This window comes from Schistocerca americana, chromosome 3 (assembly GCF_021461395.2).
Source record: "Schistocerca americana isolate TAMUIC-IGC-003095 chromosome 3, iqSchAmer2.1, whole genome shotgun sequence".
In the NCBI taxonomy this organism is placed as follows: Eukaryota; Metazoa; Arthropoda; class Insecta; order Orthoptera; family Acrididae; genus Schistocerca; species Schistocerca americana.
The window spans coordinates 494214348-494331032 of NC_060121.1; the positions used below are offsets into that span (position 1 = coordinate 494214348).

At 42.5% G+C, this 116685-nt stretch overlaps 2 protein-coding genes across 4 annotated transcripts; one reads left to right on the plus strand and one right to left on the minus strand.

The window, feature by feature from the left end:
• Positions 1 to 854: 854 nt before the first annotated feature.
• Positions 855 to 2486, minus strand: LOC124605484 (mitochondrial ribonuclease P protein 1 homolog). The gene has a single exon (XM_047137207.1). It carries the CDS (start codon positions 2322 to 2324, stop codon positions 1110 to 1112), a length of 1215 nt encoding a protein of 404 aa, XP_046993163.1. The 5' UTR covers positions 2325 to 2486; the 3' UTR covers positions 855 to 1109.
• Positions 2487 to 2604: 118 nt separating this feature from the next.
• Positions 2605 to 91976, plus strand: LOC124605483 (mini-chromosome maintenance complex-binding protein). Of its 3 annotated transcripts, none has more exons than XM_047137205.1 (13): positions 2605 to 2750; positions 38326 to 38417; positions 38654 to 38836; positions 39020 to 39121; positions 45833 to 45937; positions 61967 to 62156; positions 65845 to 65962; positions 66491 to 66664; positions 66829 to 66938; positions 68440 to 68573; positions 82213 to 82380; positions 86390 to 86475; positions 91784 to 91976. In XM_047137205.1, the coding sequence occupies exons 1-13, from the start codon at positions 2744 to 2746 to the stop codon at positions 91893 to 91895; spliced, it is 1581 nt and encodes a 526-aa protein (XP_046993161.1). In that variant the 5' UTR covers positions 2605 to 2743; the 3' UTR covers positions 91896 to 91976. The 3 variants fall into 3 exon arrangements, with proteins under 3 accessions (XP_046993161.1, XP_046993160.1, XP_046993162.1); XM_047137204.1 differs by lacking the exon at positions 2605 to 2750 and adding an exon at positions 2986 to 3034; XM_047137206.1 differs by lacking the exon at positions 2605 to 2750 and adding an exon at positions 3546 to 3574.
• The last annotated feature ends 24709 nt before the right edge of the window (positions 91977 to 116685 follow it).

Consider the following 116685-nt stretch of genomic DNA (forward strand, 5'->3'; position numbering starts at 1 on the left):
ATTTGAGTCCAGGGAGAAGAAAAAAAACTTTGAGGTTTGCTGATGGCATTGTAATTCTGTCAGAGACACCAAAGGACTTGGAGGAGCAGTTGAATGGAATGGACAATGTCTCTAAAGGAGGATATAAGATGAACATCAACAAAAGCAAAACAAGGATAATGGAATGTAGTCAAATTAAATCAGATGATGCTACAAGAATTAGATTGGGAAATGAGACACTTAAGGCAGAAGATTAACTGATGAAAGCCTATGAGAGGGTATAAAATGTAGGCTGGCAATGGTAACAAAAGCTGTTGTGAAGAAGAGAAATTTGTTAACATTGAGTATAGCAGGAAGTCTTTTCTAAAAGCATGTAAGGAAATGAAACATGAATGATAAACAGCTTAGACATAAAGAGAAGAGAAGCTTTTTAAATATGGTGCTACAGAAGACTGCTGAAGATTAGATTGCTAGATCACATATCTAATGAGAGGAGGTACTGAAAAGAATTGGGGAGGAAAGAAATTTGTGGCCCAACCTGACTAGAAGAAGGGATCAGTTGGTAGGACACATTCTGAGACATCAAGGGATCACCAATTTTGTACTGGAGAGAAGTGGGGTGTAAAAGTTGTAGAGGGACACCAACAGATGGATATAGTAAGCAGATTCAGAAGGATGTAGGTTGCAGTATTTACTTGGGAGATGGAGAGGCTTGCACACGATGGAGCGGCATGGAGAGCTGCAGCAAATCAGTCTTCAGACTGAAGACCACAACACAAACATTGCTTATGTATACTGGATGAATTAACCTCCAAGTTTGTATTCTCTATATAATTTATATATAATAAGTTAACAGTGAATTACATTACTTGGAATGGATAATAAATATTATTTACTTTATTGCATGTAACATAGCAATTTACATTTCTTTTTATATTCCAAGCTTATTATTTTGCATATCTTCTGTATGATTAACTAGCTTGTGAACAGTACTTATCAGACCAACAGAACAGAAAGTATAAAAATATATGAAACACTCAACTTATAGTTACACAGCTCACAAGTACAAAAAGAGTTAGAGTAGTAACTCTGATGTGTTACTGCAGCGAATAACAATAGTTGCAATTTATTCACTTTGTATTCCAAGCTTTTCTAACCTCCACAGGTCTTCTAAATTCATAGTTATTCCTTCCTTTTAAAAAAGCTGTTTCCCTTTCTGCTGTCGTAATCAGTTTCCTTCTAGGTACAAAAGACAAAGCTTTCCCCCAGTCTCCGCTTGTTTTGATTTCCAACAATATCTGTATCATCTGGTTCAATGTAAGAGATTTTCCACTACCTGCACCCCAAGTTAGGTACCTGTCAAGAGGAAGTTTTGCCATTTTCACACCTTCGCGTTTGGCTTTTGCTAAGGAAACAGGGCCTAAACTTGATTTATCAACTACGGCGCCTATAACATAGACAGCTTCATGATCGTAATTTATTAATTCTTCTCGACAATGTGGTGTTAAATAGACAATTTTGTCTTTGGGAAACAAGTCCAAGTAACTATTTTCCGTTAAATTAAGTGGAAAATGATCTTCATACAGCGGGTTAATAAATTTGTGCAACTCTTGCATTGTTACACTTTCGCGGTTAATATTACACAAATGTAAATCAAACGGATCATCGTGTAACCGATTCTCTGCAAATGCCATCATGAGCTGCTTCGCGCAATTTTGCGCCTCACGCTTCACCATCTGCGAATCGTAACTACAATCCATCACAAGCTTCTGACCAAACATCATAGCGGTCAAAAGCCTACTGTTATAAAATCGGTTTATGGTAGTATCATACACACGCAAAAACAAAGTATTTTTGCCTAAACCGTACTGAATGTGAGCGTTCTCTTCTTGTCCAGCACGTTCCAACCCCTTCAATCTTTCCTGTTGTCGCATCTGTTTTTTCTTCAGCCTGCTCAACTCCTTCATTTCTATTTTCCAAAGGTACTTCAGGTATTTTAGTCTCTTACTTCTTGTTGGCATCGATAATAGTTCTTTCCATTGTTCTGTATTCACGTTCTCAGGAACTTGCGCGCCTTCTTGTCGTAAGACATCTATCTCTAAGTTAAGAATTTTAAGTTTTTTCTCCAGATCAGGGTTTCCGTTTGTTATACTTGCCGCATCTCCATCAATGTTATCACTCTTCTGTATACAGTGCAACGTAGAACTATTGAACCGTACACTACTCAGAATTCTCACGTGTGGGCACACTTGGTGTTTCGCTACCGCAGTATTTTTAAAAACTCGAGTAACGTCAGATACAATTCTTCTCACGAAATGGACTTGTCTGTGAATGGTATGCATCATTATGTTTCAATACGAAAGGTGTCATTCCATAAAATACAGTAACTTCACTCAACGCACTTCCTATAACAACAACACACAACTAACCCATACGTTCACGGCAATCGGCATTATGTTTTGCTTTGTGTTTTGAGGGAAAGGTATATTACAAAGTAAAAGGCATATATCAAGGAGGTTCCTTCTTGGCAGCTTCGCGATATAGGGAGCCAACCTACCCGTATCAGGGAGGTAGAAGAAAGTGCTCTGAGAAGAAAATTCGTAGTTTACAGTTGGCTACAATGGGAACAAGAACTAGCGCAAGTGTTTCGCGCCATTTCCTTGACGCTGTGTAATTGGTTTTGGTTGTAAAAGTTGTTTTCTAGTTATTGCAGTGCGAGCTGTTGATATTTCTTAAACAATCTGTAATTTTTCTAAGTTTTGCAATGAGTGGTAAGACATCATCAGTGACCTTTCGGCTGCAACAGCGTTACCGAATATATATATATATATATATATATATATATATATATATATATAAAGTGTTATTTCAAAGCAATTCCTGCTACAATTTAAGTTGTGTAGACTAGATTAATGTTTGTTTGTGGTTAGTGAAATTATCGTGCATAATGTCTGTTTGTGGTTGATGAAATTGTCGTGCATTGATCCCTTCATTCATACATTGCCTTCCGTGAATCCCTAAATGACGGCGGAACGAGTCATCTCATTCATAAACAGTCAGTAACAACGACTGCTGAAATATTAATAGTCGTGTCGGAATAAAGCTTACGTTCGCTCATTCATAATTATGGGGAAAAATTGTGCATGGTTTTAAAACAATTGGAAAGAGCCAAATGCCGTAAAACGCTGTTGCCCTTACACTATGTTGCTATTTTTATCGTTGCTGTCTTAGCCACTTTTTCATTTAAAACATCGAGTATTAAATGGTTACACAATTTTGTTTTTACCACCAGCAATCTCGGTTTTCTTTGCTATTATGTTTAAGAATCACAAAAACTTTTATTTTTAAATCAAGTTATTTATGTAGGTTAAGAACTTACATAGCTGGTCAGTATTCCGCTCTCCATTCTATTACGGACGTTATTAATGCAATGGTATTTTTAAATTCCCAAGTGAATTTTATGTGCTTTAAGCAACTCGTAATACAGCAAAGATAACATTTTTGTATTAAATATAGCTTTTTCAGTGCACAGTGCTAGGTTTCTTTGTAGAGATGCCAAATGGAGACTGATACCAACTTTTGGCCAGAAACATATGTAATTATTTTGTTATAGATCGTTTTTAAAAAACTTTTCCATAAATAACTTTGTATATGACGAATTATTGTAGGCATAATTTCTAAAAAGTGATACATCATCGTAGACAGGGTGAAGGGAATATATTTTTGAACTGTTGCTTACATTTTGACTTTTCGCATTAAGCAGACGTTTGTGGTCACCCAAACCCGATGTCGACTCCAACATGCAACATAAAATGACGACATAGCCTGCGACATCATATATGTGCAAACACAGAGAGAGATAGAACACTTGACAATAGTGCTATATCTGTTGTATGTGTGCTACTTTTTGAGCAAAAGTTACGTATTGAAATCCCCTTACATAAACATTAGTGTTTGCTACTGGTCATTTAGTTAGTACAACCAGATTTTCTACTTTCATATTTGATGACTTTGCCAACTCTCAGCCAGATTCCCACTTTCCAATCTACCCTAGACTTTGGGCTGTGGTCTACAGATGTCTGTCATCACAACCAAGATTTTAGGCAGGCTGCAATACATAACTTAAGGCAGGTTTCAGGATGTGGGTAGTGGCAGACAGATTTGTAACATATCCTGAGATCTAGGGTAGGTTAAAAGTGATAGGTTTTGGGGTGGCGAAGTCAATGAATGTGAATACAAATGTTACATGTAGGGATAAACTGATCTGTAGTGCAGTTAGAGATCTAAGTTAAATTGAAAAATGACAGTTTTTTTTCTAAGTTGCCAAAACGGTATTGAATGCTTCAGTTCATCTGACATATATTGTCCATACATCCACATGAGGAATTAGCTGATTGGCAGACCACACAAGATGGAGAAACTTGCTCGACAGGCTCATCATGTTCCAACCTTTCATCAAACTCAAAATTTGGTTCAGTTCAAGGGTATTTTGGTATCTCTGCAGAGAGTAAGGGTTTGTCAGGAGAGAGACACTTACCTCTGTCTTCAGATTGTGTAGTTTGTCAAAAATCACCTTCAATTCACAAGGAAGCTCGATTAAAATATATGCTTCAGAGAAAAGCTTACTTTTTTGAATTGTAGAGGAGGAAGAGGTAGATTTGAAGAATGGAAGAGGAATATTATATTAGTTGTACTTTTTGTTTCATAGAGAGTAGATCCTCAGAGATGTAGAACATATCATAAAAAAAGAGTAGACTGTATAAGTTTACAAAATGAAAAAAAGATGTGCTCGTAACCCTTCCAAGATACTAAGTGAAATAGGTACTACAAATTTCTCAGGAAAAAGTAAAAACACACAATATGCTACGGTGCATATATGATAATTCTGAGGCTCTTACAGTTGCTCTTAATGAAACAGAAAATCAGTTCACAACTATTGTATACACTGCCAACATTACGGTGCTGGATTGTATGGAACACATTATTTGATAATTTGTAGGTATTTTGTACATTGATTGGTTCTACTCAGAAATAATACGAAACAGTAGAAGGAGTTGGCCACCAATACATCCTTTTATCTCTTCTTAAACTGAACTTCATTACCAGTTATATTTTTTTGCAGCTGCTGCCAAGTTATTGAAAAGGCATGTTCCTGAATAATGGGCACCTTTCTGGACCAAAGTAAATGTCCTGAAATCCTTATGAAGATTATTTGTATTTCTAATATTGATTCCATGAACTGAGCAGTTATTTTACTGTGACAAATTTCCTCAGTGAATAAATACATTGGAGGCAGTAGTTAACATATCCAGCAGGTATATTGGGAGGAAACTTATTAAGCCTCCTTTACACTGGAGCAAATGGAAGTAAAAGAGCATTCACAGACAACTCACCAGTGTTCATTATAGGAAAGAAAATGAGCTGTGCAATTGCTTTTTGCTAATAATGCTTACCAGACAGGTTTCACTTGATTTTGATGAAGGAACAAAACAGTGTAGGAAAAGAATGTAAGCCTGTTTGTCTGCTTTTGTACACAAGTGTGAATGTGTGGAATGAGTGTATTTAAAACTGAATTGCAACTCCAGCCTTAGCATTATTCCAAAACTTTGCACGTATATCAGTTAGAGCCTCTTTGCTGGATTGTCATAATAATTGAGGGGGAAATTTAAGGGAGAAATTAAAATTGTTTCACACTTAGATAACTTCTCTGTTTCAAATATTTTCCAATGTCTCCAGTGATATAATGCAAAGCACTTATAGAATTTTATTTAAGTTCACATAAAGAAAATAAAAAAGATTGTTGATGAAATGTGAACATATATGCAGCCTGTCATATAACCTACTTAATAAAAATCTACTATAAAGTTTGTTAGAGGGCAGATAGTATGATCACAGGTAAACAGTGTTTATTTATTTGCTTATTACTGCTGAAATAGTTCGGTGATACGTCGTCCATGTAATTACAGCTACAATGAATGTACTGAGCACGGTGGTGCAGTAGTAATTACAGCTGGACTCAGATTTTGGAGGATTATGGTTCAGACAAGTGTCCAACCATCCTGATTTAGGTTTACCATGATTTCCATAAATTGCTTCATGCAAATGCCGCGATAGGTCCTGTAAAAGGGCACAGCCAACTTCCTTCCCCATCCTCCCCTAATCCGATGAAACTGATCACCTCACTGTGTGGTCCCTTCCCCTGAATCAACCAACCAACCAACCAACCAACCAATGTAAGGAATAAAATCAGTCAGGTCTTGAGTAAATTTATTTTAAGCAGTGTGATACATACGTATTTGTAATTGTTTCCCTTCAAAGAAATTTATTGTGCTATTACTTTGTAATAAAAATAAATACGAAGTTTGTGCTTACTCACTCTGTTCATGCCTGATGGAAATGTCTAAAGAATTTATCATGTTTCTCACATTACATTCTCATGAAACCACTCCATCCCTCACACAACTCATGCCAACTACAAAAATAAACTATGCAAAGTGCCCAACAAATTCCCTGTGTGCTGCTAGCACCAAAGTGGAGAGGATGCAAACTGCCTTTGATGTTTCTCTGAAAGACCAATAACCAGCCGAACATGACCAAATACCAGCGAATTTGAACCAAATGTGGCCAAATGGTGCCTGCCCATATTAGTCTACCATTTATACCAGAGAAAATTCTCATTTCTTGATGCTCGTTCAGTTCTACATCTATATATGTGTACTCTGCAAACCACTGTGAGGTGCATGGCAGAGGGTACGTCCCATCGTACCAGGTATTAAGGTTTTTTCCTGTTCCATTCGTGTATGGAATGTGGGAAAAATGATTGTTTGAATGCCTGTGTGTGCGTGTGCGCGTGCAGTAATTATTCTAATCTTATCCTCACAATCTCTGTATGAGCAATACATAGGAGGTTGTTGTAGGCCTACACCCCTACAGTAATCACTGAAAGCCAGTTCTTGAAACCTTATTAATAGACATTCTCAGGATAGTTTATGTCTATCTTCAAGAGCCTTCCAGTTCAGCTACTTCAGTATCTCTGTGGCGCTCTCTCAAGGATTAAATAAACCTTTGATCATTTGTGCTGCTCTTCACTGTGTGTGTTTCAATACGGCCTATTGGTCCTATCAGGTTTGTGTCCCACAAATGTGAGCAATATTCTCGAAATGGTTGTACGAGTGATTTGTAAGCAGCCTTGTTGGATTGATTGCACGTCCATAGTGTTCTACCAATAAACCAAAGTCTACCACGTGCTTTACCCACGACTGAACCTATGTGATGATTCCATTTCATATCCCTACAGTGTGCTACACCCAGGTATTTGTATGAGTTGGCCGATTCCAGCAGTAACTCATTAATATTATAGTCACAGGATAACTAATTTTTTTGTTTTGTGAAGTGCAAAATTTTACATTTCTGAATTATAGCAAGTTGCCAATATCTGCACAACATTGAAATTTTATTGAGATCTAAGTGAATATTTATGCTTCTTACTTCAGATAGTACTTCATTATGGATAACTGCATTGTCTGCAAAAAGACTGATTTTACTATTAATATTGTTTGCAAAGTCGTTAGTATACAAGATGAACAGCAAGGGTCCCAACACAGTTCCCTGGGGCACACTCGAAATCACTTCTACATCTGATGATGACTCCCCATCCAAGATAACTTGCTGTGTCCTACCTACCAAAAAGTCCTCGATCGAGTCACAAACTTGAATTGATACCCTCATATGATCGTACTTTTGGCCAATAAGCATAGCCTACATGCGTTACTGAGTCAAATGCATCTACCTGGTTGCCCTGATACAAAGCTTTCAGTATGTCATGTGAGAAAAGTGCGAGTTGGGTTTCACATGGTCGATGTTTTCAAAATCCATGCTGGCTGACATTGAGAAGAAAATCATTCTGTTCAGGGTATCTCATTAAACTGGAACTCAGGATATGTTCTAAGATTCTACAACAAATCAGTGTCAAGGATATTAGATGATAGTGTTGTGGAGCATTACTACTTTTTTGGTAGACAGGTGTGACCTGTGCCTTTTCCAGGAACTGTGCACGGTTTTTTTGTTCGAGCTATCTATGATGTGTTATAGAAGAGGGGCTAACTCGGCTGCAAATTCAGTACAGAATCTGTTCTGTCTGCGTCAGTGTAAAGCGGGCTTTACGAGATGTGAATGATATATAGTGTGTCTTTTAAGCTTTAGGGACAAGGGATTGGCTAGTAAGTAGTTTACATGATCCAGTTACATTAATGAGACCACCACCTGTAGTTGATGTCGGCATGCAATAACTGCTTACAGGTGGTAGGACTAGCCGTGGAAGGTATATAAAGCGTGTTGGGCTACACGGAAAACAGTGCATTTGTTGTCGTAATGCAGAAGTGGAGCAATTTATCTGGTGTCCACAAAGGCATGGTAATTGGCTCTCGGGTCAAGGGTGACAATGTTTCCGATATGACTGTAAGTTTGTGAACTGTTCACATGTTGCTGTGATTGAAGTGTACCATGGATGGCAGAATGACACTATCCAAACTGGTGCCAAGACAACTCCGGTGCACCACAAGCCGTAAGTGACAAAGTGAGTGATGGCTGTGGAGATGTGTTTGGGTGAATACATGTGCAGCTGTTGACAGGCTGATCACCCAAGTAAACAAAGGGGGTTACCAACAATGTCTCCTCAAGGACCATTCAGTGAACATTCAGGTGCCTGGTTCATGCACCCGTGTTGACTACTGTTCATTGGCAATGCGGGCTGGAATTTACGTACAAATACTGCAACTGGACGTCGGTTGAGTGGCGACAGATGACCTTCCCTGATAAATTACATTTTATGTTCCATCAAACAGAAGGCAGTTGGTGTGTAATGTCTGAAATCAAACGAGGGGAACATTATGGTCTTGAGAATGTTTTTGTGGCATTCTGTGGGTGAACTCATCATTCCGAAAAGCACAGTGGAGCAACAGAAGTCTGCATCTGTCCTTGGGGTGACCTTGTCCACCCCTACATGCAGTTCATTTTTCCTTTGAACAACGGTATATGTACCAGTGGATAATGCAACATGTCAAACAGCTTGCAGTGTATGTACCTGTTTCGAAGAGCACCAGGATGAGTTTATTGTGTTCCCCTGACCACCAGTCCCCCTGGATTTAAACCCGATTGAGAATATGCAGGACCACCTCAATCGGGCTGTTTGCACCATGAATCATCAGCTGGCTGCAGCACTGGAGTCTAAAGGGCTCCACATCCCTGTCGGTACCTTGCAGAACCTCATTGATTCTTTTCCTGCATGTCTCGCAATGGTTGGTGGTGCAAAAGGTGGTTGTTCAGGCTTTTGACAGGTAGTCACATTATTAGTGCCCATAAAAATTACAACAACTATTTTTTCTAAGACTACTTGATTTGCTACTTCTTGCAGTGTTTGTGCCATCTGCAAAAAAGAGCGTACTTTGTATCCACCTCCACACTATGTGATCAAAAGTATCCGGACACCCCCAGAAACATACGTTTTTCATATTAGGTGCGTTGTGATGCCATCTACTGCCAGGTACTTCATATCAGTGACCTCAGTAGTCATCAGTAGACATCGTGAGAGAGCAGAATTGGGTGCTCTGCAGAATTCACGGACTTAGAATGTGATTGGATGTCACTTGTCATATGTCTGTACACAAGATTTCTACACTCCTAAACATCCCTAGGTCCACTGTTTCAGATGTGATAGCGAAGTGGAAACATGAAGGGACACACGCAACACAAAAGCGTACAGGCCAACCTTGTCTGTTGACTGACAGAGACCGCTGATAGTTGAAGAGGTCGTAATGTGTAATAGACAGACATCTATCCAGACCATCACACAGGAATTCCAAACTGCATAAGGATCCACTGCGAGTGCTATGACAGCTAGGTGGGAGGTGAGAAAACTTGGATTTCATGATCGAGCAGCTGCTCATAAGCCACAAATCATGTCGGTAAATGCCAAACAATGCCTCACTTGCTGTAAGGAGTGTGAACAGTGGACGATTGAACAGTGGAAGAATGTTGTGTGGCGTGATGAATCACGGTAACCCCCCCCCCCCCCCCCCCCCCCCGTCCCCCTGTGGGTCCAGGGGTTTAGAACAGGCCCAAGGTATTACTACCTGACGTAAGAGGCGACTAGAAGGAGTCTCACACGTTTTGGCCTTTATGTGATGGTCCCCTGTAGGGTTAGGCCTCCATTTTTCAAAATTTTCCCGAAAAGCGAGCCAATTGGGGAAGGGCGCCTTACATGGTGCATCGTGTCCATTGTGCAGTGAGATCTTTAGCCCACTTTCTTGTCACCACACTGCAGTCCTGCTCATTCTCCATCTCTTGGGCGAGGACACCTTCCTGGGTGTGTTTTCCACCATGCCTATGCAGTGTCACTTTCTGTGCCGATTATGAACATGGTCTTCTTAGCAAGTCATGTCCAGCGTGGTAGCCAGTCTGTTGTGGTAGGTCCGCTGCGTACCCTGTTGGTTGTAGCCCCCCTGACAACGCAGGGATCGCTCTGCTGATATTTGCGCCATTAAATCCCCTCTTATGCTGAGCAGTAGATGCCTGTCACCCTGGGGCATCGGGACTCCCTGCAATGGTCATCCTTACATGTGGCCTTTGCCGCGGCTGGGTGGCACCCATGGGGAGGCCCCCTGGTTGGAGTGGGTGGCATCAGAACAGATGACACACCATGAAGAGTAGTACGTCATCTCTAGCTGGTGGTCTGCCGCCAGCAATCTATCTCTAAGTGGGCAAAGTCTAACTTCAGTGCCAAGAAATGTGACCCCAAATTGTTCCTCTCCCTGGTCACACCACGGGAGGAATGCCAGGCTAAGGATGGCAGTGAAGATTATTTGTGCTAGTATCTCGTATGTGTGAGAGTTCATGGGGAATCTTTCAAGCCCATGAAGCCTCAGTTTTTTGTGGAGCATCTGGAGGACAAGTTTGGGGAGGTGAAGGGCTTGTCCAAAATGCGCTCTGGGTCAGTTTTGATAAAAACAGCATCCTTTGCCCAGTCATGGGCATTAATTGCTTGTGGCAAGTAGTGAGATGTTTCTGTTATCATCACACCTCATAAGACCTTAAATATGGTCCAAGATATTATATTCCACAGGGACCTTCTTTTGCAGTTTGATGATGAGCTGCGTACCAATTTAGAGCGATGAGATGTTCATTTCGTCCAGCTCGTCCATCGAGGTCTGAGGGATAATCAGGTTGCCAGCGGTGCCTTCATCTTGGCTTTCGTGGGTGACACATTACCCGAGAAGGTCAAGGTGATGGTCCACCACTGTGACGTCAAGCCATATACCCCTCCCCCGATGCGGTGCTTTAAGTGCTGGAAGTTCACCTATATGTCTTCCCGCTGTACTTCCAGCCCCACCTGTCGAGATTGTGTATGTCCATTGCTTCCCAATACACCACGTGCCCCGCCTCCCATGTGTGTCAGCTGCAGAGAGTATCATTCACCTTGCACGTCAGACTGCAGGATTTTACAGAAAGAGAGGAAAAACATGGAATATAAGACCCGGGACCGACTGACCTACACTGAGGCTAAGAGGAAATTTGAGCGCCTACATCCTGTGGATATGACCACCTTATATGCCGCCACTATGAGAACAGTTGTTGCCCCATCAGTTCCTCGTATTCCTGTCGCCTCTCAGAACCGGGAGACTACACCTGCCCCCTTGATAGTGGGGGGCACTTCCTTCCCTGTTGCTCCTCCACCATCTACTTCAGGAGTAACATCCCCCCCCCCCCCCCCCCCAACCATTGGGGATCTCAGTCCGCACTTCTGAGCCAGTGAACCATAATGCTTCTTTGGCTCCTCTCGCTAGGAATGGGTCCCTTGGGTGACTCCTTCCCAGGTTTCTGCTAGTGGGAAAGAGCCCAAAAACAGCTGGTCATAGGGCTTCACACTCATCATCAGGCCCGGAGACTGATTCAGTGAAGTCTTCCCAGCCAGGGAAACCCAAGGAACACCACAAGAAATCGGAAAAGAAGACTCCAAGAACAAAGAAATTGTGGTGGCACCCACACTACCGCTACATACAAGCCCTGCTTCTGCGGATGAGGTGAAGTTTCTGGTGTCTGCTGAGGACCTAGATCTCGCCAGACCCTCAGAGACAATGGATATAGCCTGTTCAGGAAATAAGTTGGTGGCAGCAGGTGAGCCTGGGGCGTAGACTGCCTCATTGGGTGTTTCATGCCTTCCCAGTCTCATGGTCACGTCATCCTCCAGTGGAATTGCGGTGGTTTTTCCCACCACCTGGCTGAGCTGTGGCAACTGTTAAGCTTTACACCTGCTTTCTGCATTGCCCTCCAGGAAACCTGGTTCCCACCAATGTGGACCCCTGCCCTCCACGGTGATAAGGGATATTACAGGAACCATAGTGACTATAATTAAGTGTCTGATGGAGTAAGCTTTATGTCCTAAACTCAGTCTGTAGTGAAACTGTGCTTCGTCAAACCCCTCTTGAACCTGTGGCTGTCAGAATACGGACGACACAGGAAATAACTGTCTGCAACGTATATCTTCCTCCAGATGGTGAAGTACCCCAGAATGTACTAGCAGAACTGGTTGATCAACTACCTAAACCTTTCTTACTTTTGGGAGATTTTAATGCTTACTGGCTGAGGCAGAGATGTCGAAAATTTACTGTCACAACTCGACCTCTGCCTTTTAAATATTGGGGCCACTACCCATTTCAGTGTGGCTCAAGGAAGTTACTCGGCCACTGGTTTATCAATTTGCAGCCCAGGACTTCTCTCACTATCCATTGCAGAGCACATGGTGACCTGTGTGGTAGTGACCACTTCCCCATCTTCCTGTCACTGTCGTGGCGTCAGGCTCATGGACGCCTGCCCAGATGAGCTTTAAACAAGGCGGACTGGGAAAGTTTCATCTCTGATGTCACCGTTGACTCTCCCCCACATGGTAACATCGATGTGATGGTTGAGCAGGTGACTACCACAGTTGTTTCTGCAGCAGAAAACGCGATCCCCTCTCATTCACTACACACCACAGTGAACCCTGTAACACCCCATTTATGGAGTGGGAGCTCCTCAGTGCCCTTGCACATTGCCCTGTCACTGGTTCTGGGTCAGATTGGACCCACAGTCAGATGATTAAACATCTCTTATCTGACTACAAGCGCAATCTCCTCATCGTCTTCAACCGGATCTGGTGGGACGGTGTCTTTCCATTGCAATGGTGGGAGAGTACCATCATTCCAGTGCTCAAACCCGGTAAAAATCCAGTTGAAGTGGATAGCCATCAGACCATCATCCTCACCAACATTGTTTGTAAGCTGCTGGAATGTATGTTGTGTCGGCAGTTGGGTTGGGTCCTGGAGTCACGTGGCCTACTGGCTCCATGTCAGGACAGTTTCTGTCACGATCGCTCTACCACTGATAATCTTGTGTCCCTCGAGTCTGCCATCAGAACAGCCTTTTCCAGATGCCAACACCTTGTTCCTGTCTTTTTTGCTCTACACTAACAAGGGGAGGCCGCCAATTGTGAAATTCAGATTCGATTCATACTGCGCATAATAAAAGCTCATGGCCAGAGGTGTAATGTGGCAAAGCACCAAGATGCACTTCTCAGCCGTTGTCGAGAAAATCGACAGCTAAAATAAACCATTGCGGAGAAATGCCCTCTACGGTTAGTAATGTTATACAGCGCCGTGGCGCAGCGGTAAGCACTCGGGTTTGTAATCGGAAGGTCGCCGGATCTAATCTCACGCCATACAACATGTTTTTTTATTATTAGTTTTTCGTAATTCAAATATATATATATATATAAAAGAATTGCTAATGCATTTTGGTGAAGGCGGATCGCTCTCCAATTGTACTGCCTCCATTTTTCCGTTTGTTTAATGGGGTGTACCAAAGCTCTCACGTCCGCACTGATTTTCGACGATGTTATAAGTTGCGCTAGGGACCGCATCTACCTTCTTTCGAAGTTAGCACGCAGCTACGCTTTTATGCGGCGGCTCGTTTCGGCCCATTCAACATCTGTCCTTAAAGTGTAACGAGCGAGTAACGGAGCTTATATTTCATACCTGCCACAGCAAATTTGTGTTCGTGGGGTTTCTATTCTAATTCGAACGTTTGACTTACGCTATACGTATTCGTTTCGGAATATCGTTTCTACGTCTTCCGTTAACTATACGTGGTTAACATTATGAAGACAATAACATTTGTGAAATACAACTTTGTTTGCGGAAAACATAATGATGTTCGAAGTTGCCAGTTTTTCCACGACAAACGACCTTCAACAACTCATTATATGCATAATTGTTGCAACTGATTGCCCCCCCCTCTCCCCCCTCCCCCCCCCCCCCCCCCCCTCCCCATATCCATAGAATGGGGTCCCGCAGGGCTCTGTATGGAGTATATTACTATTTCTTGTGGCCATAAATGGTCTTGCAGTAGCTGTAGGGCCGTCCGTCTCACCCCCTCTGTATGCAGACGACTTCTGTATTTCGTAGTGCTCCACCAGTACTAATGTTGCTGTTAGCAACACAGGGATCCATCCATAAGGTGCAGTCATGGGCTCTTGCCCACGGCTTCCTGTTTTAGGCCACTAAGTCGTGTGTCGTGCACTTATGTCGGCGTCGTACTGTTCATCCGAAATCAGAACTTCACCTAAATGGCAATCCACTTATTGTAGTGGAGCCATCTCGATTCTTAGAACTGATTTCGATGCCTGAATGACTTGGCTACCTCACCTTCGTCAACTTAAGTGGAAGTGCTGCCAGCATCTCAATGCCCTCTGCTGCCTGAGCAACACCAACTGGGGTGCAGATCGCTCTACACTGCTGCAGCTCTACAAAGCCCTTGTTCAAACCCCCCTTGACTATGGGAGTCAGGTTTATGGTTCGGCAGCACCCTCAGCGTTGCATGTACTCGACCCAGTGCATCACTGTGGTGTTCGCCTAGCGACGGGAGCTTTTAGAATGAGTCCGGTGACCAGTGTTCTCATGGAGGCTGGAGTCCCTCCATTGCAGATCCGACATGCACAACTGCTCGCCAGTTATGTTGCAGACATTCGTAGTTCTGAGCATCCGAATTACCATCTCCTTTTTCCACCCGCGGCAGTTCATCTTCAGTATCTGTGGTCCAGGTCAGGGCTAATGATGGCGGTTCGCGTGCGATCCCTTCTGTCGGAACTGGAGTCCTTCCCTTTACCACCTCCCATCCAGGTCCATTTGCATACATCTCAGTGGTGTACACATAGGCCACAGATTTGTGTGGACCTTTCACATGACCCTAAGGACTCAGTTACTCCTGCTGCTCTCCGCTGTCACTTCCTCTTGATTCTTGACGTGTTCTGGGCCTCTGAAGTGGTTTACACCGATGGCTCGATGGCTGATGACCATGTTGGCTTCGCCTACATCCACAGAGGCCATTTTGAACAGCATTCCTTGCTCAGTGGCTGCAGTATATTCACTCCAGAACTGGTGGCCATCTCTCGTGCACTTCAGTATACCCGTTCATGCCCAGGGGAATTGTTTCTTCTGTGTACTGACTCCTTGAACAGCCTACAATCTGTCAACCGGTGCTAACCTCGTAATCCTTTGGTAGTGTCCATGCAGGAGTCTGTGCCCTGGACCGGTCCCGTCATTCAGTGGTGTTCGTGTGGACCCCAGGACATGTCAGGCAACGAATTTGCCGACAGCCTACGCGGAAACTGCTTCTGGAGATGGGCATATCTGAACCTGACCTGCATTCTAATTTATGCTATAGGGTTTTTCAACTTTGGTAGACGGAATGGTATAACAGTACACACAACAAACTGCATGTCATTAAGGAGACTACGAATGTGTAGAAGACTTCGACGCAGGCCTCTCACAGTGAATTAGTTGCCCTATGCCGACTTCGCATTGGCCACGCTTGGGCGACCCACGGTTACCTCCTGCGCAGTGCAGACCCTCCTGAGTGTCTGTGCGGTAATCGGTTGACAGTGGCCCATATTCTGGTGCACTGGCTCACTTTGACTCGTTGCCGCCAATTTTATCTAATAATGCCTCATTGCCTGATTTAGCTTTATGTTTTATTCGTGAGGGTGGGTTTTATCATTTGATCTAAGTTTTAGTGTATATCCTTTGTGCCTGTGTGTCCTCCACCCTAGTGCTTCTATAGTGGAGATTTTAATGTGTTGCAGAGTGGCTGGCTTCTCCTTTTTTATTCTCATGGTCAGCCAGCCATGGAAATCTGCTTTGTTGTTTTAATCTTTTCATCCTGTTTCTTGTGTTTTTGTGGTTTTCTTGGCCCCTTTTGTTCATTTACATGTTTGTTGCTCTTCGTCGTTCTTGTGATTTTTCCTTTCATTCCGTTTTGGGTTGTTAGTCTTGTTTGTTTTATTCTCACACTGTGGCATTGTTTTATTCGGAACAAGGGTCTGATGACCCTGTAGTTTGGTCCTTTTCCCCCTCTTTTAATCCAATCTACCAACCACGGTACACAGTGTGGCGATCTGATGGCAGGGTGTGGGTACGCCAAATGCCCGGTGAACGTCATCTGCCAGCGTGTGTAGTGCCAACAGTAAAATTCGGAAGTGGTGGTGTTATGGTGTGGTCGTGTTTTTTATGGAGGGGGGCTTGCACCCCTCCTTGTTTTGTGTGGTACTATCACAGCACAGGCCTACATTGATGTTTTAAGCACCTTCTTGCTTCCCACTGTTGAAGAGCAATGTGGGAATGGCGATTGAGTCTTTCAACATGATCGAGCACTTGTTCATAATGCATGGCCTGTGGCGAGTGGTTACAGGGCAGTAACATGCCTGTAATGGACTGAACTGCAGAGAGCCCTGACCTTAATCCTATAGAACACCTTTGGAATGTTTTGGAATGCCGACTTCATGCCAGGCCTCACCAAACCAACAGTGGTACCTCTCCTCAGTGCAGTACTCCAAGAAACCTTCCAGCACCTGAATGAGAGTGGAAGCTGTCCTCAAGACTGAGGGTGGTCGAACGACATATTGAATTCCAGCATTGCCGCTGAAGGGTGCTACGAACTTGTAAATCATTTTCAGCCAGGTGTCCGGAAATTTTTGATCACATAATTTATGTCTGTGTCTACATCCACACTCAGCAAACTATTGTGAAGTGCATGGCAAAGGAAACATCCCATTGTATCAGTTATTAGGGTTTCTTTCTGTTCCATTCATGTACGGAGCACAGGAAGAATGATTGTGTGAACACCTCTGTGCATTCTGTAATTATTCCAATCTTGTCTTCACGATTCCTATGTGAGTGATATGTAGGGGATTGTAGTATATTTCTAGAATTATCATTTAAAGCTAAGTATTGAGACTTTCAGGCTAGTTTACATCTCTCTTCAAGAGGTTACTAAACCTGTAACAATTTGTGCAACCCTTCTCTGTACGTGTTCAATATCCCCTGTTATCCTATAAGGTACATCTCCAATACATTTGAGCAATATTCTAGAGCTGGCTGCACACATGATTAGTAGGCAACCTCCTTTGTAGATGGATTGCACTTCTCCAGTATTCTGTCAATAGACCGAAGTCTACCAGGTACTTTACCCATGATTGAGCATGTGTGATCATCCCATTTAATATCCATACATAGTGTTACACCCAGGTATTAATATGAATTGTTCAATTCTATCAGTGACTTATTAACAATATAGTCATAGTATATTATGTTTTTTCATTTTGTGAAGTGCACAATTTTACACTTCTGAACATTTAAAGTTGCCAATCTCTGCACTTCTTCCAACTCTTGTCAAGATCTGGCTGAATATTTATGCAGCTGCTTTCAGACTGTAATTCATTGTAGATACCTGCATCATTTGCAAAAAGTCTTAGGTTACTATTAATATTGTCCATGAGGTCATTATTAATACAACATGAACAGGAAGGGTCCTGACACACTTCCCTGGGCCGCATCCGAAGTTACTTCTACATCTGATGAAGACTCTCCATCCAAGGTAACATGCTGTGCCCTCCATACCAAAAAGTCCACAATCCAGTCATAAATTTCACTTGATAACCCATATGATCAAACTTTTGACAGTAAGTGTAGGAGTGGTACTGAGTCAAATGCTTTTCAGAAATCGAGAAATACAGCATCTACTGTATCTGCAAACTAAGTTGACACTTGGCGTGATGGCTGCTGGGAGCAACGACAAAGGCATTTCTCATATAAAGGCGGTCCCATCAGACACCGCACAGAATGTCAATTTATTTGCGTGTATATTACCTGATTGCCTTGACCCAAAGCTTTCAGTATGTCATGTAAGAAAAGTGCGAGTAATTTTCACATGTTTGATTTTTGCGAAATCCATGTTGGTTGGCATTAAGGTGGTCATTCTGCTCAAGATACCTCATTATGCTGGAGCTCAGAATATGTTCTAAGATTCTACAACAAATCATTATCAGTGATATTAAATGGTAGTTTTGTGGATCAGTTCTACTACCTTTCTTGTAGACAGGTGTGACCTGTGCCTTTTTCCAAGAACTGGGCATGAATTTTTTTTCGAGGGATCTATGGTAGACTGTAGCTAGGAGAGGAGCTAACTAAGCTGCAAATTCAGTATAGAATCTGACTGGGATTCCATCGAGCCCTATGGTTTTGTTCAATTTTACCGATTTTAGCTGTTTTTCAACACCACCGACACTGATACTTACTTCATTTATCTTTTCATTGGTGCAAGGATGAATTGGGGTGATTCTTTTGGATTTTCTTTTGTAAAGGAACAATTGAAAATGAAGTTTAGCATTTCAGCTTTTCCTTTACTACCCCCAATTTCAGTTCCTGTCTCTTTTACTAGGGGCTGAACACTAACTTTGGTGTGATTAAAAGCCTTCACATATGACCAGAATTTGTGAGTTCTGTGAAAGATCACTTGACAATATTCTGCTACGGTAGTCATTGAAGGCATCACACATTGCTCTCTTGACTCGAAACACATTTCATTCAGCGTCTCTCTATCTATAGCCATACACTTTGTATTTCATCTGTTATTCCGTAATCTCTGTTTCCTTAGAGGTTTCTCTACAGTCACTGTATACCATGGAGGTTCCCTCCCATTATGAACTGTTCTACTGGTTACATGTCTATTCAATGCATGGTCAACTATTCTTTTAAACTTGAGCTAGAGTTCCTCTAATGTTCCTGCCCTGCGCTGAAAGTTTAAAGTTCCTCATCGAGATATGACACTACTGACTTTTTGTCTAGTTTACTGAACATATATATCTTTCTGCTTGGTTTAGTTGTCCTGTGTACTTTGGTAATCATTGTTGCCCCGGCCACTCACGGTCACTGATACTTGTTTAGATGTGGAAATCCTCAAAGAGGTCAGGTTCATTTGTTGCCATTAGGTCCACCATATTTCCATCGTGAGTGGGGTTCCTAACTATCTGTTCTAGGTAGTTTTCAGAGAAGGAATTTAGTAAAGTTTCATAGGATGTCTTATCATGGCCACCACTAACAAAACTGTAAGTTTCCTGATATCTGTTGAATGCTTAAAGTGTCCACCGAAGATTACAGTATGATTGGAGAACTTAACGTACAAGTGAAATGAGATTTTCTCTAAAGTTTTTGGTTACATCAGGAGGTGAGTCTTTTGGGCTATAGAAGGATCCAATTATAATTTTGTGCCCATCCCTGATATCGAGTCTTGCCTAAACAGTCCCACATGCAGCTTCACTTTCTGACTCAGTGAATTTGAGTTTCTTGTGTACTGCAACAAATACACCACAGCCATTTCTCATGTACCTATCCTTCCGATATACAATTAAATTTTTTAAAAATCTCACTGTCGTTATTTTCAGGTTTCAATCAACTTTCTGTACCCAGTGTTATGTAAGCTCCATTGCTTTTCATGAACACTTCGAACTCTGGTTCTTTGCTGCGAATGCTTCGGCAGTAATGGTGTATGATTATGTTATCGGTAAAAAGTCATTAATATAAACAAGAAAAAGTAACGGTCCTGAAATGGAAAGTTGTGGGAAATCACATGTGATTAGTTCCCAGTTGCATGATGACTGATTAATACTGGACTGTTTTCTATTGAAGTCTGTTGTTTGTCGTCAAACAAATATGATTTGAACCATTTTTGCAGCTCTTCTTGTTAAATAATAATAATAATAATAATAATAATAATAATAATAATTCACTGAAAAATATATTGTAATTGACATATTCAAGTACCTTTGACAAATTATAGAATATAACAGTAGAGTGTATAGTTCATTATCTAATGATTCAGGGTAAATACTACATCATCATCATCATCATCATCATCACCACCACCACTGTTATCCCATGCCATTTCATCTTATTCAGTGGGTTGACAAATGAGGCTTCTTCACCAATTTTGTCCTCAAATTTCTCTTCCTCTTCAGTCCTGTCTCATGTGTGTCCACTTTGCTCAAGTTCAAATTTCATGATACGTATAGCCTTGTACCTGTGCCTTGGTCTTCCTGTTGGTCTTTCCTCTAAGAGTTTCAAATCATACATTAGTCTTGGTAGCTTGTTTGCATCCATGAATCACTTATGTCCGTACCATCTCAGCCACTGCAGAATTATTTTGTCTTCTCATTCAGGATTCTATCAGTCTGTGTTTTTCCAACTGTGCTATGAACAAACTTCATCTCAGCTGCCTGAATTGTGCTGATGTCTTTTCTTCTCAGAGTCCATGTCTTACAACCATATGTCTAAAGGGGTATGGAGGGGGTTTCACAGATGACTTATATTTTAATGGTACTTTCTTGTTCCTGATTACACCTTTAACTGTTTGATAGAAGTTACTACCTGCTTGAATTATGTGTGTGATTTCCTTGTGTATAGAACTAGTATTGGAGACAACATTGCTTCTGTCCAAGGCCTTGCTTAGTTGTAATAGCAGTTCAATTTGTTCAGAAGCTGCCTCAGGGTAGGCTTCCCCCCTGCGGGTTCGGGGGTTAGAATAGGCCCGCGGTATTCCTGCCTGTCGTAAGAGGCGACTAAAAGGAGTCTCACATGTTTCGGCCTTATGTGATGGTCCCCTCTCGGGTTTTACCTCCATCTTTCTAAATTTATCCGAAGAGCGAGCCAATTGGGGAAGGGCGCCTTACATGGTGCACTGTATCCGTCGTGCAATTAGACCTTTAGCCGGATTGCTCGTCGTTGCAATGGTGTCCTGCTCATTTTCGATCTCTTGGGCGAGGATACGTCCCTGGGTGCGATTACCACGCTGCCCTCTGCAGTGTTTCTTTTAACTGCGACGACGACCTTGGACATTTTTGCACCTAAGATCCAGCACGGTAACCAGTCCGTTGTGGTGGGGCCGCCATGTACCCTCTTGGTTGTAGCCCCCTGACAACACAGGGATCGCTCTACTGATGCCTGCGCCGTTAACTCCCCACGTATGCCAAGGAGTAGATGCCTATCCTCCTGGGGTATCGGGACTCCCGGCAACGGCCATCCTGCCAGGTGGCCTTTGCTGTGGCTGGGTGGCGCCCATAGGGAGGGCCCTTGGTCGGAGTAGGTGGCATCAGGGCGGATGACCCGCAATGAAGCGTGGTACACCATCTCTCGCTGGCGGCCAGCCGCCAGCAGTCTCTAAGCGTTCTCGGGCTCAATTTAATGCTCAGAAGTACGATCCGAAAACGTTCCCCTCCCTGGCCACGCCGTGGGAAGAGCGTAAGTCTCAGGATGGAGGTAACAGTTATTCGCCCCGATTCTTAGTTTGTACGAGAGCTGATGGGGAGTCTTTTCTCTCCACAAAGCCTCAGTTCTTCGTCGAGCATTTAGAGGACAAGTTTGGGGAGGTGGAGGGCTTGTCTAAAATGCGCTCTGGGTCAGTACTGATACAAGCGGCATCCTCCGCCCAGTCACGCAGGTTACTTGCTTGTGACAAGTTGGGGGATGTTAACGTTACTATTACACCACATAAGAGTTTAAATATGGTCCAGGGTGTTATTTTCCACAGGGACCTCCTTTTGAAGTCTGATGACGAGCTGCGCGCCAACTTAGAACGTAGAGGTGTTCATTTCGTCCGGCGCGTTCATCGGGGTCCGAGGGACAATCAGGTTGCTACTGGTGCCTTCATCTTGGCCTTCGAGGGTGATACGTTACCGGAGAAGGTCAAGGTGATGGTCTACCGATGTGACGTCAAACCCTATATCCCTCCCCCGATGCGGTGCTTCAAGTGCTGGAAGTTCGGCCATATGTCTTCCCGCTGCACTTCCAGCCTCACATGTCGAGATTGCGGACGCCCATCTCATCCCGATACTCCATGTGCCCCGCCTCCCATCTGCGTCAACTGCGGGGAGCACCATTCACCTTGCTCGCCTGACTGCAAAGTCTTTCAGAAAGAGCGCAAAATCATGGAATATAAGACCCTGGACCGGCTGACCTATACTGAGGCCAAAAGGAAATATGACAGACTCCATCCTGTGAGAATGACATCATCTTATGCAGCTGCTACAACACCTGTGCTAGCCCCATCAGTTTCGAGACTTCCAGCCAGCTCGATAAGCAGTAAGACTCCTCTTGCCCCCTTGCCCGTGGGGGGGCTCTACCCAACCGGTTGCTCCTGCACCACCTGCCTCAGGAGCAACCTCCTCCCACCCGTCGGGGACGTCTGTCCCCGCTTCTCAGCCGGAGAAGCGTCTAACTTCTTCAGCTACTCTTGCCCGTAAGAGTTCCCTTGGGACCCTCCCTTCCCAGGGTTCCACCAGCGGGAAGGATGACGGCCGCCAGTGGCATAAGTCCTCACCAGCGGCCGGGCGTAGGGCTTCACGATCCTCCTCTGTCCCGGAGACTGAATCGGTGAAGCCTTCCCAGCCGGTGAAACCCAAGGTTCAGCGAGAGAAGTCCAAGAAAAAGACCTCTAAGGCCAAAGAACTTGAGGTGGCACCAACCCCACCGCACCTTCCGCGCTCTGCGTACGGGTACTGAATCGGTGGCAGTGAGTGAACAAGCGGCGTAAATTGCCTTCCCAGTCCTTTCACGCCTTTCTCAGCCATGGACAATATCATCCTCCAGTGGAACTGCGGCGGTTTTTTCCACCATCTAGCTGAGCTCCAACGACTTATCAGCCTTCCCCCTGTCTTCTGCATTGCTCTTCAGGAAACTTGGTTTCCAGCAATGCGAACCCCCGCCCTCCGTGGCTATCGGGGTTATTATAAGAACCAGGCAGCATATGAAAGGGTGTCGGGTGGCGTCTGCCTCTATGTCCTTCACACTCTGCACAGCGAGTCTGTCCCTCTCCACACACCTTTAGAGGCTGTCGCTGTTCGGGTGTGGACGCCACAGGCTGTTACCGTCTGCAGTCTTTACCTTCCACCGGATGGTGATGTCTCGCAGCATGTCCTGGCTGCGCTGATAGCCCAATTGCCGCCACCTTTCTTGCTATTGGGCGACTTCAACGCCCATAACCCTCTGTGGGGTGGGTCAGTGGCAACAGGTCGAGGCGCCATCGTTGAGCATTTGTTGTCGCAGCTCGATCTCTCGATTTTAAATGATGGTGCCTTCACACACTTCAGTGTGGCGCATGGCACATAGTCCGCCATTGACCTTTCAATCTGTAGCCCTAGCCTCTTACCGTCAGTCCAATGGAGTGTGCATGACGACCTGTGCGGTAGTGACCACTTTCCGATCTTTCTGTCACTACCACAGCGTCACTCTTCTGGGCGCCCTAGCAGATGGGCTGTGAATAAGGCTGACTGGGACTTGTTCTCCTCCACTGCCACTCTTGAGCCTCTCTCTAATGACGACATTGATGCGGTGGTTCAATCGGTCACCACCGGCATCGTTACTGCCGCCGAATCTGCCATTCCCCGCCCCTCTGGGTCCCCTCGGCGGCGGACTGTGCCTTGGTGGTCGCCTGAGATCGCTGCAGCGATTACAGATCGCCGGCGGGCGCTACAGCGTCACAAGCGACATCCCTGCATTGAACACCTGATCACCTTCAAACGGCTGCGTGCGCGGGCCCGCCGCCTTATCCGCCAAAGCAAGCAGGAGTGCTGGGAGCGATATGTGTCCACCATTGGGCTCCATGTCACTCCATCACAGGTCTGGGCCAAGATTCGACGCGTCTATGGCTATCGGCCACCTGTCAGCGTCCCTGCGCTCTCACTGAATGGAGCAGTTTGTACTGACTCCGACGTCATTGCAAACCACTTAGCAGAGCATTTTGCTATGAGTTCCGCTTCTGCGAATTACCCTAAGGCCTTCCGCTCCATTAAAGAGTGGATGGAACGTCGGAGCCTTTCGTTTCGCACCCACCATCCAGAATCGTACAATGTTCCATTCAGTGAGTGGGAATTCCGCAGTGCCCTTGCCGCTTGTCCTGATACCGCTCCTGGACCAGATAGCATCCACTGCCAGATGCTGAAACACCTCTCAGTGGACTGCCAGCGACGGCTCCTCGACCTTTACAACCGTATTTGGGTCGAGGGTGAGTTTCCGTCGCAGTGGCGGGCAAGTATCGTTATCCCCATTCTGAAACCAGGCAAGCACCCTTTGGAGGTGGACAGCTACCGCCCCATTAGCCTCACCAACGTTCTTTGCAAGCTTCTCGAATGGATGGTGAGCCAGCGCTTGACTTGGGTACTGGAGTCTCGGGGCCTTCTGGCTCCATCTCAGGGTGGGTTCCGTAAAGGCCGCTCCGCCGCCGACAATCTGGTGAGCCTGGAGTCGGCCATCCGTACTGTCTTTGCCCGCCGTCAGCACCTGGTCGCTGTCTTTTTCGACATGCGGAAGGCGTACGATACGACATGGCGTCATCACATCCTTTCTACACTTCATGGATGGGGTCTTCGGGGTCCTCTGCCGATTTTTATCCGCAATTTTCTGTCGTGTCGTACCTTCCGCGTGCAAGTCGCGGCCTCGTATAGTTCCTCCCACGTCCAGGAGAACGGTGTGCCACAGGGCTCTGTTTTAAGTGTCTGTCTGTTTTTAATAGCCATTAACGGGCTTGCTGCGGCCGTGGGAAATTCTGTCTCCGCTTCCCTGTATGCTGACGACTTCTGCCTTTACTACATCTCTACTGGCATTGCAGCTGTTGAACGTCAGCTACAGGGCGCTATCCGTAAGGCACAGTCTTGGGCTGTAGCGCATGGGTTTCAGTTTTCGGCAGCCAAGACCCGCGTTATGCATTTCTGCCGGCGCCGAACAGTCCATCCTGAGCCGCGGCTTTATCTTGCCGACAAACTCCTTGCTGTGGTGGAGACTGACAGGTTTTTGGGGGTGGTTTTCGATGCCCGGTTGACTTGGCTGCCTCATATCCGGCAGCTTAAACAGACGTGTTGGCGGCATCTCAACGCTCTGAGATGCTTGAGCCACACCCGCTGGGGCGCCGACCGCTCTACCCTGTTGCGGCTCTACCAGGCGTTAATCCAGTCCCGTCTGGATTATGGGAGCCTGGCTTATGGCTCAGCATCCCCCTCTGCGTTGCGGGTGCTGGACCCAATACTACACAGCGGGATCCGACTTGCCACTGGTGCCTTCCGCACCAGCCCTGTGGACAGCATCCTTGTTGAGGCAGGTGTCCCTCCACTGCGGTTACTGGCTGCTTATGCTGCCCATGTTTTTAGCTTGCCCGGGCATCCAAATTACCGTGTCCTGTTCCCGCGGTCGGTCGTCCATCTGCCGGACCGTCGGCCCCGGTCGGGTTGTCCGATTGCCGTACATGTCAAGGAGCTTCTCTGCGGGCTTGGGTTTTTCCCTGTTCCACCTCCTTTCCAGGCGCCTCTGCGTACACCCCTGTGGTGTGTTCCTCGCCCTTGCCTTCGGCTTGACTTGGCACAGGGCTCGAAGGACTCGGTCCCTCCAGAGGCTTTCCGCCGCCGCTTTTCTTCCATCCTGGCCACGTATCAGGGCTCTGGAATTGTTTACACCGACGGTTCGATGGTTGCTGGTCGTGTCGGGTATGCGCTAACTCTAGGGGACCATTCCGAACAACTGTCCTTGGCGGCTGGCTGCAGCGTTTACACTGCTGAGCTCGTCGCCATCTTACGAGCCCTAGAGTATATCCGCTCCTGCTCAGGTGAGTCCTTCGTTATCTGTAGCGATTCCCTGAGTGGTTTACGAGCTCTCGACCAGTGTTTTCCTCGTTCTCGTCTGGTGATGGCTATCCATGAGTCCCTGCATACTCTTGCGCGTTGCGGCCGCTCGGTGGTCTTTGTGTGGACCCCCGGTCATGTCGGTATCCCGGGCAATGAACATGTTGACCTCCTGGCGAAAGAGGCCACGGGTAAACCATCTCTGGATGTTGGCCTCCCAGAGACTGATTTGCAGGCAGTCCTCCGCCGAAATGTTTTTGCGCTTTGGGACGCTGAATGGCGCGATCGGATTACACCCAATAAACTCCGTGCCATTAAGGAGACGACAACTGTGTGGCGGTCATCCATGCGAGCCAACCGCAGGGACTCAGTCGTCCTTTGTCGGCTCCGCATTGGCCACTCCCGGCTAACACACAGTTATTTACTGCGCCGTCGCTGCGGGGCGGCTTTGACAGTGGCCCACATTCTGTTGGCCTGCCCCCTTTTAGCTGTGGTCAGGCAGACATTTCCGCTGCCTGCTACGCTCCCTGCCCTTTTAACAGACGACTCCACTATGGCTGACTTAGTTTTACGTTTTAATCGGGCAGGGGGATTTTATCATTTAATCTGAGTGTTTCTGTTTTATTTTATTGTTTTGTGTTGATTCTGGCCTTTGGCCTATGATTTTAAACTGATTTTTTAATGTGTTTCTAAGTGGTTGGCTTTTCCTTTTTTATTTATGTGGTCGGCCAACCACCGTCACACTCTGTGTGGTTTTAGTTTGTTTTGTCTTGTCTTTGTCTCAGTTTCTCTTGTTCTGTATCGTCTGTGATCTCTTCTGTTCCTCGTTTTTATTCTCTGTGGGTGTCCTTTGTATTTGGAAAAAGGGACCGATGACCGTAGCAGTCTGGTCCCTTTAATCCCCCAAACCAACCAAGGGTAGGCTTATCACTTCCAAAGATTTGTCTTTCAGCATTATCTGCCGTAGCCATTGGAATTCCCACTGGACCACAAGGCAGTAGTTCCCTTCTCATGCATCCCTAGAAAAAGTGTCTCATCTCATCTGCTAACTCTGCTTTATGAAAGTCTCCTCCCACACCACAGCTACTACTAAAGTGTTCCCCCATGACCTTGGGCACAGGTTTCATACTATATCCCATAAGATTGAATGCCTGCTTGAAGTCGGCTGTACTATCCCTCCAGGCTACTGAAATGTAGGATGCTCACCACCATGACATGGGCTCATCAGACAGGAAATACTCAAGTGGAGGAATTTAATGATTGTGTATGGTGTCACAACCAAAGGCAAGTACTTTCTTGCTGTATTTGTAACAAGCCTTCTTAATATTGGAAGGTTTGACAGTATTTGCTTCTTTCTTCTCCCCCTTTTTTTTATACTTAGGGTGAACTGCAGCACATTTCAGCCAATCAGGAAATTTCCATCAGTGATAGACAACTGGTTAGACAAATAATCTAAACTGTTCCAAAACTCAGACAAATGCTCCTTGATCAACTTAGTAGCTATTTTATTACAACCACTAGAGTTTTTTGAGTTTAAACAATTTATGGCTCGCATTGCCCTGCTAGTTTGTGAGATCATATTCATATTACGTAAGTTATTTGCAATGGCTGGTCCGAGATACTCCGTAGCAGCATCTACTGGACCTTATGACCCCATCTTTTGAGTAACAGTTATGAAATTCCTTTTTAAAAGTTTTGCAGTTTTCAAGGTGCATCAATTGCAATAAAATTATCTAGCTTTTGATGGCAGAGATAGCAATCAAAAGTTCGAGAATTTTATTGGAATTGATGCAGCGTGAAAACCAAGATTTTATTTTCAAATTGTTTACAAAACAACATTATTTATTTCAAAATACTCTCCATTACAATTAACACATTTGTCCCATCTGTACTTCCACTGTTCGGTTTGATTGACAGTCTGACATGGAGGAACAAACTCTGAATGATTGGGGCAGTTGATGTACGTCCAGAACGAGGTTTATCATCAATTGACATCTTGGCATTTTTAAATCAAGCAGACCCCTCACACACTTGAGTTTTTCCCATGGTGTCATCTTGGTAAGCTGTTTTCAACATGAAAACAGTTTCAGCAGCCTTCTCACTGAGTAGAATATAAAATTTCACATTTGCACATTGTTCACTTAAACTTGCCATCATAAAAGAAAATGAAACAAGAAGAAAACAGTGCTAGCAAAAACAATCACTGCAGATGAACAGAACTAGCCAGGTTGACAACACAGGTGGCACTGAACTGGCAATGAGTTGCGCTATACATGACTAGCGGTAGAAATGTGTATTCCACAAACTCCACTGAGGGAAATGTTATTCCAGTTTTTTGAGTACACCCCCATGCCTCACTCCACTCGTATTGCCTTTGTTTTGTTACCTGATGGGACACACCTTTATTATTATAATGCATGCCTTGATGTCTAAACCACTGCATTCAGTAGTTTACAGTATGTCAGAATACTGCTCAAGTGTGCAGGACTTATACCAAATAGGACTACAAGAGGTGTTTAATGTGCACAAAGAATGACAGAGCAAATGGTCACAAGTATTTTTGACTTGCAGGCAGGACACACTTACTATAGCAGGCATTTGAAACTAGATGTCAGCTGAATTGTGCAAGCCTGTGTAATTAGTATTTGACTGAATATTTGTGCCATCATCCTCAGATAGTTCATTATAATTAACTGTATCATCTACAGAAGGTCTGAGGATAATATTGCCCGCCTGATTATTAGTGTATAACATGAACAGCAAATCCCTCAAAGTATTTCCCTGTGATATACCTGAAGTTGCTTCAACGTCTGTCGGTGACTCTCCATCCAGTATGACATGTTGTACCATGTGCATTCTGTAGTTGTATCTCTGTTTTTCCACTGAAAAGCGTTCTTCTGCTGTGGTCTAACATTTTCAAGTATTTAAATTTGTTTGAAGGCATTAATAACAAAACTCTCTCCATTCAAAACTGTTACGGTCTGCTGGGGTTCTGATACTTCAGTAACTAAAGTGTGTGTCATTGTATGAAGTAATAGTTACCATACTGGTTGGTTGTTTCACTGGTCAAAACTGATCGGTTGCATCATATTCTACCTCTCGTGTTAGTCAATCTGTCACAATGTCAGTGTAAGAATTTACTTTTATTCATTCATTATGCCCCCTTTTGGCCCTCCAGGCTAAGTATGGAATCCCAGACTCATTGCTTCAAATATTGGCCGATGATTTAGGGGTGGTTGATCTAGTCCAGTTTTCTCTGTAAAAGTAGTTTTTATTCTGTTAAAAGGTTTTAATCTACCTCTGGAGCAGGGGCAGCTTGGTTGGGCATGGGGTGTCTCCTGCTGTATACTTAGTCTGGGTGTTCCCCAACTCTACCTCCTTGACTATGCTACTCTTTCATCTCTCTTTTGCTCTATTTGATCGCATTTAGATTCGGTTTGGCTCCTTTCTGCTGTGTCCAATTTTCTATTCTGGGTGTCGCACTCTTTTTAATAGTGGGTACTCTTGAATGAAATGGCCAGCAGTGAGAGAGTGGGTGAGACGTTTTCTGTTACATGTGGGGTCTTGGGGATTCCCAGCTGCTGATTTCCGCATTTCCTTCATCTCGGGCTGTTGTTGTGGCATGAAAGATGTCCGTTATGTTTTTAGCTTTCTCACTTTTACTGTTACCAATCTCCCAACTAGATCAGAAAACATTCTCAGCAAATGTCTTTACTTCTGGATGCACAACTCTTGGATCCGGGCGCTAATGACCATAGTAGTTTTGCGCCCTAAAACCATAACAAAAAACCTCTTGGATCAAGGGACTCATGAATGTGTTTGGTGCCTTACCCCATACCCGCCTTCCCACCCTCCAACCAGCCAACTTATTCATTTATTGTGTTCTATAAATCTCTTTAAGAAAGAGAACCTTCAGGGAAGAAGTTTAGATATATATATATTAGCAATAGCTGTCGCAACTCTTAGAAACGCAGGATGTTTCACAATTCCTACTCCAGGCTTCCAGGGGCTGTAGAGCGGACTTAGTAGATCAAGTTTTGATAAGGAACTTGATGTCTAGAAATGTACTGTTTAGATGTAACATAAGTTTAAAGACAGGATCACTTTCGTATCTTCCACTTCACAGTATGCAAACAAGAGAGACGGTGAGCAGTAACCTGTGCGTGCCATAGAAGCCCATATCATTTTCAGAATACTGATCACTGGGTTCCCGTCCAGTTGAGAAAGGATGTCCTCTTCAGAGTTGATAGTGTAGCACAACAGATGACCCACCTAGTTTTAAACATTTTCTCACAGTTGTGGTTATAGTGTGTCTTTACCATATGAGCTGTGATTGATTTCTGTTATTTTGTTACAATGACCATTTCTTTCTTTGTAGGTGGGGGGGACAAAATATTTTCACATTTGGAGGAGAACATTTAAGATTTAAGTTTCATGAAAAGATCTTGCTGCAGCAAAAGACTCTCTCTCCTTTTTTTAAATGATTGCCACCTCAGCTCACATCTGTGACACTCTTTCACATATTTTGAGGTAATGCAAAACAAGCTGCCTTTCCTTGAATTTTTCAATGTCCATAAATCTTATCCAGTAAGGATCCCTTGCCAGACAGCAGTACTCCAGCAGGGGATGGACAAGTGTAGTGTAGACAGTCTCTTTCGCGAACCTATTGAAACTTCCAAGTGTTCTTCCAGTAAAACAGTCTGAGGAGCTTTCTCCACAACATTGTCTATGTGATGCTCCAATTTAAGATATTCCTATCTGTAATCCGTAAGTATTTAGGTTAATTCACAGCATTTAGATTTGTGTCATTTAATGTGCAATTGAAATGTAGTGCTTTCCTTTTAGTACTCATGTGGATGCCTTCACACTTTACATTATTTAGAGTCAATTGGCGCTTTCTGCACCATTCAGGTACAGAAAAATCTAAGAGGGTTACTCAGATTGCGTCCTAAATTGTTTATATAGATTAGGAGCAGCAGAGGAACTATTAACACTTCCTTGAGGAACGCCAGATATCTCCTCTGTTTTACTTGTCAACTTTCTGTCATTTGCTACAAACTGTGAACTTTGTGACAGGAAATTACAAATCCAGTCTCACAACTGAGACAATATTCCATAGAAATGCAATGTGATTTGGAGCCACTTGTGAGGAATGATATCAAAAGCCTTTCAGAAATCTAGAAATGTAGAATCATCCCCCGTCGATGGCATTCATTACTTCAAGTGAATAAAGTGCTGGTTGTTTTTCACGAGAACAATATTTTCTGAATCCGTACTGACTGTGTATCAACAGTTCCTCGAGGTAATTCATAATGCTCAAACACAGTATGTTTTCCGAAATCATACAACAAATCACCATCAGTGAGACAGGTCTGTAATTCATTAGATTTTTCTTTGGTGAAGGAATTTTGGAAAACAGTATTTATTAACTCCACTTTAGTGGCACAGTCATCTGTAACATTTCCATCACTATTGCACAGTGAGCGTGTTGTTTCTTGGTGCTGGTGTACTTCACATACAACCAGAATCTCTTTGGATTTTCTGCCATATTTCAGATAGTTTTGTTGTAGAAACTATTAAAGGCATCTTGCATTGAAGTTTGGGTTACATTTCAAGCTTCTGGAAAACGTTGGCAGCCTTGGGGATTTTGCATTCTTTTAAATTTGGCATGTTTTTTTTTTTTTTTTTTTTTTTTTTTTTTGGTTGCTTCTGCAACTGTTCTGATAAGAACAGGGGAGAAGGTGTTGAGATTCTGGAGAAATGTGAGTAGGGTGCCCACATCCTTAGTCCATATCACGAAGTGTCATCATTGAATGTGACCCAGGAAAGGGTTTGGGTGGTTAGGAAGGATTCCTATAGATGGCCATAAATAAATTGGCATAGCATGGTGCCCTTGTAGGTGATGTCTTCAAAGGAGAAGTAATTTTGGGTGAGGATATAGTCAGTCATGGTGACAGGGAAGAAGATTGAGGGTTTGGAGTCGGTCAGGCATTGGGAAAGGTAGTGTTTGGTAGTGGCAAAGCCATGGACATTGCTAATGTTAGTGTAGAAGGAGGTGGTGGTGGCATCATTAGGGATGAGCAGAATGCCATATGGTAAAGGAACAGGAACTGTGGAGAGTCAGCGGAGAAAATGGTTGGTGTCTTTTATGTAGGAGGATAAGTTATGGATAATAAGCTAAAGGTATTAGTGTATGAGAGCAGAGGTTCTCTCAGTGGGGGCACAGTAAACGACTGCAGTGGAGCATCCGAGGTGGTTGGGTTTATGGACTTTAGGAAGCATGTAGAAAGTGGGAGTGTGGGAAGTGGTAGGGGTGAGGAGGGAGGCAGATTTGGGTAAGATGTGGCGTGGGCCTAAGGATTTGAGGAGAGCCTGTAGATTCTGTTGGAATTCTGAAATGGTGGCAGGGTTTGTACGTGGACGAATCTGACAAATCCCTCCACTAGGTGATGCCTCTGGTTCAAAACCACAGTGATGGAGCCTTTGTCTGCAGGTGAGATTATAAATCAGGCCTACCTCTGGGGTAGGGTTCTGGACCCTACCCGAGTCCATCTGTCCCCTCACCTCTACCATTTCTCGCCCTCATACCTTGTACATACTTTGGAAAGTCTGTAAACCCAACCATTTAGGATGCCCCGTTGTGGCCAGTTACTGTGTCCTCGCTGAGATAATCTCTGTTCTCACAGACCTAACACCTTTAGCCTATTACCCGTAATTTACTCTCCTATATGAAGGACACCAACCATTTCCTCCACCGATTCTCCACAGTTCGTGTTCGTTTAGCACACTATGCTCTGCTTGTCCCTATTGATGCTACCATCTCCCTCTATACTAACATCCCTAAAACTCATGGCCTTGCCGCTATTGGACGCTACCGTGCTGAGTGCCCAACTGACTCCAAACCTACAACCTCCTTCCTGATTACTTCTTCTTTGAAGGCATGATCTACAAACAAACCTGTGGTACAGTGAAGGGCACCCACATTGCACCATCCTATGCCAATGAATTTGTAGACGATCTAGAGAAATCCTTACTAACCACCCAGAAATCCAAAACTCTCTCCTGGTTTAGATTCATTGATGACGTCTTTGTGATTTGGACCAAGAGTGAGGACATCCTATCCACATTCCTCCACCTCAGTACCTTCTACACCTTCATTTCACCTGATTCACCTCAGCCTAACAAGCCACTGTCCTCGATGTTGACCTCCACCTCAAGTATGGCCTGTCGGTATCTACTAACCACCAACAGTACCTCCACATAGTTAGTTGCCCAAGTCCCTTCCATATAGCCTAGCCACCCTTAGTGAACATCCTACTCACTACCCTCCCAACCTCACCAACAGTGATATTATGCCACCCACCAAACCTACGGAATATCTTTGCCCAGCCGTATTACACCCATACTCTCAACCCCCTTGTCTCATGGCTAATTTCCTTGTAGTAGACCTAGATGCAATACCTGTCTGATACATCCTTCCACAACCAGCTACTCCAGTCTGGTCTCAGGTATCTCCTATCCCATTAAAGGCAAGGCTACCTGTGAAAGGAGATATGGTCTACAAACTAAGCTGGAGCCCTGTGCTTTCTGTCTACATGAATAGCCACTGACAAACTGTGGCCAAGTGACAGCTGGACCACTCAGTTCCTGAACACGCTGCCCAACACAATGTGCTTCACTTTATCGACTGCTTCATATCCTGTGCCATCCTCCCTACCAATACTAGCTGTTCTGAATTGCGTGGGTAGAAAATCTCCCTGCAGTACATTCTACATTCCCATAACCTCCCTGGCCTCAGCCTTTGCTATTCAGTGTTCTTCACCTACCATTTGCATTCTCTACTCCCAGTACTACACTGCCTTCTATTTCACCAATGCACCCACTATTTGTTTTCCCCTCTTCTTCTTCTTTTCTGTTACTCTGATACACCTCCCTCTCTCCACCTCAGCCTCCTCCTTACTCCCATAACCCACGTGCAATTTCTCCCATCAGGTGCAATTGCTGCTGTACATAGGCTGGCCTCAGTGGCCAGATTTAGTCTGTGTGTTGTCCTTGTGTATATTAGAAACAGAGAGAGAGTAGTCATGAGAATATGAGTGGTGATTGTGTATTTTCGGAGCAGACCTTTTAATGGAAAGTTTATATGTATAGCAGTCTTTTTGTTGAGCCTGTCTGAGACACGGCATTTCCTCTATATGATTAGTAGAAATCTAGCAATGGAAGATCCAGGATGGAATGTAACAATAAAATTGAAACGATAGTTGCTACTGACCATATAGCGGAGACGCTAAGTTGCAGAAAGGCACAACAAAAAGACTGTCAAAAAGTTAGCTTTCGGCAAACAAGGCATTTGTCCAAAAAATAAACAAACAAATAAATAAATAAATAAAATGCGGTCATGCATATGCACGCGCGCGCGTGCTCACACGCACGTGCGCGCTCACACGCGCGCGCACACACACACACACACACACACACACACACACACACACACACCACACACACACACACACACACACACACACACACACACACACACGACCACAGTCTCTGGCAGCTGGAGCCAGACAGCAGCAGTGCATCATGGGAGAGGAAACTGGGTGTGGGTGAGGAGGTTGGGGTGGAGAGGGGGAGGTATAACAGGGTAGGGGTGGGGGAGGGTAAAGTGTTGTTGGGAGCGTGCAGGGTTGGTGGAGAGTAGGGCAGCAAAGTGCAGTTGGGAGGATAGATGGAGGCCGGGGGAAAAGGGATGGGGGGTTAGCGGAAAATGGGAGAAGTAAAAAGAATAGGTTCATTGGTGGAATAGAGGGCTGTTTAGTGCTGCAATGAATAGGGGAGGGCTAGATGGGTAAGGCCAATGACTAACGAGTCGAGGTCAGGAGGGTTACGGGAACATAAGATATTGCAAGGAGAGTTCCCACCTGCGCAATTCAGAAAAGCTGGTGTGTGTGTGTGTGTGTGTGTGTGTGTGTGTGGGGGGGGGGGGGGGGGGGGGGGGGGGGGGGGGAAGGATCCAGATGGCACAGGCTGTGAAGCAGTTATTGAAATGAAAGACACCATGTTGGACGTCGTGCTCAGCAACAGGTGGCTCAGTTGTTTAGTGGTCACAGTTTGTAGGAGGAGGTAGTGGTGGGAGGATGTATGGGACAGATCTTTCGTGTAGGTCTATCATAGGGATATGAGTCATGAGTCAAAGTTTTGGGAACACAGGATGTGTAGGGATGGACAAGGATATTGTGTAGGTCTGGTGAGCAGCAGAATACCACTGTGGGAGGGTGTGGGAAGGATAGCGGGTAGGACAGTTCTCTTTTCAGGGCACGACAAGAGGTAAGCGAAACCCTAGCGGGAAATGTAATCCAGTTGCTTCGACTACCTTGCGTCGTGCCCTGAAATGAGAAATGTCGTACCCACTATCCATCCCTTCCCTCCACAGTGGTATTCTGCCACCCATTGAACCTAAACAATATCAGTGTCCATCCCAACACTATCCGTGCTCCCAACCTCTTGTCTCATTGCTCATATCTCCGTAATAGACCCAAGTGCAAGATTTGTCCCATACATCCTCCCACCACCGCCTGCTCCAGTCATGTGATCTTCAAGCTAAGCTGCAACCACTGTGCTGCATTCTATGTGCACATGACAACCAACGGGCTGTCTGTCTGCATGACTGGCCACCAACAAGCTGGGTCAAGAAACAACTGGACCACCCTGTCCTTGTGCACACCGCCCAGCATGATGTCCTTTGTTTCAGTGACTGCTTCACAGCCTGTGCCATCTGAATCCTTCCCACCAACACCAGCTTTTCTGAGTTATGCAGGTTGAAACTCTCGCTGCAATATATTCTACATTCCTGTAATCATCATGGCCTCAACCTTCATTAGTCATTGGGTCCATTTAGCCCTTCCCTGTTCCCATTGCAGTACTACACAGCCCTATTCCATCAATTTTTTATTTCACTCCTTTTCTGCTACCCCCCATCTCTCCTTCCTCCATCTAATTTCTCGACTGCATCTAGCTGCCCTATTCCCCATTGTCTCTGCAAACTCCCAGCAGCATTTTATAATCCTCCACCCCCTACCCTGCTATCCCCTGCTCCCATGATGATGCCACATCGACCACTGGCTAACACTCACTTATAGGTAATACACAAACAGACATACCAAGGCATCTCACAAATGCTGTTAATGTGTAATGTAGAGTAATATTGGAAGGCCAAAAAAGTGATATGTTCTGTCAATAGCTGATTTTAAGTGACCGGTGACTGAACTGCGGCAGGAGACATGTTTTGTAGCTCTGAATTTATACTTGTGTCTGGAACTAACTACAGTCTCACGATATGTAATGTATCCAAGAAAGCGGCAGTCAGCAATCTGCAGAAGAACAGAAATCGCGATTGCTTTGTTCACGGCTATTAAAGCTAACCTCTATGAGCAAACTGAAGACAGAAAAAGTTCAGTTTCAGCACTAAAAGGAAACTTTAATTTTTTTGCTATCAGTGGTTACCAGAAACTTCTCACTGGCTACATGAGCTCCCACATTACCAACCGAAGAGCAGGCCTCGTTGGCACTTGGTTGCAGATTATAGATGACACAGGCAGATTCCAGACGAAAAGAGAATAATAGCTAGAAAAATAAGAGCAAATAAAAAAGTCGATATAATGATGAAAATGATGTGGCAAAGAATTAGAAATAAAAAATTACATTTAAACCAATTAATTGAATAAAGATGATAATTAAACTCATTTTATTGGATTCAGGAACACAAAAATTTCATGATATTTGCCGAGCTCTGAACTTACAACCTTTAGCATTGCAGGTTAATACACTAACCATTGCACAAAGTATAACACGGAGCCATGTTGTTATATTTTTGACTGTGCTCACCCGGTCGCAACGATGAATTGCAGGCTACAGAAACTCGGTTTCACACGATGTTGTGTGAAGCTTATCTGATGTAAGCCAATCTATATAATTATGATAACCGCTTATGTGACACTGAATCACATCTTTTGTGGAAGTATCCAGCAGTGTTTTGTTAGTGCTGTGTATGAAACGTGTATCTCATTAGAATCTGTGTGTGTGGTGTGTGTGTGTGTGTGTCTAGTGTTGTAGAGTTGCTCCGATGGAAGCAGTGTGGACCATCACTGCCATGCAGATGAGGTTTTTGACATCCAATACTGAAATTACATTATGTTTTGTAGTGCTGCATTACTAAATGTAACATTATTCCTACTGTAACATTGCACCCGGTAATGACAAATCATATTCACAAAGGGCTAACCATCCTTTCCCATTCAAATTCTCCAATTTATCAATGTGGTTCCCTCTTACATTGACAAGCGTAATGATGATTTTTTTCTCTCTTGCTGTTGGCAGGTAATTGTATGCAATAATAAGTTATGCAGCCCAGTATACTTACATGAGACACAGCTCTTAATAACAATACCATATAGCGGAGATGCTGAGTTGCGATAGGCACAATAATTATTAATTAATTGTGTGAATCTTTTTATTGTGCCTATCGAGACTCAGCATCTCCGCTATATGGTGAGTAGCAACTTTCCTTCTCTGGTATTGTTACATTCCACCCTGGATTTTCCTTTGTTTGATTTTTGCCTGACAGCTCTTAATAAGACATAATCAATCCTTGCATGGACTACAGGTCTGTTGTTCGAATCATTTACTTTGCTGTACCTTGCTTTAACTATCTTTGAGATCTGTGTAAATTCCATGATTTCCTCATTCTGCTTCAGTTTTCACAAAATATTGTAGTTATCTTCCTTCGATTTACTGCGTCTATGCTACACCATGATAAACTTAAGGTATTCTCCAAGATCATCTCATATCATTATACAAGAATCAGATGAGTGTATGCAGTGTCATCCATGACAGTGTGTGAATCTTACTCTATTTGGACCATGAAGATGGTGGTTGTAGTGGTGGTGGTGATTACGTTTTCATTGAACTTGATCATCACTATAGTACTCCATGTATTTTTACTCATTCCACCTCACATATCCTCCTGCACCACTGTCACTCATAATATGTTCTCCAAACTTGCACCTAATTACTACTGTTTGTTTCCAGACTGTTTGAGTGTTGTTTTATTTTTTTGTAACACTACATGATTTTGATGAACACTTGATTAACATTAACTAAAATATACTACTTACATTACGTATTTTTCTTATGTGAACTGCAAGATACACAGTTACAGATTCCATTTCAGTCTAAGAGACAAAAAGTAAACATATCTGCTGTATTCTTATGGCTTGAAAAACATATTTTCATGAAATTATATCTGTTTTCATTTTTTACAGATCTGGATTTTTTAAAGTGGTCACCTGTATATTGCGAAACAAATTTGCCATTTTGCAAGAATCACCTGCTAGAGGACAAAAATTGGTACATGGTAAGCTATGTGTGTTTCTATTTGTCATTTATTCTCCACTTACACAGGCACTTGGATGTACTGACTGCTTTTGAGTGTTTATTCTACTTTGTAATTGAGACTATGCTTCATTTTATTTTTGCAAGTATTTAGTGTTTAAGGACGTATTCATCTAAAAGCATTTGACTTTTTTGTTCACCACCATACCACGACAATGTAGACAACACACCACTTATGAATATTTTGTATGCTTACAGTTGCCATTGATCAATGGAATACAACAGAAATGTTTGAAAGAGAATCAACTGGTTCGATTCCAAGGTATGATTGTCGACATGCCTGATCCAGAATACTACTTGAGTTCATATGAAGTACAGAATAACACAGATGGACACAGAACAGTTAAATCCGGAAGATATTGTGAGATTTTAGATATTGGGGTGAGCTATTACATAATACTCTTTCCTGTTGTAATTTTTTCTTTTATTTAGGATTCAGCATAATTTTTTAGCAAACTTAGCAATAATCTTTTTAGAATAAAAAACTGGCTACTAATATTAACTGTGATTTGATTGTGTACTTACTATGTAACAGAAAATCAATGTCTGACATTCTTTTTTCAGTCAGAGGAACGCCTTGTAGAGGAATCTCCAAATAATGTTACCAGTGAACGACATCAGTTGTATTGTATAACTGACCCAACACTAAGTCCATGGGTTGTGAATGTATCCTTAAAGTAATTTGAGTAACAGACCTAGATTGTTAAAACTTGTGTACCTTTGTCTGTATTTTTAATCTCAGAGCTTCTTTTATAGCAGATAATCGTACTTTAAAAAAAAAAAGTTTTGACATGATATATAATAAATTGCAACTGTTTTCTTTTTTAAATGAGTAAAGTCCATAAAACTTCTAATTGATCTTCTTTTGGACTGGATTCCTATTTTTTGTGGTTGTATTGTACTTCTCTATGGATTAAATAAAGCTTTATATCTCGTCTTCATAGCAGGAAACACTGGGATGCTTTGCCCTACAGTGGAGTTCAGACTTAAAAAAGTAGAAAAATTTGCTGTGGAAGTTTATTCATATTGCTCATTTTCAATAATTAAATGGTTTTATATGTTACCTGATTTATTACTAGTTGTCTATAGCCTAGTGTGAGAACAATTAATTATTTCTGACCTCTTCTGCAACATTGAGACAAGAAAAAAAAGAACATACATTAAGTACAGATATCTTAATTTGTTCCTAATTAAGCTGAGTGAGAGTTTTGAAAACATCTCTGGGGAAAAATATTATTACTGCAGCTGAAGGCCAACCCACTTATGTCTTTGACCAAAATAATCAAGGTTATTAATAATAGCAAATAGTTGCCTGGGCCCATTCCAAACTTTTCTGTTCACTTCTGATACTAACGCATTATCTGTAAACAAACCCAAGTTCGTTGAGAGCAGACTACTGAATGAAAGACTGAGAACATCCAGGTACAATGCAGTGTTGATATCCAGTAGGTGGAAAGTTGTGATTGATGGTTCATGCAATGGATGGTACTAGACTGGGTCAAGGCTACCATAATGGCCCTGGTGTTGTGAGCAGCTCATCACACATGAAATACCCTTGTTGATGATTGTCAACTGTAGTAATGTAGTAATGAAATCAGCTATTTGGGGGGAGGATATTAAATCTGCCCCCCCCCCCCCAAAAAAAAATCTCTCTCTCTCTCTCTCTCTCTCTCTCTCTCTCTCTCTCTCTCTCTGTGTGTGTGTGTGTGTGTGTGTGTGTGTGTGTGGTTTTTGTTTGGGGGGGGGGGGCGTTATCATAACATCCTGCTAACAGATGAGCAGGTCCAGAACCATGAGGTTGGGCCCAGCCAACCCACTGAGACACGCAGCGAGCATGAGAGTCACAGCTGCTGATGACCCTGGTGTCCGATCTGGAAGTTGAAGGTAGTGGCAGGGGTGCCACTTGCGATTGTGGTCACAGCCAGAACTGGTTGCAATGGCAGGTCAGATAGACATACCCAAAGTCAAACACCTGATTCCTCCTCCATAACTGACAATCACTCCTTGGGGCCCCTCTGGACATCAGCCTAATGTGTGTGTCCAAACACAGGTTCCTTGAACATACGTGGGCCTATATACAGGCTGGGAATTTTGCCCAGGACACAGGAGGTCTAACAGTGTCTTATGGCAGTGCCCATGCAGTGTTTTGGCCAGATTGACTCCTATATTAGGAGTGGACAAATACATTGCAAGGAAGCTGCACAGGCCTTCCTTGGTAGATGATGTCTGCAAGGCCTTCCACACTTGTTTTCAACATAATGGACCATTAGCTCGGATTTTGCATTGAGTCTGGATGAAAACAGGCAGTTGTCAGGTGTCCGGTTTTGTTGACAGAAAGCCTGGAACTGCTTCAATGTAAATTGAAGCCCATTTTCGCACGCCAAGGTGCTGTCGATAGTGAATGTCATTGATACGTCATGGACGGTAGTAGAGGTGGTAGCGAGTGCCATCCAGTCCACAGAGCACTCTGAAACAGCCCTATAAAACCTGTGTGGGTCCTCTCCAATATATGGTCAGGGCAGTGCCAGGGTGAAAAAATTTAACACAAGGGACCATGCTTGGCAGGAGCAGCATGCAAATTTAGTGTTGGCATTGATGCCGGTCCAATAGATGTTTTGCTGGATCAATACCTTCATGCACATCATCCCACAATGTGAAGCATCAAGAAGCTGAAGGATGTGGGGCCAGAATGGAGGTGGAACTTGCATTCAGAGTTCTCTGTGGCAAATGTTAAGAAGCCCTTAATGGCATTGAGCCAGTACCGCAACACACAATAATTGCAAAAGGCCTGGTCGTACTGGTTGGAAACATACTCAAGGCACTCCGTCTGTACCGCAGACAAAACTTTCCACAGGTGCAGGTCGCGGAATGATGCCATGGCTATCTCATGCATGGTAAGTGGAATTGATCAAGGGATTCTTGTAGTTCTTGGTACAGGGCAAAACAAACTGTTTCTTAGCCATCGAAGTTCATGTTTGGGCTAAGAGGGAGGCAGGACAGGGTCTCTGTGCTGGAATGTTTGTCTGTAGGACAAAAGTCAATTTCATGGTGGTACCTGCTTAGAAACAATGTACAGGGCTGCAAATGCTGCACTGTCTTCTCTGGGAGCTTAAAATGATGCCCAAACTATGACACCAGGGATTTGTGGTCAGTTAACAGGTGAAATTTGATACCATATGAATTCATGTGAAATTTTTTGATCCCATAAATGACTGCTAACCCTTCTTTTTAATCTGGAAATAGTTACGGAGGTGAAGGCAATTGACTGTTCAGTACTTAGGTGACAAACCTGCCACTATTCTGTAGTGGGAATGTGTCAGTCACAGGAGTCCACAGCACGCCCAGTGTATGTGGCATCAGACTGGTGCCGCCATGAGAGCATCCTTGAATTGCTGAAAAGCCTATTTACAGGTGGCTGACCACAGATTTTTGGGTTGTGTGATTTGCATAGCTTGGGGAAAAAACTTGGCATAGTATGTGATTTTACCCAGAAATGACTGCAGCTGTTTAAGGATACTAGAGGTCGGTATCTTAACAGTCACACTGTGGTGGTGCTTGCGTGTAATATCTTCATGACTAAGAATGTTCTCCATCTATTTGACCTGGAGAAAAAGAAACTGCAGTGTTCCAACTGAAAGTGAAGCTCTTTTCCTAGAGTCATTTGAAAAGGGATCAGAGATTCTTTGGAAGTTATTGCATTGCTCAGCTTGCGTCAGACCTGTAATGGTGATAGTATCCAAATAAACAACACAGTGCAAAATACCTTGAATGGATTCTTCTAAATACTAGCAACCCTAAATGGTAAACGATATTACCTGTATAACGTGAATGGTGTATTTAAGACTAACAGCTGGCATGATGCATCATCAAGCAGCAGTTGTAGATATTCTTTGTTTAGATCTATCTTTGAAAAACAGTGGTCCGCAGCCAGTACATTTAAAGTTTAATGCTGATGAGGTATAGGATAGAGATAAAGATTGGCCTGGAAATTAATAACGGCAGTTCATGGCTGTTCGCATCCTCTGTTTCTAAAATAATGATCCTGTCTTTCTTCAGCCAATGTCACTTTCGTCTTCTAAATCATTCACAGTTATATCACGTTGGTTGATTATAGCCATATTGTTTTCTTCTTCACTTCCACTACATCTCATTCACTTGGAACATCAGAACAATTGTCCACAAACAGTTCAGCAAGAATCTCGCTTTCCGTCAACTGTTTTCGCGACATACTGCGCAAGGCAACAACTACAGTACTGACTATTTTGCGGTACTGATTGTTGGTGGTAAAACTGAAGCTCAAAATAAGTTCTTACTGTTGTTCACTGCACTGAATCCTCCAATTAATTTATAACCTTTTGTTAAATTCAGATAGTTATTGGAATGAGCAACAGGTCTCAGAAAATGCACACAGAACGAAAAATGTAAATTTATATGATCCATCCCCAACAGTTGGATGTGGAAACATGAGACATATGCAGTGTGTTGAGGACAGCTATTGGCATTGCCCATTGACTGATTGAAGCAGGGGAAATAACACCTTGATCCAGAAGCCAAACCAGTTCCTGTGGCAAGACTAGTACACTTGACCACTGAGTGGCAGAATATGCTGTTGAGTGAGTGCAACATGTCCCATTTCAGTGGATGGATCACAACCTGTGCCACCTGGATCCTTCCCCACACCTGCCTCTCTCATGGGCATACATAAATGGGAGTTGTTCTTGCCACACAGTTTTCAACATTGTAATCCTTACGGTCTGGATCACTGTCAGCTTCTGTCCCATTCACGCTTCCGCTGTTGACGTATTGTGCACTCAAAACTCTCTTCTTCAGTCTCCCTCTTCCTTTGTTCTATCTCCCCCTCCCAATCCATTCTTCCACATCACACACATGTGCACCCAGAACAAGCTCACTGGTGCCACATTCCCATTCTATGTTCGTACTGCCTCTTCCTTCTAGCTGTCAGCCCTCTTCCCTGTATCTCCTTCCCATTACAAGTGTGCAATCTTTCTTCCCTCACCCACTTCTCATGATAGTGAGTCTCTCTCTCTCTCTCTCTCTCTCTCTCTCTCTCTCTCTCTGTGTGTGTGTGTGTGTGTGTGTGTGTGTGTGTGTGTGTGTGTGTGTGTGTGTGGGGTGGGGGTAGTAGTACATAGTTCGTTTAAGGCAGACCCACAACATAAAGGTTACATATCTTAACAGTGGTAACTACATTTTTGTTTTTGTGAACCTTCTTCAGCACCATTTAGAATACATCAAAGCTAGGTTTCTTTTGTAACATTCCATATATTTCATCATTGTAGTAGCACCACAATTGGTAGTTACATTTTTTGTTGTTTTTCAGTTAGCCTCTGCCAGCTTGGACGTGTAGGTTTCTTTTTTTATTGGTTTTATTTTTTTCGGAACAATAGGAAATGGATAATGAATGCACTTGTGTGGACATACAAGAGGAATTGGCTGCCCTCTGGAAACAGGTAGAAACGGCATTGGCCTAGGGTCGATGGGCTTCAAGTTATTCCGTTAAGCTCCAGCAATGTTGAGGCACCTTACATCAAAGCTGCAGCACCTCTGGTGTTGCTGGAAACTGTAATGACACTGCATTTTCCGAAGTGTAAGATTTGACCAGTTTGCTCGTACTTTTTTGTGAATGACAGACAGTGGTGGAATTCGCATCTCTATTCAGAAGCATAATGGTCGCATTGTTGTATGACTACCAATACCAAAGAGTGGTGGGAATTGTTCTTCTGGTCTGTAAGGATGGCATTCTGTTCTCCATCGTGGAAAACATGAGTCAGTGGGGGTGAGAATGGCTGCAGCAAGAGGGGAATGAAGTTCAAGAAAACACATAATTATTCATCAAGCTAGGGCAGATACAGCTGTCTGCCCTCATTTGTTGGGTGCAGCCTGGTGTTGAATCATAGATTCTTTATGTTGATGTAGTGGCGGCAGTTGTTTGTGAAGGTCACACACACAGCTGGGAGGTAGCACAATGATAAGAAGTTAGTGCAGCAGTCTTGCAGACCCGAGTGTCTGCGCTTAGTGATGGTCGTACTGGATTCCATGAGCAGCTTAACAGTGTGGAACGTCAGACCCTGACAAGTACGATCAGTGGTTGACAGATGAAGGCTGTCTAACCTGCCACACAGGCCCACTGCACTCTGTTGCTGAACTCTTCACTGACCGGTTCACTGCCAGTAGGTCATTGGACCTGCCTTTTCATAGTGTTCTTGCGGCAATTTATTTTGCTGTTGGGTGGCAAATGCATGCATGCCAAGTGACACAATGCTATGTCACCTAGTCGTTACCAGTCTCGCCACATTGGTGTTATTTGCTAGTTGATTGTGTCATTAGCTACCTGCCTTTGGGATGCTAACTGGATCACTGTGTCCTTTACAAATGTCTGCTTGTGTCTATGTGCGGATGGATGTGTGTGTGTGTGTGTGTGTGTGTGTGTGTGTGTGTGTGTGTGTGTGTGGGGGCGCGCGCGAGCGTGCGAGTGTATACCTGTCCTTCTTTCCCCCTTGGGTAAGTCTTTCCGCTCCCGGGATTGGAATGACTCCTTACCCTCTCCCTTAAAACGCACATCCTTTCGTCTTTCCCTCTCCTTCCCTCTCTCCTGACGAAGCAACCATTGGTTGCGAAAGCTAGAATTTTGTGTGTGTGTATTTGTTTGTTTGTGTTTCTATCGACCTGCCAGCGCTTTCGTATAGTAAGTCACATCATCTTTGTTTTTAGATATATTTTTCCCACGTGGAATGTTTGTGTGTGTGTGTGTGTGTGTGTGTGTGTGTGTGTGTGTGAGAGAGAGAGAGAGAGAGAGAGAGAGAGAGAGAGAGACTGTATTACACTGGCAGTTGATCAGTTCCACCTTGTGTTCTATGTAGAAATGGCTGCTTTAAGCTGTTTCTGACAATTGAATTTTGTCTCTGATGATATATTGAAGTTTCAGCATCTAAGTAATCAACTGCCAAACAACAGATCCTAAGTCTCATGTTTGATCATTAGGATTTTTGTCTGTCACTTATAACTTCTTTTGCTTTTGGCAATGTTTGTTGATGTGAAAAATGCTTAGTTAGATCATGGTTGGTAATCTACATTAAACTGTATGTCCCTCTATAAATTGCCAGCCAAGTCAGTTCTAAGGCCAAAAGAAACAACGGAATACCACGTCCTATTGCAGCATGCTCAGTAAGTCACTGTGGTCTTCAAACCACCCTTGGATTAATGACAGCTTTACCTTTTTCATATTGTCTGTTTTATAATTGTTAGTGTATTTGCAGCATTCTGCAATGTTTCCAGTCATACTGCTTTCTGTCATAAAGAAATGTAGACATGTCATTCTGCTTGTAAAGGATGTATTTGTCCTTAATTTGCTTGAAGTACTTACGAGATCAGCAAATGATAATGACGCCTAATGAAGATGAGAACACTGAAACTGTGTCGAAGCGTCAGAAAGGGTCAGATGTCGATGCCTGCTTAATAAAGGTAACTGTTAATTTTTATTTGTAATTGGAGTCTATAAAGCATTCAGAAAATTTGAAGAGATTGTTGTTGAAACGCTTTCTCATGTTTTGTTGGTTTATAAATAAGACACGATAATTTTATTTGTGACCCAAAGTAGGACACTGTACTAGACGGAGCAGTGATTAAGACATTGAATACCTGTTTCGGAGGAGTATGCTTCAGATCACTGCCGAGCCACACAGTATTCCATTGTTGCTCTGAATTGCTGCCAGGATGGATCCTTCATTGAGGCCTGCTGTCAGCAAACACACTAATGCTCTGTCTTCAGTGACTTTGATGTGAAGGTGATATTCATCTGATAACCTTCACCTCTTTTAAACAGCAAGATTTTGTAAAAGATATTTGAACCTTGTCGATTTGCCATATTATGACCAGTCAGTAACAGTTGTGATATTGTTAGTTGTCATTTGGAACAATCAGCAGATCCTATTTTAATTGTACAATGTGTATGAAAAACTTAAATTTTGCAAAGTTAGTATTGTCTGGACGCTCACCAACTTGACAGGTAATCAGAGAACTTGGTGAATGAGAACATGTGGACGTAAAGGCATAAATCTAAGGCATTCCATGGCAGAAGTGCACACTTTCTGAATGAATCATAACTGGTACTGTATCCTAGTTATGTCAAACCATGCATGAAGTGAACTACTTTATGGAGTGGAAACAGAGAGGTTCCCAAGAAGAATATGGAGCTGTGTATATGTCGTGTGGAAGGGGGGGGGGGGGGGGGGGAGGGACAGTTTTCAGTGATAGTTTTTGAGAGAATGTGTAGCTTTCTGTTGTTACACAATTTGTGGAAGAAAATTGGTAAATTTGCACGTTTACATTATCCAACCCATGGCAATAGTCTGCATGTAACATGGATTCTGTACATAAAATTGAGGCAGGTCTTCCAGCACTTGCATAAATCATCAAACCTTGCACCATCATGCATTCAAAGCTATTCAGTGCTCCAACAGAATTACTTTGTAATTAACCCTTTAGTCCAGATGAATCACTTAAATCAGTTGATGTTGTTGTTGTTGTTGTTGTCTTCAGTCCTGAGACTGGTTTGATGCAGCTCTCCATGCTACTCTATCCTGTGCTAGCTTCTTCATCTCCCAGTACCTACCGCAACCTACACCCTTCTGAATCTGCTTAGTATATTCATCTCTTGGTCTCCCTCTATGATTTTTACCCCACTACACTGCCCTCCAATACTAGATTGGTGATCCCTTGATGCCTCAACACATGTCCTACCAACCGATCCCTTCTTCTAGTCAAGTTGTGCCACTTCTCTTCTCCCCAATCCTATTCAATACCTCCTCGTTAGTTATGTGATCTACCCATCTAATCTTCAGCATTCTTGTGTAGCACCACATTTCAAAAGCTTCTATTCTCTTCTTGTCCAAACTATTTATTGTTTATGTTTCACTTCCATACATGGCTACACTCCACACAAATACTTTCAGAAATTACTTCCTGACACTTAAATCTATACTCGATGTTAACAAATTTCTCTTCTTCAGAAACACTTTCCTTGCCATTGCCAGTCTACATTTTATATCCTCTCTACTTCGACCATCATCAGTTATTTTGCTCCCCAAATAGCAAAACTCCTTTACTACTTTAAGTGTCCCATTTCCTAATATAATTCCCTCAGCATCACCCGACTTGATTCGACTACATTCCATTATCCTCGTTTTACTTTTGATGATGATCATCTTATATCCTCCTTTCAAGACACTATTCATTCCGTTCAACTGCTCTTCCAAGTCCTTTGCTATCTCTGACAGAATTACAATGTCATCGGCGAACCTCAAAGTTTTTATTTCATCTCCATGGATTTTAATACCTACTCTGAATTTTTCTTTTGTTTCCTTTACTGCTTGCTCAATATACAGATTGAATAACATTGGGGAGAGGCTACAACCCTGTCTCACTCCCTTCCCAACCACTGCTTCCCTTTCATGTCCCTCGACTCTTATAACTGCCATCTGCTTTCTGTACAAATTGTAAATAGCCTTTCCCTCCCTGTATTTTACCCCTGCCACCTTTAGAATTTGAAAGAGAGTATTCCAGTCAACATTGTCAAAAGCTTTCTCTAAGTCTACAAATGCTAGAAACGTTGGTTTGCCTTTCCTTAATCTTTTTTCTAAGATAAGTCATACAGTCAGTATTGCCTCACGTGTTCCAGTATTTCTACGGAATCCAAACTGATCTTCCCCGAGGTCGGCTTCTACCAGTTTTTCCATTCGTCTATAAAGAATTCGTGTTAGTATTTTGCAGCTATGGCTTATTGAACTGATTGTTCAGTAATTTTCACATCTGTCAACACCTGCTTTCTTTGGGATTGGAATTATTATATTCTTCTTGAAGTCTGAGGGTATTTCGCCTGTCTCATACATCTTGCCCACCAGATGGTAGAGTTTTGTCAGGACTGGCTCTCCTAAGGCCGTCAGTAGCTCTAAGGGAATGTTGTCTACTCGCGGGGCCTTGTTTCGACTCAGGTCATTCAGTGCTCTGTCAAACTCTTCACGCAGCATCCTATCTCCCATTTCATCTTCATCTACATCCTCTTCCATTTCCGTAATATTGTCCTCGAGTACATCTCCCTTGTATAGACCCTCTATATACCCCTTCCACCTTTCTGCTTTTCCTTCTTTGTTTAGAACTGGGTTTCCATCTGAGCTCTTGATATTCATACAACTGGCTCTCTTTTCTCCAAAGGTCACTTTAATTTTCCTGTAGGCAGTATCTATCTTACCCCTAGTGAGATAAGCCTCTACATCCCTACATTTGTCCTCTAGCCATCCCTGCTTAGCCGTTTTGCACTTCCTGTCGATCTCATTTTTGAGACGTTTGTATTTGTTTTTGCCTGCTTCATTTACTGCATTTTTATATTTTCTCATTTCATTAATTAAATTCAATATTTCTTCTGTTACCCAAGGATTTCTACTAGCCCTCGCCTTTTTACCTACTTGATCCTCTGCTGCCTTCACTATTTCCTTCCTCAAAGCTACCCATTCTTCTTCTACTGTATTTCTTTCCCCATTCCTGTCAACTGTTCCCTTATGCTCTCACTGAAGCTCTCTACAACCTCTGGTTCTTTCAGTTTGTCCAGGTCCCATCTCCTCAAATTCCCACCTTTTTGCAGTTTCTTCAGTTTTAATCTACAGGTCATAACCAATAGATTGTGGTCAGTCCACATCTGCACCTGGAAATGTCTTACAGTTTAAAACCTGGTTCCTAAATCTCTGTCTTACCATTATATAATCTATCTGACACCTTTTAGTATCTCCAGGGTTCTTCCATGTATACAATCTTCTTTCATGATTCTTAAACCAAGTATTAGCTATGATTAAGTTATGCACTGCCCAAAATTCTACCAGACGGCTTCCTCTTTCATTTCTTAGCCCCAATCCATATTCACCTACTATGTTTGCTTCTCTCCCTTTTCCTACTGACGAATTCCAGTCACCCATGACTATTAAATTTTCGTCTCCCTTCACTACCTGAATAATTTCTTTTATCTCACCATACATTTCATCAATTTCTTCATCTGCAGAGCTAGCTGGCATATAAACTTGTACTACTGTAGTAGCCGTGGGCTTTGTGTCTATCTTGGCCACAATAATGCATTCACTATGCTGTTTGTAATAGCTTACCCGCACTCCTATTTTTTTATTCATTATTAAACCTACTCCTGCATTACCCCTATTTGATTTTGTGTTTATAACCCTGTAGTCACCTGACCAGAAGTCTTGTTCCTCCTGCCACCGTATTTCACTAATTCCCACTATATCTAACTTTAACCCATCCATTTTCCTTTTTAAATTTTCTAACCTACCTGCCCGATTAAGGGATCTGACATTCCACACTCCGATCTGTAGAACACCGGTTTTCTTTCTCCTAATAACGACATCCACTTGAGTAGTCCCCTCCCGGAGATCCGAATGGGGGACTATTTTACCTCCGGAATATTTTACTCAAGAGGATGCCATCATCATTTAACCATACAGTAAAGCTGCAAGCTGTATGCAGATGAATTGCATCCAATTTTCATTGTATTTTCTTTGTAAATAGTTTGTTTAAATAATACTTGTCAATCATTTGTTGATCATATTGTCATATGAGTAATGCATTCAACCTTTCCTTGTTTCACATTGAATTAATGTATTTTCCTGCTTCTGATTACTTTATGGAATTTAAATGCAGGGACCTGCATTCTTTGGAAAAAATCATATACCTCTCTTCTTTTGCTTTCTCTCTTAAGATTTATTATAACACTAGAATCATATGAAAAAAGTTCCAATTCTGCTTGTTGAAGTTAAGTGGGTGGTTGTCCAAGTATATAAGAAACAGGAGTGGACCCAAAATTCAACCATTTGGGTTTCCCTTTGTGTTTTTTCCCTGACACTAAAAATTTCTAAGCTCACGACATTGTTTGTATTATTCAGCACAACCCTTTGCATTCAGTTTGATAAATATGAGTCAAACTTTTCCCTACACACTCATGTGCGGAAAGAAGAAACTAAAATAGGGGAAAAAATTTTCAAATTGTATTTTGCTGGGTGATTCATGTATGACTTGCATCTGTCTTGTACGTAAAGCGCAAAAATCTCAGTAAATAATGTTTTTTGTTCCATGAAGGTTCAGGGAAACTGCCACATGTCAATAACTTGATGTCATGATATTTTGGCCTGTCTCCTGGCCATCTTCAGGTGTTGAAATTTCACCGAGATCCCCTGTTGAAAACCATAGTGGCACATGGATGGTGTAACCAGTCATCACTGCTTGTGTATTGCTAGAATGCGTGTGTCGCTGCTCCAAGTCTTTGCATTGGTGAGCGCCCTCCTTGGTGAAAGGTTGCTTCGACGATATAAGATTGATTATCTTCACTTGGTAAAATCCAAGAACGACTTCAGCTGTGCAAAGCACGAAGTTTTTCTATAATAGGATTGCATGCACCATATAACTGGAAACTGCGGTCCCAATTTATAAGGGTCTCGGACAGCTGTGTTTCTAATGATTAATTGATAATATCATCCAAAAAGTTTGAAGTATGGACCACAATGTTCGTTTCGTTGTGCTTCATTAAATGACCAGTAGATTTAGTGTTTTGCAGTAGCTGATTTGCTGTCTTGGAGTAAGTGAGTACATCGCTGACATTCCACTGAGCACTCTATAACAGTGTGTGTCGTTTGCCCTATTTGTGATTTGCCACACTTACATGGAATCTTACAAAACATCTGCATTGTACAGCTCTACGTTGTATTTGTCAGATCCCAGAAGCAAGAAGTGCCGAGATTTTTGATTTAGGGCAAAATTTTCTTGGAAACATTTCCAGTGTACGGGATGTCCCTGGAGGAATGGTCAATATTTAGGGGTATGACAGGAATGATCTTCCAAAGCAAAATAGTGTAGTAAATGAGGACTCTAAAATACATATCTTAAGTACTATGAGCATTTCTTTATCTTCGATACTATGAAAGAAATCTCTTCTACTGCAACCTCTTAGCTTTCCATATTTTCAGGTATACATTGGCTTTGAAGTGCATACCCTTAAGAGCTTTGAGCACTTGTTCAGAAGAAGAGATGTTTCACAGTAGCAAAGGTGAACAACAAGTGCTTATAGTTCCTAAGATGTGCCTTTTAGAGCCCACGTTTACTGGACTTTTTTTGCTTGAAATTGTTGTTCTTTTCATATCCCTGAATATGTACCATTCCTCGTGGGTCACCCTATATAACAGGTAGGCTGTCATCTTGAAGGCCTCAGCCTCTACCTTGTTGTGTCATTTGTATGTTTGTAGCATTCTGTGTATCTGGTGAGATGAATATACATTTTCCTGGAACATAGTTGAATGTGTTACAACTTTCCTTGCAGGTTACCAGCATCTGAGATGATATGGGCTTGAGGTATTCAGAACACCCAGTGTTTGTGTCAGATGGTAGCAACTAGTTGCAGGATCTGTATGAGTGAACTTTCGAAATATTGGGTGTCCAACTCCGCCATTAATCATACAATGAACTAAGACAACTAAACAAGGGTAATGACCTCCGTTCCCATAGTAAATTTTATGTTTTCATGTATGGAGTTTCAATGTGGAAGGAACTCGCGGAAACGGTTCAAACCATGAGGCAAACTTTAGAGGTATCATCAGTGTATCGCCAAAATACTGTTGATTTTGAAAGTGCTGAGTCTAATACCTTAAAGTCTTCCATCTACTGTTATTACAAGACTGTAAACGTGTTTCACATACTAGCTCATGAATTTCTTTGGTTATAGATGCACTTTACTCTAAGTTTGGTAAAAGGAAATGAAAACTTCAGTTTGGTGAATAAAAAGCTAGTTAGATGGCAGTCGTCAAAAAAGGGTTCATTGGTGTAGTAGATACTGCAATGGAAAACAAAAAATTATTTTCAAGTGAAGCCTTCAATTGTTGAAGCTGCTTCATGCCAACACTTGTAATTTTACTGACCTGTCCAACTCCTCATACATCTTCTTTCGTTGCCCAGTTGGTGTTAGATGCATTTTTTAATGTTTCAAGTCAGTACTGTTGAAGTTGATTTTCATTTGATACTTATTTAATGTCATTGCCCACACTGATGATGACCAGCTCAATAATTTTTACTAGAAAGGTTACGTAGTTGCATAGACTTTGAGCAGTCTCAATTAAATGAGGAAGTGGCTGTGATACAAGATCCATTTTTAATGACTATTCAATTTGAATTTTGCACAGCTGACTGTGTGTAGTGCTGATTATCATGAAATTTACTCTGCTTGCTCAAAACTCACTGACTACATACACCTATCTGTACTCTACAGTGGAAACTCCAGGATGGAATATCAACAGATATGAAAAGGAAACACTGCTACTCACCATAAAGATGACACATCGAGTTGCAGCCCTGTACAATGAAAATATTACAGTAACAGTCGTTCTGTTGTGCCTATCTGCAACTCAGTGCGTCATAGTTATGGCGAGTAGCAATCTATTCTTTTCATAATTTCTGATATCTGTGCTCTACTATAGTTTGGACTGAATGGCAGTGCCAGTGATTGTAGTACGTGTTTAAAAATGTGCGGAAAGGGTTTTATACAATGCTAAAATACATTGCTGTTATTCCGGAAAAGAACAGATGTCCGGAATGATGGTGGGTGTACACATTTGGTTGTATATCCATAAAATTGCATTATTATTTTACGTGCTAATTTATTTAGCAGAATTTTGAGTGTTCTGGCAAAGTCCTCAAAAATTTAAATGGAAACTCTAATGTTACATTTGAAATGTTTTATAAATGAACATGTTATTCTAGTATAAGTATGCACTTTTGGAAACTGAAATAAAAGGGTTATAAACCAGTAACATTGGCTTTTTGGTATGATGACTTTTTAACATTCAAGCATTGTAATTCTCATGGCAACAATTTTATATAAAGATACACGGAACAGCCAAAGAAACTGGTACACCTGCCTAATGTTGTGTAGGGCCCCTGCGAGCAAGCAGAAGTGCCGCAACATGATGTGGCATGGACTCGACTAATATCTGAAGTAGTGTTGGATGGAACTGACACCATGAATCCTGCAGGGTTTTCCATAAATCCAAGAGAGTACAAGGGGGTGGAGATCTCTTCTGAAGAGCATGTTGCAAGGCATCGCAGATATGCTCAATAATGTTCATGTCTGGGGGGTTTGATGGCCAATGGAAATGATTAAACTCTGAATAGTGTTCCTGGAGCTACTTTGTAGCAATTCTGGTCATTTGGGGTGTCACGTAGTCCTGCTGGAATTGCCAAATTCTGTTGGAATGCACAGTGGACATGAATGGATGCAGGTGATCACACAGGATGCTTACGAATGTGTCACCTGCCAGAGTCGTATGTAGACGTATCAGGTGTCCCATATCATTCCAACTGCACACGCCCCACACCATTAGAGAGACCCCAGGGTGTCCACAGCTCTTTTGTGGAAATGTGCGTGGCAAGCATGGGACTCCGAGCTTGTGCAGTGCTCTGTCCTTGCTCCCCCCTCTCCCCACCCCTTCCCTTCCCCTTCTCATTCTCTTCTGCAGTATGTTTTGCACCTACGTCTGGAGACAGGTGCTTGTGAACGAATGAAGTGATTTCTCTTCTTTTATCTCTACAATGTAAAGTATCTGTCCTTACTTTGTCTTTCTCTTTTTTTTATTCTTTTCTTTTCCTTCTCTGCTGCAGCATTTGAGAATTCTCTTCTCTTCTCTTCCTTTTATTTGTTCCTCCTGTTTTCTTTCTTTCCTGTCTGTGCATGTCTGAAGGCCGGCCCACGCGTACCCACGTCGGTGACGGGGTAACGCGTAGCTCCCCACCCTAGGTAGACAAGTAGTGCATGTACATACCCCCTGGTAAAGGCCAGGCCCAGGGAGGGGAGATTACCCGAACTGGTACCTTCCGAACATGCAGATTGGTCCCTCCATCCATTTCTTGGTAGATGTGACCTGAGGTGTGGACAATCGCCTATGGTGGGAGTGCCCTCAGAGAAGGTCCCCACTAGGAAGGACACACAATTGGAGATGCCAGTAATCACGGGGAATACTTTTGTGATGGTTTCTTCTACTTCTATAACTTCTGCCCACAAGAGAAAGCTAGATGAGCCTCAGCTACAGAAAATTTTTCCATCAGTGCCGAAGTTCCTAGTTATTACTTGGTCTGACGAAGATCAAGACTTCTCAACAGTACACCCTTTCATTATTCAGAAAGGTGTCGACGCAATTGCAGATCCTGTGAAGTCTTGTTCCCCATTACGAAATTGTACCTTGTTGTTAGAAACATACAGTGCCCTCCAGGCACAAAAATTGCTTTGACACCTTCCCCATCCGGGTGGAAGCGCACCTTACTTTAAACTCATTGTGTGGATGTAGTTTATATAAAATAACTCAATGGATTATCAAAGGAGGACATTCAAAATTACCTGTCTGATCGGAGGGTGATGGCCGTACATAGAGTACTAAAAAGTGTTGAAAAGGAATTCGTACCGATTTGCACTTTCTTTTTTACTTCCATTGAACAATGAAGCAGTATATGAGATAATTTCAGTTCGCCTTACATCCCCAACCCTAGGTGTAGCCATCAGTGTAAGAGGTTTAATAATACCAGGCAGTTGTGTTCCAATACGGCCAAATGGATTACCTGTGGCAGGGATGCCCATGAGGATGACTCTCCACCCCCATCCCCTCGTTGCATCAACTATATGGGTGACCAAGCTGCTTCCTCTAGAGATTGCCCTATTTTTAAAGAGGAACAAATTATTCTGGAAATCTGAGTGCTGCTCATAAGTTATTCACCAGTAGAAAGCCCACTGTGCTCCCAGTGGGTAAGTATAGCACTGTTCTCACCTCTGCTCGATCTACTTAGGAGGTATCCATGCAGACTTGCGATCTCACCTTTAGCACCTCGGTCGTCAGATCGGCCAGCCCAAAGAACGCCTGTTCAACCTCCCCACTATCACCTGCTCACTCTAAGGCTCAACCTTCATTGGCTCCTGCTAAACCACGGCCCCCAAAATTGGATGCCCAGACTTCCAAACAACAACCTACTCATGAAGATTTTTTACTTACTCAGACCTCACACCTCACAACCATCAACTCCTCCTCCATTTCTGTGTCCTGCTTCCAAGAAGGCTCATAAGAAAAACAGTTCCTCTCCTTCCCTGCCTCAGCATCTCTCTTCAACAGCACCACCAAGCAGTAGCCATCCTCGGCCATCTTCCATGTCGCCAAGACGCACTGCTGGCGGCCGATCAACCAGCTGATCACTGGCAGTAGAAGCTGCCCCTGAACACCCTATGGATCAGAATATTCTGCCTTTGGCTAAATGCCATTCCACACTGTCTGTCACCAGCTGTCAGCAGTCGCTGAGTTGATGGCCACTGTGGTGAGATTTTTCCTTTTTTCGTCCACCCTATGTCAGTTATCCATTGGAATATCCGCGGAATTCGCTCCAAATAGGGATGAACTGTCGATCCTCTTACAGTCCTCCTCCTCAGTCGTCTTCTGTCTTCGGTAAACAAAGCTATGCCTCCATGATTGCTTAGTCTTCCTTCATTTCCAATTGATCTGGTTTGAACTCCCTTCTGTTGTCAGCGTTCCGGCACGTGGGGGACTTATAATTCTTCTCCATGAGACTATCCGTTATCACACAATCCACTTACACAGTTCCTTCCAAGCTGTTGCTGTATGTCTTTCTCTTTCTGGATTCACCTTCTCTCTTTGTACCATATACATTCCATTGTCCACACCAATGGCAAGAGCCATTCTCCTTCATCACCTCCCACCCCCACCCCCACCCCCTATTTGCTGGTTGGGGACTTAAACGCCCACCACCCGCTTTGGGGATCTTCGCGTCCTTATCCGAGAGTCTCTGTATTGATTGACCTCTTCTACCAAGTGGATCTTGCTTGCCTCGACACTGGGGAACCTACATTTCTGTCTGCCTCCACGTCAACCTACTCTCATTTGGACCTTTCAGTCGGCACTGTTCGGCTGGCTAGGTGCTTTGAATGGTTCGCTCTTGCTGATTCACACTTAAGTGACCATTTTCCATGTGTCCTTCAATTACAGCCACAATTGCCGTCTATGCGCCCAAGACTGGAAGTTTTTTCAAGCCAATTGGACACTTTTCTCCTCTCTAGCAACATTTGATGACCATCAATTTCCTAGTGTCGATGATCAGGTCACTCATGTTACAGAAGTTATTCTTACAGCCGCGGACTATTCAGTACCTCGTATATCCTCTTTGCCCTGGTGCCCCCCAGTTCCTTGGTGGAACGAGGTGTGTTGTGATGCAATACAAGAGCAGAGACGTACTCTTTGCATTTTCTGCCATCATCCTATGTTGGCCAACTGCATCTGCTATAAGCAGTTAACTTGCACAATGCTGTCTCATCATACGCAATAGCAAGAAGGCAAGCTGGGGTTTCTTTACTAGCTCCTTTAATACCTTCACTCCCTCATCAGTTGTTTGGAGTTGAATCCGACGGATATCCGGCATGTCCAGTTTTTCCCTGACCTCTGGGCTAATTGTCACGCAGGATACCTTAGTGGACCCAGTCGCAATCTCTAACTGATTGGGTCGACACTTTGCTGAGATTTTGAGTTCTTCTAATGACCCACCAGCCTTTATTCTGAAGAAGTGGGTAGCAGAATAGCGACCTGTTCCTTTTTCCTATCAAAATCGCGAGAGCTATAATACGTTTTTTCTATGCGGGAACTGAGACATGCACTCTCCTCCTCTCACTCTTCTGCTCCGGGACCGCACAGTATTCACATCCAAATATTGCTGCATCTATCATACCCTAGTCTGTGTTACCTCCTTAGCCTTTGTAATCAACTTTGGGTCGACAGTACCTTTCCCAAAAGATGGCGGGAAGCTATTGTCATTCCTGTTCCGAAACCTGGAAAGGACAAACATCTCCCCACCAGGTATTGCCCAATCTCTCTCACGAGTAGTGTTGGTAAGGTTTTGGAGCATATAGTAAATTGCTGTTTAGGCTGGTGGCTGGAGTCCAGAAACCTTTTAACAACTGCCCCATGCGGTTTCCAATAGCGTCATTCCGCAGTTGACCATGTTGCTCTCTACATTTATATCATGAACAATTTTCTCATAAAATGCCAAACAGTAGCCATATTTTTTGATCTGGAGAGGGCATAAGATACCTGTTGGAGGACAGGCATCCTCTGCACACTGTTCTCTTGGGCTTTCGAGGTTCACTACACCTTCTCATATGTGAATTTATGACAGCGCGCACATTTGAGGTGCAGGTGAACACTACTCTATCCTGTACTTTCTTCCAAGAAATCGGGGTGCCCCAAGGCACCGTGTTAAGTGTTGTACTGTTTGCTATCGCCATAAATCCAAGTATGTATTGTCTCCATCCTGATGTCTCAGGCTCCCTCTTTGTTGATGATTTTACAATCTACTACAGCTCTCAACAAACCAGCCTTCTTGAACGACATCTTCAAGGATGTCAGGGCAGTGTAACAGGTCCTCTGCTTTTTATGATTTACCTAAACGATCTCTTTGATGGTATTGACAGCAGCCTTAGACTGTTTTCCGATGATGCTGTAGTCTACAGGAAAGTAGTCACACGAAAGTTGTGAACAAATCAATGAGGATTTGCAGAAAATAAATGCGTGGTGTAATGACTGACAGTTATCTCTCAATATTAGTAAGTGTAACCTACTATGTTTAACAAGGTGAAAATCCCCATTAATGTAAGAGTACAAAATAAATGCCCAGTCTTAGGAAGTGGTAACGTCCATCAAGTATCAGGGTGTGACTATTTGAAATGATCTCAAATGTGGAATGATCAGATTACACAAGTAACGGGTAAGGCGAACTCTAGATTGCGGTTTATTGGTAGAATACTGAAGCGATGCAGTCCTTCAGCAAAGGAAATTGCTTACAATACATTAGTTCGTCCAGTCTTGGAGCATTGTTCTTCTGTATGGGACCCTTACCAGTTGGGTCTGGTTCAAGAGATTGAGAAGGTCCAAAGAAGAGCAGCAAGATTCGTGAATGGTACATTTAGCCATCGTGAGAGCGTTAGAAATCTCATAGAAAGTTTGAAGTGGGACACACTTGCAGATAGTAGACAGCGCGCTCACTAAATTCCGAAATCCAATCTTCACCGAGGATGTAAAGCATATATTATTACCACCAACTTTCAAATTGCGCAATGATCACCATTCAAAGATAATGGAAATAAGAGCTAGTACTGAGGCATTCAGACAGTCGTTTTTCCCTCGCGCGATACGCGAGTGGAGTAGGGGGGGGGGGGGGGGGGGGTATATGACTTTGACGCAAATTGTGCCCTCCGCCACACACCGCTCGGTTGCTAGTGGAGTACACACCGCTCGGTTGCTAGTGGAGTATATATGTAGATGTAGATGTCTCGATCGCCTTCACTCATAGAACATTGAAACCGGTTTCCGATTTTCTCCCAGTAAGACCGTCTGTGTAAATTTATGGCGTCATAAGTAGTTTTATCCATCTTTTCTACATCTAGGCCCTGTTGACCTTCCATTCGCAGGCATTGCCAAATTATTGGGACTTCCGTTTGACAGAAAACTGTGCTGGTCTTCCTACGATCCATATCTTTCGGCTCGCTGTCTGTGATCCCTCAACACCCTCGGTGTTCTGCGTGATACCTCCTGGGGAGTGGCCCGAGTGGTCCTCCTCCGTGTATATCACCTTAGTGCACTCGAAATTGGACTTTGGAAGCATAGTTTACTCCTCTGCAGGGTTGTCTATTCTTCAGCGCGTAGATTCTGTCCACCACTGTGGATTGCGTTTAGCGTCTGGAGCTTTCTACACTAGCCCCTTGGACAGCCTTTACACTGACATTGTGAACCTCCACTGTCCAGTGGGCTAGCTGTCCTGAGTCGTTACGCTAGTCATCTGTCGTCGATGCCTGCTCATCCGACCCATGCCCTTTTTTTAGACTCCTCCTTGGATTTAGGGTATGCAGGCAGCCCTTCCTCTCTACTACCACCGGGAGTCTGTCTCCATCAACTGCTACGTTCACTTTCTTTCCAATTTTCTAAAACTTTCTTGACAAATGGGGGTACCATGCCACCTTGGCTTCGCTCCCAGACCTACCTTCTCCGTGACCTTTGTCAGCTTTCCAAGGATAGTAACCGCCCCCTCCCCAATAGTTTATTGTTGGGCACTTGCTGCTCTATGCACACAAGTGGAGGATGCCACATTTATTGACACTGACAGCTCCAAGACCACCTTTGGTGTCGGGATGGCTGTATTATTGACGATACCCCAATTAGAATTCAGCTTCCCGACCAGTGTTCGGTTTTTACTGCGGAGCTTTACGCTATTTTTCAGACTATCCAATACATCCGTCACCATCAGTGGATACAGTATATTATATGCTCGGATTTGCTTAGCTCTCTTCTCATTCTCCAAGCTCTTTATCCCGTCCACCCTCTGGTCCACCGGATTCAGCACTGCCTCCACTTGCTCCACTTGGGAGGCATCTCTGTGGCATTCCTCTGGATCCCAGGACATGTTAGTATATGCGGAAACGAGGCAGCCGATATAGCAGCAAAGGCTGCTGTCTCTCTTCCTCGGCCTGCTGTTTGCATGGTTCCCTTTGCCGATCTACAGAGCGTTTTATGTTGTCATGTTGCACCTTTATGGCACACACATTAGTCTGCACTTTAGGGTAATAAATTACTGAACATAAAACCTCTTCCCTGTGTTTGGACCTCTTTCTCCTGGCCTCGTCATCTGGAGGAGGTAATTTTAACTAGACTCCGGGTTGGGCACTGTCTTTTTAGCCATCGATATCTTTTAAATGGCGATCCTCACCTGCTTTGTCCCCACTGCTCTCAGTTGTGGACAGTGAGACACCTTTTACTTCAGTGCCCCTAATTTAATGTGCTACGGGCCCATTTACAGCTGTCGCCTGATATATGTTCCCTTCGACAGATGATGCACGCTCAGCCGATTGTGTCCTTGAGTTTATATGTGTAAGTGAGATGACATCAGTCATTTGAAGCTCTTGTCAGGGAAAACAATCGCCCTTCGTTAGCTAAGATTTCCTTCCGTTTTTAGTTTCCCTTCTTCTTGAGTTTCGCTCCCATTGCTGCTGATTTATTCCCGTTTTTACCCTTCACTAAGCCACAGAATGGGCACTTATGACCATAGCTGTTTTGCCCCTAAACACACACACACACACACACACACACACACACACACACATTTACCATTAAAGAGCCTCCACCAGCTTGAACAGTCCCCTGCTGACATGCAGGGTCCATGGATTCAGGAGGTTGTCTACATACATGTCCATCCGCTCGATACAATTTGGAATGAGACTTGTCCGACTAGGCAACATGTTTCCAGCTGTGAACAGTTCAATGTCAGTGTTGATGGGCCCAGGCGAGGCATAAAGCTTTGTGTCATGCAGTCATCAAGGGTACACGAGTGGACCTTCGGCTCCAAAAGCATATATCGATGATGTTTCGTTCAAAGGTTTGCGTGCTGACACTTGTTGATGGTCCAGCAGTGAAATCTACAGCAATTTGTGGAAGGGTTGCACTTCTGTCATATTGAATGACTCTTTTGAGTCATTGAACCCATCCTTGCAGGATCTTTTTCTGGCTGCAGCGATGTCAGAGATTTGATGTTTTACTGGATTCCAGATATTCATGATACACTCGTGAAATGGTCGTATGGGAAAATCCCCACTTCATCACTGCCTCATAGATGCTGTGTCTCATCACTCGTGCGCCAACTATAACACCACGTTCAAACTCACTTAAATCTTGATAACCTGCTGTTGTAGCACCAGTAACCGACCTAACAGCTCCACCAGACACATGCTGTCTTATATAGGTGTTGCCGACTGCAGCGCTGTGTTCTGCCTGTTTACGTGTGTGTGTGTGTGTGTTTTTGAATGCACGTGCCTATACGAGTTTCTTTGGCTCTTCAGTGGATTTTTGTAATTATATATGTTAAAGAAAAAATAAGATGTACTGTAAAAACAAGGAAACTGCTTGTGAATAAGTTATGTTAATTCTAAAACAAACAGTTATTAGTGGGGTCAAATTTTTAAAAGCTCATATTTTCTTCAAACTATAAATTTTGAATATTTGTTGATAGAAACTGTTTCAATACAAAATATTAATACTATTGTCAGCTGCATGTAAGTTTTACACTGAATAGTAAGGTTACAGCATGGAAAACAATGAGATTTCATGTTTACATAGCGTATGTATTGTGTTGGGAAAGAGCAGAATGCAGAACAGGGGGAAAACACACACACACACACACACACACACACACACACACATTAGGAATGGTACCGTAGGAAGTGGACCTATTCCACTTTGCTACATTTTATATTGAAATTTCCTTCAATTTTTCATATTTTGTGAAAATTATACATAAAAACCTTAACTTAAAATTTTTTTTCTGATATTTACAGACTGTTCAATTCATTTTTTGTATTTACAGATATATGAAAAGCAAAGTGCTACATTTTCCTTGAATGATGTCATTGAAGTGGCTGGATTCATTGGTTTTGACAGCAGTAATGATGATACAAATGAGGTCACAGATGTTCGGTCAGACATTATTATTCATGCCTTGGCTGTCAGAGGACTAAAACACTGTAATCCATTATTGCCGCCTGTAATCAATACAGGTAATAATCTCTCTCTCTCTCTCTCTCTCTCTCTCTCTCTCTCTCTCTCTCTCTCTCTCCCTTTCTTTCTTTCTTTCTAGAGGAGAGAACAACTTATTATGCCTAGCTTTTTGGTTGTTGAAATCTGTGAATTTCACAAGTCTAGTTTTGAGATGTTTTCAACATTTCTAATTGAACACAGTAGTTTCTGTTGTTTTTAAACTGAGCTATACTTTGTCAGTAGGTAGGAGAGTTCTGAGAAAGACATGAATACGGTTTTGTGGCAATGAGAACTTGAGCCATTGGGAAAGTGATCATGAGAGTTGAGAGTGATAAGTACCTTTGGGAGAGGGGGAGGGCACTGAAAATTAATATGTGGAGAGGAAAATGTAACAGAGTAAGCTGCAAAAGACATGGATACTGAGGTTAGCCAACACTGAACACTAATCTTTTTTATAGTGACCTGGGAGGGAAATTGATTGGCGGCTGTTCTGTTAATTTCTAATCACCATTGAAGAGTATTTGTTCAGATCCAGGGCAGCTACAGTTTGAGAAAAGACTTTGAGAAGGAAGTAAGTACTCTAGACAGATTAGATTTTGTTGGAATAAGAACATCTATATGTCCATATTAGTGAATGAATGAATTGGTACAGTCATAAATAAAATGTGCATTTTCCGATTTTCTGCTTAACAATATGTAACTACAGTAGCTGCATGACAATGAAAACTGTTATAAACATAGCTAGTGATTTTATACGACATGTTTTGGACAGGATTATGATTAAACATAGTGATGCATCTTGCAAAGATGTAAAATATTATCTTCACTACAAAGATATTCTTACTGGGAACAGTGCCAAAAGTGGGCTAGAAGAATAAGAATGTGTAAATAACCCATACCTCAGAATGAATCTTTCGCTTTGCAGAAGTGAGTTCACTGTTTTGAGACTTCCTGGCAGATTAGAACTTTGCGCTGGACCAGAACCAGAAGCTGGAGCCTTGCCTTTCATGGTAAATGCTCGTGCCAAACGAGTTATTTAGGAACTGTTCACAATCCGCCCTCACTTCTTTACTTCTGTCTGTATCTCTGTCCTACCTTCCAAACTTCACAGAATTCTCATGTTCTGGTGAGACTAAAACTCCTAGAAGAAAGGATGAAGAGAGTCCCACCTCATTCACAGTTCTAAGCTGCTGAGGAGTTTTAAAAGAGTGCATACTCCACTACAGGATGACAGATTTATTTTAGGGACAATCCCCTACGCCATGGCTCACCCATTTTTCTGCAATCCTTTCTTTTGGGGAGTGCTTACACCACTATAGTCTGCTCCACAAACGATGGCAGTTTTTGCATGTCGGTGCACAGGCAAGGGTTGCATTGTTTCCAACTCCAAGTGGTAGTTACAGTTCGCACATGCATGTGTTTTGTGCTTGGAGGAAGAGTATATCCTGCAAATTATGTCTCTCGCTTCCTTATGAAGAATTTGTTACTTGGCACCACCATCAGCGATAACAACTCACAACAAATGAAGTAAAAATTCACTAAACGACTCGCTACGATCATGTTTAATGCTCGCATTGGCTACAGTATTCACAGCATAATCAGCACTACTGAACTCTGGCTGCCAGAGAATACGTGACATAGGTTCACAGAACAAGCCTAAACTCGACCACTATCATTCGTGACTCCAACTGTAAGTAAGTAGGAGAACTTCTGCGAAATTTGGATGGTAATAGAGAGGTGCAAGCAGAAGTGTATCTGTGAGAGTGGGTTGTGATTCAAGCCTGGGTAACTTAGTTGCCCACAAAAAGCTAGGTTTGATGATCAACTCCCTGACACACAGTTTTAATCAGCCAGGAAGGTTCAATACATCTTCCTTCTCCTGCTGCAAATGGCATACATGAAAACAATATGCTCCCATTACAAATTGGAGTAGGACGTTTTGGATGTGAGGCTATCACTTACAACCCAACTCCCTGACTGTCCCACCAGCTAGCCTGTAGGCTTCTGTGTGCCAGTTGGCCATTTTTGAGGATCAGAAAAATGTTCAGGATTAAGTGAAACACATCATGAGTGTAATCCACCATGCCACTGAGTTGTCCTGTTCTCAAGGCACTTGGGGAGGGGGAACCCTTTTCATTGCAATGAATCACAGTCATCAGTATGGACCATGCATGCTACATTTCAACAGATCAAAAGTTGGTTGTGGAGAACTTCTTAATGGTGAATTTTTTGTGGAGTCAGTCTCTTGTTGAATTTTCTTAGTATGTGTATTGGAAGCCATGGAATATTTTAGTTACATACAACCATGTCAAGAAACATCACTCAATAGTGGAAAAGTTTTCTGTGACTTTTGGATAACCAGCTATGATCTGGAATTTAGACCTCAGAGCCAACGATAGGCAGTCCTTAGAACTCTCCCTATGTGCAAAGTGGATTTGGCAATGCCTGAGGGACATGATAAAAGTTCTGTCTGGCAGATTGGGGCAGGAGAATAGTGCCTCTCAAGATTGGTTTTGCCCTGTTTTGTTGCTCTACCAACCCTACAACAGCAAGTAGCCAGGTATAACTTAATTACAGGTTGGGAGGAGGGAACTGAAGTTAATAGTTTAAGATTATCTACAGAAAGATTGGTTTTAACTATTCTTCTTATATTTTAAATAAATTACCTAATTGGGAAAATGAGGACACTGTTGTACATTTTTAAAGATTTGTAAATTTTTCGGTTTCAATTTTATGCCATGCATTCATGGTTGTTTGCATCTAAGGAACCTGAACACTCTCAAAGTGTCTTAACAACAAATCTTCAGAAGCAGGTACTGGCCAGGTGCACATATTTTATAAAGTTGCTGTGGGAACCCAACTAGATTCTTGATTTATACTGAGAACTATGTATTTCAGGATAGTTTTTGTTATACACATATAAGGATTAGATTACCACACGTGTACAGGAAATGCTCCATACCTGTTTCCCCAACTGCAACTCTTCACATTCATTGGATAAGTGGACATGCTTCAGCTCTGTATTTTATGAAATGTTGTCTGAGAACAACAGTTATTTGGCAGTATTGATTTACTAAAGGAGGGGGACACTATGGGCTATTTTGTGTTTTTTCCTCGAACGTGTCATCATGGCCCATTTACCAAATGAGTATACAATATTCCATGCAGAATTATACACAAGTTTTTGGGCACTTAAGCAAATGAGCTCTTTTATTAATGAAATCTTCGGTATTCCATACATTAATTTTCTCAAACAGGTAGAGTGAAAACACACACACACACACACACACACACACACACACACACACACTTTCTTGTGTGTACAGAATAAAATGGACTATTTGGAATATTTTTTGAAAGATTGATACCCTTTTCCTGAAAATTTGAAGAAACATATTTGACACTTTGCTGCACCAATCCTTTAAAGTAGTAAGGATTAAAAAGTGAGACAAATAGTCTAAGAATAAGTAGAACACTTCAAAGGCTTCTGCTAGACATAATTTCAAAACAGTATGTGTGCTTTTGTGTTTTGTTTTTGTTAATAGGTAAAGGCATACTGGCAAACTGTAATTACACTACTACACATACTAGAAAAAGTGTTCCCTTCATTAGCCATAATGTGTGTGATTGCCATACATTGTGTCCCATAGCAAATTGTGGTAAAACACATGTATGACTATGTTCTCTTTGTAAATTACACTTTTTCAGATGAAATATTTGCCAATGCAGAAGCAGTCAGAATAGATCTACTTGAAATCCTGAAGGAATTTCTGTTGGGTGATGGGCTTGCAGCAGAATATATTTTGTGCCATTTGATATCAACTGTGTAAGTTTCATTAAAATTCTAGTTTGTTGTTTTCTTGGAAAAGTATATATTTCACAATTGACATGCTATGCACTGTCCTTAATTTATTGTGTTCCTTATGTGTACCGATGTGGCATCCACAGTGTAAGACAATCATAAATATTCTTGATAGATCAGAACTCTATAAGTTGATCTGTGACTGAGACATTTGCTTTCCTTTCATCAGCAACACATCCGACGAACAGAACAATCCAGCCATATCCACTGCCTTACCCACATTTTCAGACTCCACTTACATCTTTGTTAAATTTACAAGGCTTTGGTAAGGCTTTGTGACAAGCTTTATTTTCTTAGTTTGTAAAGTGTTGCTCAGGAGAGGCAAAGTGAAAGTGAAGGTCATGAATTTATTAAAGGAATGACTTTCTGTGGACATATTTTTGAGCTTTATGTTAGTACTGGTAATTCATCAGAATGATTTATTACTTTAGGCAAATGAAATTTATTTCCTTTTGGCAAAAAATATATGATTAATTTAAATTCTCTTTTCAGATATGCACGTAATACACTCTTAACTCTAGGTTCGTTGGCAGTCAATATAAGTGGTGTTACTCAAGGTATACAGTTATCATCAAAATTAAATAAGCTCTTCAAACAGCTGGTCACAAAAATCCACTTACTATCAATGACATTGGAAAGCCTCAATGCCGGCTCTCTGATTCCAAAGTATGCAGATTAGATATTCTTACTTTTTTCTGTCAGTATTAGTATTTAAATGCGTTCCATTTAACCAAGTTCTGTCTTTTCATTTAAGAAGTAGGCATAGTATGAATTTGTGGAAGTATGGGGTGTGTCCATTGTCACTGAGATATAAATATATTTTATTTCAGGAAGAATTATAAAAATGATAGTTTGACCAGGGCACGGTTGCAATTAAGTCCCCACACACATCTCATTTTGGATGAGACGGCACTTTCAACTGGTCAATTGAACAGCACAGGTAATGACTTTATTTGTTTCTCTAAACTACATGACCCTGAATCTGACAGCTTACATGACTCAAATTGTATAGGTGCAAATAAGACTGATCTTTTTTTCTGTAGTTGAAGAGCACCATAAAACATACTGCTGTGATATATCAGTAAAAATGAAAAAAAAAAAAATTGCATTTCGGAAAAATAGGGTTTATATGATAATGCATTGTTCTTATTCTGATATTTGCTTGTGTCATGAGTTTGATTGTCATTAAATTTATTTATGTAGGAACTTCGGTGTGAATTTGTAGTGAGTGCAAACCATAATGAAAGAAATAAAAAAGATTATATCTTCGTGAATTAGACCTGTATTGCCTCAAGTAGATTGGTTGTAATCAGAAACTGAGACAATTCTTGAAAATGTTGCATTGTTTTGATGTAGGAGAAGAATAACACTAAAAAAGGAATACATGATTATTAATTAAGATAACTTTTTCATATATATGTATTACTCACAGCATGTTTCAAATTTCTTTAGCCCATAGTCAGTTATTAGATATGATCCAAGGTATTTCAAAGGCACAGAAATTTTATAATGCCACATTTGCCTAATATACCTGTAAGTCTTAATGTGGTTCCAACTTGCAATTATGATAGCCTTTAACACACAAAACTGCGATATATGCGCTACTGAAAAGAAAAGAGTTGTATACAATGTCTGTATTGACTTATATTTTGATACAAAATATTTTGTCAAAGGCAGCAAAAGCCTATGTACAGCTAGATCCCTTTAGCAGAGATGCTGAAGTCAGAAAATTAATATTTTTTGTAATGATACTGTTAATTAGGTGCATCTCCAATGCTAATCCAATGTTGAGAAATAAGACTGGTATATACGAAGCAGAATGGCATTCAAAGTGATCTGGCTTAAAAATATTCATTCCCCCATTGTTTCAAAATTTACCAATATTAACAGCATTCTGTATGAACAATATGCCCTATTGTTGCTAAGCTTTCAATGTCCTCTAGAGCTGACTAGTACAGAAATGCAGTCAGGCTTCAGTGCCAGTGCAGTGTAGTCAGCAGGGACAGTGTATCTGGACTGTGTAGCTGCTGTCCATGTGTGTCTGTGTCCTATGCAAGTTAGCTATGGAGGAGGACACCATTCTAAAGCTTGTTAACATTTTCTGTCTTGTTGATGTGCCTGCAGCCTTAACTATATGGTTAGTTATTACTTTTACTTTTTACTTCAGACCTAAATGAACAAATTCTTTTCACTTGCTCTTGCAAATTTAGCCATGGAAAAGCTGTGTTTATACGGTGTGCAGAATATGTAGTCCAGCTTATTATTCTTAATTCCAGCTGTTAAATTTTCTGCTGGAAAGTCTTTGGCTTTATGTTTGTTTAATGCAGCCAATATTAAATCTGATGTAAAGGGTAAATTTATTATTTGTTTTCTGGCTATAATTAAAAATTTTTTGTCATGTTTTAAACTTTTTAACTTTATTCACTTTATTTTGCCTGCAGGTGTTCAAAACATATCTGCTTTGGGAAAATTGATTTCGCAGCAGAAGATAGATTATGATTTCCAGTTTTACCAACTAGGTTTTGATTATAATACACCTGTTTTAGTTCTTTCAGAGGGAAAGTCACTTCTGCCAGTGAGTACAAAAAGATTTAAAGTTAAATGAGAATTTTTGTCTTTTAAGTTGGGAATTACAACAATGTTATGAAAAGGATAAATTGCTACTCACTATATAGAGGAGAGGCGGAGACACAAACAGGCACAGGGAAAAGACTCCTATACATTTAAGCTTTCCACCAAAAGGTCTCCTTCTGAAGTAGAACACACACACACACACACACACACACACACACACACACACACAACACTACTGTGTCGGTTCACTATGGTTGGACTGCAACTGCGCCTGATGGAAGCAGCCATCAGCCAACTAGATTTGGTGGTGGGGATGAGGAGGAGGCAGGGATGTGGTGGTGACAAGGGTAGGGCTGTTAGGTGTAGTGGGCAGGTTTGGTGGCCCGGGAGGGTGGGGGTGGGGAGGGGGGAGTTGAGTGGAGTTGGGCAGAAAAGGAGGGTTGTTGAAAAGGGAAAAAAAGATTAGTGAGTGCATTGGTGGAATAGAAGGCTGTGTAATGCTGGTGTGGAACAGTATGAATCGGGCCCAAACTTCCTTTCAGTACTTCCTTTCCATGTAAAATTGTCCTGCTTTTCAGTCCCGAATTCCTGCATCCCATCTCTCAGATTGAAACTGTTGCCCTCCATGAACTAGAACAGCATGCACAGTGCCACATTAAAAACCTCTCCAATCTGTTTACCTCTGAATCCCACATTGGACTATCATTAATTAAGTCAGATGATGCTGAAGGAATTATATTAGGAAATGAGACACTTAAAGTAGTAAAGGAGTTTTGCTATTTGGGGAGCAAAATAACTGATGATGGTCGAAGTAGAGAGGATATAAAATGTAGACTGGCAATGGCAAGGAAAGTGTTTCTGAAGAAGAGAAATTTGTTAACATCAAGTATAGATTTAAGTGTCAGGAAGTCATTTCTGAAAGTATTTGTATGGAGTGTAGCCATGTATGGAAGTGAAACATGGACGATAGATTGGACAAGAAGAGAATAGAAGCTTTCGAAATGTGGTGCTAAACAAGAAGCTGAAGATTAGATGGGTAGACCACATAACTAACGAGGAGGTATTGAATAGGATTGGGGAGAAGAGAAGTTTGTGGCACAACTTGACTAGAAGAAGGGATCGGTTGGTAGGACATGTTCTGAGGCATCAAGGGATCACCAATTTAGTATTGGAGGGCAGTGTGGAGGGTAAAAATTGTAGAGGGAGACCAAGAGATGAATACACTAAACAGATTCAGAAGGATGTAGGTTGCAGTAGGTACTGGGAGATGAAGAAGCTTGCACAGTGTAGAGTAGCATGAAGAGCTGCATCAAACCAGTCTCAGGACTGAAGACCACAACAACAACACATCCTTCCCACCTCTTCTACAATCGTATTCTGCTGCCCACAAAACCTATGCAGTATCCTTGTCCATCTGTACTCCATCACTTCTTTCAACCCGATGCCTTATGGCTCACATCACTGCAATAGACATAGATGCAAGACCTGTCCCAAACATCTGTCCACCTCCATCTACTTCAGTCCAGTCATAGGTATCGCCTATCCCATCAGAGGTAGGGCTACATGTGTACACGTGAAAGAAGCCGTGTTATCTACAGACGAAGATGCATCCACTGTGCTGCTTTCTACGTGGGCATGACCACAAACAAGCTTTCTGTCCACATGAACAGCCACTGACAAACTAGCCAAGACACAGTTGCTGACCCATTGCTGAATGTGCTGCCGAACAGAATATATGCTTCAGTGACAGCTTCACAGCCTGCACCATCTCAATCCTTTCCTGCCAACACCCGCTTTTCAGAACAGCACAGGTGGGAATTCTCCCGGCAAAAAATCCTACGTCCACATAAACCATCCTTGGCCTCAACCTTTGCTAGCCCCTGCCCTCCGCCTACAATTCCCTGTTCTCAGTCAAGCGCTAAACAGCTTTCTATCCCACTAGCACACTCCCTAATCATTTTTACCCTGCCCTGTTTTTCTCCTTTCCAGCTCCAACCCCTTTCCCGACCTCCTGATTGTTAGCAGCCGTACTTTTCTTCCACCACATCCCTGCACACTCCTACAAGCAGCAGTTGTACACCTTCCCCCACCCCCACCCTGCTATCCCTCCCCATCCCTGCCCTGTGCCGCCTCCCTACTCACACCAGACTGCAGCTTTCATCAGGTGCAATTGCAGTTCGCACTCCAGTCACAGTGACCAGAGATTAGTTGTGTGTGCTTGCGTGCGTGCGCAGTCTTTTCATTGTGCCTGTCTTTGATTCAACGTGTCCTCTATATGATATCAGTCTATCATTTTCATAATATTGCTGTTATTCCATCCTGGCTCTTGCATTGTTTGAAGTTAGCCATTAAACTGTTTCACCATCTTGCTTTCTTATGTTTGTTCTGAACTGTGTACACATCATCTTATGCCCGTGTGTTAGACAACACTGCTTACATTGCGCACATATTTTCTTATACCATAAATCCATCCTTTCTCCACATGTGTGTCACACATTGATATAATAGCAAACACTTGGATTGACAATTACTCCGTAGCAGTGTTTTGTGTCGCAGGAGAGCATTTTGTATTGTGATCCTGGTATATGTAACAGGATTCAAATCATGGGACTGTTCTAGTTATAAAGTATGAACTAAGTTATGTAGGGACAACCGCTGTTGCCCTTAAATTAAAAAAAAAAAAGTCATTACATTACAATACAATACAATACAATACAATATGTTGCAGAACAATACAATACAGTGCACTCCAGAAAAACTCCAAACATCCAAGATCGTTAGTAAAGTATTTATTTAGGTGACTGGTTTTGGTAAGACTGTTATCATCCTTGGATCTGCAAGGACAGAACCAGATTGACATGGTAATAATTTTATAAAAGGTGTGACCAAATACAGTTGGCATGTGGCATGTCCATATGTAATGGGATTAAAAAAAAAAAGATGACACACAAAGTGGCGACAGGAGAACACACATAAAAAAAAAAAAAAAAAAAAAGCTTTACTTGTACAAGCTTTTGGAGCCAGTGACTCCTTCTGGCAGAGGTGTTAAAGGGGAAGGATGAGGGGTGAAGGAAAAGGACTGGAAGGTTTAGGAAAAGGGATAGAGTTTGGAAAACTCACCCAGAACCCCAGATCAGGAGAGACTTACTGAATGGAATGAGACGGAAAGATACAGACTTTACAGAGCTCTGTCCCATTTCCCAAATCTTCTAGTCCTTTCCTTTACCTCTCTTCCTTCCAATTCAACTATTCTGCCAGAAGAAGGAACCACTGGCTCCAAAAGTTTGTGTGTTCCTGCTGCCACTTGATGAGTAGATTTTTTTATCCATCCAATTACATTAAATTGTCAAAAATTGTTTATTTTTGTTGTTAAATGCTCTCAATTTTGTAATTCATACAATCTCCTTCATCTGTGCTTTGTCTTCGTCTTCATTTCCCCTCTATCCAACATCTGGTCGGGTTGGGGTAGCAATGGTATGTCGCCACTTTACTCAGTCTTTCCACCATTCTTCTTCCACAATTTGGTTCCATAGCAGGTTTCTCCTCCTTAAACTCATCTTTATTGTATCAATCCATCTTGTTCTCGGTCTTTCTCTTGCCCTCATTCTTGAACACTCTCTCCCATCCTCTCCACATGTCCAAACCATTTTAATCTATTATTTTTAGTTTTCTCAGTCAACTTCTCCACTCCTATTTCCTTCCTTACATTTTCATTTTTCACTCTGTCTCTCCCTTTCTCTTCAAAGTTGTGCCCATACCTTTTCCCTGGAAAGACTGTCATATGCTTTCACTAGGTCGAGAAATGTCATCACCACATCTTTCCCGTACTCCCAATGTCTCTCCATCAGCTGTCTCATACTAAAGATTGGGTCCACTGTTGATCTACCATGAGGAAAGCCATACTGCTCCCCTTCTAGCTTGCCCTTCCACTTTTTCTCTCACTCTTCTTTCCAGTATCCTCTCCATTATTTTTGCTACTTGGGATATGAGAGTGATCCCTCAATAGTTGTCACATACTTTCCTGTCACCCTTCTTGAAAACTGGGATTATTATTCCCTTTCTTCATTTTTCAGGTAGACGTTTTTGGGTCCAAATGCATCTTATTAGTCCATATAGCCACTGTAGCCCAACTGGTCCAGCTGCCTTTATCATCTCCACAGTAATTTCATCTATCCCAGGTGCTTATCCTGTTATCATTTTTCCTCAGAGCTAGTTCCACTTCTAACATCATTATAGCCTCCTCTTCTTCCAGACCCCTGCCCCCCTGCCGTACATCTGTTCCCTTTCCATAGCTGTTCTTGACATTTAGTAATTTATCAAAGTACCCTTCCCATCTTTACCTTATCTCCTCTGGTTGCATTAATAGCTCTCCACTTTCCCCTTTCACTAGCTTTGTGTATGTTTTTCCTTCCTCATACTCTTTGTAATTCCATATATCATCCTCTTACTACTGGTAGCATCCTTTTTCCAATTCTCAGGTGAATTTCTCCCAGCTTTTCCTCTTTTCTTCTGCTACCATTTTCTTACACTTATTTGTACTGTCCTGGTATTTCCTTTTACTTTCAGCTGTTCGGTTTCTGTTTCATTCATGCCAGGCTTTCTTCTTTTCTTTTGGTGCCTCCTTCACCCTCCCATTCCACCATGGTGATTTCTTTTTCTTTACTCTTCCAGATACTCTGCCACAGGTCTTCTCAGCAGAGCTTACAAACACTTGTGTGAACTGACCCCATTCCTCTTCCACATTGCCATACTTGGTGTTAGGGATTTTATGCTTAAGTAACTCCTTAAACTTTTCTTGTACCATGCCATCCTTCAGTTTCGACACTTTTATTTTCTTTTCCCTTTCTTCCTTTATGTCTTTCAGTTCATCAAATCTCATCTTTGCAACCACCAATCGATGATATACATCTAAAGCCTCTCCTGGGAGTGCAGTTACATCCATCAACTGTCTCCGATTTTTCTTTTCCACCACTGTGCTTTTTATCTTGTCATATCACAAATGTACGTGTAAGGATCATGGAATACATTGGATGTTGATATTCCATAATTCCATGATTACATACAAAACGTAAAATTAATGTGCCAACTGCCAGTGTTAATGCTTATACCTCAACTGAATACAGACTACGGTGTCGAGTAAACATAATACTACGTCAGAAGATCTCCAGATGGTGCTGCAGTAGTACAGTTTATGGTTTAGTTTTGTTCTATACTAAGAATTGTAACCATTTTAATTAAAAAAGCTGTGCAATAACATGAATTTAATAAAATAGTAATTTAAAAGGTTTTATTAGTGATCATTTCTGTTTGGAGTTTTTCTGGAGTTCATTATACCACAGAATGTCCCCATTGTTGGCAATGTCAGGATTATATATAATGCATTGCAATGCAACAGAGTACAGCTGAACAACAGTAAGTTTACAGGATATTGTCTGCATTCCCTAAGCTGACAAAGAATTGCTTCACATAACATGAATGTGTATACTTCCATCAGTCTTGATTACTGTCCATAACACCAGTCTGCTTCTGTGATACAGCGAGGTTATTCACACAAATGTGAGGTTATTTCACATTTCATGTTCTCTAAATGTGAATGTGCAAGCTCCTTTCTAGCCAGATGATAACAGAGTAGCCTAAGAAGTAAAAACTGAGATATTAAATATTTTGTATTTGTTAGCATTATAAATCTGGATGCACACTAAAACATTTTTCTGCAAATAAAAAAAAAACAACTTAATAATTATTACTACTATAACAATAAATTTAAAGTGAGAAAAGACCATACAGTGATAAAGGCTTATTTATCTTCATTATCATTTGTGTTATTACCACGAGCAATGGACCTAATTTTTCATCTTTTGTACATAAATAAAATAGTTCTAACATTTGGGTGGTATGTATTTCCAGGGATTCAAAAATCTTTTCTTCTTATGAGTGCCAATAGGTGTCTTGGTGTCATAAATTGAATGTTACAACCATGAGTTGCTTCAAGTGTCCCATAGTTTTAGATTTCAGATCAGGAAAAATTTTTAAGTGCTAAAAGCTGTTTTGGTTCACAGACCACAAATGTATTGCTTTTCTAATCATGTTGTACTCGTGGATGCTAGACATAGGATTTTGCGGCAGAATCTGTGTTCTCAAATCTATGTCCTTCAGTTGGTAGAAATGACTAGCAATAAGGAAAGCCTCCTTACTTCTACCTATAAATGATGGCAACAAACCATCTTCATCCACATGAAACATACTCTTATGTTGGAATCATGACCCAGTGAATACAATTTGTTTTTGGTTGGCTATATGCAGCTTGATATGATGCCTATTGCACTCATTTTAATGCTAGGGTTTCTTCCCAGGCATGCTTGAAAAGAATAACGAGAGGACAAGTCGGCAGCAACGAAACAAATAGCATAAATTACACATATAGTGTGCAAGTGAAATTTTGGATATTGGAAATGAATACAAAGTTTGAATGAAAAACCATATGAATATATAATCATTATTTTTCCCAAATTATGGATCACTTTTTGTTCTAGACAGATAGATGTTTTTTGACCTTACATAAAATGCTGTTTTTATTTTAGTTTTTTGTCTTGTTGAGTATAACTTTGTGATTTACTTTTCAGCCATCACATTACAAGCATATGTTTTGCAGTGACCTGTAAAACAGTTGTTTAGGTGGATTTCTTCTGTGAGTGTTTAATCATTTTCTGGTATTCTCATTCTTTAGTGCACATTTTATAATCCATTCTCACAGATACATACAGAAAATACATCTTGCAAGCTGTCAGTGCCTCTTCCCATTTTATGTTTTCCAGCATAAGATTTATCATGCAGTTTGTTTACTGTGCAAGATACAGTGCTTTTTATCAATGATGATAGTTTTCAGTCTTTTGTTTTCCCCATATTTGTATTAGGTAATAATGCAACATAGCTGACATTCTGCAATTGTGAAAGAAGCAGACACTGCATTGAATGATAATGATACTGTAAAGAACAAATGAATTACTGTTAGGAGTAGAAACTGCAAGTTCAGCTTTTCATTAAGATTCTTAGCATCTTTGGGGTTATTACACTCACTCTGTTTTTTTTTTTTTGTGGATGCTGATAAATGTGTTTTAAGGTTGTGACAATACACAGGGATATGTGCAGAGAGAGAACTGTCCACAGGGAGTTACAAAATTTTTAATAAACAGCTAACTCAGACTCATATACATCTCTTATTTAAGAGTGTACCGCTGTGCCGCAAATGAAAAAGGATAGTTTCTGCTGTATAAGAGGAACAAAAATAAAAATCTGAAAATCTGTAAAGTACTCCGTCACCAATAACTTGTAGTAATGCTGCTGAAGTGACGAATAGTAATTCTTGTGGTACTGGTGGTGCTGATTGTTGTGGGACTAGATTTAAATCGCTCATGTCTTAGATTTGAAATGCAAATTTTCTGCCTGAAGTCTCCGAGTGACTATCATATAGAGAAGTCATGCTGTGTAATACTTTAATAAACGCTTGAATTTCAGTAGTATTTGGTTTGTTATATCTGGCTTATCTTTCCTAAGAGATATGTTTCCAGCACTTGCAAATGTTTATTCAATTATATAGTCTCCCCCCAGGGGCTCACCACTCTTCGGCAGTTTCATGCTTGGCTACCACGGGCCCCCCAGGCTTTGCAGCATCTTTTCCCTTCCATGCTGCATGTCTATCCTCTTGCTATTCTTTTTCCCCTCCCTCAGGGAACATGTCTGTGGTGTTATTTGGAATGTTTCGCATTGTCTGTCACTGACAGAAGAACAGTCTCACCACTGTTTTTCATTCCCTTTTCCTTTCTTTGTTTCCCTTCTCCTCTTGTTCCTCTGCTTCAGCGTTTGAAATTCCCCTTTTTCTTCTTCCTCTCTGTGCGCTCCTGACAGCCATCCCATGAGTCTGACGCGTAACAGGTGACTGGGTAACACGTAATTCCCAGCCCCAGGTCGACAGGTAGTGTTCACATGTACCTCCCTGGTACAAGCCAAGCCCAGGGAGGGGTGACTGCTTGAGCTGAAACCCTCCCAAATCGCCAATTGGTCCCTCTGTCAGGTGTTCGGGAGTTGTGACCTGAGGTGTGAACAATCACCTAAGGTGGGTGTGCCGCCTTGTGAAGGGGCCCCTGAGTTGGAAGGAGCGCGCCATCAAGTTGCTGTCAATTGTGGGGGATTTTCTCGCAATGAGCCAATCATCTTCACAATCAACATCTATGAAACGTAAATGTAATGAGGCTAATGATTCAAAGACACTTCCAGCTGCACCACATTTCCTTGTGGTCTCATGTACTGAAGGTGGTCAGTCCTTTGCCAAGGTAAATCTGTTTATTATTCAGATAGGTGTTGATGCAATTGCCGGCCCTGTGAAATCCTGCTCTCGTTTATGGGATGGCCCTTTGCTTTTGGAGACTACTTCTGATTCTCAAGCACAACAACTGCTTGTTGCCTCGCTTCTCCATGGCTACCCTGTTTGTGTCAAGGCCCATGGAACTCTGAATTCTTCCCATGGTGTTATTTACACTAGACTGCTCAACGGTCTGACCATGACCAAAATCCAATCTTACCTCTCTGATCATTGTGTCATTGCTGTCCATCAGGTGATGGAAAAGGTTGATTCCTCCTTAGTGCCCACTCGCACTCTTTTTCTCACCTTCGATAAAATGGTGCTTCTGTCCAAGATCAAAGCAGGCTATGAAATTATCACAGTCTTACCATACGTTCGTAACCTGATGCAATACTACCAGTGTCATCATTTCAACCACACTAGAGCATCGTATCAACACCCAGCCAAATGTGTAATCAGTGGTGGGGATGTGCATGAGGGCGACTGTCTGTCTCCTCTTCCTCTCAGGATTGTCTCATGTATCTTGTTGAATGGGCTGTCCAGGAGATCTGGGTAAAGGAAAAGTTGTCTTACCCAGTCTCTCACAAGTTATTGGCTAGTCACAAACCCTGCATTCTCACATTTGGCACTTATAGTTCTGCTCTTGTTACCAATTGCTCCATGAAGGACATGGCCATACAGACATGTGACCTCAAGTTCATCTCTGAGATTGTGAAATCACCCAGTGTTAAGGTAGCATCGCCGTCCCTTCGTCCAGCTGTGGAACAAGCCATCAAACTCTTGCCTTAAGGGGCGAAGCCTCCAGCTACACAACCGGTAGGCTGAAAAGGACAGGAGGATACTCCCGTGAAGACTTCCTACATTCTTCCTGCCAAACAACACTTGAGTCTTCCTCTAGTAACCAGAAAGGCTCGAAGAAGTCCAACAAAAGCAAACAGTCATCTCCTTCGCTGACTCAGATCCTCTGGACAGTGTTGCCACATGATACCTTAGCGCAGCCAGCCTCCATGTCGCCGATGCGCACCACCAACCGTTCTTCTGTGTTCGACTCCACAGACTGACAGAACAGCTTTTGTGGACTTCATGGAGCAGGATCCTCCTCCTTCTGTGCCCTGTAGCAGCGAGTCTTCGCAGGCTGTCACTCAGCAGCTGCCGAGGTGACACCTCCGTCATTTATTCCTCATCATGACTCTCCTCCAAAGAGGTCCCGCAAAGAGGATTTATGCCTACTTTTAGCTCACAGTGTCCCCATATACTCTGCCTAAATGAAACAAAATTGCTTCCTCAGGACCGCTTTGAACTGTCACATTTCTTCCCAGTTGGTTTTACCTTCCCCCTGAAGTCGGGATTCCATCTCATGGGGGCGCCATGCTGCTCATGCAGATGACGTTCATAGTCAGCCCATCTCTCTGACTACCCATCTTCAAGCTGTTACAATTCGCCTTTTCCATCCTCACCTGACTTTTTCCCTCTCTACCATTTATGTCCCTCCGTCATTCGATGTCACCAGGGCTGATTTCCTTCTGCTGATTGGGCAGCTACCCCCCACCTCCAGCCCCACCTCCCATTTCTGCTACTCAGTGACTTTAATGCGTATCATCTGCATTGGGGTACTCCCAGAACCTGTCAAGAGAGGTGCCCTCTTGGCTGACCTTCTTAATCAGCTTAAGCTCTTCTGCCTTAACACTGGAGCACCAACGTTCCTTTCTAACACCTCACACATCTATTCTCATTTGGACCTATCCTTCTGCACTGCCCAGCTTGCCCATTGTCTTGAGTGGTTCGCTCTTTGACACCTACTCATGCGACTATTTCCTGTGTGCTATCCATTAGCTGACTCCTACCCCACCTGCATGCACACCCAAATGGCAGCTTGCTAAGGCTGACTTGCGGATTTACTCCTTGCTGACAACCTTTGAAGAACAAGATTTCCCCAGTTGCTATGACCAGATGGAATATCTCACAAGCATTATCCTTACTGCTGCAGAACGTTCCATTCCTCACTGCCTCTTTACCACTCTGTTTCCAGTCCCTTGGTGGTCTGAGGCATGCTGTGATGCAATTCGCGTGTGGAGACGTGCTCTCTCCATTTTTAACTGCTACCCTACAGTGGCAAACTGAATTAATTATAAACAGGTGCATGCAAAGTATCGTCGCATTCTTCGGGATAGCAAAAAAGCTTGCTCGATTTCATTCACTAGTTCTTTTAACAGTTCCCCGCCTTCCTCTGTTGTGTGCGCCAACCACCGACAGCTCTCTGGGACCAAGATCAATTTGCCGAATTCCAGATTGACAGTACCAGACAATGTCATCGTGGACTCTGTTGCTATCTCCAACACCTTAGGCTGCCATTTTGCAGAAATATCGAGCTCTTCCCTCTGTCACCCTGCCTTCCTCCATCAGAAACGAGTGGAGGAGGCTCGGGCAATACCCTTCTCTTCTCAGAATCGTGAGTGCTACAATGCTGCCTTTACTATGGGGGAGCTAGGTTATTCTCTCGGTTCATCCTGGTCCTCTGTCCCAGGGACAGACAATGTCCACATTTAGATGTTGCAGCACCTTTCTCTTGTGGGCAAGCACTTTCAGTTTAATACGCACAACCACATCTTGCAGAGGGCAAATTTTCCGGATGTTGGCATGAAGCCACCGTCATACCCATACCTAAGCCTGGTAAGGACAAAAACCTTCCTTCTAGGAACCGCCCCATCTCTCTCACCAGCTGTGTTTGCAAGGTGATGGAATGTATGATTCTTGCCCGGCTGGTATGGTGGCTAGAGTCTCGCAATTTACTAACAACTGCATAGTGTGGATTTTGAGCACTCTGTTCTGCAGTTGACCATCCTGTTACTTTGTCCACCCATGTCGTGAATGGTTTTCTGTGGAAATCGCAGACTGTGGCCGTGTTTTTTGATTCGAAGAAGGCATACGACACCTGCTGGAGAACTGATATTCTCTGTACTCTTCACACATGGTGCTTCTGTGGCTGCCTGCCCTGTTTCCTTCAGCAATTTTTAAAAGACCGAATTTTCAAGGTGCATGAGGGTTCTGCCTTTCGAACACCTTTATCCAGGAAGCCGGTGTGGCTCAGGGTTCCATCCTGAGCGTTGTACTCTTCTTTATCGCCGTTAACCTTATAATGGCCTGTTTCCTGCTGGTCATCTCCAGCTCCCTTTTTGTTGATGATTTTGCCATCTGTTGCAGTTCTCCATGGATGTCTCACTGAGTGGTGTCTTCAGTGATGTCTCAATTGTCTTTACTCCTGGAGCATTGACAATGGCTTTCATTTTCCCACTGACAAAACTGTCTGTATGAATTTCTGGCGACGCAGTTGGTTTCTCTCACGATCTTTACATCTTGGGCCTGTTGCTCTTCCATTCGTTGAAACTACGAAATTCCTGGGGCTCATGCTCGATAAGAAACTACCTAGGTCCTCCCATGTGTCTTACCTGGCAGCCTGGTGTACATGTCCCTCGATGTCCTCAATGGTACTTCCTGGGGTGCAGTCCGAACCACCCTTCTCTGTTTTTACCAGTCCCTTGTCCATTCGTAATTAGACTATGGGTGCTTTATTTGTTTGCCTGCACTTTTGTTCCTCTTACACCGTCTCAACACTATCCACCATCGTGGCATCCATTTGGCCACTGGCACCTTTTACACTAGACCATTTGAGAGTCTGTATGCTGAAGCTGCTGTCCTATTGCCATGACTTTCACCTCAACAGGTATGCATGCTGTTTGTTTGCCATGCGTGGCCACCCATCCTATACCTCCTCCTTTGATGATTCCTTTGATCACCAGTATGGGGCGCATCCCTCTTCTCTGTTACCTCCTGCAGTCTGCTTTCAGCACTTGCTTTGGCAGCTTAACTTCACACTACCTGCAACTTTCCTGGTGGATGTGAACCCTTCACCACCTTGGCTTTGTGAAGTGGCCCGTGTTAACCTTAGCCTTCACTTCCTAATGACACTACTCCAGCCTCGCTCTATCACCTTCAGTTTCACGACCTTTCCATGGAATTTTGCAATAGTACCTTTATGTACACTGATAGCTCTCGTGCTGACCGTGGCGTCGGGTGTGCCTTCGTCATTGGTGCCCACATCTTTCGGTATCAGCTTCCGGCACACTGCTCAGTATTTACAGCCGAGCTCTTCGCCCTATTTCAGGCCACGGAGTACATCTGGAGACACCGACTTTTCAATTGAATTTTCTGCTCAGACTCTCTCAGCACTCTTCAAAGTCTATGCGCGCTGTACACTGTCCATCCCTTAGTGCAACGGGTCCAGGAAAACAGTCACTTACTTACTCTTGGTGGAGCCACTGTGCAGTTTATGTGGGCTCCTGCTCATGTTGGTCTGCCAGGAAACGAGGTTGCTGACACGCTGCTGCCCAGGCTGCAGTCCTCGTACTTCTTCCCACTAGTTCCTATATTCCCTCCAATGATCTCTGTGTTGCCATCTGTCAGGAGGTGGTGTCCCATTGGCATCGCCATTGGTCCTCCCTTCATTGGAATAAGCTCCAGATTATTAACCTCTCCCAGCGGCTTGGATGACCTCCTCTCGGACCTTCCGCTGAGAGGAGGTCATTTTAACTAGGTTTTGTATTGGGCACTGCCTTTTTAGTCATTGTCATTTGATACGTAAAAAACCCCCACCACTTTGTACACATTGCGCTCAAGTTTTAACTGTCTGCTGCCACTTCTTGACGGAATGCCCATTTTTTAACTGTTTATGTTCCCGCTTTGGTTTGCTGCCTGAGTTATCGACCGTTCTAGTAAATGATGCGTGGGCTGTCGACCACGTTTTACTTTTTATCCATCAAAGCAATATGGCAAAGGCCATTTAATTTATCCTCCATTTGTGTGTGGTGTCTTTTGTAGCCCTTTTTCAGTGTCCCTGTTTTTAGCTGTCTTCTCTTATGTCAGTTGGGATTGACATAGAATTGTTTTTTAACTGCTCTCTGTCTTCATGTTGTATAGTTTTGACTTGGGCGCATATGACCCCAGTTGTTTTTGTGCCCTAAAACAAAACAAACAATTATATAGTCTACCAGAAATTTTGTCAGTGTTTGAAAAAGATGTCATCAACTCAAAGCCTATTGATAAATCAACATATTTCCATGAAAGATTATCATAGTCTCTTACTTAAGTAAAGTGGATTGGAATCATAATATTGTATGTTTAAAATTCTGCCGTAAGTTGAGATGAATTTAATTAATGGCGTAAGCTGTAAAATTTCATCTGTGGTTCACATTTGAGAGCCTGTTGCTGTGCTTATATGTTATAGTGTAACGTGGAGGTTAGGATACAGTGCAGCATTGCAACGATAGAAGAATATGAGGCGAAGGTGAGCACTGTATTCAAAGGAATTGATTCTGCAGTACTAGAGGGCATTAGAAGGTACCTAACAGCTGCCAGGTTGTCAGAATATGCAATACCTGAAGGCTTGGGTGAGGTAAGCTTAATATCAAAGCTGTAAATTTTTGATCTCTAGTAGTGATCTCCTTGGTGTCAGTCAAAATATACAATGACACTTGACTCTTATTTTTCTTCTTGGCATTTTCACTTGTTCTTATGTTTGGTTTGTCTGTGTGTTTGTGTGTTGGGAGGGGGGTTCAAATAAAATCTCATCTCCTGTCAAAGACTGTAACATATTAAGCCTTTCACTGCCCCAAAGATGTTAGCTGTCTATGGTGCCTTAAGTATTAACTCTGCACTGAACACTCCAGCAAGACTTTGACATGTTAACACAACTGGCCAATGATCTCTTGCTCACCCAGTTGTCACTGAATATTGGATACCTTCCACATATTGTCACAATCATTTCGCGTATTACGTAATTTATGTGGTTACTGAACACTTTGGCGGAGTACAGCTGTAGGCTGGAATACACTGTGTTGAGTTACTGTGTTTGGTCCATGGCTTGTTTTTCATTATCAGTGTTGGGAAATATGAAATGAAAGCAAGTGTGAAATAAGTGAACGATTGGGTCATAGGGATACAGGAACACTCCATTTTGCAGTAAAGGCAATCAGCACACTCAATAATTGGTCAGTAAAAAGGGTTAGGTGAAGGTACCGGAGGTAACATACTTCAGTTTGGTAAAAGACTGTGAGTGCATAAAACAGTTTTGCTAGTTTAATATAACAGTTATGAATTTAGAAGAAGTTGTTCCATACTTAGGAAAACACGAATGACCCAGATTCAGTTCCTGGTACTGCCAGGATTTTTCCTTGATGGGTGCACTGAGCCACATAGTAACAGGCTGAAGGGCTACTTGAATGAGAAGTCAGGGAAATTGACAGTGGCTGAGAGAGCAGTGTGCTAACCCTATTTCCCTGTGTACCACATCTGAATGACACAATTCGCATAGGATGACACAGTCACCAGTCGGTACTAAATGACCCATCAGGACCACAATGCAGAACCTTTTTTATATCCTCAAAACATGCTTTGGGGCAGATGTTGACTCTGACAATGATTTATTGTTTGTTAATTGCAGATTAAAATGGAAGAAATTGCAGAAAGGTAGGAAGTTAAGGAGAGAACCTGGATAAAGTGAAAGAACCAGAGATTGTTGGATCTTTCAAATGGTTCATTAAGCAACAATTGACTGAAACAGGAAATGAATACAACAGAAGAAGAATGAGTTGCTTTGAGAGAAGAAATAGTAAGCAGTAGAGGATCAGATAGGCAAAAAGACAAGGCCCAGCAGAAATCATTCAGTAACACATGAGATATCAAATTTAATTGACGAAGGAGACAATAGAAAAATGGAACAAATAAAATGGGCAAAAGGGAATACAGACGTCTGAAAATGAGATACGCAGGAAGTGCAAAATGGCAAATCAGAAATTGCTAGTGGAGAAATGCAAAATTTAGAAGTGTGAATTGCTATGGGAAAGATGGAAGCCATTCACAGGAAACTTTTGGAGGAAAGAGGATCAACTGTATGAATATTAAGAGTGCAGTTGCCAAGCCAATACTAAGCTAAGAAGGAAAGGCTCGAAGGTGGAAGGAATATATAGGTCGACTGTGCAAGGGAAACGAACTATAAGGCAATATTAGAGAAGGGAAAGATGAGACAGGATAACACAAGAATAACTTGATAGAATGCTAAAGAAGTAAGTTGAAACAAGACCTATGCAATACATGCTATTCCTTCTGAATTATTGGGATCCTTGGGAGAGCCAACCGTGAGAAAACTGTTCCACCAAGTATGCAAGATTTATGAGGCAGATGAAATCGTTTCATGCTTACAGAAGAATGTAATAATTAAACAGTGGAACATCTGGCCTTTGTGTCCAGAGATGACATTGCAGTGTGTGTGTGTGTGTGTGTGTGTGTGTGTGTGGACGCGCACGCGTTTGTTTGTTAGTTTTTCTAAACCCGAAGCAAGACGTAGTGCGATAGCTTAGTCTACTTTCAAATGTGCTTTTCAGTCACTCAATGCATCCTGTATGTGATGAGTAGCAGTTTACCCTAATTTGTGTATAATGTAATAATTCCAGTTGTTAAGATGGCAGGTGCTGACAGCAGTGAATATTACAGTACCATCAGTTTAATAAGCTATAGTTTTCAAATACTAATAGAAATTATTTAGAAAAGAATAGAAGAGCAGGTAGAAGTTAGGCCTAAGGATAGATCAGTTTGGGTTCTGGAGAAATGTAAGAACATGAGACACATGTTTTTTGGCATTTGTAGATTTAGAGAAAGCTTTTAACACTATTGACAGGAACCATGTTCTTTGAAATTCTAAAGGTAATAGGGACAGAATACAGGGAGTGGTAGGTTACTTACAACTTGTGCAAAAATACAGACTGGAGTTAACGAGAGTTGGATACGAAACGGAAGCAGTAGTTGAGAAGGAAGTCTGTACCTTGAGGAAGGAGGATATAAAACCAAAAATTGGAAATGAGATGCAAAAGGTAGTAGATAAGTTTTGTTATGTGCGCAACAAAATAAGTGATAGTCGAAGTATGGAGAATATGAAATACGAACTGGCAATAGCAAGAAAAGTGTTTCTAAAGAGAAGTTTGTCAACAATACAAATTTTAGGAATTCTTTCATGAAGATATGTATTTATCTGGAGCATAGTCCTGTATGGAAGTGAAATGTGGACAGTAAACAGTACAGACAAGATGAGAATAGAAATTTTGAAATTTGATGCTACAGGAGAAATCTGAAAATTAAATGTGTGTGTATCAGATGGCTAATGAGTAGATACTGAATTGTATAGGTGAAGAAAGAAATTTATGGCACAACTTGACTAAAATAAGGGACCACTTGATGGGAAACATCTTGATGCATCAAGGAACCATCAGTTCATTAATATAGGTGTTGTGGCAGCACCCCCCAGAGCAGACTTCACAACCAGTGATGAGGCGGGTAAGCTACCTACCTGTGTAATTCCACTGCTGAGACCAGAATATTGCTGATACGGCATGGTGCAAAGACTCAGTCTGCCGCAGTAGGGAGCTAATTACCTCATGGTGTGGCCTGGTGCTGTACTGCCTTGGTCAGTGCATGATGAAAGGTGGGACCCAAACAAAGCTCATCAAATCAGCCCTCGCCAGGCAATGGTTTAATGTGGGCCAGGCAATTGCACCTGCATCTAGCAGCATCATCCGCTAGCTACTGGTCTACAGGCTGCTGTTGCTAGGTCTGATTATTCAGAGTCTCAAGAGGAGGCCACCTCCAGGGTGACTTCATCCAGTCCCTGGGTGTCTCCAAGGGATTGTGGATTGCAGCATTTACTCCAGCACATCTTGCACCTGACCCACTGTCACACCTTCTGACTGTCTGTGTCACTCACCTTCTGGTGCCACAGAAATACTTAATGTCACACTTGCATCTGCAAGGCTACTGGTGCTAATAGTTCCCTGAGACTGCTTGCCAGGCCAGTGACTACATTCCATTGCAGCCACATAGGCTGCCTTATGCTTTATTGAGACAGATGCTATTGCTGGGGTCTACACATACCTTAGAGTCTTCGTCGTAACTACCGTTTGAGCATCTTGCTAAATAAATAATCTGTTTTTCCATTTGAGATCTACTGATTCCAAGAGCGCCAAGGTGCTGATGTTACACAACACATCATCCTACAAACACAGTTTAAGTAATGGCCATTCTGACAAATAATTGGGGTTCATATCACCCAGCCCTGTTATAGAGTGAAGTTCTCTCTCTCTCTCTCTCTCTCTCTCTCTCTCTCTCTCTCTCTCTCGCTTTCTCTCTCATTGTCACAAAAACTGTTGTAAGATTGACACTAAAATATGTATACCATACTGAAAATCAATGTTAAATATATCATACTGAAAATCGGTGTTAAATAAAGTAGGGTGATAATTGTTATTATGCACCATATTCCTTGTTGATGAATGAATAGTTCATAACTTATTGTTGAAGTGTCTCAGCTAAGGTACTTTAATATTATTCTTTAGAGTTCATTTGTTATCCAACAGGTAATACAAAGAGACTTTGTGCAGCTGAGACAAGAACACCCAGAAGTTTCTGCTGAAGATTTACATCTTATGCTTGTCCTAGCAAGGTAAGATTTGCATACATTTCAGTTTTTACATTTGTATATGAAATATTAAATTATTGGGCTAAACTTGTCAGACAGAGCTGGGGAGCACAGTTAAGTAGTGCTTCACCTCTCCTTTAGAAACCATGTGTGAGGTTGGCAGTACCAGGAATGACAGTAGTAGTGTGAGAGGAATCTACTTGAGGAGTTGAGCCAATACCATAACTATATAAAAAGCAAAGATGTATTTCCTCTAAATGAAATCTGATAGAAAAGAATTTAAGCACTCCACAAAATAAGGACATAACTGCAGAATTATAATGGGACGGTATGGCTGGCCACACATACCAAGCGTTAGACAGTAACTATAATTACTAATGTATTATTTAAGTAATTATAATTAAGTAGAAACAAATATTTTTGCTTTTGGATCTGTGAACTTCTTGGAGGAAAAAGAATATTACGATTGAGGTTTGCAGTCATGTTCCCTGTAGCAACAGATGAAAAAGAATTACAGGGTATAGTGGATGACATTGAAGCTAAATATATGTTTATGGACTGAAAACCAGTAAAGAGGGAATAAAGTAATAACAGGAGCACGAAATATAGAGGATAAAGATAATACCAAATGGAGAAATATTAGAATGTGCAAAGCTTGAAATGTTTAGGAAACAGGCTACAAAGTGACTCTAGGAGCACCACAGAAAGTAAAACCAGGATAGCAATGGTAAAAGAAGCCCCCCCCCCCCCCCCCCCTTGATATGAGGAAAAGACTAGTAAAATGTTTTGTGTGAAATGTAGTGAATGATACAGAAACATGGAAATCAGGAAGAAAGATAGAGCAAGGTAGATGAGATGTAAAACATGGATAATAAGGAAGAAATATAGAGCAAGGTAGATGAGATGTGTATTTGGACATGGTGGAGGACAGAAAGACTAAGATGGATGGCTACAGTGCAAAATGAAGCAGTACTGAGAAGAGTGGGAGAGGGGGGGGGGGGTGTAGAAGGGTAAAACAGGCAAGGGAGGAAGATACTTCAGCTCCTTGATGGTGTGATAGACAGTTGCACACATAGCAACATTAAGAAAAAAGCAATGGATCACAGGAAATGGAGACACACAAAGGACCTGCAAACTTTGTAGAAAATATGATGGTACTCTTGCTTATGATGATGATGATGATGATGATGATGATGATGATGATGATTGGCAGTGCTTGTGGAGTTCTAGTTTTTGAGGGTAAGTACTGGATGACCATTATATCTCTCTATATACTGGCTGACAAAGTGAATTACAGAGAAGGGGAGGAAGAAACGAAATGAAACTTCAAAGGATGAGATGATGATAAGTGATTACAGAATCAAGTCAAATTTAATAAAGAACTTGGCAGAATGAGTGCACTACCAGTATGACATTGCACCCTCTCTGGCATGGATACTTGCACTGACTTGGCTGGGAAGGGTGTCAATAAAGCCATTGTACCCTCTCCTGAGGCAAACTATCCCACAGCTGTTGTAACTGGTCCTTGATACCCTGCATATCAACTTGATACCATGCATATCAGCACTAGGACAGTTGGTGTCTGAACTGGACCCACTCTTGTTTTGTTGGGGACAGATCTAGGGATCTTGCTGGCCATGGGAGTACCTCAGCATCAGACAGAGAGTCATAGACACACTTGCCATTTATTGACGAGCATATGAGAGTTAACACATGAAGGTGCAGGATGTACAAGGCATACCGTTGTGCTGTCAGAGTTCCCCTAATCACTATCAGCCATGTCTTGGTGTCAAACCCGATGGCTCTCGACACCACAATATCAGGAGTAACACCACTGCGCCTGGAAGAATGGGACTTCTCACAAGCTCTCTGCCATAATCATTGATTATGGTCGGCTGGGGTAGTGCAGAACCACGATTCATCACTGAACACGATGCGACGCCATTCGTGAGCAGTCCCCTCTTCCTAATCTTGGCACCACTCCAAATGCAGCCATTTGTGTTATGTTAATGGAAATCTATATATGGGACATCAATTCCCTATTCCAGCTGCTTGTAGCCTCCAATAGTCTCTAGAGAGTGAATTGCCTACCCATACGAAGATGATGAGGGTACCTGAATAGTAGCACTTTATACCAGTATGTTGGATCACAAATAAGGAAAAATAGAACAGTTTGTTATTATTGTGTACATTTATTTTCAGATGACAGATATCAAGTTACTGTACTCAGCATTTAATGTAATTAATGAATTGTACATGACTGAGTTGAGTATGATGCATCAGAATGTGGAAAGACTAAAAAGCAAAATTAGTAACTTCTTCTCTGAGCTATGTGTAAGTACAGGTATCTGTATGATAAACATAGAGAACTATAAACTAGCAGCCTATTTCTGTAAGGAAAAATGTGAGAAAAGGAGGATTTGTCATATGTATATAAACATACATAATTTATCTGATCGCAACAAAGTAGTAGAGTAATCTGAAAAGATAACAAAGTTTGAAGACATATCAGCAGGAAACTAACTGGAGTGATGTGTATAATGTGAAGGGTGCCAGTTATAAATGCAATGTGGATTTCTGTCAACCTTTAACAGGTCTTTTCCCAAGAAAATGAAGAAGTATGGCACTAATGGGACATAAAAAGACAGGCATTACACAAGTATTCAAAACACTTATTCAGGGAAAAGGAAATTACGTGAACTGGTTTGGAGAAACAGAGTAGTAGTACTGTTTTCATATTCCAAGAACTGTTGTGGACCTTTACAGAGCATGATTAAAAAATCAAAAGATCTTTGCATAATGACTGAAATTAATATTTCAGATACTATGATACAGTTAACTTGATAGGGTAGTAGATAAAAGAAAAATTGGAAAATGAGGTAAGGAATGTGAGGAATTTAATTATTAAAGAAAGCAGTCAAATAATAAAGATATCTGTCAGATAGCCAAACTGTGAAAGAAAATCTGGAACTGGTGAATGAATAGCTCTGTTTTAGACTTTCACACAAAATTATTCATTTGTTGTTGAGGATTCATGCCAGATTTTAATTGAGAGAACATTCAAGTCACTGTGCATTGCACTGTGATTTGTTTTGTGGAAAATTAACAAAAAAGTGCAATAGCATGTGCATTAGAAGTGACAGTTTAAGACTTGACACAGTAGCTGTTCATGTTTTTATGACCAAACTGATGAAATTCTTGAAACAGATGAGAATTGAATTACAGAAAATTTTGTACTAATTTTAAAAACTTCCTCACAGAAAAATTAAGTTGTACTGAAGAAAGAATCTACTGTGCAGAACACCAGCATTGCACAGTCTGTTTCTTTAAGCCATTAATTGTTTGAAAGTAGTAAAATGTTTTATCACAATTCACAAAAATGTGCATGAACATATTTTGAATAATTTAGGGCATATTTGATAATGTACCAAAAGAAATTAAGGCATTGTTTGAATTACCTTTTGTACGAATATTAAATGATCTGCATGAGAGATTCCAAAATTGCTTAAATTTGAAGGAAAAATGTTCTGGAACAAATAGAAGCAAACATATCAAACTTCTAATGGAAATTACTTTAGGAGATAGTTCTACCTGAATGTTGAATGTACACTCCTGGAAATGGAAAAAAGAACACATTGACACCGGTGTGTCAGACCCACCATACTTGCTCCGGACACTGCGAGAGGGCTGTACAAGCAATGATCACACGCACGGCACAGCGGACACACCAGGAACCGCGGTCTTGGCCGTCGAATGGCGCTAGCTGCGCAGCATTTGTGCACCACCGCCATCAGTGTCAGCCAGTTTGCCGTGGCGTACGGAGCTCCATCGCAGTCTTTAACACTGGTAGCATGCTGCGACAGCGTGGACGTGAACCGTATGTGCAGTTGACGGACTTTGAGCGAGGGCGTATAGTGGGTATGCGGGAGGCCGGGTGGACGTACCGCCGAATTGCTCAACACGTGGGGCGTGAGGTCTCCACAGTACATCGATGTTGTCGCCAGTGGTCGGCGGAAGGTGCACGTGCCCGTCGACCTGGGACCGGACCGCAGCGACGCACGGATGCACGCCAAGACCGTAGGATCCTACGCAGTGCCGTAGGGGACCGCACCGCCACTTCCCAGCAAATTAGGGACACTGTTGCTCCTGGGGTATCGGCGAGGACCATTCGCAACCGTCTCCATGAAGCTGGGTTACGGTCCCGCACACCGTTAGGCCGTCTTCCGCTCACGCCCCAACATCGTGCAGCCCGCCTCCAGTGGTGTCGCGACAGGCGTGAATGGAGGGACGAATGGAGACGTGTAGTCTTCAGCGATGAGAGTCGCTTCTGCCTTGGTGCCAATGATGGTCGTATGCGTGTTTGGCGCCGTGCAGGTGAGCGCCACAATCAGGACTGCATACGACCGAGGCACACAGGGCCAACACCCGGCATCATTGTGTGGGGAGCGATCTCCTACACTGGCCGTACACCACTGGTGATCGTCGAGGGGACACTGAATAGTGCACGGTACATCCAAACCGTCATCGAACCCATCGTTCTACCATTCCTAGACCGGCAAGGGAACTTGCTGTTCCAACAGGACAATGCACGTCCGCATGTATCCCGTGCCACCCAACGTGCTCTAGAAGGTGTAAGTCAACTACCCTGGCCAGCAAGATCTCCGGATCTGTCCCCCATTGAGCATATTTGGGACTGGATGAAGCGTCGTCTCACGCGGTCTGCACGTCCAGCACGAACGCTGGTCCAACTGAGGCGCCAGGTGGAAATGGCATGGCAAGCCGTTCCACAGGACTACATCCAGCATCTCTACGATCATCTCCATGGGAGAATAGCAGCCTGCATTGCTGCGAAAGGTGGATATACACTGTACTAGTGCCGAGATTGTGCATGCTCTGTTGCCTGTGTCTATGTGCCTGTGGTTCTGTCAGTGTGATCATGTGATTTATCTGACCCCAGGAATGTGTCAATAAAGTTTCCCCTTCCTGGGACAATGATTTCACGGTGTTCTTATTTCAAATTCCAGGAGTGTATTTTGTTACAACATTGAAAGCCCTAGGTGCAGTAAGTACTTGGTCAGAACTCAGGAATGTACCTTGACCATCACAATTACAGGAGAAATAAATATGCAATGATTAACCAGAAATGCAAAAGTGACAGTTTACATGAAACTTTAAGAGTGTGCGCACGTGTGTGTGTGTGTGTGTGTGTGTGTGTGTGTGTGTGTGTGTGTTTCACAGGTAGGACATTCGTTCTCTATATTGCAAATGATGAATGCAACACAGTTTTAAAGTTTAGACTGTGAAAATTTCATTTGTTCTGTATCTCTTACAGGTTGGTTTCTCTAAGCTGTGGCCAAAAAATGCTGACAAGGCAAGCATGGGAGAAGGCTGTGGATATGGAAAAGCAACGCAAGGAAAGGCTTATCCCTGTACGGAGGAGGTGACATGCATCAAACCACATGCCACAGTGTCGTAAAATTTTTACTTGTAATTTTTTGTAAGAAAATATAATATACGCCTTTTGACAAGTGTTTCATTCTGACGCGTTTAATGACACAATGCTTTTTCTTAAACGATATCACTGAAATATCACCTTATTGAATTACATATGTGATTAAAATCAACCAATAAGTTTCCAACTGGCGTCATACCTGCAAACCTATTTTGGCATAGATTCAAGTGGAACAGAAGGAAAGAATAAGCCTCATTAAACAAGAAAGAAAATTGTGTATTAAATGATCTTCTGTCTGACATAAAACAAGCGGAATTAGTTCTTTTTACAGGTGATTCAAGTATTGTAATCAGTAATTCAGGCATACATATGGAAACAGAAGAAATGGTAAACAGAGTTATTAAAAGTATCATTGACTGGCTTTCTGCAAATGGTCTCACTCTCAGTTTTAAAAAGGCATAACAGATTCAGTTCTGCATATCTAGGAGTGCTACACCAATGATATGTGTTAACACATTGTGAAGAAATAATAAGTAGGGTGGAAACTTAAAAATTCTTAGGTGTTAATGTTGATAAGAATTTAAACTAGAAAATGCACAATTTGAAAATCCAAAAATAATTTAGTTCAGCCACATTTGCACTTAGAATCACTGCAAATCTTGGGGAGATACAAGTCAATAAGCTGACATATTTTGCACATTTCATGCAATATCATCATGGAATAATGGTCTGGGTAACTCATCTTTAAGGAAGAAAGTCTTCATTGCTCAAAAACTTGCTATAAGAATTATATGTAGTGCTCATCCATAATCATGTTGGAGACATCTGTTAGGAAGTTGGATATTCTGACTACCACTTCACAGTATATTTATTCCCTTGTGAAATTAGTTATAAATAATAATGATCTTCTGTCTGACATAAAACAAGCGGAATAATAATCAACTACAGTTGAAAAGGAACAATGATGTACATAATTACACTACCAGAAGGAAAAACAACACTCATTAAAGTTGTCGTTCGCCTATAAGAGGTGCACAACCCTGCAACTCAGTTTTTGATCACTTACCCAGTGATATAAAATGTCTGGCAGACAGCAAAGTAAAATTTGAAAACAAACTGAAAAAGTTTCTCCTTGACCACTCCTATTCCATAGAAGAATTTATACAGTATTATTGTAATATGTAAGAGGTGGTGGATAGCAATCACTAACTCACATATGCATATTTTCATCGAAAGAAACTCATAGATGTTCAGCATTTAGACATATTTACAAATTGATTTGTAGTGTGAATGTAAAGTGACTCATTCCACATCATTAAAATTATTGCGCAAAATGATCCATGGAACACAAAACAAAGCAAAAAGAAGCTACCTACTTAACAAAATGACAAACAAAATAAAGGTAATCTATTTGCAAGCACAACTCCCAGACATAGGCGAAATCAAAACCTGCTGCTTGGTAAGAGGCTGTACCATGTTGCTCCACTATGTGCCTTCTAATGTGTTTGGATCCTCTATGGCATCCTTTCTATAAGGTGAAGTGTCTGTCGTGGGTTCCTGCAGTGATGCACTGGGAGTTTAATCTGTCACCAAGTATGCTCAGTTCCTTTAAGCAAATGTGGGCCATTCCATCCTAGAGGAAAGTTTTAAAGAGGTGCACACAGTATGTTCAAGCAGTATTGTGACGAAAGGGCTGGACAGTGGGTTAGAAGATCCTGTCCAGGTGCTATATCATCCTCAAATTAACCTCAATAGCAATGAGGTTATACTAGTGTGAACATGAGACGAGCCCAAAACAAAGAGCTTGATTGAGTCATGCATATGTACCTGGCCACCTGCAATCTCCTTCTCTCCAACCTTCATTAGGTGTCAGACAGATCCTGCTCTCGGTGCTATTGATCCAAGTTTCATTCAAAGTATAGTAAAACTCTTTTTTTACACTTTCAAGCACACTGACCCAAAAATGTGTAAAATACAGGAAAGCATAGGAAACACAACAAGTGAAAATGAATGAATTACTGTTACTGACATTTTCTTTATATTGTTCAAAATATGAAATTAAAACCATTTAAATTTATCTTATTTAATAAAATATGAACCATGGACCTTGCCATTGGTGGGGAGGCTTGCGTACCTCAACGATACAGATAACCATACCGTAGGTGCAACCACAATGGAGGGGTATCTGATGAGAGACCAGACAAATGTGTGGTTCCTGAAGAGGGGCAGCAGCCTTTTCAGGCTTTGTAACACTAACCAAAACGGCCTTGCTTGTTGTGGTACTGCGAACGGCTGAAAGAAAGGGAAACTACAGCCGTAATTTTTTCCAGGGGCTATGCAGCTTTACTGTATGATTAAAAGATGATGGCATCCTCTTGGGTAATATATTTCGGAGGTAAAATAGTCCCCCATTCGGATCTCCGGGCGGGGACTACTCGAGGATGACGTTATCAGGAGAAAGAAAACTGGCGTTCTACGGATCGGAGTGTGGAATGTCAGATCCCTTAATCGGGCAGGTAGGTTAGAAAATTTAAAAAGGTAAATGTATAGGTTAAAGTTAGATGTAGTGGGAATTAGTAAAGTTCAGTGGCAGGAGGAACAAGACTTTTGGTCAGGTGAATACGGGGTTATAAATACAAAATCAAATAGGGGTAATGCAGGAGTAGGTTTAATAATGAATAAAAAAAATAGGAGTGCGAGTAAGCTACTACAAACAGCATAGTGAACGCATTATTGTGGCCATAGACACGAAGCTCATGCCTACTACAGTAGTACAAGTTTATATGCCAACTAGCTCTGCAGATGATGAAGAAATTGATGAAATGTATGGTGAGATAAAAGAAATTAATCGGGTAGTGAAGGGAGATGAAAATTTAATAGTCATGGGTGACTGGAATTCGACAGTAGGAAAAGAAAGAGAAGGAAACGTAGTAGGTGAATATGGATTGGGGCTAAGAAATGAAAGAGGAAGCCGCCTGGTAGAATTTTGCACAGAGCACAACTTAATCATAGCTAACACTTGGTTTGAGAATCATGAAAGAAGGTTGTATACATGGAAGAACCCTGGAGATACTAAAAGGTATCAGATAGATTATATAATGGTAAGACAGAGATTTAGGAAGCAGGTTTTAAATTGTAAGACATTTCCAGGGGCAGATGTGGACTCTGACCACAATCTGTTGGTTATGAACTGTAGATTAAAATTGAAGAAACTGCAAAAAGGTGGGAATTTAAGGAGACGGGACCTGGATAAACTGAAAGAGTCAGAGGTTGTACAGAGTTTCAGGGAGAGCATAAGTGAACAACTGACAGGAATGGGGGAAAGAAGTACAATAGAAGAAGAATGGATAGCTTTGAGGGATGAAATAGTGAAGGCAGCAGACGATCAAGTAGGTAAAAAGACGAGGGCTAGTAGAAATCCAGAGATACTAAATTTAATTGATGAAAGGAGAAAATACAAAAATGCAGTAAGTGAAGCAGGCAAAAAGGAATACAAACATCTCAAAAATGAGATCGACAGGAAGTGCAAAATGGCTAGGCAGGGATGGCTAGGGATGTAGAGGCTTATCTCATGAGGGGTAAGATAGATACCCAGATCTAAGCAAAGAAGGGAAAGCAGAAAGATGGAAGGAGTATATAGAGGGTCTATACAGGGGCGATGTTTTTCAGGACAATATTATGCAAATGGAAGAGGATGTAGATGAAGATGAAATGGGAGGTATGATACTGCGTGAAGAGTTTGACAGAGCACTGAAAGACCTGAGTCGAAACAAGGCCCCCGGAGTAGACAACATTCCATTGGAACTACTGTCAGCCTTGGGAGTGCCAGTCCTGAAAAAACTCTTACCATCTGGTGAGCAAGATGTATGAGACAGGCGAAATTCCCTCAGACTTCAAGAAGAATATAATAATTCCAATCCCAAAGAAAGCAGGTGTTGACAGATGTGAAAATTACCGAACTATCAGTTTAATAATTCACAGCTGCAAAATACTAACACAAATTCTTTACAGATGAATGGAAAAACTAGTAGAAGCCACCCTCAGGGAAGATCAGTTTGATTCCGTAGAAATGTTGAAACACATGAAGCAGTACTGACAGAAGAAAGATTAAGGACAGGCAAACCTACGTTTCTAGCATTTGTAGACTTAGAGAAAGTTTTTGACAATGTTGACTGGAATACTCTCTCTCAAATTTTGAATGTGGCAGGGGTAAAATACAGGGAGCGAAAAGCTATTTACAATTTGTACAGAAACCAAATGGCAGTTATAAAGAGTCGAGGGACATGAAAGGGAAGCAGTGGTTGGGAAGGGAGTGAGACAGGGTTGTAGCCTCTCCCCGATGCTATTCAATCTGTATATTGAGCAAGCAGTGAAGGAAACAAAAGAAAAGTTCGGAGTAGGAATTAAAATCCATGGAGAAGAAATAAAAACTTTGAGGTTCGCCGATGACATTGTAATTCTGTCAAAGACAGCAAAGGACTTGGAAGAGCAGTTGAACGGAATGGACAGTGTCTTGAAAGGAGGGTGTAAGATGAACATCAACAAAAGCAAAACGAGGATAATGGAATGTAGTCGAATTAAGTTGGGTGATGCTGAGGGAATTAGATTAGGAAATGAGGCACTTCAAGTAGTAAATGAGTTTTGCTATTTGGGGAGCAAAATAACTGATGATGGTCGAAGTAGAGAGGATATAAAATGTAGACTGGCAATGGCAAGGAAAGCGTTTCTGAAGAAGAGAAATTTGTTAACATTGAGTATAGATTTAAGTGTCAGGAAGTCATTTCTGAAAGTATTTGTATGGAGTGTAGCTGTGTATGGAAGTGAAACATGAGCGATAAATAGTTTGGACAAGAAGGGAATAGAAGCTTTCGAAATGTGGTGCTACAGAAGAATGCTGAAGATTAGATGGGTAGATCACATAACTAATGAGGAGGTATTGAATAGAATTGGGGAGAAGAGGAGCTTGTGGCACAAACTGACTAGAAGAAGGGATCGGTTGGTAGGACATTTTCTGTGACATCGAGGGATCACCAATTTAGTATTGGAGGGCAGCGTGGAGGGTAAAAATCATAGAGGGAGACCAAGGGATGAATACACTAAGCAGCTTCAGAAGGATGTAGGTTGCAGTAGGTACTGGGAGATGAAGAAGCTTGCACAGTATAGAGTAGCATGGAGAGCTGCATCAAACCAGTCTCAGGACTGAAGACCAGAACAACAACAACAACAACAACAATAAAATATAAAATAAATGTATTGTTTTTGTTCCTTTCTAACAGCAGTTAGATCTGTTCTTCTACGAAAACACATATGAAAGATAATCTTGCCCTATTCTGTCACTTTTTATTGGTAATCATTATAAAATTACAGTCAGTAAAAGTTGTAAACAAAATATTGGTTAAAACACCAAAGTTAGCGGTCTTCATAAACAGAGAGCAGTAGACAGGAAATGTAAGCTTGTTGCCAACAAGGTCCCTTGGTTCAGGAACATCCTGGATGAGAAAGAGGATGGAAGTTGTCATCAAGCTAATAGTTCAACTTGATGAGGAATGTTTACATCTGACATCAGGTTGTACCAACTTGAGCGCCTGTACGGATTTGTGTATTTCACACAGAAGCCATTATAGAGACATCCGTCTTCAAAGACGTGTTTATTTGTTTAAATGGCTGAGAGATTAAATTCAACCTGTTGCAATACAACACAGTCAGCAGAAGGAATGTTGCCACTAGTTACTTTAAGCAGATCATGGTTATCATTAAGGCAATGACTCAGTATACTTTCCTACCCTTCCAGCCGCAGCAAACCTGGAATACAGTAGCTGTGACCCAACATGCTGACAACAAAGATTATGTTTATGGTGCTCAAGCTACGTTATGTGATCAGTAACTTTGTGTGTAGTCTGCATTTTCTTATTTTTTTTTCTAAGGCTGAATTTGAGCAGGAATGTGATGCACTTTTTACAGAAATCTGTATGAAAATCAATGCTAAAGGTTGTGATAATGTAACACGGAATCGTTAATCGTGAGAAAGCATTGTATTGAGAAAGAGGACTTGTGTGGGGACTGACAAAAATGATTCTCAAAATTGATAAAATTAAAATGTTGGAACATAAAAATGTGGTTTTACAGTATTTTCTGCCAACCATCTTCATGCACCACAGTGCTTGGGGTGGGGGAGGTTGTACTCATGATCACGACGACTCAAAGCCAACACAGTTGCCTCAAAAAAGACATCATACAGTTGTGTTTCATTCCCCTTGGGATACTTTCAAGCCAGAATTTGTTGACATCAATCATCAGCTGGTGGTGTTGACCACAGATGACCATTATGATGTAAATCTTCAGTATGTTTTGTGCCTCTTGATTGTGGATGAATGTTCAAATAACTTTTCTGTGGCATTGCCAATTTGGCCTGGAACTTTCCTTGCTAACAACCCTCCTTGTTGCCACTTGACCGTTTGAGCATGGTCTGAGCTTGAAATGACAATTTGACAGACCGAAGAGTGTGCAGAAGCCACATTGCTCCCGTCATGATTAGAGGCACAGCACACTACTAAACTGCACATTTCACACTAGCTTATTGTGCATACAGAATAAAATTTGGGCTGGTATATCAGACCAGTGACTATTGACACAAACGAACACTATCTCTCCTGATGTCCTGCCTGCCTCTCCCAATGTCCATCGGACTCCAGGCCCACCATCTCATTTCTTAGGAGGAGGAGGAGGAGATTAGTGTTTAACGTCCCGTTGACAACGAGGTCATTAGAGACGGAGCGCAAGCTCGGGTGAGGGAAGGATGAGGAAGGAAATCGGCCGTGCCCTTTCAAAGGAACCATCCCGGCATTTGCCTGAACCGATTTAGGGAAATCATGGAAAACATAAATCAGGATGGCCGGAGACGGGATTGAACCGTCGTCCTCCCGAATGTGAGTCCAGTGTGCTAACCACTTCTCATTTCTTATCTGTATGACTAATTGCACCCTCACACTTCTCATTTGAGGGAACGTCACAGACAGATATGTGGCACAGCCATGGGTGCCTGCTTAGCACCTTCCTGTGCGTCTGTTGATGGGCCATCTAAAGGAAACCTATCTAGACTCCTAAAATCCCATACCCCTTGTCTGGTTCAGGTTCATGATCTGCACCAAAGGCCAGTACATTTTATCCTCATTCTTACACAGACTCAACGGCACCCCCCCCCCCCCCCCCCCCCCCCCCCCCTATTCGCTTTACCTTGTCCTCCGTCGTAGACCAATTTGCCACATTCCTGGATGTTGATCTCCATCCTCTGATTGCTCCATCCGTACTTGGTCCATACCAAACCCACAAACCACCAACACTACCTACATTTTGACAGCTGCCATCATTCTTTCCACGCCAAAAAGTTAGTGCCACATAGTCTGCTCGCTCATGTGGACTACGCATCTGCAGTTACAGGAATTCCCTTGCTCTGTTGGCTGCAGGTCTCACAAAGGACTTCACAGATACACTGTTTTCCAAACTTAGTCCGCAGACATATTTTTTGCACAATATGCTCTCAATCCCTAATTGTCCCTCTGCTCCGAAGAATCAGCTACAAAGGAGCACCCCTCATGTCACAAAGCATCATCCCAGATGCAACAGCTGGACCACATACTTGGCTAGGGCTTTGAATATTTGTCACCATGTCTGAAAATGAGGAACATCATACCCACAATCCTTCCCTTCATTCATAATGGGGTATTCTGTTGCCCACCCAGTCTGCACAATATCCTGGTCAATCCACATGATGATTGTTAGCTGCCCCAAGTTGGTCTCTACGTTTTACATCAATCTCTGACATATACTGATGCAGGATTATTCACCTTTGCATGCTAATGTAAAAGATAACATGAACAAGCTACATGCAAAATGCATGCAATTTACATGTTCATATACATTTATAAGCTGGCTGCCGGTATTTCCTTTGTGCGTGAGTAAAATCACATGTCAGATAAATTTGTATCAAAAATTTAGGTCCAAACACTTCATGTAATATTTAAATGTGTTTTTCATTTTGATTGTGTCAAAATTTATGCTTGTCTAGCAATGTATTATGTATTTTCGCATGTTGTGTGCCCTAGCACCAGTTATCAGCACTTGTGCTTTGTACAGTTTTAGCAGTAGTATCCTCATACAAAGAACCATTCACCCAAATTTCAGTGTGTATTAGTATGAATAAATGTACATTTTTGAGAGTTGTTGGAAATATTAAAGGTGTTGTGCATAACATAATTTATAGTAAATTTGTGTTTATGTAGCACATATTACAATGTACATATCGTGCTACATTTGGTTTTCCCCCGTGACAAGTTTGTATATTTTCTGATTTATCATAAATTAACACTATTTTCAAGGTTTTTTATTTTAGCAAATAAAACGTTAACACTGTGCCATTGCGACACCACAGTGGTGTAGTGTGCGAAATAGCGGTCAACGGCTGGCGACACCACAGTGGTGTCATCTGTATAATATCGCGCAATGGCCCGCGACACCAGAGTGGTGTCATAAGCATAGTATCGCTCAGTGGCCGACAACAGCATGTTAGTATCTTTTGCATTCTGTAGGTAACAATAAGTTACACACGTTAACAAGTGTTTTGTTGCCGGCCGCGGTGGTCTCGCAGTCAAGGCGCTCAGTCCGGAACCGCGCGACTGCTACGGTCGCAGGTTCGAATCCTGCCTCGGGCATGGATGTGTGTAATATCCTTAGGTTAGTTAGGTTTAAGTAGTTCTAAGTTCTAGGGGACTGATGACCACAGAAGTTAAGTCCCATAGTGCTCAGAGCCATTTGAACCAAGTGTTTTGTTTTTGTAAGTACTTGTGCTCTTTCATTATGGTGGGCGAAAGAGACAGTAGGATTATTTACGATGAATGGGCGGATGTTTTGTCTGACGTTCCGGACGACTTGGCCAATTGGGAAGAAGACATTGGACATCAAAAAAATGATATTGAAGCAGAATCGTAGGAAGATAGTGAAATACGTCCAAGAAGAATTTGGCGAACACTGTGATTTCCAACTGATTCAGCTGAATCAGACAAAGAAGACAGTGCACAGTGGTCAGACTTTGATTTATCGAGGACCATTAATAAATTTGAAGGACACCCGGGTCCAAACATCTTTCCCAAAAATACACAGAGCATTGAGGATATCGTACAATTATATATTGGGAACAATCTATTTGAATATATTAGCAGCAAAACCAAAAAGTACTAAAGTCAAAATTTCAGTAGAAGGAAACTGGAGGAAAAATGGCAAATTTGTCGACGTTACAGGACCTGAATGTAGAAAATGGTTTGGGCTTGCTATCCTTATGGGAATTGTAAGAAAAGCAAGGATCAATGATTATTGGTCAACGAATCTGTTGATACACACACCGATATTTTGCAAAACGATGTCCCGCAACCGATTCAGACAAATACTTTTCATTTTTACATTTAGTGCTGACTGGCTTGTCAAAGTGCAATTCGTAATTGATTATTTTTCCAAAAAGTTTAAAGAAACATTTGATCTAAGTCAAAACATCTCAATTGATGAAGGAATGATACCGTGGCATAGACGGTTAAATTTTAAAGTTCACAATCCATCGAAAATTGTGGAAATACGACATACTCATTTGGATGCTGTGTGAGTCGAGTACGGGATACATTTCCTCATTCAGGATATATTCCGGTGCTGTACAGCCTTTAGCAAAAACAGTGATGGATCTATTGACACCTTCTGGTGGAAAGGGGTGTCACCTCTGCATGGATAATTATTATAACAGTGTAGAACTTGCAGAGAAATTACATGGAAAGAAAATTTGAGTTTGTGGAACGATATGGCAAAATAGAGGATTTCTGGAAAATTATAGCACGCAAAAGTCAATGTGTTTGAAGCTTGTCATCAACGGAAAGGTGACAAGCGGCCGGTGACAAGCCAAGTAATCCGACTTAGCACTGCCGGCACCAAGCGAATAAATTTGTACGAGACGTGTGGATGGCAAAGTGTTAAATAAAAGTTTAAGGAAATTAGTGACTTATTCTAGATTTTTCTGTTGCTTCAATAAATCTCGTTTTGTATACTAATTGATTCAGTTCTCAGTGGAACTTAGTAATACTCAGGTTTAACAGATCCAGAAATTGAAAAAGAATCAGAAGACTTATTTAAAAGCTATTTGTTTACCGTTATGTAAAACATTACACCAGTCACTGGGCAGCATCACTGTGAATACTGTCTTCAAACAGTTAGTTGATGTTCGTAAGCAACTGAGAATCACCCTGATTATGGTCAAACAATTGGAAGCTGTTATGCATGATTTGATTGGATTTATTTATTCATCCAGGGATCATCTCATAATGATACACCCTCCTGCAGGCCCGGGTCTAGAATAGGCCCGAGGTATTCCTGCCTGTCGTAAGAGGCAACTAATAGGTGTCTCACACTTTCAGCCTTTGTGTGATGGTCCCCTGTAGGGTTTGACCTCCATTTTTCAAACTTTTCCCGTACAGTGAGCCTATTGGCCAAGGGCGCCGTACATGGTGCATCGTGTCCATCAGCATTGAAATCTTTAACCCATTATTTCGTTGCGGCATTGTAGTCCCTCTCATCCTCCATCTCTTCAGTGAGGACACCTTCCTGGGTGTGTTTTCCTTCACGCACTATGCAGTGTCGTTTTCTGCGCCGACGAGGACCATGGAATTCTTTGCACCTCGTACCCAGCACGGTAACTTGTCCATTGTGATGGGCCACCCTGTACCCTGTTGGTTATAGCCCCCTGACCACAAAGGGATCACTCTGCTGATGCCTGCATCATTAACTCCCCTCATATGCTGAGCAGTAGATGCCTATCACCCTGGGGCATCGGGACTCCCGGCAATGGCCATTCTCCAAGGTGGCCTTTGCTGCTGGGCGGCGCCTGTGGGGAGGCCCCTTGGTCGGAGTGGGTGGCAGGCATTAGGGCAGATGACATGTGATGAAGCATAGTACATCATCTCTTGCTGGTGGTCAAACACCAACAGTCTCTTAAGTGTTCACGGGCTCAATTCAACACACAGAAGTATGACACCAAATCGTTCCTCTCCCTGGCCACACTATGGGAGGAACCTCAGGCTAAGGATGGCAGGGCTCTTATTCGTCCCGGTACCTCTTATGTTTTGGGAGCAGACAGGGAGTCTTTCATGACGATGAAGCCTCAGTTTTTTGTTGAGCATTTACAGGACAAGTTTGTGGAGGTGGAGGGCTTGTCCAAAATGAGATCTGTGTCAGTGTTGATCAGAACAGCATCCTCTTCCCATTCACAGGCATTTCTCGCTTCTGACAAGCTGGGAGATGTTTCTATAACCATCATGCCCCGTAAGAGCTTAAATATGGTCCAGGGTATCATATTTCACAGAGACCTTCTATTGTAGTCTGACAATGAGCTGTGCGCCAATTTGGAGTGGCGAGGTGTACATTTTGTTTGGCATGTCCACCGGGGTTTGAGGGATAATAAGGTTGCCACCGGTGTCTTTATCTTGGCCTTTGAAGGTGATGCATTACCCGAGAAGGTCAAGGTGATGGTCTACCACTGTGATTTAAAGCCCTATATCCCTCCCCCAGTGCGGTTCTTTAAATGCTGGAAGTTTGGCCAAATGTCTTCCCGCTGTACTTCCAGCGTCACATGTCGAGATTGCGGGCGCCCATCACATCCCAATACTCCATGTGCCCTGCCTCCCATCTGTGTCAACTGTGGAGAGCACCATTCACCTTGCTCGCGTGACTGCAGAATTCTCCAGAAAGAAAGAAAAATCATGGAGTACAAGACCCTGGACCGATTGACCTACACTGAGGCTAAGAGGAAATTCAAACGCCTACATGCTGTACCTATGACATCATCTTATGCCACCACTACAGCAGTTCTAGCCCCATCAGCTCTGCCAACCCCAGTCACCTGTCAGAGCCAGAAGACTATACCTGCCCCCTTGATGGTGGGGGGGGGGGGGGGGGCACTTCCCTCCCTGTTGCTCTTGCACAACCTACTTCGGGAGCAATCCCCCCACCTACTCAAACCATCGGAGATATCAGTCCCCACTTCTGCACCAGAGAAGCGTAAGTCTTCTTCGGCTACTTTCACTGGGAAGGGGTCCGTTGGGTCACTCCCTTCCCAGGTTTCTGCTAGTGGGAAAGATGACACCTGCCAGTGGCTGAAGAGCCCAAAAGCAGCAGATTGTAGGGCTTCATGCTCATCCTTAGTCCCGGAAACTGAATCAGTAAGTCCTCCCAGCCAGGGAAACCCAAGGAATAGCAAGAGAAATCCAAAAAGAAGATCTCCAAGACAAGGGAATTGCTGTGGCACCCACACCACCGCTACCTACAAGCCCTGCGTCTGCAGATGAGATGGAGATTCTGGCATCTGCTGAGGACCCTGACCCCCAGACATATCAGACGGATGCCATATTCCTTGACTTCCGGAAAGCTTTTGACTCGGTGCCCCACTGCAGACTCCTAACTAAGTTACGAGCATATGAGATTGGTTCCCAAGTATGTGAGTGGCTCAAAGACTTCTTAAGTAATAAAACCCAGTACGTTGTCCTCGATGGCGAGTGTTCATCGGAGGTGAGGGTATCATCTGGAGTGCCCCAGCGAAGTGTGGTAGGTCCGCTGTTGTTTCCTATCTACATAAGTGATCTTTTGGATAGGATGGATAGCAATGTGCGGCTGTTTGCTGATGATGCTGTGGTGTACGTGAAGGTGTCGTCGTTGAGTGACTGTAGGAGGATACAAGATGACTTGGACAGGATTTGTGATTGGTGTAAAGAATGGCATCTAACTCTAAATATAGATAAATGTAAATTAATGCTGATGAATAGGAAAAAGAATCCTGTAATGTTTGAATACTCCATCAGTAGTGTAGCGCTTGACACAGTCACATCGATTAAATATTTGGGCGTAACATTGCAGAGTGATATGAAGTGGGACAAGGATGTAATGCCAGTTGTGGGGAAGGCGGATGGTTGTGTTCAGTTCATTGGTAGAATTTTGGGAAGATGTGGTTCACCTATAAAGGAGACCGCTTATAAAACACTAATACGACTTATTCTTGAGTACTGCTCGAACATTTGGGATCCCTATCAGGTCGGATTGAGGGAGGACATTGAAGCAATTCAGAGGCGGGCTGCTAGATTTGTTACTGGTAGGTTTGATCATCACGCGAGTGTTATGGAAATGCTTCAGGAAATCGGATGGGAGTCTCTAGAGGGAAGGAGGTGTTCTTTTCGTGAATCGCTACTGAGGAAATTTAGAGAACCAGCATTTGAGGCTGACTGCATTAGAAGTTTACTGCCGCCAACTTACATTTCGTGGAAAGACCACAAAGATAAGATAAGAGAGATTAGGGCTCGTACAGAGGCATATAGGCAGTCATTTTTCCCTCGTTCTGTTTGGGAGTGGAACAGGGAGAGAAGATGCTAGTTGTGGTACGAGGTACCCTCCGCCACGCATCGTATGGTGGATTGCGGAGTATGTATGTAAATGTAAATGTAGATGTTTATGTAGATACAGACCTGTAAGAGAGAACTGTATGGTAAATGATAAGTGTCATGAGGTAGATCCAGATGATTCTGGACACAAAGGAGAATGGGATTCTGGACCAGAAGCGTACGTATCCATACATGGTACAAATAGTGACATGAATATCCAATTATTTTCACAATGGCAAGAAATGGATGGGTTTGATTATAAGCATTTCTTCTCCTCAGGGAATTTCGAGGTGAAATGTTGCATAATTCTTCAAATGGTTTCCTTGGTTAAAACAGTTCCATTATTCGCTGCCTCCCACATGGCTTAGTGGGTATAGAATCAAATTTATGTGCAGTTATTCAGAGGATGACTCAGCCCTCCAAATGAGATCACTTGTGTCGGAATATACACTCCTGGAAATTGAAATAAGAACACCGTGAATTCATTGTCCCAGGAAGGGGAAACTTTATTGACACATTCCTGGGGTCAGATACATCACATGATCACACTGACAGAACCACAGGCACATAGACACAGGCAACAGAGCATGCACAATGTCGGCACTAGTACAGTGTATATCCACCTTTCGCTGCAATGCAGGCTGCTATTCTCCCATGGAGACGATCATAGAGATGCTGGATGTAGTCCTGTGGAACGGCTTGCCATGCCATTTCCACCTGGCGCCTCAGTTGGACCAGCGTTCGTGCTGGACGTGCAGACCGCGTGAGACGACGCTTCATCCAGTCCCAAACATGCTCAATGGGGGCCAGATCCGGAGATCCCGCTGGCCAGGGTAGTTGACTTACACCTTCTAGAGCACGTTGGGTGGCACGGGATACATGCGGACGTGCATTGTCCTGTTGGAACAGCAAGTTCCCTTGCCAGTCTAGGAATGGTAGAACGATGGGTTCGATGACGGTTTGGATGTACCGTGCACTATTCAGTGTCCCCTCGACGATCACCAGTGGTGTACGGCCAGTGTAGGAGATCGCTCCCCACACCATGATGCCGGGTGTTGGCCCTGTGTGCCTCGGTCGTGTGCAGTCCTGATTGTGGCGCTCACCTGCACGGCGCCAAACACGCATACGACCATCATTGGCACCAAGGCAGAAGCAACTCTCATCGCTGAAGACGACACGTCTCCATTCGTCCCTCCATTCACGCCTGTCGCGACACCACTGGAGGCGGGCTGCACGATGTTGGGGCGTGAGCGGAAGACGGCCTAACGGTGTGCGGGACCGTAGCCCAGCTTCATGGAGACGGTAGCGAATGGTCCTCGCCGATACCCCAGGAGCAACAGTGTCCCTAATTTGCTGGGAAGTGGCGGTGCGGTCCCCTACGGCACTGCGTAGGATCCTACGGTCTTGGCGTGCATCCGTGCGTCGCTGCGGTCCGGTCCCAGGTCGACGGGCATGTGCACCTTCCGCCGACCACTGGCGACAACATCGATGTACTGTGGAGACCTCACGCCCCACGTGTTGAGCAATTCGGCGGTACGTCCACCCGGCCTCCCGCATGCCCACTATACGCCCTCGCTCAAAGTCCGTCAACTGCACATACGGTTCACGTCCACGCTGTCGCGGCATGCTACCAGTGTTAAAGACTGCGATGGAGCTCCGTATGCCACGGCAAACTGGCTGACACTGACGGCGGCGGTGCACAAATGCTGCGCAACTAGCGCCATTCGACGGCCAACACCGCGGTTCCTGGTGTGTCCGCTGTGCCGTGCGTGTGATCATTGCTTGTACAGCCCTCTCGCAGTGTCCGGAGCAAGTATGGTGGGTCTGACACACCGGTGTCAATGTGTTCTTTTTTCCATTTCCAGGAGTGTAGTATACAGAGAATTTGTCAAGCATTTTTCTCGGCGTAATGGTCAAAGGCTGCACAAGGTCACTAAACACAGCATCATACTGTTACTGAATTAACAGCAGTCAAGATTCATGAGTCTGAGGATTTGTTTAAGAAGAACAAATTTTTGTGTAATCTGTACAGCCCTGCTGTGCTAATTATGGTTTCTGTCGCCAAACTACTTATACATCTGAAGCATATTATTTTAGCTGGTAGGTGCAAATATGATGCTGACACTTTTAAAAGCCTACTCCAGAAACTGAAATATGATGCAGGAGGAAACATGATGCAAAATGATCAATGTTGTCTGAACTATTGAAATGAACTGCTGTGTAATAGACTCAATAGGAGGCCACACAACGGGTATGAAAGGACACGCAGACATAATAGCATTGATAGATAACACCAACCCTGTCATTTGAGTGGGTAAAAAAAAGGAAAAAAAAAGAAAAGGGCATTGTGAACGTGGTAAATCATCGCCAGAGAGCCCACTTCGACTACACTGGAAGAGGCAGACTTGCAAGAACAAAAATCGGTACAGAGGCGAGGTAAGAAACACTAACCAATACGTAATCCTGCAGGGTGTGCAGATTCGTTCCACAGACCCACATAGCAATCTGCCAGACAAAAGGCCAGCACCTCAGGTGGCTGAAGGAGTACAGAGAGAGGCAATGGAAGAAGAGAGAGAGTGTGGTATTTTGTCTATGGGCAAGACATAACGGAGACGTTTCGAGACTAAGTCTTAGAACCAAAAGTTCCAGCAATAACTCCTGTTGTATTGGTATCTGTGGGTCCAGTAAATGTAAATTACGTTTTTTTTTACACTGGCTGGCCCTATTATGTTGTTAGTGAGGTTGCACTCCAAAGGTATCAGAAGGTAGAATCTTGTCCGACTTTTCTTCTAAAAGGAGTCAAACTTATAAGGGAGCAATGTTCAACAGAAATATAGAATGAAGAGTCAGATTTAGTGTTTATGTGCCAGGTTGTGGAGATGGAAACAAGTTAGATAATTTTAGCATTGCTGAATGTTGATGGCATTCTGTGCATCGATTTTTTAAGTTTCCACCAAGCAACGTTTCATTTGGAAGGAGGTGAAGCATCACTGAACATTAGGGAATAGTTGAAAGAATACGATTTGAAAATTCTATGGTAAGAGGACAGTCTGAAATGGCTGATCTTAAATTTTTTATAGAAGAGCAATTGCGATCTGAGTGTGAACAAATCAATGGTGGTGGCCAAGGTACTTAGCTCTCTAAACAGTGGCAAAATGTGTTTCTTACAAATATGGTAGGAAAGAGTGTTGGAGGTGTGGAAGGCACTTAGGAGGCTGAGTAAATTGAACTGCACAATGTCTTTCACAAGTATAGAAAGGTATTTTCTGACTCGCCTGGCGCCATTCGTAATTCTGAATACAAATTTAAGGTACGTGAACACAAAACGTTTTTTTTTGTTAGGCATTATGCCATTCCCCCTGCGTACAAAGCAAAGGTGCAAAAGGAGGCCCAAGATATGTTGGCTAAAGCTGTTGTTGAAAGAGCATTCTGTTTACACAGCAGCCCTGTACTGGATATTACGGAAAAAGTTTGGTTCTGGATTTGAAGCAGATTTACACAATCATTTTGCCCGAGACGAGTTGAACAAAGTTTGGCAGAGTTGTTGCAAAAGTTTCACAGAGAGCAAGTGTTTTCTTCCATAGCCTTATGTGAAAGCTAGTGGCAGATTGTTCTGGATCGCACGTGCCATCACCGTACTGCGTTTTTGTGCTTAAGCGCATGTTACCAGCACTAGCAGCTACCCTTTGGTCTAAATGTTTCTTCTACATTTATTAGAAGACTGAATGCGATCTACGCAGATGATATAAGGAATAGGATTACCTTGATGATGTTGATGACTTTTTTGTCACTGAAAAGTCAGGAGCAAACCACAGTGAGATTTAGAAAGATTACTAGCAGTTTTTGAACAAGATGGGGTCATTGTCAACTTACAAAAATCACAGTTTAGTAGGTATAGTTTTGTATTTTTAAATCATATTATTTCAATGGATGATATCCACCTAGATCGCGAAAAGATTCAGGCAATAAAAGAATATCCCATTCCACATACAGTACTAAGAAACAATTGAGGGCCTTTCTAGGTTTAATTATCCTTTATAAACATTTTGCAACTATACCATTTTGTCTATGACCAGACTGTGCAAATTAATGAGGGAAAATGAAGCATGGAACTGGGACGACGGTGCACAAAGAGAATTCGACATTAAGAATGTTTTAGTTAATGCACCGATTGTATCGCATTTGGATTTTGTCTAATGACAGATAGTTCAGGCACAGGACATGGTGCTGTTTTGTGCCAGGAAGGTGAGAATAGTGATCCACAGACCTGAAAAATGATCCCCTTTGCGAGTAGAGTTCTCTCGCAATGTGAGCAGAAGTAGAAGAGCAAATTACAGATGAGCAAGACATTGACTCAGTTTTGAGTGAAATAGAACAGAAATGACGTGACGATGACCAAGCGGCCATATGTCTGAATTATTTAGAGAACAACAACGTACTTTTTAAGCACTGAGATCCGAGGGATTCCCTCCTATGGCTATCGGTGATCCCAGAGGAGTTGATTAACAAGCGAACAAACACTTAAATTACACCTATTTTGGTGTGCAAAAATGTTACAATAAGTTAAAGGAAGCCTTTTACTTCGACAAAATGCTGATGAGGATTCTCTGGGCGCAGAGAGTGCGTAAGATATGGCAAAAGGTGAAATCATCGATAGCACCTTAGACAACTCCAGGTTGTTCAATAATGCTGGCGAAATTACTCGAAGTATATGCAATGGACCTGTTTGAACCAGTCATGTGCTTGAACACAGATTATTACTATGTATCTGCGGCAATAGGATTGACAATGAAGTTTGTGACTTAAGCACTCTTCCAAAAGGCTATTGGCTAGATGGTGGCGGTTTCCTTTGCAAATCATTTCTTGTGGAAAGTCGGTATAGAGATATGAGTGATCTCCAACAGTGGTCCGCAGTTTAGATCTTGACAATGGCTGTACGTGACAAGGAGCCATAAATTTAAAATGGTTCTCATTAAGTTATACTGGTCCTCATGTAATTGTACTATCTTCACCGAAACTTGTTGGGAGGATGATGAAGTTACTTAGAAAATTATGTAGACTCTACTGTTCCAGGTAGCATGAAACATGGGATGTGCATCTTTGGTCATTCTAGGATGTTCTAAATGAGCTTTCCTAGATTCTGTTTCTTCCCTCAGTTCTCATTTTGGAAAATCAAGAACTGCCTAACTGTATAAAGGAAATGGTACCACGGCCAAAGGAGCACCCACTCCATCAACAACTAATCATAGAGATGCCATTGGAAAACTTGAGGCGAGTGGCGGAGTGCAGAACCAGGCACAGGTGCAAATGAGTGAGGCAAATTGAATTTCGTGTCAGCCACAAACTTTTAATGCACACTTAGTGATCATCTAACAAAGTCATTGCAGTAACAAAGAATTTTTTCAAGGTTTTTAGAAGTACTTAAGGAGGATTCTGCACCCTAATGGTGTCGAAACAGAAATGATACAGATGCACAAGCTAAAAGGCTTACATCAGATTTTGCATGTAAAGCTATGGAAAGAGTAAGAGGGAGTGAGTGGTAGTAGGATCTGAGGATTTAACTGTGGGTAGCAAAGACATGGTGAATGTAATGTTGCGTTATGTGATTGCCTTTAATAAATGTATGCAGTATGACATGTACACAGAGCAGTTTTTGATGATTTTGGATTTATATTGAGTAACATTTTTCTGTATGTTTGGGAGCAGTATTGTATTGTTCATGTATATAATTTTTTGGCATTCTGCTCTGTCGATTAGTTAAATACTTCTTCAAGTTGTGATTTTACTGTGTGAGCTTCATGATATGTAACTGCAAGAGGCGTTACAGGGCCTGATTTTTTTGTTTTTGTTTTGTTTTGCCTGGTATTTCCCTTTGAATAAGTAGTGTGGTCTGACAGATATAAGAGTGAAATGAATTTGTTGCGAGGTGCAATTACGATTTTCGTAGATTTTTATGTTCTGGGTGAGATTATTAGTCTATTAGTCTATTACTGAATTTAACCAGGAAGGTTCTGCATTTGTTGCTTGTTTTCTTTGTCAATGTGTTCCAAGTATGTGAGACGATTTTGTTGTTAATTGTCACAGTGCTGAAAGAGGCTCTTTGTTTCCAAGTATGTTGCGATATGACTAAAGCCCTCAGGGTGGATACGTATGATTTACATATCATCGGCGTGGTGAGCCTAGAGTCCCTATCTGAAACAGTGCATATTTAATTTTTATTTCTCTGTGTTGTTTCCTATTCTCATTCTGCCCTATGCTGGTGAGAATATGAAATGGTTCAAATGGCTCTGAGCACTATGGGACTTAACTGCTGAGGTCATTAGTCCCCTAGAACTTAGAACTAGTTAAACTTAACTAACCTAAGGACATCACAAACATCCATGCCCGAGGCAGGATTCGAACCTGCGACCGTAGCGGGCTTGCGGTTCCAGACTGCAGCGCCTTTAACCGCACGGCCACTTCGGCCGGCTGAGAATATGAACCTCTAGCTATTCGTATGTTTGGCACGAAAATGTTAAGAGCTTAATTATCCATGTATAAAACCCCCAGGATCTATATAAATTTCTGTATATGTCACATGCTTGACTAACACGAGGTAACCTAGCTGAAACAGTATATATTTCATATTTTTATTTATTGTACTCAAAATGGTTCAAATGGCTCTGAGCACTATGCGACTTAACTTCTGAGGTCATCAGTCGCCTATAACTTAGAACTAATTAAACCTAACTAACCTAAGGACATCATACACATCCCTGCCAGAGGCAGGATTCGAACCTGCGACCGTAGCGGTTGCTCGGCTCCAGACTTCATTGTACTGTTCCCTGTTCTTATTCTGTTCTGTGTGAGTAAGTGGGGATCTTCTACTGTTGGTATGCCTAGTGTGAAAGTGGCGTAAAGGTGGTCTTCCTGTAAGTGAGGTCAGGTTCCACTGCTACACACCTGCAGAGCAGCAAGTAATGTATTTAACTTTTCCTGTGTTTTTTTAGTAGCCCAATTCTTAAAACCTATGCATGATTTTCTGTTTAAGAGGTGAAATATCGTATTTTATAACTTTAAAGTGTAAATCCAGACAGTCTTAAGCGCAGATGTTAGTTATTTGTTCGTTTTGAAGAGCCAGCAGCCGTTTGTTTTCAGTCAGTCAGGTTTCAACTGGCACCTGCTACACACATGTAGAGCAGAAAGTTACGAATTTAGATTTTTCCATGTTTTCTTAGTAGTGCTGGGATGGACAGGACGTGTGTGTGCTGTGTGCAGATGCAGGAGGAGCTGGCCCAAGTTCGTGAACAGGTGAAGGTGCTTTTGGTTATGGTCTGCTGTCTTCAGGCTGCTGCCTCAGGATGTAGCATTGGTGGAGCGTCTGGCATGTCGCATGGGACACCTCAGGTGTTGCTTGTTTCGCCCACGGACATTTCTGCAGACGCACCTTCAAGTGGTATCCACCCTCACCACAGGGTGAGTGATGGCTGGTAACGTGTTCAGATCGCTCGAGGCAGAGGGTCAGTGTGGAGGCTGGCGCTCTGGCCTCGCCCATTCACCCTATGAGTGGACTGGTGGCCATTCGTTCAGCAGCTCCAAGAGAAAAATGGGGGGAGGGTTTTACCCTTTGTGGGGAACTCCAATTTTAGGCACGTTGAGCCTCTGACGGAAATAGTATTCAGGGCTGGAAAAAATCTAATGTGCGTTTAGTATCTCTGCTGAGGGGCCTCCTCCAAGATGTGGAGGAGGCTTTACTGGTGGCTATCGAGCATGCATGTCGCAAAGTCGTCTGCAAGTTGTGGCTCATGTCTGCGCCAATGCTGCCTGTTTTTTTGGGTTCTGAGGCCATCAATATTTCATGCGCGTGGCTGGCAGATAAGGTAAAGGTCGCTGGCATTGCATGGGGGAGGTGAGGGGCAAGCAGAGCTCGCAAATGCAACATTGTTCCCAGAGCTGATCAGGGTTATTTGGTTTGGATCAGAGCGGAGGATCTCAACCAAAGACGTTATCGACTCTATGACCATTTTGGCTGCAGATTTCTGGACCTGAGTTGTCGGGTGGAGAGTTGTAGAACGCTCCTTGATAAGTTAGGGTGCTCTATACAAACGAAGCAGCTACTTGGGTAGCAAAGTACTTCTGAAATGTAAACGGTCTTTTTTTTTTTTTTTATTATTTTTTTTTTTTTTTTTTTTTTTTTAGACTGGGTGATTGTTGGAGATGCTCTGATGAACACTCACCAGTCGACACACAGATAGCAAAATTGGACCACATTCAGATTAGAGACATTTTAAATGTCAAAATTTTATCAGTAAACTGTCGAAGTATTTGTTATTAAGTTCCCCAATTTACTGCCCTCCGGGAAATTCATCACACTCAAATTAATCTCGGTACTGAGAGATGCCTGAAACTCGAAGTATAAAGGTCTGAAATATTTAGCATGTCATCGAAAGTTTATCTGGCAGACAGACAGATTAAACGCTATAGGAGGGGGAGTGTTGACTGCAGTCCACAAAAGCATTGTCTTTAATGAGGTTGATTTTGAGTGTGTCAGTGAAGTTATCTGGACGCATATAACAGGTCTAGGTGAAATGAAGTTACTTGTCGGATGTTTTTATTGACCACCCAATCCTGCCGTGTCAGTTTTAGTCATTCAAAGGAAGTCTGATGCTCAGTAGCGCGAAAATACTCAGATAATGCAACATTAGTTGGAGGCAACTGTAACATACTGAGTGTAGAATGGGACATCTATGGATTAATTGCAGCGGTACGGACAGTCTGTCTTGCGAAATACTGCTGAACACGTTGAAATAGTTCACGAGTGAACTGCCAGATGTCAGTGTTCAACGGACACAGTATTTTGGCAAACGGCCACGTTGCCCTCGCGAACAGTTCATAGCACACCTGATGATGCAACGTGGTCGTTTGCTGAAATATTGTGCCCATTGGACGCCGACATCTGGAAGTTCACCTGTGAACTGTTTCGACATGAACTACACTAAGAGGAACTAAAAAATTACTTTTGAGCACGTTTTCCAAAAACTGTCTTCAGCAGCTAGTTCAACAGCCCCCACGCAATGGAAATATTTTAGAACTTCTAGTTACAAACAGGCCTGACCTTGTCGACGGTGTCAGTGTAGAGACAGGGATTAGTGATCATTATGTCAACATAGGGATGATAATTACTAAAGTTAATAAACTGATTGAGAAGGCTAGGAGAGTACTTTTGCTAGGAAGAGCAGATAAGGATTTGCTGGCATCCCAGTTCGGCAATGAATGAGCACCACTTACCTCCAGTACGATGCAAGTAGAGGAATTATTGGCAAAGTTTAAACGAATTGTAAATCGCGCTCTGTAGAGGTATGTGCCAAATAAGTGGATTACGGGTGAAAAAGACCCACCATTGTTTAATAACAACGCTCAGAAAATGCTGAAGAAGGTAAGACTGTTGCGCTCTCGGTTCAAAAGAGGACGTGCGTACGACAGGGACATGTTAGAGATCCATGCGTCTGTAAAAAGATCAATAAGCGAAGCATACAACTACCACCGTCATTCCTTAGCAAAGGAACCTGAGAAAATCCTGGTCCTTCCTAAAACCGCTAAGCGGGACGAAGGCTCTTATCCAGTCACACGTTGACCAATCTGGTGTAGTAATAGAAGATTGAAAGGAAAGCTGGTGTTTTAAATTTGGCGTTTAAGAAATCATTCATGCAGGAGAATTGTGTAAACATACCGTCGTTTGACAGTCGCACAGACTCCCGTATTGAGGTCATAGTGGTAGGCATGCTTGGCACAAAGAAGCAACTGAAAGAGATGAGAACAAGTAAGTTGGCAAGTCTGGATGGAATTCGGTTTTACAAATAGTGCTCCAAGGCATTGGCTTCTTACTTAGCTCGCATTTATCGTGAAGCTCTCGCTCAGCGCGAAGTCACAAATGACTGGAAAAAAGAGCAGGTGGGTACTGCATATAAGAAGGATAACAGAACTGACCTGCGAAATTACAGACCAATATCCTTATCACTGGTTTGCTGCGAGATTCTTGAACACATTCTCAGTTGAAATATAATGAAGTTCCTTGAGATGGAAAAGCTTTTGTTCACAAATCAGGACGGATTTAGAAGGCATCGCACTCGTGAAAGTCAGCTTGCTCTTTTTTCACCTGATATCCTGACAAATAGGGATGAAGGGCAACAGGTAGATTCAAACTTCCTAGATTTTGGAAAAGCACTTGATACGCTGCTCCACTGCAGACAATTAACGAAGGTACAAGCTTATGGAATAGTGACTCAAAGAGTTCGCAGTAGGATTCAGTACATTGTCCTCGAAGGCGAGTATTCATCAGGGTCAAGAGTGCACTGAGATGACAAAAGTCACGGGTAACATCCTAATATCGTATCTTATCTCCTTTGCCTGGCCAAGTGCAGCAACTCGACATGCGTACGAACTGGCCTCTAGATTATATCCCATAAACATTCGATGAGATTCATGTTGCTTGATCTGAGTGACCAAATCATTCACTCGAACTGTTCAGCTTGTTCTTCAAACTGTCGCGAACAACTGTGGTCCTGCGACATGTCATTGTTGTTTGGGAACTTGAAGTTCACGAATGGCTGCAAATGGTCTTCAAGTAGCCAAACATAACAGTATCGAGTCAATGATCGGTTCAGTTAGACCAGGGGACCCAGTCCATTCCATGTAGAAACAGCGCGCACCATTATGGAGCCACTACCAGCTTGCTTAATGTCCAGTTGATAACTTACATCCATGGCTTCATGGGATCTGGGCCACACTCGAACCCCGCCATCAGCTCTTACCAACTAAAATCAGTACTCATCTGTCCAGGCCACGGTTTTCCAGTCGTCTAGTGTCTAACCGAAATGGTCACGAGCCCAGGAAAAGATTGCAGGCGATGTCGTACTGTTAACAAAGGCACTCGCGTCAGTCGTCTGCTGCCGTAGCTCATCAACGCCAAATTTCGCCGCACTGTCCAAACTAACAAGTTCGTCATACGTCCCACACTGATTTCTTTGCTTATTTCACGCAGTGTTGCTCGTCTGTTAGCACTGACACTGCGTTGTACGTGGTGATAGGTAATGCCTGAAATTTGGTATTCTCGACACATTCTCGGCATCATGGATCTCGGAATATCGAATTCCCTAACGATTTACGAAACGGAGCATCCCATGAGTCTCGCTCCAACTGCAATTCTGCGTTCAAAGTCTGTAAATTCCCGTCGTGGGGCCATAATCAAGTAGGAAACGGTTTCACATGAATCACCCGAGTAAAAGTCACAGCTCCGCCAGTGCAATGTGCTTTTACATCTTGTGCACCCGATACTACTGCCATCTA

What these genes read in the sequence shown, in the direction of transcription:
- LOC124605484 (XM_047137207.1), bottom strand. Translation starts at nt 2,324, where the DNA reads ATGATGCATACCATTCACAGACAAGTCCATTTCGTGAGAAGAATTGTA.
- LOC124605483 (XM_047137204.1), top strand. Translation starts at nt 3,001, where the DNA reads ATGACGGCGGAACGAGTCATCTCATTCATAAACA. An exon ending in AGTCATCTCATTCATAAACA is followed by an intron (nt 3,035 to 38,325) that starts GTCAGTAACAAC and finishes CATTTTTTACAG; the next exon opens with ATCTGGATTTTTTAAAGTGG. An exon ending in TAAGTCCATGGGTTGTGAAT is followed by an intron (nt 39,122 to 45,832) that starts GTATCCTTAAAG and finishes ATTTGCTTGAAG; the next exon opens with TACTTACGAGATCAGCAAAT.